Below are 133,081 nucleotides of genomic sequence, written 5' to 3'. Positions count from 1 at the left end.
AAATAGTGTGTTAATGGTAAATTTGAGCGTGCCAGACGGTGCCTTTTTATGCTAAAAAAACGAACAGGGACAAAAGTTACCACCTCGCGTCAACTGAAGTTGCCACCTCGCGTCAACTAAAGTGCCACCTCGCGTCAAATAAGGTTGCCATGTAAAAAATGTTTCGGATGAAATGCTTAAAAATCTGAATGTTCGGATTTAATCGGGGTACAAAAATTATGTAGTTTGGACACTACAAACTTCAGAAGACTACAAAAAAACAGTAAACTTCGTAAGACAAACACAGTCATAGGAACTTGTATGATGGTGCACACAAAGATGAGTTTTTTGTTATGAAAGAAATGGTAGTTAAAAATGTCATACGTACGGAAAATGAAAAAATTGTCAAATGTATGCATAAAAACTGATATGTCATCTAGCAAAGCGACGAAAAATGCTTTTGGGTAGGGGTGGGGGGTGTCATTTTGATGTGTGATAGTAGTTGCCATGGAATGACCAATTCATCAAATTTGCTTCCCGATTTAGATGTTGCTATCTTTTAGAAATTGCCGCACCTGTGGTTTTAAAAAAGTTGCCACTATTTTGCATGAACATGTATCTTGTTTGGAACAAAACAAAATTGGTAACAGTTAAATTGAAAGAAGCTTGTTGAACATAGTATATATTGAAAGGTAACAAGAACAAAAGAGGTATACCGGGGGTTGGGGTAGTAGAAAATGCGTTACGGTTTAACCAGCAAAGAGTGACGAACATTTGACCTTAAAAAAATATATGTTGGAAAATACAAAATATATTAGGTTTTTGACACACACGCCATACAGTCGCTACAGCGTACGCACACAGAATAGGACGACAAAACATGTAAAAGTCGAGGTTAATTAGGTAGCAGAACCTTACATTCATCCGAACAAACACAAATGTAAGTGCTGAAAATAAAAAGAGGAAAGCTTGGTTCTTGACGTATTCAGCAGTATCTCTTCACAGCATTTTTTCACAGCACCCTCGACCCATTCCTTTGCGCCACCCCGCTTGTTGAAATCAGAATTTGTCACCCAATTCCACAGGTAGATTTTCCTCAACTCTGACACAATTTCCTTGTTGAGTGTTGGTACCTTCCTTCCTTCCCACTTAGCAAGGTACTCCAGGAGGTAGATGCCGCAGTTACGACTGATTTGAACAGTAAGAAACAAAATGTAAAGGTGTTATTTGATTCAACATTTGAACTTTTTAAAAAGAAAACACTGACCAAAATAGTATAGTTTACATTAAATTATGATTGGAGAAATGCCATGGGGGGTGGGTGGTGACTTGAATGAAGGTGGCGTGGGGAGAAATCTGGTGGGCAACATGAAGTTGCCATATCAAAACCAGATGAATTGCCATTTGGCAAACATAAAGTTGCCATTGTAGAAACTGAATAAGTTGCCATGGCAAAGGTGAAAATGACAAACATAAGGACAAAAAGGGCAGCTTACAAGTTATATGAAAAATTGAAACTAGAAGATACCCAATTATGAAAAGCTATAAGATAAAAAAGAAGTTGTTAATGTGTACACCAACAGGATAGACATATCAATTGCAATCTAAAAGATTGAGGAGCCTGAACGAAGAATGGCATGGAGATAAAATTTGGGGTATAAATGAAAGAAAGAAACGCTTACGTTGTCCCCTGCTTCACCATCTTAATGTACTCAATAGGAAAATCCCTGATCTGCACCTTAGAACCCTCATAATGACGCAACCAGGTCTGCTTCAAGTTTTCAACGAAAAACTCTACATATGAGCGGAGACTCTCGTCATCTCCCGAACGGAGAGAATCAAGGACATCGAAGCGTTGTTTCTGCAGGTTGATGCGCACCGTGAAGTAATGCCCACATTTGTCAACCGGGTCATCAGGTGTGAGTTCATGGTACATGGTAAACATCACCTGCACAAAATTTTAGGAAAAAAATTGAGAAAAGAACAGTATGAGTAAATTGAAACAAACTGTTGGAAAAAGGGTGAATGAATGATAAATGCAAGTGACTAGTCACTAACAGGAAAAAAGTATTGAACAATGCATTATGATATATCGCAGTATTAGTAGACAACAGAGAAAAAAAAGTTGGGCAGGGGCTTACAAATTTCTTCAACGTGAGCTTGGGGTCACCATGCTGGGCAAATGCTTTGCGGACTTCACGGTGAGAGAAATCTCCCTCCCCAATTCTTCTTGTAATGGTGGGGGACATAATAATCTTATCGAAGTGGATGTCAACTTGTTCTTTGATGTAGTCAATACCAGCAATAACAACATTCCGGGATAGTCTACCATTGGGCATGAGTGACTCAGCCAGATCACCTAGGTCAACGTGCGTCGGAGAGCTTTGGATAATTTTAGTTCTGTCCAAGCAGGAGCTGGAATGAATAAGAAAATTTCAAAGTAATGTATGGGACATGAACATTAAAGAAGGCAACAATTTTTCTTTGTAGTTGAGTTGTCGTATGGTTGGAAATAAGAAATGTCGCATGTAGTCGGCATGGAAAAAAGATGACATGTTAGTTTTGGAGAAATTGCCATGGGGTAGTTTGGAAAAGGAATAGATTGCACGTGTGCAGGGTAACAAAAGTTGCCATATGATAAACATGGGAAGAAAGTGGCATAAAAAAAGAGTGCTTGAACTTGCCGTGTCTGGTTATGTAAACTTGCCGTGTGAGAGTTTGTAACATTGACATGTTATGGTTATGACAAAACAGGACACATATGTGGTATCACAAAAAATGTCATCGGTTCACAAGTAAAAATGCCATGTGTGATAAGATGTTAAAACAGTAATTTTGGGGCTGTGCAGTATAATATCGTGAATTTATTAGTGAACGCACATATAAGAAAGAAATGACTTGTGCATCGATGGGAATTTTGTTAGAAAGACAAGGTTGTGAAAAGCAATTACTCTTTGATGGCATCCATTTGTTTGCCACCGCTCCGCGCATTGCCAAAACGCCTCATAATATCATAAAATGTTTGCTGCTGCTTCGTAGCCTTTATTGGAGGATCTACATCATGAGCACTAGGGGGTTGCACGACCCTAGCCTGCCGCACAGAACCTGGAGTGGCACTGCTGTGCACGTCCTCAAAGGGAGGGCTGTGAGCTGCACCAGAGTTGGAGGTAGCTTGTGACTGCTTTCTGTCGCACGTAGTAACATCCTCATCCATGTTGCAATCTGATCAGAAGGGATGTCGAGGTAAAATGAGCAACTGAACAAATAACTTGCCAAGTATGTACAACAAAAATTGCCATCTTCGAGTGCTGATATGAAAAAGTGTTGTAGATATAAAATGAGGAAGTTGCCATGCTTGCAGAATTTAAAATGGAACATACAAGGGATAAAAACACAGATTTAAAGATCACTTTCAACATTCGCTTTGTGCGGGGTACAAACAAAATGAGAAACCTAAAAATCTTACCTTGAACAATGGGCTCAGCAAATTTCACAGCTTTCTTGCCACCGACATTGGGCTGTGCCATCATTTGGACGGGCACTGTCGGGATAGCGTCAACTGCCTCATTGGGTGGGCTTAGGTCAAGTCCAAGACTGCAGGATGGTGGCGTGAAAGCTAGAGGATGCCTTGCAAAGGGAACATTCTGCTCATCAATGACATCAACTGTTGCTGCCAATGGTGACAAATCAAAAAACATTTCGTTGTCGTCTGCTCTAGCTGCCTTAGGTCTCCCGGGACGGTGGGGCGTGGTGTCAGTAATGTCGATAACAACGTTGCTGCATGATCCTTTCCTAGGATGCTCAAGTGTTGGTGTGTAAGGGACACCCGGGCCCAATGTGACACGCGTCTGCTTCAAACTTGCCGTAGCACCATCATTGGCCACTCGAGAAGAAGTCGAATGCTGAACAGTTGCATCAGCATTACCGTTCATTGTAACGGTCTCAACAGTCTTGCTGTGTGTAACAGACGGGAACAACGTTGAAGCAGGTACATACGTAGGACCATAGTCTTTTGCATGCTGATCATGCACAGTTCCTCCATCCTTTGAAATTTTTCGGGGGCTCTTCCTTGTACCAACAACGGTTTGCGCAGATTTTCGTGGGGCAACATTTGGGGCTGTTTTCAGCACAACAGTTGGAACGGTGGTTGAATCATGAGGGCCTGCCTGACCTGGTTGATGCGTGACAACAGGCACAGTGTTTGCCACAACAGCTGCTTTGATGACAGTTGTGCCAGCTTGAGTAGAAGGGTGAGCTTGGTCAGACATTTTGGCAGATGGGTTTGCCCCTACAGGGTTGGAATGAGAAACCTGCTGGACTGCTGGTGCATCAATGTGTGAAGGTTTGTTTGCCTCGTTTTCACACGGTGTAGCCAACCTAATAGTAGCAGCGCCCTTGGTAGATGCATTGGCACACACTGCATTGTCAGACACGGGGAGCTGCGTGCGCGCTCGGTACGGAGGGGTAAATGCCTTGGATTTAGCCACAACACCAGCCTTTTTTACTTCACACTTTTTCCTGGATGTGTACAGAAGTTGTGAGTGTAAGCAGTAACAAGTACAGGGCTTGACGTACTGTAATTGGCAGTTGAGAAATAGCCGAGAAGGGTGATATGTAATGAAAGTTGTTGTAACATGCGTGTGTATGTGAAAAATGGCATGTACTACTAGTTATGGCAGTAAAAAGTGTCCATGTGGACTTGTACTCAAACGGTCGTTGATGGCGCAAGTGGGTGGTCGATGATCGTGCTTAGAATGGAAAAAGTAATAGAAAAAGAAACAGTTTGCCATGGTGCGTGTGTAGATGTTGCCAAGTAGGTGGCAATGTTCTTGCCATGGGGTTGTGAAGGTGTTTGCCATGGCAAACTTGCATGGGTGGGATATTTCTAGCCACACATGATTCACGAAAACTTGCCGTGGATGTGTGATGGTGTGGACGGCCCAACAGAAATTAAAGTTGCCACATGTGAGCCACATATGTTTGCACCCCATGTTTGACGTACATGACATGCATGTATGATGAAAATGTCGCCATGTAGGTGGCAGTGTTCTTGCCATGGGTGTATGATGATGTTGCCATAACATGACATGCAAGAACGGCAATGTCGCTAACACACATGGATGACAAACATGGCGTGCATGTATGACGATCTGTACTGACAAGGGGAAATCAATTTGCCATGCATGTGTTATGATCTTGCCATGTATGTGTGAACTGAAATTGCCAAGCATGTATATGGTGAAGATGTCGACGTGCAGCTATGTTGATGTCGAGATGTTGAAAATTGAAGTGGGCGGACAAGGAGAATTCAAGTTGCCATGCATGGGCAATGATATTTGCCATGTGTTAGTAAACTTGAACTTGTCATGTATGTGTATGTTGAAGATGTTGAAAAGCATCTATGATGAAAATGTTGCCATGTTGGTGGCACTGTTTTTGCCATGGGGTGTATGATGATGTTGCCATGCGAATATTGTGGGAATGGTGAAAGCAATGCATATGGCGAGATGTTATTTCCATAAAATTGAAGATGCGTTTGCCAAGTGCAACTAAGAAAGCAAGGACACACTGATGGAGTCGACAAAATGTAATTAAAAAAGTAAAAGCTACCATGAAATTTACAAAATGAACTCAAGTTGTCATGCACAAGCAAAAAGTAAATTAGCCAAAAAACAGTAAGTACCTCCTGTCCACAAGAACAACTGGGTCTCCCGTGTTGGAAGAAGCAAACCGGGGTGACGACCGAGTAGCTGTTTGAGCTCTTTCGCAGCCTGAAACACCTCCCGTAGAGATTCCCTTGCCCGCTCTGCCACCAGCAGTCGCCTCACTAAAAAAAACAAAAGGGAAAAACAAGAAAAGGAACATGATTAGAAGTGAAAGTAAAAACGATTAGTAAAAATGAAATGACAAAAGATTATGCGGAATAACAAAAGATGAAAATACCAACCTCTTTCGAGCAGCAACTGGGTCGAACTTGGGGTGTTTCCCAGAAACATGACAAGCCTCATCCTCGGAAGCCCTGTCCCTTTTTGGCGCTCCAGCAAAAGCATTGTTTGGATCTGGTGCACTGCTCGAAGAAGGTGTTGATACCTTGCCAGCGCGTGCGACATCATCAACTCCCTGTCTCTGCTGAACAGGGTCAGACTGGACATTACCCGTGCGCACATCACGGGTGCGGGGATCATTCACGCGCACAGATTCATCATGGTCGGAGTCGGATGCATTGTTCATAGATTCCGCCTGGCTGTCTGGCAACTCCTGGGAGTCATTGTAGTGGTACCTGCCTCGCGACCCAATTGGTCGGGATGCGACACCTGGCACGAAATTGCGGAACTGGTTGGCAACTTCATCATCACCGCTGGTCGTCATAGCCGTCCAACCCTGCACCAGGTTGCCAAGCAGGTTGGACATGCCAGACGCAAAATTTGCAACCAACGCTTCAACATTAGTTCTTGCCTGCATGCATAGAACAACAAAGAAAGATTTTAAAAAGCCCTGTACTTCGTAGAAATGGAGCGTGACAGATGGGTTCATAGTGTCAAGTATAACGTGAGGGGACGGAAACAAAACAGATTAGGGTACCTGTGACGAGCATGCGTCACTAGTATGAACGTCCATCCATTTTGAGAAATTATGTGGACCTCCAAAGAAACTGAAGTCGACGGAATGTTTGGCCATTAGCTGCAAGTAGTGAACAAGAGAAAAAAATGAAGGGTCAGAGTTGAATACAAGAAAAATAATATGGGAAGTTAAAAAAGGGGAAAGGTGTTTGCATGGAAGTTGGCAAGAAGCATGCAATGTAAATGGCCAGCGGCGCGTGAAAAAACTAAGGGTTGACAAGTTTGAATATTAAGTTGCCAAGTAAGATAGCATGTAGTTTTCATTAGTGTAGACGAAGTTGACATGAAAAAGTGTGTGTGAAGTTGCCGTACATGTGCGGAGCGTAAAAAATGTACAATTTCTATTGTAAAGTAAGGTAGAAGTTGCCATGTTTGTGGACACACAGTTACAGTCAACCTGTAAAATCATTCACCCAGTGTGGACTAAAAAAAAGTACTGCAGAAAAGAAAAACAATTAAAATGCATCAAGGAAAATACTGAAAACTAGCCTGCAGTTTGCCGAATGATCCATTAGGCTTTACGTCTGCAGCGGGAACAACCTTTATAGCAGCGTCGGTCCAAGCAGAAGCAACAAACTTATGTGGGATAGGTAGGCCGCCAGCGACGGTCAGGTCCACTGTGCTTAGGTCAAGGTTGTCAAGATACGTAAACTGAAAATGAAAAGCGAAGAAGGTTGTGAGCATGGATACTTGGAAAAATTGAATGCAGAAAACAAAAAAAAGAAGGATTGAATTTCAAAATGTGGAAAACTTGCCATGAGGTGAAGACGGCACCCTTTGTTGTATATCCCTTTAGAAAACGCGATGTGGAGGAAACCAGCAATGAACTTGCACCAGTTCATGTTGGCAACATTGCTTATGTCGGCCTGCGTTTCGAAAAAGCAACAAGAGATTGAAGCGATGAAAAGTTGAAAAAAAAGCTGTACACATGAAACAAAACAAAAATAAAGTCATGCTATAAGGAAGAAAAAAGCTGAGGAGCACAGATACTTACAACTACTGGAAAACATCGCTGATGTGTGTGGATGTCGTCGGCGCAAAAACAGTTGAAATGAGGTACATTAGCAGTAACCTCTTGAAGTCTTCACCACTGCTGTCCATCTGAGCAAGCATAGTGGCAGCGACAGAACTGAGCGGCATTGATGTCATACCAGGAAACATTTCAGGAAAAAGCCGGTCCTGGATTTCACGATCCACCTTGTATGGGACATCCATTCCACCATTTGGGATGCCGAGAGTGTAGTAAACAGCGTCCTCATCCAGAGGAATCCTTCCACGTCGAGGGATGACAAATTCTTTGGACGCAAGATTGTATGTCCTCCCAAGCCAGTCACAAACACTGTTATTCAGGTTGGTGCAAAGTAGGTTCATGAGCGTACGCATACCCATTGTATCAGCAGCTGCCTTCTGATCATCATTGAATTCATTGTACAGGTCCGTTAGACGCTCATGCGATCCCCTGTTATGTGGGATTTTCTGCCAGCAAAAAAGGGGCATTGCTTTAGAAAGAAAGACAAAGTTGCCATTACACAAGTTAGGGGGAAACAAATTGATAGCAATTCATTACATGATACATTATGGAAAACTTGCCATCTACGAACATGTAAATTCATCAACCCCAACAGCTCGTGCGAGAAAACATCGACTGTTCTAACATAGCTGCGAGGAGACCATTTAGGAAATTTTAGCAGTAAAAAAGTTGCCATCTAAAAATACCTAGGAATGACCGTGTGGTAGAGTTCTAAGTTGAGCATGCAGGCACTAAAAAGAGAAACGCATTACGATTAAAAGTTGCCACCTGAGAACAAACAGAACTAACCATAGAAACCATGATGAGCAATTTAGTGTAAAAAAAAGCTTCCATACCATGAAGGTAAAAGTTGCCACCTCCGCGTAAGGTAGTAATCATCACACATTGTGAAAGAAAGTAGAAAATTATGACAACAGGCTTACGAACAGCGACACATTTGGAAGCAAAAACTTGCCAGCATCCACAAAAAACTGAAAAATGTCGTGGCACGCACGCTTAATAAAAAATACACGTCAGGTAACTAATACCTTCTTCGGTACACATTTGCCAGCATCCACAGCGTCCCTTCTGTCAGGCATAAAGTCATCGGCATCATCATCATGCGCATTGCGAACCATTTTATCTGTAAGAACAATAACAAACCAAACAAAACAACAAAAAATGTTATCACCACAGTAAGAAAATGACAGTATGTGAGACAATTCCAAGTAAATGACAGTGACTTTCACTAAGATCTTGATGGCATAGAAACTAAATGAGCACACGATGGAGGTGAACTGTAGTAAAAATGATGTAATGCGCATTAAACTGAATTTTCCATGGCAAAATCACTTTAAAAATTGCCATCATAAAATAAAATGTCGTCGTCTTGAACAAAAGAAACTTGCCATGGGCATTGAACTAACTTTACCGGCAAATATCTACTAAATTTTCCATGGCAAAATTGCTTTAAACATTGCGATGCTAAAAACTTGCCCTGGTTTACGAACTAAATTTGCCATGGCCACTTTAGGACACAAAGTAATTTATCTTGTCCTAAAAAACTTGCCATGTTATCTAGACAAAAGTGTGAAATTCCTAGAAAGAGTGCTTGTAAATATGCATGTATAGTGGGCATGGAATAAAAGACTCAAAATAAGTTTCCCATGTCAATACATCTTAAGTTTGCAAATAATAGCAGGAAAACAACGCATATTAAAGTTTTGCATGGAAAACTCATTCTTGAGCTACCCATAAGACGACGTCTTAAAGAATTGCCATGGCAAATATCACATTACAAAGAAATTAAAAGCAATGGACAGCCATTCAAGGGAACAAAATAACTACTTCCCATATAAATGTTTAGAACAGATGAAAAACCCCATCGAAAACACCATCAAAAGAAAAGAAATAGATTCCCATATACACTGTGAATATGTGATGCATCTGATCCACGAACAAAGTGTGGCCAAACTAAAAAAACCATCTCATCTCTGCCTCATTCTTCGGCCATGGTATTAAACTGCCATCCTTAATTGAAAACTACATTTGCATTGGCAAAAAGTGAAGACAAAGCCATTTCTGTCAGTTGCCATGTGATCATGGCAAGTAAAATTTGCCATTGTGTTGGGTAAAAAGCATGGTAATACTGTTTTGCCATGAGAAAATATGGGGGAAACTCCAAGCACTTGCCATGTGACAGCTATAGACAAAAGTCCACAAAATTTCCATGATGGAAGAACACAGTTGTTGAGAAAATTGCCATGGGCTTGAAAAAAACTGGCCTACTGCCCACATCTAAATTGAACAGAACTTTTTGCCATAGTAAGTACATATAAACAGTTATAGCTGAAACTGTGATTCATGAAGTCACCAAAAATGGCAATAGTTATCAGATCTCAACATGCTGCAGTAGAAACTGACACAAAATCAACATGTATATGAACTGCTGGACGCGTAGAACCTACTCGAGTACAATAATCGCGCAGTGAACAACAGATTGGTAACTACAGAACCATGGAAATGTCTGAAATGCGACGCGCGGTGAGCCTATAAACTGGATGGAGCGTCAAATTACAGCAAAAAAAGGGGTGGTAAAAAGATCACTCCGTAGCAAAGCGGAGCGGGCTACGCCGTGGTTAGAAGGGGGGGGGGGTGGATAGATGACCAAATCTGCGAAAACGCACCTCCGGTCGCAGAAGAACTGCCGACACCGCCGGTGACGACGATGTGTGGACACCGCCGGTGACGGTGCAGATGCAGAAATCCGCTGACCAACCGCACCTTCCGTAGCCGACCTCGGCAGACCAGTGACCTTGGCCGGTTCAGGAGCAGCTTGAATCCCTCGTTGTCGCGAGGCCGCTCGACGCCGGATCGATTGTGGGAGGACAACAAACGCCGGCGGAGGGACAAAATCGAGCACCTCCGAGGGGGTCGCCGCGGGAGACGGCGTTAGATTGGGGAGTGGAGGGGATTTGCGATGTGGAGACGACGGGATGGAGTGAGTAAGTGCGGGTGGTTGAGCAACGGCAGGCGAGTGAATGAAGGGGAAACTGGCAACGGAGGAGCAGTTGATGATGGTGGAGGCGTTCGGGGCGAGCGTCGGTTAGCCCGAACGCGCGGCGCTGTCCTACGTGGCAGAAACGCTGTGCCAAGATTCGCGCTGGCGAACTGACGGCGATGGACGCGTTCGGACCGAACGACGAAAACGCGGTGCGTTCGGGGATTATCGATTCCGTAAGTTTTTTGTTTCACGCTGGACGCCGCACACACATGCCTCCCTCTCGCTTCGCTTTGCAACTCCTGCTCCGGAGGGCTCTTTGCTCGTTCCCGCCGGTGACGCTCAAACACGTCTCTGGCGTGTCCCTTCATGCACAGATATGCAGCTGACAACCCACATGTGTAGGGGATTTAGCGTAGGCTTTTCAATAATTAAGAGTGTCGAACCCAACGAGGAGTAGGAGAAATTGGTTTGTGGATATTAGTGAGAGTTCACTGAAAAGCTACAAAGAGTGTTTGATGGTTTGTTTGAAAACAAGAATAATTGCAAGAATGTAAATAGTAACAAAAGTGCGAATGTGCAACAAGTGGCCCAATCCTTAATTATGCTAAGGCCAAGCCGGTTGTTTTACTTATAGGGATCAAGGAGTTCTTGAGAACACACAGGAGTTTCACCAAGTTACTTTCATCATTATTCATTGAGTTACCGCCATTGCTTTGATAGTTTGTTGTGTGGTGGAACCTATGATATAGTGTTGTTTTTATTTGAACAAACAATCCACTTATGATTACACTCAGTAGATGACTCATTGAGCCAATTATCGCAGAGACCAACTGCAACCAAGAAACCAAGTGAACTATTCAACAACGCTCACATAATTATACACACAAAAGTCACATTCCGAGAACCTGATTGATCTGGATGCAACCAAACATGTCCTGTATGTATGATGACAATCAAATCCATAGAGGGAAAAACTCATCACTGAATTACAAATTTAACACTTCATCCTTATGGGTGGGGTAGTTTGATTCTCCCTACCACGACCGTATCAGGGCTTTCCGGGTTAGCATAATGTTGATTGCTCCCTCTATTCTATAATACTTGTCGTGGTGGTGTAGCTGATTAGACAGAGACCCCTAGAAAAACTGATTAGACAGAGCATCTTCATTAGCTGTGTGCCAGTTGTAACATTGGCCCTGTTTGGATACTCTAACCAAGGTTAGAGTTAGAGTTAGTTTCTAACTCTTGACTAACCCTGAACTAACTCTAAACAAGATGGTTGTTTGGATCACAGGGTTGGATTGACAATAAATGCATTTTTTTCTCACTTTCTAGCCGGATTTGGTGTGGCCTTGAATCATAAAAGGTTGACGAACAACAAATACTCACTTGACATCGCTCTTGAAGAAGCCTAGGCGCAATCAGTGAAGACTCCACGAATAAGTGAAGCCTAGCCGCAACGAGGGGCGCCAGTCGAGTGGCTTAACAGCAACGGGGGCGCAAGAGACGACGCCGTGGCTCGAGTGGCTGAACGGGGAGGGATACCGCGGCGCCGGAAGGAGCGGGATGGGGGCGGGGGAAGCGGTGGCGGGATGGGGGCGACGGGCGGGCGGCGCGGGGAGCTGCAGGACGAGGGCGGCGGGGGCTGCGGGAGCGGCGGCGGGGGTGGCGGGATTGGGGCGACGGGGCGGGGCGATTGGGGCGGCTGGCTGGTGCGGGAGGATGAGGTACGGGTGCAGGAGAGGGTATTTTTTTAATGGGACCAACCACATCTAACTCCAATTAGCACCTCCCCACCGGGTTTGATTTTTTTGCCAGGTTAGAGCAACTAACTGCTATCTAACTCCACCTATTTGGATCCTCTAGGGTTAGTTTAGCCTGAACTAACCAACTCTAACTCTAACTGCAGCATCCAAACAGGGCCATTGTGCGATTATTAGTTTATTAGGGCAATTTCATTGTCGTACATTAAACCTGCCCTAAACGTTTGGACCATTCTATCCGGACATAAGTTGTCATCCAACGCTGTATTTCAAACGTCCGTGTACGTGTCCGAACATTCAAAATCTAATAAACCGGTACCAAATATGAGGAGGTTTGTGGGCGTCCAGACTTGTGCCATGTTTACACCCGACTATACAGGTCCATCCAAAACCCTCCCTGCACTTTCTGGTCTAGAAGTCCCTTCGCTCTCGACGTCACATTTATGCCGGTCTAGAGCGGACATGACCTGTCATGAAACCCACTCTCGCCTGCCATTCGCGACACCCGACATTCAACCGGCGCGGTGGTCGAGAAACCTACTCCGGGCGCCTGCGTTCACCGCTGCTTGGCCTGCCCAGTGCCCTCTATTTAAAGAGAGTCATTCATGGCACCAACCGCACGAGGTCTGAGCTCCATCTCCCGTAGTCTGTAACCGGCACACCACCGCTTCACTTCCTCTTGTTTCCACGTCCGTCTATGCAATGGCCGGGACCAGACATGGGGGTGAAATAGGCTCTCGTCACGTGCCAACACGGGATCGCGGAACTTGTGCGTTTTTGGGAAGCTCGGCGCGTGCACCGCATAGAGGCGGGACAACCTCCGAGCTCATCGGAGGATAGTTCAGACGACAAGGAGCAGACGACGAAGGAGGCGCCAGACGAGGAGTAGGCACCAATGCCGGTCGCCAGGTTCACCATGGCGCAGGTGCAGGCGCAACTTGACCGTGTCATGGTGGAGGTGGAGTACGAGTAGTAGGCGGTGCCGCCAGTGTCCACATTCCGGAAGCTGCAAGAGGAGGAGCGGTTCAACCTGGGACCTTCTCATGCATCATTGACTAGTGTTGGAGCAGATCGCAGGCGAGCAGGCTAACGAGCAAGCCGCCACGGCCATGGTTGCAGAGGACCCCAGATTCGTCGACAAGCAGTGGACGTTGTACGAGTTGGTGCGCAGCACCCGCAACATCCAGCACGAGCGAATGTAGCTCTGCGTCAACGAGGCGGAGCACGACCAACTCTTCAACGAGATCGCACCGGAGGCAGACGTGCAGGGAGTGGCGGATGGGAGCGGTGCTAATGTCGACAGCTCTGCATCATTCACGCCAGGCCGTAACGACTAGAGGCGAGACCGTCCACGTCCACCGTGGGCCTCACCTCCGCCGGCCAGGCGACAGACTCCCCATGAAGAGTATGAGGTGGGACACGGACGTGTCCACATCTGGCGAAGAGCAAGATATGGAACACGGACGTGCCCACGCCCGACAAAGAGTGAACTAGGATTGGTTCATTTGTTGTGTAAAAAAATATTATTAATGAAAATGCCGTGTCTGCTTTTATTTGACGCACGCGGTTGGATAGCCGGCTCTACTACTGATGTCCCTGGACGCGCGTCTGAACGCGCTTACATGCATTTGGTGTGTCCAATTTAATAATCTGCGTTGGAGTTGCCCTTATCATACTACCCACAATGGGAGTAACATAGATAGTAACATCACACATATCTAGATAATATAGATGATGTGGCAAGCAATAAATGAAGAAAGAGAGGCATGTGGTAACATAGCTAGTTACTACTAATGTGAGTAACATCACACATATCAAGACAAGATGAGTCTATAGCCTAATGAATGAAGTGTTGTATGTTACCACACATATGTTACTCCCCACTATAGAGGTAGTAACATAGAGTACTAACATGGGCATGTTACTACACTATGTTACTACCCATTGTGGCTAGTCTCAACCAACCTATGCTTTGACCAAGGCGTATTACACATAGCCACATGATTAGCGGTAGTGCTTAGCTTTCACTAACCATAACATAACATAATACTAGGAGTTCATCTCTAGCTCTTTTCCTATATTTAATCCCTAACAGTATCTCTAGCAGATCCGGTAAACCGGGCTGTCCGCTATAATAACTTCCGATATTATAATGGGGCCGATTTTTTGTCTCAAATAGATCCTATAAAATCACTTGTCTGCTAATTTTTTTGAGATGTTGCATAGTTCGAGCCGATTCCTCTGTATCTACAAGATGCCTCTCTCTTTTTACAGGGACTTGTAAAATAAATAACCGTTGGCGGGAGGGAACTTCCAGCTTCGGCCACGATCTTCTGGCCACCGCTGGCGAGCTGCGGCACGCCACCGCCGGGAGCTTCCGCACGACGCCGCCCCCGCGAGCAGCTGCCACGGGCTGCTGCTGTTGCTCCACGCGAGCTGCTGCTGCGGGTTGCTGCTGTCACGCGAGGATCCAATTGCTTTTTTTTTATGTGTGAGGGTCTTTTGTGCTATTTTATAGGGACCCTTTTGTAAATTTAATTGGTTTATACAGGATATGTTCTGTCCACATATAAATCGTACAGTAAAATTCACACAAATTCGTTTTAGGGGGTACCGTAATACTGTTTTTAGAGGACGCGGTTTTAGCGGATTTGCTAGAGATGCTCTTAACTTCCCTCTGTTACTTAATCCTCAATACATAAGTGCGCTAAACTTTTGGCGCTCCTAACCCTTCCCCCCCTAAACTTTTGGCGCTCCTAAATCATAACATAATACTAGGAGTTTAAAGCATCTCTAGCTTTTTTCCTATATTTTAATCCCTAAACTTTTTCACAGGATATGCTTCTTTTGCATTTCCTGCCGGGTTCGTTACTACATCGCCATCTTTATATGTTCATATATTCTAATCAACCAAGTAACCATAATATACGTGCATAATGGAGCATGGCATAACCTGGAGGAACCTTTTGAAGTTCTGTATGATTATTAAGATACTATTAGCATAACCTGGTTGTAAATTTCGGACTGTGTTGCAACATATATAACGTCGATACAAAGATTTTTCATTCAAGAACAAATAAAAAAGACAATACACACTTATTACCTTTTCGAATACACCCACTACCTCTTTCCAGCGGCGCTTCACTCCGCGCCCCGGCGACGTGCTCCTCACAAGCCCGCCCAAGTGCGGCACCACGTGGCTCAAGGCCATGTCCTTCGCCACCATGGGGCGGGCCGCGTACCCGCCCACCGCCGCCGACCACCCGCTCCGCCGCCTCAACCCACACGAGTGCGTCCCCTTCATTGACGATCTGTTCAGCGCAGGGCACGACACCAAGCTGGAGGCGCGGCCGTCACCTAGGCTCATGAACACACACGTCCAACACTCCCTGTTGCCCGCCTCGGTTGCCGACAACCCCAACGCCAAGATCGTCTACATCTGCAGGTACAATTCAGTTTATACTCCATGGGCATATACATGATTACTAAGCTACTCCCTCCGTTCCTAAATATTTGTCTTTCTAGATATTTCAACAAATGACTACATACGAAACAAAATGAGTGAATCTACACTCTAAAATATGTCTATAGACATCCGTATGTGGTAGTCCATTTGAAATCTTTAAAAGACAAATATTTAATAATGGATGGAGTATATATCATTTCCTTCAGTTACTAAGTAGTAGATATTTTAATGCTAAGCAGTTAATTTAGCATTCAACAAACATATTTTGACACTTATTTCTTACATGAACATGCTAGTAAATTCCAAAGAATTGTTGTCATTGTGTCAGATTGTAGTTTGTTTGTAATTTCTTAAATTTGACCATCAATTTCAATAAAATTACGCTGTTTTAATTAAGCAAAGTACTATACGTTTATGAAATTACACTTTATGATAGATCCATTAATATGTACGGTGTTCGTAGATGATACCCTTTCTATAGTGATGGTTAAATCCAAATTTCTTGCTCAGCTAGAATGACACAATATTGAAAAGTAGGGAGGTTTAGACATTGACTCTGAGAAAACTGTAAACACCATTAGTTGGGAGACACTAGTAGAAAACAGGGTACTAGTCCCGGTTCTAGAGGGCCTTTAGTCCCATTTCTGGAACCACACTACAAGAAATATGTCAACTTGTGACCTTGACTATTGGTCACTGAAAGGTCATTGTTTTTCATTTGCGACCTTTTTGTGACCAAAAACAGAAGGTCAAAAGCTGGCGGTCATAAACTGAAATTAACGACCTTCTCTGTGAGAAGGTCGTAGACGTTTACGACCAAAATATGCCTACTGTTTTGTTTTGGTCACTAGCAGCCTCCCCAGGCCACGTAGGCATCCGACGTGGCAATCTAATGTGTCACAAGAATCAGCCCGGTCCAATTCGATTTTCTACATGGGCCTAGCCCAACAATTCGGCCTTTTTAATGTATTTTTTCCTGTGCTTTTATTAGCTACATGGGTCTGACCCAACAATTCAGCCCTATTGATTTCTTTGCGTGGCCCTTTTAACAGCAGATTTTCTTTTTGATCATGTATTTTTCTGGGCCATTTCTTTGCTGGGCCTCCCATGTTTTTCCCTCAAAAATAATTGTCCAATATAACTTGGGCCTAGCCCAGTTCCGAAAAAATTAATCCAATCCAAAAAAATTTACTATGCCATAGACATTACAACTCATCACACCACAAGCTATCTTGGGCCTAGCCCAGTTCTGATACATTTTCAAAGCAACGTGCAATGTTATTATATTACAACCATTCATTCCAGCAATACATATCTTTACATCCCGGGAACAGTAAGTGCCAAACAAAACTATTCTATGACAAAGAAAACTAAAACAGAAATACCCTACACTAGACTTGGATGAGGAGCTCCCTGGGGGCTGCGCGTCACCTGCAAAATGTCAGCAGAATGGCTAGCAGAACAATAGCAGCAAAATGTCAGCAGCAAGCACTAAGGCCGGACCGTTGAGATGGTGATTCCTGTGGCTTTCTCCTCCACATGTCAGCAGCAAACTAAAGAAACTTAAGAAATAGTACATTTACTTTATCAGGTTTGAAACATTTCAAACTTAAGAAATGAGAACAGACAATAAATCATCAGGTTTGCAAGCTAAAGCAGTACATAAAGCAACTTCTGCGAGGCACTAAAGTTCTAGAATACCAAGATATAGTACATTTACTTTATTTATTTATTTGCTATTGAAAAAACAACAGTAATGTGAGCAGGATTGATGAATATGGCATGAAACACCAGCAATGTGAAACTGGACATACAGGAAGAACACAAAACAGAGTAAAATTGTTTCAGAAAGGGCAAATGGGCACCTTAGCGACATCAGGGTCAGTATATTTCCTTGGAAATATCATCATAACCCTGCAAAGAACAATGTGCATCAGACAAGTAACCACTTTATGCTACAACATCATCAGGATTAAAACAACATATTGATACTCAGTGCTGGATGAGACTATACACAATACCACTACGACAGAATAGGCCGCCACACGCCGGGTGCGCCATCTTACACGATCCGTCCTCAAGAAACCAGTAGCGCTGCTAGCTCCCTTGGCCCAGCTCCTTGCTGTGGAGGATGGCCGAGACTCAGATGCGGAGCTCCCTGCACATGACATATTGTATCAATGCTTGCAGCAACAACAACAACTCACATACCATAGAACTTGTGTAATAGTGTATTAGCAGCCCAAAGGAGGCATTACAAAATTCTCAAAGAATGTTGCCAAAGGGATTAACCTCACAGCAACCTGAATAAACTACCACTGTTACCACTGTAGTAGCACCACCATCCATCCAACCAACAGGATATAACAAATACCAAGTCAGGCAAGACACGCAGATAACTATGTTTGTGCAAATCAGATCTTCTGCATATAACAGTACATCCTATTCAAAAGAATACACAGACCTCAAGCTATGTAACTACTGAAAGAAGAGGAAATGAATGCAATTCTATATACACAAAAACACATTTAGCAGTGTTATACACAGCAAAACTTTAGTATTTTGTGGTACAATGAAAGAGCAGTTCAGTTGAAGAATTTTGATTGCCATTCTCAATTTTACTACTTAAAGACATAATGTAACAAATACTGGATACTTCACAGCAAGCAAATAGTGCAATAAATTCACTGGTCTATGGATACGATCACAGATTCACATGAGGTGTGCGTGGAATATAGTGCAAATAACAGCGGAAATTTAAAGAAGCTCGCTTCTTAACAAAGGCCTACCAATCACTTCAACCTAACCTAAAAATAACAGTACATAGACTGTTCCATTACATAGTACTGCTATGTAATTGATACACAAAAGAAGATACATCTCCCATGTTCAGCAATCAGGATCAACCATGAAGCTTTCACTACTCCTACATCAGTAAGCTTTTACTACTCCTGTTGCTAGTGTTCTAAACCAACAGAGCAATGCTATAGGAGTAGAAAAGGGAACTAGGGGTAGGAGAGGGAGCCGCTCACCGGAGAGCTTGTGGTCGCCGCCATACACACCCGCCATCACGCCGGTCGCCTCAAGAAGCACGGCTGTGCTGGAGATGCCACCAAACGTGCGCAAGAGCAGAGCACCTGCTGCATCCAAATCCAAATCGAACAAGAACAAAAAAATTAGGAATGGTTGTAACCATGCTTTTCAAGGCACACAATACAAAAAATCACAAAGAATGAGACGACACCTTTCCTGATCTGCTTCCCGTACTTGGATCCAATGTTGGCCGTGTTCCGTGTTGAGGAGCTCAAGTTCAATGTGTAGCCACAGTATCCACAGCTGCCAGTAAGAAACAAACAACACACATCATCAAACTGGACATAGATGCTTTATATACAAACCTGAAGCTACCGTCCTACTTTTTGAACAGGAACGTCGTGTGGTATATAAATGACAGTTCGGTGCTCTCCGTACACCTTTACAAGTTCAAATCATGTCATAGAATATTTATTTATGTGTAACTTCACCGGTCGATGCAAGATATTCTACTCTTCACGCAACAATTTTCTCCTGCTATACGAATGTGATCTACGGCAAGTTAGCAGGTATGTTCTATAATCCAGCAAACGCAGCCTCAACTGCTGGTTCGGTTATGTTCTATAATCCACCAAATACCAAGCACAGCAGCAGCATTACGTGACATTGCGTGTCTCGAGTCAATGCGAAGTAGAACAGCAGCAACTAGTGCAGGGTGGCGCTTTTAAGAGCCAATCACGATGGAATCTTACATAAACGACAGAAGGGCGTGTTGCTCAAGTAAGTTTTCACGCATGTCAGGTTGCGTTGTCGACCGATCGCTGGGAATATTCTTCACACAGACACCCCCAATGCATCTGCATCTCCAGCATGTGCACTGCACACTAGCATAGCAGCCGGCAGCACCGCTCATTTTTGATGAATGAAAATAAAATACTGTTGACAGCAGAATTGCATAAACATACCCTGATCCACACTACTATACATCTATATTGTCACTAGTAGTAGTAGTATCTTGAGCTTGCGTCGTACGGACATGTTCTATTTTAACATGTACGCTGAATCCTATTCCATATACTGTATGATACTGCTGCTATCCATCCGGTACCAACAGTGGGCTGGCTAGTGGAGCAGTTAGGCTATGAGAATACTCTACTCCACATCCTAACAGGCATCTACATCTGTAGATGTGGACTGATCATCTATACGTTCGTCCCTGTGTCCTAACACAGGGGCATACGTTAGCCTGATTCGAGCAATCCAAACTTCACCAGATAATTTCCCTGCCAAGAAACCTGAACATAGCCTGCCTGAAAAAACACAGCGCAAGCTGAATCCTAACGAACATGCGCACAAACAGAACGCCAAGCAGCACACATCAACGATTTACTGGGCACATCGGCCCAGCAAAATCAAACCAGACCAATCCGCAGGTACAGGATCTGGAGGGGGAGGGCGGCGGGGCCGGCGACACACCTGTGAGGTCTTGACGAAGAACTGCATCTTCCTGCTGCTCGTGCGTGCGGGAGGGAGTCAAGATGGTCGCGTGAGAACGACGGAGCAGGAGCGGAAGCAGACGAAAACAACGGGTGGGTGTCTGCGGCTCGGATCCGGAAGCCGGACCTCCATCAAGGTTGCGGCTCACCTCGGCGAAGACGTCGGCAAGGCCGCCGGGGTGTGGGTCGGAGCGGAGGACCTCAGGCGTCCATGGCGGCCTCCTTGCACAGAGAAGTACAAAGGGGATTGACACTTGAGAGAGAAAAAAGGGAGACACAAACAGAGGGAGGACGAAGAGCGGGGGAACACGTCGACCTGCGGGACTTCGGTCGACGGCGGAGCTGCTCCGGCAAGGCGCGAGGCCGAGGCAGCGGAGACCGAGGCTGGATCGCGTTGGATCTCCCTCCCTCGGGTTCTTCCCTCCCTTCTGGTGAGGGAAGGAGAGGGGCGAGAGGAGGAGGGCGTGAGGGATCGGATCTCTTCTGATGAGAGGAGGGGAGGGGAGGGCAGAGGTCGTGGCCGGCGGCGAGGTGAGGGAGACGGGGGCGGTTGGTGGCGGTGCGGCGTAGGAGACCGCGAGAAGAAGGGCGTGGGGGAGGCCATGGACGGCGGGACGGCGGGGTGGTCGGTGAGCAGCGCGGCGGCGGGTAGGGTTTGGGAGGGAGACGAGGGTGGGATGGGATCGGGGTGGGTGGGATACGAGAGGGAGGGATGGGATCGGGGTGGGTGGGGCCATGGGGTTTCCCTTTTCAATTTATTTTTAATTTTTTTCTATAGATAGATGGATGGATGTGGGGTGATGGATGGATGGATGAGCGCCATGTCATCGATCCGTGTCAAACTAACTCCACCAATGGGAAGAGAGTATATGTGATTTGTGTTTTTTGTTTTGTTTTTCTTCTACTTTTACACATGAAAGAATCAAAAAAATGGTCTCATATTGCGCACAAGGGTGCATATTGGAATGGCAAACAATGTTGCCTAAGGAGGTTTTCATTTTCTTTGGACGGAAAAATCATTTTCTATTTTCCGAGTGCCCGAAATGAGTTTTTGTGTGAAGGACCTACAATATATTTATTGCAAAATTGGACCAAATCAATTTTATAAAATACTAGGCCATATTTAATGCACAATTGACCAAATGGTTGGGTGTCAAAATCTTTTATTCACCTCTCGTAAAAAACACAAATTCCTGCTGATTCAGTTGGAAGCGGGTAATATTTGAACTGTGGCTACCTCATAGTTTGCTCTTTATTTTTTCCAAAAATCATTTCTAGGTACATAAGTATCTATTTAATCAGAGAAACATCAAAACTTTTCCAAAATTCAACCACTAGCTAGGAACTGTCAAGCCCGTCGTTTTGACCGCGTTTTGAAACGGGCATAAAAAATTCAAAAAAAAATCAAAAAATTGGAAAACCTTCGCATTGTGTCATTATATGTGACCAAGCTTCTAGGAAAAATAATAAACTTGTAATACGGCAATTATTTTAAAAAGTGTTCTCAGAAATGAGCTATCATGCGTGAAGATTCATGCCTTTTAAGTCAAATGATCAATCTTATGGCCACATTCATGGCATAGTTTGTTCAAATGATCTCATATTGTGCACAAGGGTGCATCTTGGAATTCCAAACAATGTTGCCTAAGGGATTTTTCATTTTCTTTGCACGGAAAATTCATTTTCCATTTTCCGAGTGCCCGAAATGAGTTTTTTTTGTGAAGGACCTACAATATATTTATTGCAAAATTGGACCAAATTAATTTTATAAAATACTAGGCCATATTTAATGCACAATTTACCAAATGGTTGGGTGTCAAAAGTTTTGAGCCACCTCTCGTGAAAAAGACAAATTCCCGCCGATTCAGCTGGAAGCGGGTCAAATTTGAACTGTGGCTACCTCATAGTTTGCTCTTTATTTTTTCCAAAAATCATTTCTAGGTACATAAGTATCTATTTAATCAGAGAAACATCAAAACTTTTCCAAGATTCAACCACTAGCTAGGAACTGTCAAGCCCGTCGTTTTGACTGCATTTTGAAAAGGGCATAAAAAATTCAAAAAAATTCAAAAAATTGGAAAACCTTCGCATTGTGTCATTATATGTGACCAAGTTTTCAGGAAAAATAATAAACTTGTAATACGGCAATTATTTTAAAAAAGTGTTCTCAGAAACGAGCTATCATGCGTGAAGATTCATGGCTTTCAAGCCAAATGATCAATCTTATGGCCACATTCATGGCATAGTTTGTTCAAATGATCTCATATTGTGCACAATGGTGCATCTTGGAATTCCAAACAATGTTGCCTAAGGGAGTTTTCATTTTCTTTGCACGGAAAATTCATTTTCCATTTTCCGAGTGCCTGAAATGAGTTTTTTTGTGAAGGACCTACCATATATTTGTTGCAAAATTGGACCAAATCAATTTTCTAAAATACTAGGCCATATTTAATGCACAATTGACAAAATGGTTGGGTGTCAAAAGTTTTGATCCACCTCTGGTGAAAAAGACAAATTCCCGCCGATTCAGTTGGAAGCGGGTCAAATTTGAACTGCAGCTGCCTCATAGTTTGATCTTTATTTTTTCCAAAAATCATTTCTAGGTACATAAGTACATATTTAATCATAAATACATGGTTTGGTGGCGATACGTCGAGGTTTGTACGGTGGCCGAGGGCCCCAACTCTAGAGCGCGTAAACTCGCATGCCCGCCGCGTGGTCACCGTGTGATTGTGCCGTTGCCATGTGTTCTGGGTGGCCTAGGCATGTCTAGTGGGTTGGGCACTCCCCAGGTAGGTGCTAGGAAGAAAATCACAACATAAGATTCTCACGAGGAGACCGATCGATGCTCAAACATGAATAAGCAGCCAAGTGTTTGATTAGCGGTATGAGAAATGCACATGGCTAATGGGCGTGAGTTTTGGCTGAGGATGATCAGTTACTAAGAAGACCATCTTCACAAATTTTCAGCTCAAAAGGAGGAGCCTAGGTGGTACTTGCTTTGCAAAGTACCACACTGGACATTAATACGAATGTTGAAGCTGGGCTCAAAATAATGAATGGATTGAGCTGGCATTTGGTGGAGGATGGTTATTTGGGCATAGGAAAGCACCATAGAAAATGGATACCATTTGGACATGCCAAAGTGGTACTTCCTTCACAAAGTGTTTTTCTAAACAAAATAGGAAAATGAATATTTTTGAATTATTTTTAAACTAGGCAAGGAAGGTTTTTTTTACATATTTGACGAATATATGACCCAAAGAATTTATGAGATTTTTTTGGAAATTTTGGGAATGACAGAAATATAGGTTGCTTCACAACCTAGGGCAAAACTGCCACATGGACATGACACATAGGCAAAACTGATGAGGTGGCGCCTAGTCATAGCAACCCACCACAATTTACAAGGTTATGACCATCTATATTGGTCATGATCAGCTAGAAATGAGGCAGCGGACCAGTGCTATCTGCTTTATGTCCATTTTGTGTAAGGAAATTACGACCTTTCTGACTAAAATGGTCGTTATAATTTAGGGTTTGGAGCCCCCCGAACAGCTTTTGACCAATTGGTCTGAAATAGTCATAGATCTATGACCAATTCTTCCAGGGTCACTGACAGAAGGTCACTAGTTGACATATTTCTTGTAGTGCCAGAACAAAACAAACGGGACTAAAGCCCAAAATGTTCAGTACCGATTTGCTTACGAACCGGGACAGAAGGGCTCCACGTGGCCGATGCGGGGCGCCCGGGCAGGAGGACCTTTAGTCCCGGTTGGTAACACCAACCGGGACCAAAAGGCAGCCACGCACCAGCAGCTCGCAGGGGCTGAGGTTTTTGTTTTGAGGGGGGGAGTTAGGGGTTTTGGAGGGTCAATTTAGGGGTTTCATATTGTGTTAGCTAGCTAATAGAGAGAAGTGACCTCTCTTTCTTCGTGCTTGATCGACGCTAGCTACTATACATATAGAGAGAACTCGACACGCTAGCTAGTAAGCAAATGAAGGAACCATTAATTACACAAGATCGTCATGAACATATACAGAGAGAAGTGACCTCTCTTTCTTTGAGATTAGTCGAACAACAAGTTTTCGTATATCTATCCGACGCTACTGCATATTCCTAAACAGTATAACAGGGCGAGCTGGGAGCCTCCATAAAGCTTTGGCGTTGCTAGCCGTACGATCGCCTGCCTTGACATCTCTTGGGCTGCTGCTCCACGGAACTATCTACTTCACCTGTGGTTGATTGGGACTGGATTGTTTCTTGGGCCGGTGGACTGGCTTAAGCGGACAAAGTGTATATGAAACACAAACGTAAGTAGTTGTTTCCCAAATTTTGCTAAAAAGAGTTGTTTCTCAAATAAAAAATTAGGTAGCTGCGTGTGAGCGGGGCATTATCTTCTGCCTTTGATCTCAACCTGTCTCGCATGCAAATGGCCACAGACTGCTTCTCAACCCCCCGCTTTGTATTACAAAGCAACCAACTTCGATACAGCCAACGATAGGTGTTGGGGAAGAAGCAGCACAGTCACGCTCAAATAACGAAAGAGAAAACAAAAAAGAAACAAATGCGAACAGCGACGGATCAACGAAAACAATGAGGACCCACAGCCGCTGCGCCCACCGGAGAATTCCACCACACTCCAAGCACTCCGGACCGCCGCATACCAAGCAACACCTTCAAGAAGGATCGCGATGCCGACGACGCTGCTGCCTGGACAAGTCCCATGGTTTCCCCCGGTACGTAGAGGATTGCGGGTGAAGGGGCAAACCCGACGCCCTTCAGGAAGGCACGGCGGTGCCCAAAGACGTCACCGCATCAGTGCCGGACAAGCCGACAAGGATTTCTCCTGACCACCAACCAGCCACGACTCCAGACGATCCATCGTGCGCCACCAAACACGCTGCCCACCAACATGCGCCACCACGGCCGTGCAGTCCCCATCGCCGTCTCATCGTGGCAAACGAAGCGAGACCGGCGGGAACAAAGAAGGCAACCGGGAACGAGGGGCGGCAGCAACAGCAGCCACGCGGGAGGGGACAACCTCCACCGCCCGTGGCGGGAACCGGCCGGACGTAGCAACAGGGGCAAACCAGGCAACCGCGACCAAATCGACCGGGGGAAAGGGGAGGCGGAGAAGTGGCCCATGACCACGACCGGCGCCATGCCGGCCCCAGCTCCCCCACGAAACCATGTTTCGCCCCCGCGTCTTCTTTGTGGGCGGGCCATCTTGTTTGGCTAACGTCTCCACCATCTATTATCTGTATTCCCCAAAACATTTTGCAATAGATGGTGGTTCAAAAAAAAATATTGTTGCTCGTGTTGGCGTCGCAGCGCCACACAACATTGACGCCCCACTGCCTTCCTCCCTCACGTGCGCGTGGCAACGATGACAAGGTCTACCAATATGGGGATCAAGCAGCGCTAATTCTTTTTTTAGGGGAAGTGACACTATTTTTTTAAACAACGATAAATGATTTGTCTCATCGATTAACTAAGCAGAAAAGATTGCCCGGTTAATTTATCTTACCAATCGTGCCATTGACTATCATGTATGTTCGCTAAACCTATGTTACGTATTCATGCTTTTGTTTCCAAGATATCTTTCATTGACACTATTTATTTAAAAATTAGATTAATCACTTGCCTAATTCTATTTCCTAAGACAATCGCAATATTACATTTTCTATCATTGTCTAATATACGGGTTAGTTCATGCAAGTTTAATTTCTATATTTCGTATTTTAAAAAATTACATGATATTTCATGTTCTATCATAAAATTGGCGGGCGCAGCAACGTGCGCCATCATGGTCTAGTATACAATATAACATTTCTTACAATCCGGCCCTAACATCTAAAATCCATTTCGATTTCCACATGGTATTCTCCGTCTTTATGTATGACGTGTTCAAGAAAGAATCCCGCCAATTCCTCTTGAATTGCTCATATGCGATCATATGGTAGGAGTTCATCCCGCATCTGCCACATCTAATTTAAAGAAGGAGGTCAACACACACACACACACAGATATATATATATATATATATATATATATATATATATGAATGAAACTCAACACAATTGATGGTAATAAAATAAAATTGTGAATATTATTGTTTACGTACTTCAAATTGTTTGTCAGAGTAGCCCCGCTGACAGGTCGCCTTGTAGATGAACTCGCAAACGTAGTATCCACATAAATTTTTCCCGCCTTCCTGCCACAAGCACTTTACGAGAAATAGAGTTCAATCAAACCGATAATCAAGGATGATAAATGGTATTGATGAAACTAGAATCAATGAGAGATGTGCGGAAGTAGCTAGTACTACTTACTTTCGGGTGTTTAAATCGCAGCCCCCTCTGCAGTCCCGGAACCATTCCAGTGAAATGTTTCCAAACCCTACCAGACAAAGAAAATAATTACTTGATATCAGGAAATGAACAAAGTTGCCAATATGGTGCGATAATGCTAGATTGAACTTACTTCTGGAGCACTGCAGTCATGTCCGCATAGTCCTGGGGATCTTTACGTCTCAAGTCTAAGATAGTTACTAGTCCCTGGTCAAGCTTAATATCTAGCAGAATAAAGTGGAAGCTGCGCACGCATAACTCATCAATTGCATTACTATAACCTCGAGTAAGCGAAACCGAATATGCACAAGACAGTAACACTCACTTGAAATTGTAAGGAAAGAGTATTTTCCCTTTGTTTTGATTTCGAAGTAATGATTGTAGCAAGTTGTCCTCAGTATCTTAGACTCTGTTTTTAACCGACCATTCATTTACGGTATTTGGGTTAATGAACCCAATGTCATAGATTTGTCCTTTTTTACATTCGACGATCTTCAATCTGCATAATATAGTGAGGATAATTATATATACATGCAATGAAAGAGCTGAGTTATAGAGACTTAATTACAGAAGTAATACTTACAGACAGTAGCAAGTCATGAGTTGTTTGTCGAGGGCGTCTTGATTGAATAACTGGAATAACTCCACAAATTCAACATGCATCACCTCAGCTCCAACGAGGTCGTGCTCAGCAATATACTGTCGGTCCCAGACTTCCTGCAGGTATCCATGTACCATTCATGCAATCTTCACATCATCGTTGTTAGAGGAGGATGATCAGGTTTGACGAGAGACTTCCTGCTACCTCTTGAGTTTGCGTTGGTTTTTCCCTTGAAGAGGAAAGGGTGATGTAGCAAAGTAGAGTAAGTATTCCCCTCAGCTTTTGAGAACCAAGGTATCAATCCAGCAGGAGACAACGCGCAAGCCACCGAATACCTGCACAAACAAACGCCAACTTGCACCCAACGCGATAAAGAGGTTGTCAATCCCTTCACGGTTATTTGCAACGTGAGATCTGATAGAGATGGATAAACGGTAAAGTAATATTTTTGGTATTTTTGGTTGATGGAACGGAAAGTAAAAGATTGTAAAGAAACTAAATAGGAAACTGAAATTGTAGATCGGAAACTTATATGATGGAAAATAGACCCGGGGGCCATAGATTTCACTAGAGGCTTCACCCAAGATAGAAATTATTACGGTGGGTGAACAAATTACTGTCGAGCAATTGATAGAAAGGCGTAAAGTTATGACCATATCTAAGGTAATGATCATGAATACAGGCATCACGTTCGTATCAAGTAGACCGACTCCTGCCTGCATCTACTACTATTACTCCACACATCGACCGACTCCTTCCTACATCTAGAGTATTAAGTTCATAAGAACAGTGTAACGCATTAAGTAAGATGACATGATGTAGCGGGATAAACTCAAGCAATATGATGAAAACCCCATCTTGTTATCCTCGATGGCAACAATACAATATGTGTCGTTTCCCATTCTGTCACTAGGATCGAGCACTGCAAGAAAGAACCCAAAGCTAAGCACTCCTCCCATTGCAAGAAAAACCAAACTAGTTGGCCAAACCAAATCGATAGTTCGAAGAGACTTGCAAAGATATCAAATCATGCATATAAGAATTTAGAGAACATTCAAATAATATTCATAGTAAGCTGATCAGAAATCCACAATTCATCCGATCTCGGCAAACACACCGCAAAAGAGTATTACATCTAATAGATCTCCAAGAATATCGAGGAGAACATGGTATTGAGAATCTAAGAGAGAGAAGAAGCCATCTAGCTACTAGCTATGGACCCGTAGGTCTGTGGTAAACTACTCACGCTTCATCGGAGAGGCAATGGTATTGATGTAGAAGCCCTCCATGATCGAATCCCCCTCCGGCAGGATGCCGGAAAAGGGCCCTAGATGGGATCTCATGGGTACAAAAGGTTGCGGCGGTGGAAAAGTGGTTTCATGGCTCTCCTAAAAGTTTTTGGCATATTTGAGAATATATAGGAGGAAGATCTAGGTCAGGGGGTCACCCCGAGGGGCCCACAAGGTTGGGGGGCGCGCTCTACCCCCCTGGGCGCACCCTCCACCCTTGTGGCCGCCTCGTGGCTCTTCCGACTTGCACTCCAAGTCTCCTGGGTGTCTTCTAGTCCAAGAAAAATCATCGCGAAAGTTTCATTCCGTTTGGTATTCCTTTTCTGCGAAACTCTAAAACAAGGAAAAAACAGGAACTGGCACTGGGCTCTAGGTTAATAGGTTAGTCCCAAAAATTATATAAAATAGCATATTAATGCATATAAAACATCCAAAATAGATAATATAATAGCATGGAACAATAAAAAATTATAGATACGTTGGAGACGTATCACTTCCCGTACTCATATATGAAGATCTCTACTGCCTCTTACGTTTCAAACTCTACATCATCGCTCAGGTAATCACCAAGATTGGTACCGGGCAGTACCCCCGGATGATTAGCGACGATATCGCTAGACACCTTGAGCGGGGGGCACGATTGCTTCGCCTGTTCGCCGAGCTGGGAAATTGTTTTCCCACTTCTTCGTTGCGCTAATCTTGCATCACTGGAAGTACTTCCCGATCGCCATGCTTCATCATATGTCTTTTTAATACATCGGATATAGTTGGAATCCGGCGGATGCGGTGGTGGTCGCTTCAGGGCATCCAGAGTGCGCTTCGCTTTTAGCAGATCTATAGTTTCCTTCGGAGGTGGAGGTTTCCGTGCAAAATGGGCCTGCACTTCAGCAGCACTGATTTCCGTGTTTTCCTCATCGGTCCTCTCATATGGTAACTTTGGAAGAGGCTTCAGGCTTGGACCAGCTTTGAATTTCTTCCCGCCTCTTGTACTTCTATCCGCTGGAGCGGTGGCATCTCTCTTCCGCCGTTGCTGATGCGGCAGAGTCCGCTGACACGCAGGAGGCGGTGGAGTGCTCCGACCCGCCGGAGGAGGCGGAGGAGGAGGAGGCAAAGTGCCCTCATGTGCCGGAGGAGGCAGAGGAGGAGGCGGAGTGCCTTGACTCGCCGGAGGAGGAGGCGCCCAGTTTGGAAGCTTGATGTACTCCTTCCTCCATAGATAGGTACTCCTTAAAGCATAAACCAGATGATTCTCCCCTTCACCTGTAGGGTAGTCAAGCTCCAGCTCCTCAAATCCCTCCATTATTTCATCCACCGTCACAACAGCATAGCCATGTGGAATCGGACGACAATGAAAAGTTCCCTCAGCTCGAGGAGGTGCAATAGAGCTGACCGCCACCTTCAAGGTCAGGTTCTGGCATTTCGTCATTAGCTCGCAATGTTCAGCCTCCATGATACTATCCACGGGGTAGCGAGGAGCCATGAAATCAGGCTGAACAAGCTCCATGGAAGCCACGCAGCTTCTCCACTGAGATGGTGGGGTAGCTTCTGGGGCAGCGTCGAACCAAGGATCTTCGTGCCACTGAGATGGTTGGCCGGTAGCTCGCTGGCTCTCAAGTTCCTCTAGCTTTGCTATTCTTGCAGTGACCTTCTGCATTGAGCTTGCTTCCACTTTCCTCTTTCTCTCTTGGCTTTTGTAACCACCACTGTCGGGAAACCGATGCACCCACGGAACGAAGCCTGGTGTGCCTCGTGTTCTTCCAGGGTGCTCAGGATTCCCGAGGGCCTCTGTCAGCTCGTCCTTCTCTCTGTCGGGAATGCACGTCCCTTCCTGCGCTGCCTTCATTGCTGCATGAAGCTTCTTGATGGGTATTGCAAGTTTCTCGTCCGTCCAACGACACTCCCTTGTTTCTGGGTCCAAAGTTCCCCCAACCCCGATGAACCAAGTCCTTGAACAATCTGGCCAGTTCAATGTCACTGGTTGGACCCCTTTAGCAAGCAGGTCTTGCTCAGCTTTGTCCCACAACGGCTGGGCTTTGTAGTAGCCACCTGACCCCGTGTGATGGTGATACTTCTTCTTTGCTGCATTTTTCTTGTTTGTCAGTGACCGTTTCATACCCTACTTCGATTTCTTGTAGGCCACAAATGCGGGTCAGTGATCTCTTATCTTCTCATATCGACCGATGAATTCTGGAGTCTCATTTTTCTCGACAAACTTTAGATTCAACTGTTTCTTCTAGTTCCTGAATAGATCTGCCATCTTCTTAAGAGCAAACGCCTTGACCTTTCGCTCTATAACTGGGTTATTCGGATCCTCTGGCGGCAGGCTGATATTTGTCATCAGCGAGGTCCAAAGATCATCTTTCTTCTATCCTGGACATAAGAAACTTCAGGGTCCTTATTCTTATTCCATTGTTGGACGCTGATTGGGACACTGTCCCTAACAACAACTCCGCACTGATGTACAAATGCGTCCTTGGTCCGCTTGGGAGCAATCGGTTGGCCATCGTTCGCGACTTCTGTGATCATGAACCTTTCTTCCTGGCGCAACCTTTTCTTCGGGCCTCGTCTCCTTACGGAAGTTTGGCTCGATCCAGAGGGCTAAAAGAAGAAAGAAGCATTAATATATGTACATACCAAAACAATAAATGCATCAAGTCAGCACAGGCTTAATTAATATATATACCTCGCCGGACTTTGCAACAGCTCCCTCCTCCATTCGGTCATCGGAGCCGTCATCATGATCTCCTTCCTTCGCCATTCGATCACCAGAGCCGTCATGATCTCCTTCCTCTTCCATTGTTGGATCAACGAAGCCGTCATCCTCTCCTTCCTGACCATTGGTGTCGTTGAGAAACGACAAGGGATCACCTCCGGGGAGGATTATATCCCCCAACAACTGTTCTTGTTCTAAGTCTCTTTCCATAGTTTCTGCAAATATTACAACATGGCAATATACAAACATGAGAGATGGATTAGTGGCAAACATAGACCTATAGCTAATCACAAGAGGAATCATATGCATATATGAGCAATGGATTAGTTGCGGACAGCCTCTCTCATGCATGTCCGACGTCCCCCCTCATGTCGAAGTTATTGGGGAAGGGGTAGATCGACAATGACGCTCTTTCTTATAGGGTTTGGGTGACCTCGATAGTTCGTCGGGCGAGCGGACCGCCTCTCTCTCATGCATGCATGTCCGACGTCCACCCCTCATGTCGAAGTTATCGGGGAGGGGGTAAATTTTAACTTAGTGAGTCTTTTAATTAACTCATTTTGAATATATGAAAACTTTAACTTAGTAACTTGGTAAGTTATCGGGGAAGTTATCGGGGAGGGGGCTCGGCGTCGCGACAGGGACGGCATCGGGGGCGGCGACGAGGAGCTACATCCATGGATCATTTATAAAAACTTTGTATGAACAAAAAACTTTCTATGAACATCATCGCTCATATATCAATGCATACATCCATGGATCATCATTTCTCATATATCCATGGTCATATATAAAAACTTTCTATGAAAAAAAAAAGTTCTATGAACAAAAGACTTTCTATTAACATCATTGCTCATATATCAATGCATACATCCATGGATCATCATTGCTCATATATCCATGGATCATACATAAAAACTTTCTATGAACAAAAAAATCATACATCAATGGACAAAAACAATTCTATGAACAAAAAATAAATCATACATCAATGCATGCATATCCATGGATCATACATAGATCTGCATATACATATACATACAACATCCATACATACATCAGTGGACAAAAAAATGTACGAACAAAAAAAGGCAGAGAGCAGGCCGGGGCGGCGGCGGCGCGCGGCAAGCAGAGCAGGGGCGGCGCGGGGGAAAGGGGGGCTCACTGGGGGAGGCATCGGGGCAGGGGCAGAGGCACTGTGGCGTTGGGGCAGGGCAGGGGCGCGGGGAGCGGCGCCGGCGTCGGGGCAGGGAGAGCGTCGGGACAGAGGGCTTCGAGGGCGTCGGCGAGGGCGTCGACGACGAGGTGGAGCAGCCTGATGGTGTCGACGGGGCAGAGGGCGGCGACGGCATCTACGGCGAACTCGCGCAGCCTGGCGGCGTCGACAGGGACAACTGCAGAAATGAAATATGAAAACGCTAAGTGTTGGCTTATATAGCAAAGCCTTTAGTCCCGGTTGGTGGCACCAACCGGGACCAATGCCCCCCTTTAGTCCCAGGTCGTGCCACCAACTGGGACCAAAGGTCAGTTTTCGTCATCCCAAAGGGCGGGAAGCAAAGACCTTTGGTCCCGGTTGGTGACACGAACCGGGACTAAAGAGGGGCATTGGTCCCGGTCGGTGCCACTAACCAGGACCAAAGGCACGCTTTCGTCCCAGTTGGAGCCATGAACCGGGACCAAAGGTGTCGTGGATTTGTCACGACAGTTGTCCTAGTGTGAGGACTTAGTTGTGAGGCCAACGCATCTATGTAGTAGCTTGAGAGGGGTTGATCGGAACCGAGAGACGCAACACAATACAAGGATTTAGACAGCTTCGGGCCCCAGGAAACACCGTCCGGTAATAACCCTACATGCTGTTTGTGGCTAGGTCTCATTATGATCCTCATGGAGTCGCCGCATAAGCCGGCCCTCCTTATTGATTCTAGCCCTAGAGATTATTATCTGTCCCTCTTGGGGTGCCCTGCCCCTCCTTATATATGTTGAAGGAGTGGTTTACATGACTAGTCCTAGTAGGATTAGGATTACTCTATTACAAGTGGAGTCCTAGTCTTGCTTCCTTTGTAGAAGAATATTCCTTATGCCTTTCCTCTTAAGCCGGCCCACCATAACATGAGCCGGCCTTCCTGGCCTTGGGCCTTGTCATCCCTCTGACATGCCCACCGGATTACTAATGAGTCGCCAAGATCGGGCGGGTTACCCGTGAGTCGCCAAGCTCCGAGCGGGTCACCAGTGAGTCGCCACGCTCTAGCCGGGTCATACATCCGGCGGGTTACACCGCGGGGTATATCCCCGACATTAGCCCCTAGTTTAATTTGGATTTATCCATGTTAAACTGATCTACAACATAAACACAAGAATAAATTTGATAGGTTGTGATCCGGGTTACATATTCTTGTAAGCCGGTACTTGATCATCTTTAAGTCCTTGTCATTTCCTCCTTCTAAAAAATCTGGGTCAATAAACCAACTTCATAATCAATGTGCTTGAAGAAGAAATATTGTAAATAAAGAATCCATTTGAGTCGGCCTTCAATGCTCTGACTTGACAAAAATATTGGTCTTTGAAATATTCAACTGATATCCAGCCGGCTTGAAAATATAGAACTTGCCGAGTTATGATTTCCAAAATCGCCGGGTTAAAAAACTGATAATTCAGGGTCATGATTGTTGCCAACGCCGGTTCATAATTGTTGCCAACACCGGGTCATAATTATTGGTGATGACGGGTTATGATTTTTGGTGACGCCAGGTCATGATTGTTGCAGATACCGGGTCAATCTGGTTTGCTCAAAACTGAGAATTTGAAGATATTTCTCCCTTATATCCATATTACCTGTAGCCCCCAAGTCCTGAGCAGAGCAAAGTGATGATTTAAGACTTGCTTCAATATAAATATTACCACTTTGAAGAAATCCATGTTGTTCATCTTAGTCACTAGTAAAAACTGAATATTCCACATATGTAGCCCCCAAGTGCCGGGTTGTCATGCTTGCAGCAACCTGGGACTTGTAATTGCCTTATGCTCGTAAAACTTCAACCAGTGTAGCCCTCAAGGGCCGGGTCATTATGCAATAATGAGCAGGGACTTCGTAAATATGATCATGTATACCTGAGTAGCGACGTGTAGCCTCCAAGGGCCGGCTCAGTAAGATAATACTGAGCTGGGACTTTTCATTGAAAATAACATCATATGATGTAACCCTCGTCATGGGGCTCGAACCCACGTCCACAAGGTTAAGAGCTTTGTACTCTACCAACTGAGCAATGAACCCTTCAAAATAATGGATTAAGCCTTGTGTACCTTGAATTTTTGACAGGAGCAATTGGTAGCCCCCAAGGGCCGGCTCATTACGATGTGATGAGTCGGGTCTTTCAATAAAGCAAGTAAAAATGACTTTGCATTAGCCCCCAAGTACCATGGTGCATGCTGGCAGTGACATGGGACTTGCATATTTGATGTAATTTCAACTTGAATAATGTAGCCCCCAAGTGCTGGGTCGTAAGCCTACAACGACTCGGGACTATTCGCTCCATTGTAGAATAAATCATATCCATTGAAAAAATAATAGCCATTGCGCTAAAGCGACTTTGAAAACTTCAATCATAATACTGGTTATTGATAACCATAATAAAAATCCAGCCATGTTGGCTATTCAAGATTTGAATAATATAATCCGGTATGAAAAGTAAATCCGGAGTTCAATACCCGGCGGCTCTTGGCCAATGGCGACTTAATGCGCATCCATTGTACTCCGGGATTTTTGTAACCCGACGCCTTATAGCCTTTGTAAAAATCAATAATTGATAACCCTTTTGACACACCAATTTCAATTTTTGATGATGGGTTTGAACTTAATCATTAACGTAAGTCATAGCTCTGCAAATCCTGCACAGAGTTTAAACAACATATGCCCTGGCGACTTAACGTCAAAGCCAGGACGGGTAACAACCCGAACATAATATAGTCTTATGCAATTAAGGAAAAGACTAGCATTTAGTCCATTCAAGCCTAAACATACTGGCGACTTAAAGTCAAAAGCCAGGGCGGGTTATCAAGCCTTGCATATTTATATAACCAGGAAAATCATACCTGTAGAATTGGCTTATACTGCCGGCTTACATCGCCATATCCAATGAAGGAAATAATCCAATGATATATAAGCGCATGATTCCAATGGCGCAATCCAAAATATACCGGCGACTTAACGTCCAAAGCCAGGGCCGGTTTAATCATAACCTTATATAATCATAACTAAATATCATACCTGTGATATTTACTCACACTGCCGGCTTATCATACCTGTGCAGTAAGGGTGATAACCCAAAAATTTGAGCACATAATACTCTGTTGAATTGGCCGGCTTATGAACAAAGGCAGGCCGGGTTAATAAACACCGGATATTATCTTACCTCACACTGACGACTTATAGTCGAAAGCCAGGCCGGGTTAATAAACATTGGGTAGTTTCATGTATAAACCATAAGGCATCACCGCCCTCATCGGCTTTTTAACCATGTATTACTATGTCACAGGAGAAAAAACCTCAAAAAAAGTACAAATCAAACAAAAAAAATCAAGGCTTTCATAGGCGGCCAGGCCTAAAACTCAAGTGCTTTCACAGGCCGCACAACCACTGAGTTAAACCTTTTAAACCTTATAAGACCGACCTCACATAACCAATCGTCGTTTTAACTTTGACAAGTTCAGGGTCTGTATAAGATTGACTTGTCAAACATACGGCGGGTCATTCCAGGATTACCTGGGCGGAGTGGCAGACTTAAAAAGGCAGGATAACCCGGGGTTTTAGGTGAATACACCTGGATTCCAAGCCTGGCTTTTAAGCCTATTACAAGGGTCATAAAAACTCTTTGTCCTTTAGAACAAAGAGCCCCAAGCAATATTTTTGAGCTGTGCTCAATGGGCACCTATGTTTGAGTTGTGCTTTTGCAACAGACTCTCTTTGGTCCCTTTAACCTGGGTAGTAAGCCCCCAAGTGTTTTTGTAAGAATGGCGTATAAGCCTGATCAAAGGGTAATCATAGCTTCGCTCAATGAGCAGTAAGCCCCCCAAGTGACCATAATAAGATAAGCCCATAAGGCAGGATACCCATGTTTGAATCGCGCATCATGACAGCAAGTTCTCTTCGGCAACCTTTAACTTTTCTGAGAACTCGAACTTGCGAGAGATGAATTTCTTTTTTCAACCGGAGTTTTAAACCGGATATTGAGAGCTTCAAAGCTTTGCGGGTGACAGATTTCCCTTGAACCGGATTTTAAACCGGAATCTTCATTTTGAGCCGGAAATTTTCTGACAACCTTTAAATTTTCATCAATATAACAGCAGCCTCCGGGACCGGGTTATCTTCCCTCCACTGACCCGGAGTTCTTGACCTGCTTTAAACTATCAGTGAATTATTGAGTCATCAAATCGTAGCCCCCAAGTCTCAAGGCGACTCGAGGAGTTGGCTTGAGATTCTCCATATTTGACCGTGACATAAACCGGCATATAGCTGAACAGCAAAACACTGTAATATGTTGAAGATGGAGGCAAAGTGGCGAGTTGATGATCTTCGCAACACTCATTGTATACCCTTAGCGTTGATAACACGATGTGAGTCCACGGAAGGTTGAGGTCGTCCATGGCGGGTTATAAATGATCCCGTATGATTTGTGTCAGTAATCCGACCAGCGGTTCATCCTAGCTGGTTGTTGAATTTAAACACACCATAGCGGCGGCGACTTGCATGCCTATCCATTGAATTTTCGGTGCAGGTGGAGGCTGATAATATATTATGATTTGCTCCGAGTCAGAGACAGCACAGACGCGGGCGAGTCGGCCGCAGGCACGGACAGTTGAGTCGGCCGCGGCGCTGTAAGCCGGCTCGGATGGGGAGTCGGCTACGGCATTATGAGCCGGTGCGGACGAGAGAGTCAGCCGCGACGTTGGAAATGACACAGACACGGGTAAATCGGCCGTAGGCACGGACGACGACTCAATTGCATATGTTGATATAGACGTAGGAGTCAACCGCAATGTTTGAAGACGGTGCGGTCGCGAGAGACGTCTGCGGCGTTGTAAGCCGGTGCGGTCGCGAGAGACGGCCGTGGCGTTGATGTAGCCTGAAAATATGAGGGCGTCGGCCTGCACGTCTCCGTTGCACATCGTCACTTGGCACGGATGTAAACATGGCCTCCAACGCGCAAGGACCAGATCATACTTCGGCCCTGAGTTAATCAACCTGCGTACATAATAGCACACCTCGAATAAATTATTTTAATGATATATAATTATACCAAACAAGACCTAGAAAAATAGCACCTGATTGTTTTTGCTCGGCGAGTCTATAGAGCTTTTCTTTGTCTCTGTTTCGGTTGCAAATGCTTTGACGTGCAGCATTTATATGCATATTTGCCCGTTCATCAATTGGTACTAGCTTTGCTAGCACTTTGCACTCGCTTGGATCTTCATGCTTGGAAAAAATTGACTCATCCTCGAAGCCGCTTGTCCTTTATAGAAATATACAGAAAATTCTGCCCTGAGCCGTCCATACCCCAGTATCATTTTGAGGCCGGGTCACGGGGTGGCTCGGAGGCCGGCGGCGGCTCACTAGAACAAAGGAAACAGGGAGGTGCAGCTCAGTGGAACAACTCAAGGCGGGGACGGGGCCACGCGCGCGATCAGAGGAGGCAAGCTACGGCAGGTCAGTGAACGGAAGTGTCATGAAGCAAAAACTAGGTCACATCCCGAATCAGCTCATGGAGGCCCAGATTTGCCGACTTGGAGGTAGGGGACTGATTCGTCTCCAACGTATCTATAATTTTTGATTGCTCCATGCTATATTATCTTCTGTTTTTGGACATTATTGGGCTTTATTATACACTTTTAAATTATTTTTGGGACTAACCTATTAACCGGAGGCCCAGCCCAGAATTGCTGTTTTTGCCTATTTCAGAGTTTCACAGAAAAAGAATATCAAATGGAGTCCAAACGGAATGAAACCTTCGGGAACGTGATTTTCGGAACGAACGTGATCCAGAGGACTTGAACCCTACGTCAAGCTACCAGGAAGCCACGAGGTAGGGGGGCGAGCCACCCCCCTGGGCGCGCCCTCCACCCTCGTGGGCCTCATGTTGCTCCACCGACGTACTCCTTCCTCCTATATATACCTACGTACCCCCAAACTACCAGATATGGAGCCAAAAACCTAATTCCACTGCCGCAACCTTCTGTACCCAGGAGATCCCATCTTGGGGCCTGTTCCGGAGCTCCGTCGGAAGGGGCATCGATCACGGAGGTCTTCTACATCAACACCATAGCCTCTCCGATGAAGTGTGAGTAGTTTACCTCAGACCTTCGGGTCCATAGTTATTAGCTAGATGGCTTCTTCTCTCTTTTTCGATCTCAATACAATGTTCTCCCCCTCGTGGAGATCTATTCGATGTAATCTTCTTTTGTGGTGTGATTGTTGAGACCGATGAATTGTGGGTTTATGATCAAGTTTATCTATGAACAATATTTGAATCTTCTGAATTCTTTTATGTATGACTGGTTATCTTTGCAAGTCTCTTCGAATTATCAGTTTGGTTTGGCCTGATTGATCTTTCTTGCAATGGGAGAAGTGCTTAGCTTTGGGTTCAATCTTGCGGTGTCCTATCCCAGTGGCAGTAGGGGCAACAAGGCACGTATAGTATTGTTGCCATCGAGGATAACAAGATGGGGTTTATATCATATTGCATGAGTTTATCCCTCTACATCATGTCATCTTGCTTAAAGCGTTACTCTGTTCTTATGAACTTAATACTCTAGATGCATGCTGGGTAGCGGTCGATGTGTGGAGTAATAGTAGTAGATGCAGGCAGGAGTCGGTCTACTTGTTTCGGACGTGATGCCTATATACATGATCATGCCTAGATATTCTCATAACTATGCTCAATTCTGTCAATTGCTCAACAGTAATTTGTTCACCCACCGTAAAATACTTATGCTCTCGAGAGAAGCCACTAGTGAAACCTATGGCCCCCGGGTCTATTTTCCATCATATTAATCTTCCAACACTTAGCTATTTTCGTTGCCTTTTATTTTACTTTGCATCTTTATCACAAAAATACCAAAAATATTATCTTATCATATCTATCAGATCTCACTCTCGTAAGTGACCGTGTAGGGATTGACAACCCTTATCGCGTTGGTTGCGAGGATTTATTTGTTTGTGTAGGTGCAAGGGACTCGTGTGTAACCTCCTACTGGATTGATACCTTGGTTCTCAAAAACTGAGGGAAATACTTACGCTACTTTGCTGCATCACCCTTTTCTCTTCAAGGGAAAACCAACGCAGTGCTCAAGAGGTAGCAAGAAGGATTTCTGGCGCCGTTGCTGGGGAGGTCTACGCAAAAGTCAACATACTAAGTACCCACCACAAATCCTTATCTCCCGCATTACATTATTCGCCATTTGCCTCTCGTTTTCCTCTCCCCCACTTCACCTTTGCCGTTTTATTCGCCCTCTCTTTTCCGTTTGTCTTCTTCTTTCCCTTTTGCCCCTCGCTCGTTCTGCCGTTATGTCTGAAATTGGGGAAATTATTGTCAATATGGACAATAATAATATCATGGAAAATTCTGATGCTCCTGCTGAAGAACCCCCTACCTTGCATACAAATTTTTTTTGAATTGGTAGTGGTAATATTATTGGGAAAGGGGTTATTCAAGATTTCTTTACTTGTGCCGGTGCTTTGCCTTCTATGGGCTGTTCCATTCTTCATAGAACTAGTAATCTTGCTGACGCTATTGCCATGCTTATAGTTGAACTTGAAAGGCAATTTATGCACTTGCACCCTTGCATACAAAGGATTTTCCTAGAATTTTCTAATATAGAGCATTCTTCTGTTAAGCGTGCCGCTACTATCTTTTTGGCTCATGAGTTCAGATTTATAATAAAAGAGGCCAAGGAAATCTTTGTGCATTATAGGGTGGACGCTGGCCGTCCTCCCATAGAGGCTATCCTCTTTGATCAAGAAGAAATAATGCGTTTTCAATCTCTAGACTATGTTGCTTTCAATGAAAACCTTAGAAAAAAGGTTCCTACCAATGTTCTAGTTGATAGAATTTTTGAACTTAATGATGATTTGGCTATTCAAAATAATGATCTAGGATATTCTCTCGAGTATAGGCTCACAAAGTTCTGTCAAAAGAATGCTTATAATGATGAATTGGTTGTGCAATATGAAGGGCCGAAGGAGGAACCTATACCTCCTAAAATTGATCTTGGGGACTTTTGTCCCATTAAATTTAGCCCTTTTGATCACTTTTGCTTGCCTCAAAGGAAACTTGCTGCTAAACATAGAGAATATGAAATGAGTTTTAATGATCTATCCTATTACTATGGCACTACCTAGATCTATCCTTGCTATTATGCCTAGCTAGGGGCGTTAAACGATAGCGCTTGTTGGGAGGCAACCCAATTTTATTTTTAGTTTTTTTTGCTTTTTGCTTCTGTTTAGGAATAAATATTTGTTGTAGCCTCTAGATGTGTTTTTATGTTTTAATTAGTGTTTGTGCCAAGTTAAACCTATAGGATTTTCTTGGATGATAGTTATTTGATCTTGCAGAAAATTCCAGAAACTTTCTGTTCACAAAAATAATTGTTAAAAATCACCAGAACGTGATAAAATGTTGATTCAAATTTATACTGATCAATAAACAAATTGTCTAGGTCTTCCTATTTTGGCTGATTTTTTGGAGTTCCAGAAGTTTGCGTTAGTTACAGATTACTTCAGAATGTTCTGTTTTTGACAGATTCTGTTTTTCGTGTGTTGTTTGCTTATTTTGATGAATCTATGGCTAGTAAAATAGTTTGTAAACCATAGAGAAGTTGGAATACAGTAGGTTTAACACCAATATAAATAAAGAATGAGTTAATTACAGTACCTTGAAGTGGTCTTTTGTTTTCTTTCGCTAACGGAGCTCACGAGATTTTCTGCTGAGTTTTGTGTTGTGAAGTTTTCAAGTTTTTGGGTGAAAGATTTGATGGATTATGGAACAAGGAGTGGCAAGAGCCTAAGCTTGGGGATGCCCATGGCACCCCCAAGATAATCTAAGGACGCCTAAAAGCCAAAGCTTGGGGATGCCCCGGAAGGCATCCCCTCTTTCGTCTACTTCCATCGGTAACTTTACTTGGAGCTATATTTTTATTCACCACATGATATGTGTTTTGCTTGGAGCGTCTTGTATGATTTGATTCTTTGCTTTTTAGTTTAACACAATCATCTTTGCTGTACACACCTTTTGAGAGAGACACACATGATTCAGAAATTATTAGAATACTTTTTGTGCTTCACTTATATCTTTTGAGTTATATAGTTTTTGCTCTAGTACTTCACTTATATCTTTTAGAGCACGGTGGTGGATTTGTTTTATAGAAACTATTGATCTCTCATACTTCACTTAGATTATTTTGAGAGTCTTAAATAGCATGGTAATTTGCTTAAATAATCCTAATATGCTAGGTATTCAAGAATAGTAAAAACTTTCTTATGAGTGCGTTGAATACTAAGAGAAGTTTGATGCTTGATGATTGTTTTGAGACATGGAGGTAGTCATATTAAAGTTGTGCTAGTTGAGTAGTTGTGAATTTGAGAAATACTTGTGTTGAAGTTTGCAAGTCCTGTAGCATGCACGTATGGTAAACGTTATGTAACAAATTTGAAACATGAGGTGTTCTTTGATTGTCCTCCTTATGAGTGGCGGTCGGGGACGAGCGATGGTCTTTTCCTACCAATCTATCCCCTAGGAGCATGCGCGTAGTGCTTGGTTTTTGATGACTTGTAGATTTTTGAAATAAGTATGTGAGTTCTTTATGACTAATGTTGAGTCCATGGATTATACACACTCTCACCTTTCCATCATTGCTAGCCTCTTCGGTACCGTGCATTGCCCTTTCTCACATTGAGAGTTGGTGCAAACTTCGCCGGTGCATCCAAAACCCGTGATATGATACGCTCTTTCACACATAAACCTCCTTATATCTTCCTCAAAACAGCCACCATACCTACCTATTATGGCATTTCCATAGCCATTCCGAGATATATTGCCATGCAACTTTCCACCATCCCGTTTATCATGACACGTTCATCATTGTCATATTGCTTTGCATGATCATGTAGTTGACCTAGTATTTGTGGCAAAGCCACCGTTCATAATTCTTTCATACATGTCACTCTTGGTTCATTGCATATCCCGGTACACCGCCGGAGGTATTCATATAGAGTCATACTTTGTTCTAGTATCGAGTTGTAATCATTGAGTTGTAAATAAATAGAAGTGTGATGATCATCATTTTCTAGAGCATTGTCCCAAGTGAGGAATAAAAAGAAGAGAGAAAGGCCAAAAAAAAGAGAAGGCCCCAAAAAAAAGAGAGAAAAAGAGAGAAGGGACAATGTTACTATCCTTTTACCATACTTGTGCTTCAAAGTAGCACCATCATCTTCATAATAGAGAGTCTCTTGTTTTGTCAACAGTAATTTGTTCACCCACCGTAAATACTTATGCTCTCGAGAGAAGCCACTAGTGAAATCTATGGCCCCTGGGTCTATTTTCCATCATATTAATCTTCCAACACTTAGCTATTTTCGTTGCCTTTTATTTTACTTTGCATCTTTATCACAAAAATACCAAAAATATTACCTTATCATATCTATCAGATCTCACTCTCGTAAGTGACCGTGTAGGGATTGACAACCCCTTATCGCGTTGGTGGCGAGGATTTATTTGTTTGTGTAGGTGTGAGGGACTCGTGTGTAGCCTCCTACTGGATTGATACCTTGGTTCTCAAAAACTGAGGGAAATACTTACGCTACTTTGCTGCACCACCCGTTCCTCTTCAAGGGAAAACCAACGCAGTGCTCAAGAGGTAGCAGGGACGAGCCGAGGTGACTTGACAGCGGAGACGGTGCCGCAGAGCCGGGGTGACTTGAGCATGGAGGTGGCTTGATGCGAGGGTGGCGCCAAGCAGCTTCTTGGCAATGCAGGGCTGGTTTGAAGACGATGTGAGGGCGGCTTGGAGGCCGGTGAAAACAGCGGTTTAGAAAACAGAGCAATGACTGGGAGAGGTGGCTCGGCTGCGGAAGCGTGCTGGTGGAGGCTGGCGACTCAACGCAAGGCCCGCGTGAGGGTGGCTCGGAACGAGGCCACAATAGATGTCTCTGAATCCAACCCCCGTCCATGTTCCGGTTGTAACTGGTTTGACCCTCCGTCCGACCATGTAAAATCCATCTGTTGGTCCCGCTTGATCTGATCTTAGTAGAATTTGTAGCCGTACTGATGGCATTACCTATGTCATTTTTCCGGTGGTCGTCGGCCCATATATATACTCCAACTGTAGACCTCGGGCGTTGAGATTTCGACCGTATTGATCTTGTAGCAATAATCTATACTGCCTGTGAATCGTTCCAATATGGATTTTGTAGGGGCTGTTTGGTTTGCGACTAACTTTGCCAAAGATTGCCACACCTAAGGTTAGGCAAGTTTGACCAACCTAGGAGAGTGTTTGGTTCAAGCCACACCTTAGGCAAGCCACACTTGGGCCCCACATGGCATACACACAAAAAGTGTGGCAAGATTCCCTTAGGCTTGCCAACTTGTGGCTCTCATTTTGATGAACTAACCTTAGGCAAGCTTGGCAAAAATGTGTGGCAAAATGTGGCAATGTTAGTCCTAGAACCAAACAGCCCCGTAGTCTCGTTTGTTTATTCCAGCTTTTTCATGGAGGCAGACTTGATTTTGGTAGTTGATGTACAAGTCCGTCTCGGGACTTGATTTTGCTAGCTGTAATGTGATGGTAGTGGCTCGCGGTTCGACAGCGGCCACCTCGACAAACAAACGGCTGCTGCCTTGGCAATTTTCACATGATGGAGAATCCTATCGGTCCGTACTTCTAGCCGCGCCCCTGAAATCGATCTAGTTTCGGATTAGACTGCCTGTTGATCTTGTCAACTTCGCGAGTTCGCTGGTTTCCTCATTGGGACTTGGTCCTCCTTGGTCCCGGCGTCGTCTTTGCAACTCGATAAATCGGCGGCTCGACAGATCGTGGAACAGCTGCTGTAGATGCACATAAACACCACAACTCAAGCTCTTCTTGAATTCCAACTTCATACTGCTAGCTCACGGACGATGATGCAATTGCTGCTCTGCCAAAGGTTGTCGAACGACGGGTTATCGATTGTGCTGGTTTTTTTCAACCATAACGCGATCTTCTCGATCCATGAATAATTCCCTTCAAGAACTCAACACCACCGTGCGCAGGCCCCACGGTGGGCGCCAACTGTCGTGGATTTGTCACGGCAGTTGTCCTAGTGTGAGGACTTAGTCGTGAGACCAACGCATCTATGTAGTAGCTTGAGAGGGGTTGATCGGAACAGAGAGACGCAACACAAGACAAGGATTTAGACAGCTTCGAGCCCCGGGAAACACCGTCCGGTAATAACCCGACATGCTGTTTGTGGCTAGGTCTCATTATGATCCTCATGGAGTCGCCACATAAGCCGGCTCTCCTTATTGAGTCTAGCCCTAGAGATTATTTTCTGTCCCTCTTGGGGTGCCCTGCCCCACCTTATATATGTTGAAGGGGCGGTTTACATGACTAGTCCTAGTAGGATTAGGATTACTCTATTACAAGTGGAGTCCTAGTCTTGCTTCCTTTGTAGAAGAATATTCCTTATGCCTCTCCTCTTAAGCCGGCCCACCATAACATGAGCCGGCCTTCCGGGCCTTGGGCCTTGTCATCCGTCTGACCTGGCTGCCGGATTACTAATAAGTCGCCAAGATCAGGCGGGTTACCCGTGAGTCGCCAAGCTCCGGGCGGGTCACCAGTGAGTCGCCACGCTCTAGCCGGGTCATACATCCGGCGGGTTACACCGCGGGGCATATCCCCGAAAAAGGGCTTGTGCTGTAACTGGCGCAATGCGATGGGAGTTTAGTCCCACCTCGCTTGCCGAGAGGCGATCGCAGTGGTTTATAAGCCCCGCTACGATAGACCCATCGAGCTCCTCTCTAATGCAGACCTCTTGGGCCTAATGTTCTTCTGTGCCCTGTTGGGCCTATTTGCCCCGCGGGCCTGCATCCTGGCCCACGTGTAGGTGGGTTTCTAGTCGTATGCAGGCCGTGGTGGCCTAGTAGGCGGGCATTTTTTTGCATATGTTATGTTTTTAAATTTTTAATGTTATTTTTTGCATATAGTAAATTTAGTTATATAATTTTAGTTGCATAAATTTTATATAATTTTAGTTGCATAAATTTTACTTTTTATCGATTTTTTATAGTTGATTCTTTTGCTATTAGAGTTTTAAAAAGCTTTATAGTTTGCTATTAAAGTTTGTAACAAAAAACTTTATGAAAATTCTTTTTGCTATTAAAGTTTGGAACAAAAAATACTTTGATAATTTTAGTTGCATAAATTTTATATAATTTTAAGTTAATATTATTTTGATCATAACTAGAGGTTTATAAAAGCTTTTTAGTTGAATCTTTTTGCTATAGAAGATTTTTGTTTTAGTTTATCATAATAGAATATTTTAATTGATTCTTTTTAGTTCATTCCTTTTGGCTATTAGAGTTTTATAAAAGTTTTCTAGTTCATTCTTTTTGGCATTAGTTCATTCTTTGAGCTAAATGACCCTGAAATTGAAAAGCACTACAAATGAAGTCTGAAAAGGTTGAAAGTTGGCATGGTATCATTATTTCGGCCACATAGCATGTGCTAAAAAGTTGAGAGGGTTACGGCAAAAACTGGATGCACTTGTACAAAATGGACAATCTCTTTCGAAGTATCCGGGTTTCGGACAAAAACTCATCTGTTACAAAGGGATTTCATTTTTTTTGAACTTATTTGAACTCCACACTTTTTGTGTGTTCAAAATGCACCATTCAAAGCCACATAAAAAAATTTCAACCCTTTTTGACTTCATTTGGTATTTTCATGCATTCACTATTTTTTAGCTAAATGACCATGAAATTGAAAAGCACTACAAATGAAGTCTGAAAAGGTTGAAAGTTGGCATGGTATCATCATTTCACCCACATAGCATGTGCTAAAAAGTTGATAGGGTTATGGCAAAATCTGGATGCACTTCGTGTACAAAATGGACAATCTCTTTCGAAGTATCAAGGTTTCGGACAAAAACTCATCTGTTACAAAGGGATTTGATTATTTTTGACATTTTTTGAACTCCAGACTTTTTGTGTTTTCAAAATGCACCATTCAAAGACACATTATAAATTTTCAACCCTTTCTGACTTCATTTGGTATTTTTCATGCATTTACTGATTTTTTTGAGCTAAATGACCCTGAAATTGAAAAACAGTACAAATGAAGTCTGAAAAGGTTGAAAGTTGGTATGGTATCGTCATTTCACCCACATAGAATGTGCTAAAAAGTTAAGAGGGCTACGACAAAAACTGGATGCATTTGTGTAAAAAATGGACAATCTCTTTCGTGGAGAGAAAGTCTTCACTTTTTCTTTGCTTGTGTCCTTTGCTTATTTCGCCGTAACCATGGATAATCTTCATCGTTTAACAGGGTGCTTGGGACAGCCTTGACTTTGAAGGGAGGAATTTCATGAAACTTTTCATAATCTTCAGACATGTCTGTCTTGCCCTCCACTCCCACGATGTCTCTTTTCCCTGAAAGAACTATGTGGCGCTTTGGCCCATCGTATGATGTATTCGCTTCCTTATCCTTTCTTTTTCTCGGTTTGGTAGACATGTCCTTCACATAGAAAACTTGCGCCACATCATTGGCTAGGACGAATGGTTCGTCTGTGTACCCAAGATTGTTCAGATCCACTGTTGTCATTCCGTACTGTGGGTCTACCTGTACCCCGCCTCCTGACAGATTGACCCATTTGCACTGAAACAAAGGGACCTTAAAATCATGTCCATAGTCAAGTTCCCATATGTCCACTATGTAACCATAATATGTGTCATTTCCCCTTGGTTGCTGCATCAAAGCGAACACCACTGTTTTGGTTGGTGCTCTTTTGATCTTGGGCGATCGTGTAAAATGTATTCCCATTTATCTCATACCCTTTGTAAGTTAATAAAGTCGAAGATGGTCCCCTGGCCAACGAGTACAACTCAATAGAAATAGCGGTGTCACTCATGAGATGTGTTTGCAACAAACTGCTGAAAGTCCTGATGTGCTCACATGTAATCCATTCGTCACACTGCTCCGGGTGTTTGAAGCGCAGAATATTCTTGTGTTCATTGACATACGAGGTCACCAAGGTAGAATTCTGTAGAATTGTGTAGTGTGCTTGAGACCAAGAATGCTCGTCCCTACATATTATTGAGTCCGGTCCTAGCGTGCCTTTTCCAGTCAGTCTCCCCTCATACCGCGACCGAGGGAGACCAATCAGCTTAAGGTCAGGAATGAAGTCAACACAAAACTGAAGGACCTCCTCTGTTTGCTGGTCCATGGAGATGCTTCCTTCTGACCTAGCATGGTTACGAACATATTTCTTTAATACTCCCATGAACCTCTCAAAGGGGAACATATTGTGTAGAAATACAGGGCCCAGAATGGCAATCTCGTCGACTAGATGAACTAGGACGTGCGTCATGATATTGAAGAAGGATGGTGGGAACACCAGCTCGAAACTGACAAGACATTGCGCCAAATCACTCCTTAACCTTGGTAGGATTTCTGGATCGATTACCTTCTGAGAGATTGCATTGAGGAATTGCTACCTCTTGAGCACTGCGTTGGTTTTTCCCTTGAAGAGGAAAGGATGATGCAGTAAAGTAGCATAAGTATTTCCCTCAGTTTTTGAGAACCAAGGTATCAATCCAGTAGGAGACCACACGCAAGTCCCTCGTACCTGAACAAACAAATAAGAACCTCGCAACCAACACGATAAAGGGGTTGTCAATCCCTTCACGGCCACTTGCAAAAGTGAGATCTGATATAGATGATAAGATAATATTTTTGGTATTTTTATGATATAGATTGAAAGTAAAGATTGCAAAATAAATGATGCCAGAAATAGCTAGTTGACGGGAGATTAATATGATGGAAAATAGACCCGGGGGCCATAGGTTTCACTAGTGGCTTCTCTCAAGATAGCATAAGTATTATGGTGGGTGAACAAATTACTGTCGAGCAATTGATAGAAAAGTGCATAGTTATGAGAATATCTAGGCATGATCGTGTATATAGGCATCACGTGCGCGACAAGTAGACCGAAACAATTTTGCATCTACTACTATTACTCCACACATCGACCGCTATCCAGCATGCATCTAGAGTATTAAGTTCATAAGAACAGAGTAACGCATTAGGCAAGATGACATGATGTAGAGGGATAAACTCAAGCAATATGATATAAACCCCATCTTTTTGTCCTTGATGGCAACAATACAATACGTGTCGTTTCCCCTTCTATCACTGGGATCGAGCACCGCATGATTGAACCCAAAGCTAAGCACTTCTCCCATTGCAAGATAGATCAATTTAGTAGGCCAAACCAAACTGATAATTTGAAGAGACTTGCAAAGATAACAAATCATACATAAAAGAATTCAGAGGAGATTCAAATATTGTTCATAGATAATCTTGATCATAAACCCACAATTTATCGGATCTCGACAAACACACCGCAAAAAGGGTTACATCAAATAGATGTCCAAGAAGATCGAGGAGAACTTTGTATTGAGATCCAAAGAGAGAGATGAAGCCATCTAGCTAATAACTATTGACCCGAAGGTCTGAGGTAAACTACTCACACATCATCGGAGAGGCTATGGTGTTGATGTAGAAGCCCTCCGTGATCGATTCCCCCTCCGACGGAGCGCCGGAAAAGGCCCCAAGATGGGATCTCACGGGTACAGAAGGTTGCGGTGGTGGAAATAGGGTTTCGTGGTGCTCCTGGATGTTTTAGGGGTATATGAGTATATATAGGCAAAGGAAGTCGGTCAGGGGAGCCACGAGGGGCCCACGAGGGTGGGGGGCGCGCCCAGGGGGGCAGGCGCGGCTCCCTGCCTCGTGGCCTCCTCATTTATTTCTTGACGTCCACTCCAAGTCCTCTGGATCATGTTTGTTCCAAAAATCACTCTCCCGAAGGTTTCATTCCGTTTGGATTCCATTTGATATTCCTTTTCTAGGAACCACTGAAATAGGAAAAAAACAGCAATTTGCACTGGGCCTTGGGTTAGTAGGTTAGTCCTAGAAATAATATAAAAGTGTATAATAAAGCCCATTAAACATCCAAAACAGAATATATAATAGCATGGGACAATCAAAAATTATAGATACGTTGGAGACGTATCAAGAATGCACACATCTTCCCAATGGCTAATCGAACGTTTTCCGGTAGAAGCCCCCTCAATGCAACAGGAAGCAGTTGCGTCATATTCACGTGGCAGTCATCAGACTTTAGGTTCTGGAACTTTTTCTCTGCCATATTTATTATTCCCTTTATATTGGATGAGAAGCCAGACGGGACCTTCATCCTGAGCAGGCATTCAAAGAAGATTTCCTTCTCTTCTTTTTTAAGAGCGTAGCTGGGAGGACCTTCATACTGCTTTGGATGCATGCCGTCTTTTTTTGTGCACACGTTGCTAGTCCTCTCGTGCCTCTGGTGTATCTTTTGTCTTCCCATACACGCCCAAGAAGCCTAGCAGGTTCACGCAAAGATTCTTCATCACGTGCATCACGTCGATTGCAGAGCGGACCTCTAGGTCCTTCCAATAGGGTAGGTCCCAAAATGTAGGTTTCTTCTTCCACATGGGTGCGCGTACCTCAGCGTCATTCGGAACAGATAGTCCGCCGGGACCCTTTCCAAAGATTACTTGTAAATCATTGACCATATCAAGTATGTGATCAACAGTACGGAGGGCGGCCTTCTTCCGGTGATCTGCATCACCTTTGAAATGCTTGCCTTTCTCTTGACATTGATGGTTGGTCAGAAGAAATCGACGATGCCCCAGGTACACATTCTTCCTGCATTTTTCCAAATATATAGTTTCGGTCAATCATTGATGGTTACAAACAGCAACGCATGTAGGTCAAATTCCTCCTAGTCATTCTCATCCCACACACGTACACCTTTTCCATTCCACAGCTGTAAAAGTTCTTCAACTAATGGCCTTAGGTACACATCAATGTCGTTGCCGGGTTGCATAGGGCCTTGGATGAGCACTGGCATCATAATGAACTTCTGCTTCATGCACAACCAAGGAGGAAGGTTATATATACATAGAGTCACGGGCCAGGTGCTATGATTGCTGCTCTGCTCCCAAAAAGGATTAATGCCATCCACGCTTAAACCAAACCATACGTTCCTTGCGTCACCTGTAAAGTCCCCCCATGTTCTCTCGATTTTCTCCACTTCGACCCGTCAGCGGGTGCTTTCAACTTCCCGTCTTTCATATGGTCCTCTTTGTGCCATCGCTTCAACTTGGCATGCTCTTTGTTTCTGAGCAGATGTTTCAACCGTGGTATTATAGGAGCATACCACATCACCTTGGCAGGAACCCTCTTCCTGGGGCGCTCGCCCTCAACATCACCAGGGTCATCTCGTCTGATCTTATACCGCAATGCACCACATACCGGGCATGCCTTCAAATCCTCGTATGCACCGCGGTAGAGGATGTAGTCATTAGGGCATGCATGTATCTTCTGCACCTCCAATCCTAGAGGGCATAGAACCTTATTTGCTTCGTACGCACTTTCGGGCAATTTGTTATCCTTTGGAAGCTTCTTCTTCAATATTTTCAGTAGCTTCTCAAATCCGTTGTCAGATACACCATTGTCTGCCTTCCATTGCAGCAATTCCAGTGTGGTACCGAGCTTTGTGCTGCCATCTTCGCAATTTGCGTACTACCCTTTTTTGTGATCCTCTAACATGTGATCGAACTTCAACTTCTCCCTTTCACTTTGGAATTTTCTCTTTGCATCAACAATGACCCGGCGAAGATCATCATCGGGCACATTGTTTGGTTCCTCTTGATCTCCAGCTCCCCCCATTGCAGCATCACCGTATTCAGGGGGTAAATAGTTGTCATCATCCTCTTCTTCTTCGTTGTCTTCCATCATAACCCCTCTTTCTCCGTGCTTGGTCCAAACATTATAGTGTGGCGCGCATGAAACCCTTCTCAAGCAGGTGGATGTGAAGGGATTTCGAGTCAGAGTAAGACTTCGTATTCCCACAGATAGGGCATGGACAACACATAAAACCATTGTGCTTGTTTGCCTCAACCACTTCGAGAAAATTATGCACGCCCTTAATGTACTCGGAGGTGCGTCTGTCACCGTACATCCATTGCTGGTTCATCTGCATACATTATATATAATTAAGTGTGTCAAGAACCATTACAGAACATCATGAATAGAGGAGTGACCAAATTAATAGAAGTTCATGATCACATTATGTTCATACATAGTTCACACATTGTTCTCATTGAACAACATATAGCTCTCTAGAGCATCTAATTAAAACATACATTTGAAACTATGTTAAACATTTAAATACAACAACAAATGCGATCATAATCGCAACTAAGGTAACAATTGATCCAACGGCATAATGATACCAAGCCTTAGTATGAATGTCATATTTTCTAATCTTTCTAATCTTCAAGCGCATTGCATCCATCTTGATCTTGTGATCATCGACGACATCCGCAACATGCAACTCCAATGCCATCTTCCCCTGCTTAATTATTTTCAATTTTTCTTCAAGTAATTGTTTTCTTTTTCAACTAAATTTAACCTCTCGACAAGATGGTCGGTTGGAATTTACTGTTCACATACTTCCTAGATAAAAATGTCTATGTCACGTTGGTCGGCATAATTGTCATAAACTCTCAATGAAACAAATAGTTATAAAAGATAATATGCCACATTTGAATCATAGACAGGACGAGGGCCGAAGGGGGCGGATACGAAAACCATCGCACTGTATAATAAAAAACAATAATAAAAGTAAGAAAATTATACAAGTATCTACCTAAATCATACAAGTAAGAATTTTTTTCTTTTAGAAAGAAGATAAGAACAAGAGGCTCACCACAGTGGTGCCAGCGACAAGATCAGCGCGGGCGATCGACGGCGGTGAGGACGGGGACGGGACAGGACGGACCGCCAAACCTAGACAAATCTTGAGGAAAATGGAGTTTGGGCAAGGAGCTTCGAGAGGAGAAAACTTAAGTGTGGCTTGGGCATTTCATCGAACACCTCATGTGCACAGGAGGTGAGCTAGAGCACCACAAACCTCTCCCACGATTGGCCCAAAAATAGAGCAGTGGCTCTATTCGCGGGCAGGGCGGGGGTATATATATAGGTTTCTCTTTAGTCCCGGTTTGTGGCTAAAACCGGGACTAAAGGACAACATTTGGTCCCGGTTCCAGCCACCAAATGGGACTAAAGGTGATGGGCCAGGAGCGAGGCCCATTGGTCCCGGTTCGTGTCTGGAACTGGGACCAAAAGTGTTAGACGAACCGGGACCAATGGACCCCCAGGCCCGGTCGGCGCCCTGGCCTCACGAACTGGGACTGATGCCCCCTTTGGTCCTGGTTCGTGAGTGAACCGGGATTAATGCCCTTACCCAGGCTTCAACTAAAGCCCTGTTTTCTACTAGTGAGAGCAGATGGAAATGATCTTATTAAAAGAAGGGAGGTTGAGACATTGACTCTGTTATTTATAAAATTGTTTCTAAGTGCCCGGTTAATAGGCTTCGGCCTCTACTTGATGATCTTGTTTCACCGAATCAAAGTGCTTTTATTCCGGGAAGACTTATCTCTGGCAATGCGATCATTGTTTTGAGTGTGTTCACTATATTGATTCCATCCAGGGTGATGATGTTCCATACTGTGCTTACAAGCTCGACCTTTCGAAGGACTATGACCGTGTTGATTGGACTTTTTTGGAGAAAGCTCTTTTGAAGTGAGGCTTTGCACCGACATGGGTTTCTATTGTTATGGAATGTGTTTCATCAGTGAAATATTCTGTTAAATTGAATGGCAAACTTCTGGAGCAATTCTCCCCATCCCGGGATTTACGTCAAGGTGATCTGTTGTCCCCATTCTTGTTCTTAATTGTTGGTGATGCTCTTTCTGCATTGTTGAAGAAGTCAATTGCTGATACGTCTCCAACGTATCTATCAATTTTGATTGTTCCATGCTGTTGTATTATCAACCTTGGATGTTTTATAATCATTTTGTAGTCATTTGATATCATTTTTTGGTACTAACCTATTGACATAGTGCCAAGTGCCAGTTACTGTTTTCTACATGTTTTTTACATCGCAGGAAATCAATATCAGACGGAGTCCAAATGCAACGAAACTTCACGGAGAATTTTTATGGACCAGAGGGAACATAATGTGCCCTGGCTGCGCCTGGGGGGTGTCCCGATGAGGGCACAACTCACCAGGGCGCGCTAGGAGGGTTGTGCCCACCTCGGGTGCCCCCCGGACCGCCTCTTTGCTCTATAAATACCCCAATATTCCCAAAACCCTACGGGAGTCGACAAATATTCATCCAGCCGCCGCAGAGTCCAGAACCACCAGATCGAATCTAGACACCATCTGGGATGGGGTTCCCCACCTCCATTGGTGCCTCTCCAATGATGCGTGAGTAGTTCTTCGTAGACCTTCGGGTCCGTAGTTAGTAGCTAGATGGCTTCCTCTCTCTCTCGCTGAATTCTCAATAGAATGGTCTCTTGGAGATCCATATGATGTAACTCTTTTGCGGTGTGTTTGTTGGGATCTGATGAACAATGAGTTTATGATCAGTTATATCTTTTTATATCCACGAAAGTTATTTGAGTTTCTTTGATCTCTTATATGGATGTCTGCTTATAGCTTCGTATTTCTTCTCTGATATTTGTTTTTTTGGCCAACTTGATCTATTTATCTTACGATGGGAAGAGGTGCTTTGTAGTGGGTTTGATCTTATGGTGCTTGATCCCAGTGACAGAAGGGGAACCGACACGTATGTATCGTTGCTACTAAGGATAAAACGATGGGGTCTATCTCTACATAGGTAGATCTTGTCTACATCATGTCATCGTTCTTATTGCATTACTCCATTTCTCCATGAACTTAATACACTATATGCATGCTGGATAGCGGTCGATGTGTGGAGTACTAGTAGTAGATGCAGGCAGGAGTCGGTCTACTAATATTTGACGTGATGCCTATATAATGATCATTGCTTGGATATCGTCATGATTATTTGAAGTTCTATCAATTTCCCAACAGTAATTTGTTCACCCACTGATATGTCTCCAACGTATCTACTTTTTCTCACGCTTTTCCTCATGTTTTGGACTCTAATTCGCATGATTTGAATGAAACTGACCCCGGAATGACGTTGTTTTCTGTAGAACTACCATGGTGTTGTTTTTGTGCAGAAATAAAATTTCTCGGAATGAAACGAAACTTTGCGAGGAATTTTTATGGAATAAAAGAGAATTTCTGGAGCCAAGACCCACCAGAGAGGGGCCCCTGGGTGGGCACAACCCACCAGGGCGCGCCCCCCTCTCCTGGCGAACCCAGGTGGGTTGTCCCCACCTGGTGGCCCCGCATACCCTGATTCTGACGCTATAAAATCACATATTTCCAGAAACAAATCAGGGAGAAAGAATTATCGCGTTCCACGAGACGGAGCCGCCACCAGCTCCTGTTCTTCATCGGGAGGCCAGATCTGGAGTCCGTTTGGTGCTCCGGAGAGGGGGATCTTCGTTCTTCATCATCACCAACCCTTCTCCATCAACAATTCCATGATGCTCCACACCGGAAGTGAGTAATTCCTTCGTAGGCTCGCTAGTCAGTGAGGAGTTGGATGAGATTCATCATGTAATCGAGTTAGTTTTATTAGGGCTTGATCCCTAGTATCCACTATGTTCTTAGATTGATGTTGCTATGACTTTGCTATGCTTAATGCTTGTCACTTTGGGCCCAGGTGCCATGAACTCAGATCTGAACCGTTTATGAATTCATCATTATATCCATCTTGCAAGTTATAGTCACCTACTACGTGTTATGATCCGGCAACCCCGGAGTGACAACAACCGGGCCCACTCCCGGTGATGACAGTAGTTTGAGGAATTCATGTATTCACTATGTATTAATGCTTTGTTCCGGTTCTCTATTAAAAGGAGGCCTTAATATCCCTTAGTTTCCAATATGGACCCCACTGCCACGGGAGGGTAGGACAAAATATGTCATGCAAGTTCTTTCCATAAGCACGTATGACTATTTACGGAATACATGCCTACATTATATTGACGAACTGGAGCTAGTGCCGTATCGCCCTAGGTTATAATTGTCACATGATGAATATCATCCAACAAGTCACCGATCCAATGCCTACGAATTTATCTTATATTGTTTCTGCTAAGTTACTACTGCTATCATCACTGTTACACTTGCTACAAAAATACCGCTATCACTGTTACTGTTACCGTTGCTGCTGTCACTACTATCAAAACTATCATACTACTTTGCTACTGATCACTTTGCTGCAGATAATTAATCTCTAGGTGTGGTTGAATTGACAACTCAGCTGCTAATACCTTCAAATATTCTTTGGCTCCCCTTTTCTCGAATCTATAAATTTGGTTTGAATACTCTACCCTCAAAAACTGTTGCGATCCCCTATACTTGTGGGTTATCAATACCTTTTTCTGGCGCCGTTGCCGGGGAGCATAGCAATATTTGTTGAGTCACTTGGGATTATTATCAATTTATCACTATGAAGAATCTGAAGGATCCTAAGACTAAGATTTATCCCACTAAGACGAGGGGAGGTAAGGAATTGCCATCCAGTTCTGCTTTCGATTCTCCTTCTGTTATGAGTAAACTTGCAACACCACCACATGCAATCAATTATAATATGTCACAAGTTATTGATGATGCTACTTCTGCTATGGATAATTCTTATGATGATGCTAGTACCTTGCTTGATAATGATGATGTGCCACTTCGTGAATTTCTTGATGAACAAATTGCTAGAGTAATACAACATGATGCTGTTGAATCTGATGATGAGCTTGAAACTGAAACTCCTGAAACACCTGCTAGAACTAGCCTTCCTAGATATGAATTGCCTAAGGTACCAGAAGGTTATGTTATGAATGAGGAGACAACTAGAGATATTCTTGCTTGTAAGAATAGAGATGACCTAGAGAAATTGCTATGCAAGTATAAAGAAAAATCTCTGAATGCTAGAATGAAATGTGATCCTAAGTTTGCTACTTCACCGATCTTTATTAATGATAAGGATTATGAATTCTCTGTCGACCCAGAGTTAATTACTTTGGTTGAATCTGATCCTTTCCATGGTTATGAAACTAAAACTATTGTGGCACATCTTACTAAGTTGAATGATATAGCCACCCATTTTACTCATGATGAGAAAACTCGCTATTACTTTATTCTCAAATTATTTCCTTTCTTATTAAAGGGTGATGGTAAAGCTTGGTACAATACTCTTACTCCTGGTTGTGTGCGTAGTCCCCAAGATATGATTTATTACTTCTCTGAAAAATATTTTCCTGCTCATAAGAAACAAGCTGCCTCATAGGAAATATTTAACTTTGTGCAAACTAAAGAAGAGAGTCTCCCACAAGCTTGGGGGAGGCTTTGCCAGTTACTTAATGCTTTGCCTGATCATCCTCTTAAGAAAAATGAAATACTTGATATCTTCTATAATGGACTAACCGATGCTTCTAGGGACTTCCTAGATAGTTGTGGTGGTTGTGTTTTCAGGGAACGAACTATTGCTCAAGTTGAAGAATTATTGAATAACATATTGAAAAATTATGATGATTGGACTCTTCCTGAACCACCGGCTAAACCCACTCCGAAGAAGAGGGGTATATCATATCTCAGTCCTGAAGATATGCAAGAGGCAAATAAATCTATGAAGGAAAAAGGTATTAAAGCTGAGGATGTTAAAAATTTACCTCCTATTGAAGAAATACATGGGCTTAATACACCACCGCTGCCTAAGGTGGTAGATGTAAATTCTCTAATGAAATTCAATTTTAATGACAATCCTCACAATATGCATCCTAGTCAATGCCTTTATGAGTTTGAAAACTACATTAGAAAACAAGATCACTTCAATGCAAATGCTATGAAACAATTGAAATATAATTCTGATATGATTGCTCGCTTGAGTGACTTGTTATTTAGAATTTCAAATGATGTTAGAGGTGTTGGAAAACATGCTTCTATGGTACAAACCCAATTATAACAAGTTGCTAAATCACAAAGAGAATTACTTGATGAAATGAATAATAATATGCATGACTTTGTTGTTAGAGTTGCAACTAGAGGAGGTAAAATGACTCAGGAACCACTTTATCCTGAGGGACACCTAAAAAGAATTGAACAAGACTCACAAAGAAATAACACTAGTGCACCTAGTCCCTCTAAAAAGAAAAAGAAGAAGAAAAATGATAGGACTTTGCATGCTTCTAGTGAACCTGAAATAGAGAAACCTCCTGATAATGAAAATGAAATTTCTATCTCTGATGCTGAAACTCAATCTGGTAATGAACATCCATCTACTGATAATGAAAAAGATAATGCTGATGTTCATGAAGATGCTCAACCAAATAATGAAAAAGAACCAGATAATGATGTTGAGATAGAACCACCTGTTGATCTTGATAACCCACAACCTAAGAATAAAAGGTATGATAAAAGAGACTTCATTGCTAGAAAACACGGTAAAGAGAGAGAACCGTGGGTTCAAAAACCTATGCCTTTTCCACCCAAGTCAACTAAAAAGAATGATGATGAAGCATTTGAACGCTTTGCTGAAATGTTGAGGCCAGTCTTTTTGCGTACTCGCTTGACTGATATCTTGAAAATGCCTCCTTATGCAAAGTATATGAAAGACATCATCACTAATAAGAGAAAAATACCGAAAGTTGAAATCTCCTCTATGCTTGCTAATTATATTTTTAAAGATGGAGTACCTAAAAAACTCGGAGATCCGGGAATACCAACTATACCTTGCTCTATCAAAAAGAATTATGTGAAAACTGCTTTGTGTGATTTAGGAGCTGGTGTTAGTGTTATGCCTTTCTCTTTATATAAAAGACTTGACTTGAATAAACTCACACCTACTGAAATATATTTGCAAATGACTGAAAAGTCAACTGCCATACCTATCGGTATCTGTGAGGATGTGCCTGTTGTTGTTGCTAATGTTACTATTTTGACTGACTTTGTTATACTTGAGATGCCTGAGGACGACAACATGTCGATTATCCTTGGTTGACCCTTCTTGAATACTGCAGGGGCTGTTAATGGTTCCAATAAAAGCAAGGTCACTTTTCATATTAATGGTAATGAGCATACGGTGCACTTTCCGAAGAAACAATTCCAAGTGAATGGTATTAATGTTATTGAAAAATCTCCGACAATCACTATTGGAAGTTTTCAAATACCTCTACCTACTGTCAAAAAGAAATAGGAAATGCTTATTGTTGGGGGCATTCATATCCCCATTGAGGTAACTTAGTGATTTACGAAAGTTCTTCGGTTTCATGCCAATCGAAATTGGTTGTTAATAAGACCTGATCAACCTTATTAATGAATCATTTTTGAGAGGTATGAAGTTGATGAATTTAGTAAGCACTACCTTCTGTCCTTACTTTTTGTTTTCTGTTTTTACTAGTTAAATAAAATAAAATGCAATGTTTAGTTTGTTTTCTAAATTTCCCGTGCAATAAAAAATGACCCAAAAATAAAAGTTCTCAGAATGCTCTGAAAATTTTATATGATTTTTTTCTGAATTGTTCTGAATTTTTTGTGCAAATAATACCAGAGGGAGGTGCACCAGGTGGGAACAACCCACCTAGGCATGGCAGGACCCTCAGGCGCGCCCTGGTGGGTTGTGGTCCCCGCGTGGCCCCCCTGACTTACCTCTTCATCCCACATCATCACTTACCTCCAGAAAAAAATCTCCATTGCTCTCTCTCCCGTGTTCTTGCCCTCAAACCCGCGGGTTTCAATCTCTTTGCTCGAAGCTCTGTTTCTGAAACTATTTCGGGGGATTGTTGCTTGGTATGTGACTCCACCATTTGTCCAATTAGTTTTTGTTTTAGTGGTTTATATTTTGAATAATTACCTACTCTTGGTGCTACCGTAGATCGGCTTGCATGTTGAATTCTTAGAGTTCTAAGTAGTTTGAATTCTTGCTATGACCTCTATGTATCCCTATGAGTAGTTGCTATCAATTTTGTGAAGTTTTGTTGAGAAAATTTTGTGGACTAAAATTTCAGATTTTTGTTCATAGGAAAATGTTATGCGGACATGAATATCTTTAGGAAGTTTGGCTCTAAGAAGAATGCCAAGGGTGTTATTGGGGAGTCATCTCCATCCTCGGAGGTTGGCAGAAGTACGGCCGTGTGATGGCTGCACACCCCGTTCCTGGAAGAGGCTAGAATCCTTCAGGAGTTCACGCAATATATTGCTAATGCCGGCCTCACCGACTTCATCGCAGATGAGTGTGACCAGCATCAAATCCTCACAAACATCTTTGTTCAAAGCTTTACTTTCCTGCCTATAAATAATCCTCCTGAAGTTAGCTTTGATTTATATGCTGAAAACCATCATATACCACTTACTGAATTTTGTGACATATGCATGATCCCTTCTGATGGGAGTTTAGTTGAGACTAGACCGGCTGGGTTTGAGGATTTTTATCGCACTTTGGCAGTGGGAGATGAGAGAGGGGTGTCAGCTACCACTGCCGCTGGCTTGCATTTTCCTGTTGTTCGTTACTTTGCCCTTTTCATTTCCAAATTCTTGTTTGCTAGAGAGAAGGTGGGTGCGCTCAGTTCACCAGACCTTGCTGTTTTATGTTGTGCATTAGAGGGCGACAACACTTATAGCTTGGGAGCTATTGTGGCTCGTTGCCTCCATCTTAATAAATCCCAGGGTAAAATACATGGTGGGATGTTTGCGACTCGTTTGGTGGCTTAATTTAATGTTGAGATACGCCCTCATGATTACCCTCTGACCAAGGTTTGCCTAGACCATGCAGCCATGGAACACCATCACTTTCTTGCACATGACCGTCCTAACACCGCCATTCCTTATAACCTGGTCTTTAGCGTTAAACCTCGTGATGTTATTCCATTGCCTGCACCTGCTTTGTTTGATCCTGTCGCCAGGGGCGGATATAGGATTATGCCTGCAGACATCATCGCCTACTGGAATGCTCAGGCTGCTGCAGAGGCTGAGGAGGGGCCTCAGCAGTGGGATGAGTGGATGCCTGCTCCTCAGGATCCCTACTATCATCCATGCTATTGATCGACTACCAAGCTAGGCCAAAAGCCTAAGCTTGGGGGAGTACGTGTTCTCGCCGACATTATATTCATGTTCACTTATATCATTTCATTTGTCGGTGTTCACACTTTTTCATTGTATCATTCATGCTTAGATTTATTTTCTTGCTTTCTTCTTGTGTGTTTGAAAAACTTTAGAAAAACCAAAAAAAATTAGTTGTAGTAATTTTCTTTCTATGCATGCTTAGTAGTAGCACTAACAAGAAAACCCAAAAAGATTTCCTTGTTCTTCTTTTGCTTGTTGGGAGCTTTCCCATGTAAATAGTTTTTCTCGTTTTTGCTTTTCCCTTTTATTTGCCTATTCAAGAAAACCAAAACTCCAAAAATATTTCAGTGTGTTTCTCTGAAATTCTTTTCCTTTTTATTTGAGTCGTACCGAGGAGAAGGCCACGATGAAAATGTTGAGTGGCTCTTAAATGAATAATTTTTGAACTAATAAAGAGCACATTTTACCTTGTCTTCTCTTGTTGAATAAAATACTTTGCAGATTCCAGCTTAGTCCACGACATTCTTGCACTATTATTATTATTATTTTCATATCGTTCAGTCATGCAAGTGAAAGGCAATAATGACGATATTCGATGAACTGGTCGTGGCAAAGAGAAACCAGCTGAACTCAACTTGTTCTGTTTGTGTAAATATGTTTAACCTAGTATCCATGATTCAACCCATTATGATTAAACATGTTTTCAATGAAAATTAGAGATTATAGTTTCTCATGCCATGCATAAGTAGCTAGGAGTGGGTAATGATTTATCCTGGATATCAACATAAAGTTAAAATGATTGTGATGTAGTATGATGATATGGTATCCTCCTCTGAATGTTCGAGTGGCTTGACTTGGCACATGTTCATGCATGTAGTTGAATCAAAACCAACATAGCCTCTATGATATTTATGTTCATGGTGTTCATATCCTACTCATGCTAGTGTCCAATGTTACTTATGCATAATGCATGGTTTTGATCGTTGTTGCTCTCTAGCTGGTCTCTTCTCAATCTAATTGCTAGCCTTCGCCTATACTAAGTGTGAACTCTGCTTGTACATCAAAAACCTTGAACCCAAAGTTATTCCAGATGAGTCCACCATACCTACCTATATGCAGTGTTACCCTGCCGTCCTAAGTAAATTTGCATGTGCCACCTCCAAAAACTTCTAAAAAATATCCTTTTTGTGTGCCTGGAACATTCATGGAACGACAGGGGGTGGTCGGTATCTTCCATGCTAAGCGGGTTATTCTCAGGTCGAGTGTTTATTCACTCGCCATCGCACAAGAAAAGGGTGGTAATAGGGATGCCCAGTCCCAAACTGCAAACATGAAAAAGAGTTCATCTCTTAAATAATCAAACAAAAACTCCCAATGGAGTCAAAACCTTTACTTTTATTGCTTGGGAACCGCCACTAGCGTGCTTAGCATGGAAGATGTTGATAACTGATGGTCGTGAAGTGAATAAGAAGGGTGCATGTCTCAAAATATCATTTATCTTTGTTTTAGAACTTGAGCTCTGGCACCTCTGCAAATCACTGCTTCCCTCTGCGAAGGGACTTTCTATTTATTTTTATGTTGTGTCATTACCTTCTAAAACAAGCGCTAGAAACTGAGAGAGCACAGTTGTCATGATTTATGGATTGTGTATAGCTAATGTTGGCTGCATCATGACTGGATCTTTTCTACCATAAATTACAATGTTTAGTCGCTGCTTGAACTTTGGAGGTGCTCTGCATTTATGTTTTGCGGTCTCAGAAAGGGCTAGTGAGATACCACTATTGTCATATTATATCATGGTTGTTTTGACAACGTGTTGCCGTTTGAGATATCTTATTATTGCTCGCTAGTTGATTTTGTCATTGATATGAGTTAATATAATATTTAAGAGTTATTGTCGGCATGGTTAGTTATAATGATTGGCTGAAAACCTGGGTGTTGTTTAAGCCTATTTATGCAAACAAGAGCAAAAGAGTTCGTAAAAGTTTTTCTTTCTCACTTTCAGTTTATGAACTGAATTGCTTGAGGACAAGCAAAGGTTTAAGCTTGGGGGAGTTGATACGTCTCCAATGTATCTACTTTTCCTCACCCTTCTCCTCTTGTTTTGGACTAATTTGCATGATTTGAATGAAACTAACCATGGACTGACTCTGTTTTTAGCAGAACTACCATGGTGTTGTTTTTGTGCAGAAATAAAAGTTCTTGGAATGAAACGAAACTTTGCAAGGAATTTTTATGGAATAAAAGAGAATTTCTGGAGCCAAGACCTACCGGAGAGGGGCCCCTGGGTGGGCACAACCCACCAGGGCGCGCCCCCCTCTCCTGGCGCACCCCCTCTCCTGGCACGCCCAGGTGGGTTGTCCCCACCTGGTGGCCCCGTAGACCCTGATACTGACGCTATGAAATCACATATTTCCAGAAAAAATTAGGGAGAAAGAATTATCGCGTTCCACAAGACGGATCCGCCGTCATCTCCTGTTCTTCATCGGGAGGCCAGATCTGGAGTCCGTTGGGGGCTCCGGAGAGGGGGATCATCGTTCTTCATCATCACCAACCCTTCTCCATCGCCAATTCCATGATGCTCCCCACCGGGAGTGAGTAATTCCATCATAGGATTGCCGGTAGGTGAGGAGTTGGATGAGATTCATCATGTAATCGAGTTAGTTTTGTTAGGGCTTGATCCCTAGTATCCACTATGTTCTTAGATTGATGTTGCTATGACTTTGCTATGCTTAATGCTTGTCACTTTGGGCCTGTGTGCCATGAACTCAGATCTGAACCGTTTATGAATTCATCATTATATCCATGTTTTAGATCCGATCTTGCAAGTTATAGTCACCTACTACGTGTTATGACCATTTACGGAATACATGCCTACATTATATTGACGAACTGGAGCTAGTGCCGTATCGCCCTAGGTTATAACTTTCACATGATGAATATCATCCAACAAGTCACCGATCCAATGCCTACGAATTTGTCTTATATTGTTTCTGCTAAGTTACTACTGCTATCATCACTGTTACACTTGCTACAAAAATACCACTATCACTGTTACTGTTACCGTTGCTACTGTCACTACTATCAAAACTATCACACTACTTTGCTACTGATCACTTTGCTGCAGATAATTAATCTCCAGGTGTGGTTGAATTGACAACTCAGCTGCTAATACCCTCAAATATTCTTTGGCTCCCCTTGTGTCGAATCAATAAATTTGGGTTGAATACTCTACCCTCGAAAACTGTTGCGATCTCCTATACTTGTGGGTTATCACCCACCATTTGTTTTTTTTCTCGAGAGAAGCCACAAGTGAAACCTATGGCCCCCGGGTCTCTTTCTCATATATTTGCCTTTGCGATCTACTTTTCTTTTGCATTTATTTTCAGATCTATTAAACCAAAAATACAAAAAATACTTTGCTGCACTTCATTTTATTTGCGTTCTATTTATTCAATCTATTACAACTTATTCCCGTCCGCGCACCGTTTCTGGCGCCGTTACCCGATAGGGATTGACAACCCCTTTAACACGTCGGGTTGCGAGTGGTTGTCATTTGTGTGCAGGGGTTGTTTACATTGTGTTGCTTGGTTCTTCTCCTGGTTCGATAACCTTGGTTTCATATCTGAGGGAAATACCTACCGCCGCTATGTTGCATCATCCCTTCCCTTTGGGGAAATACCGATGCAAGTGCATCTAGTGCCCTTAGTGACTTTGGTGTATTGAAGACTTATAGGTTAAGTGACTAATGCTTTTGTGAGTGTACACAGGTCTATAAGTCTATGAGGAGTTTCATATTTACAGAAAAAGTCGACCCCTAAAAATGAAGTTCTTCGACTGAAGACTTTGGATTTCTGAAGACTTTCTGAAGACTTTGAAAGTGAAGAAATTGGTGTGACCTTGAAGACTTGGTATTCATTTGAGGAACATGAAGCGTGAAGACTTTTGTTTTCATAGTTTCATTTTCTCTTTCTTGAGTCATAAGAAACACCATACTGTTAAAGGGGGTCGAGGAAATACTAAGGAAAAATTTCCATGTGATGCTCAACTCAATATCCTACACCGACCAATCCCTTCGAGTGAAGCCATTGGAAATCTCATACAGTTCAGTCATATTCTTCAGTGACAGAGACGAAGTTCTTCTGGTCTCTGAGGAATTTGTTCTGACTGAGGAGTTCGGAATTCGCCAGTGCGGGTTGCCTACACAGTGAGGAACATGATAGCCCTGAGGAATTTTATACTCAAATTTCCGACCGTTGTTGTGCTATGCGCCAGCTGTCCCAAAATATCTACCCACCTAACGGTCATATCATTGAAGGGCATTTATGTCTTATCATGTCGGGCTGCTCCCTAGGCTATAAATAGCCGCCCCTTCAACCACTAGCTGGTTGGCTGCTCCGAGAGAAACTGACATTTGTCATTTGAGAGCATCCCATCCTCCGAGGACTTTGAGCGAAAATCATCAAGTGAGGAAAACCCAAACCCAAACACCTACAAACCCAAAGTGATTGAGCATCACTGAAGAGATTGATCCTGCGTGGATCCGATGCTTGTTACCTTTGAAGACTGTGCTTCTTCCAGACGGTTAGGCGTCATGGTCTAGAGCATCCAAGAGGAATTGTGGATCGCCGAGTGACCGAATTTGTGAAGGTTCGGAAGTCACCAGAAGACTTACCACGAATGATTGGACGAGGTCTGTGTGACCTTAGTTCAAGGAAAATACGGTGAGGACTGTGTGTCCGGGACTGTGTGTCCTCAGGTTTAAATACCTAGCCGCTCCAACCAGATGTACAACTGAGACAGCAGTTGGAACTGGTCTACCAAATCATTGTCTTCACCAAGCTTACTGGTTCTATTTCCTCAACTCTTTCATTTCCTCATAACTGTGTTGTGCACTTGTTCATATCTGTGTTTGAAGACTTTGACTGAAGACTTTCTCAATTTCCTCAGTTCAATTTCTTCAGTCTGTTTGTCTTCATCCTGTGTTATCATGTGTTTACGCTTTCTGTACTCTGTTCCCGTCTTCATTTCATCATGATGACCATGCATGTATCCTGCTATGCTTACTCTTGAGTACTTATTCCGCTGCAAGTAGTTCTTCGCTAAGGAATTTCCTCACCCGCAAATTCCTCAGTGAAGAATTCATAAAAATCGCCTATTCACCCCCTCTAGTCGATATAACGCACTTTCAATTGGTATCAGAGCAAGGTACTCCCTTGTTCTATGTGATTTTTGTTTAACCACCTGGAGTTTTAGTTATGTCGACCGCAGGTATGAAGAAAGTGACATGCCCCATCTTTGACGGTCACGAGTATCCCAAGTGGAAGGCCATGATGAAGAAGCGCCTCATGGCGATGAACAGCGAACTGTGGACCGTCACTGAGATTGGTCTTACTAATCTGTGCAAGACGGCGGAAGCTGATGCTATTCGCAAGTACACTCGACTTGACATCATGGCGAAGGATATCATCTGTTCCTGCCTATCCAGAGATGAATTCAGGCGCATTATGCATCTTTGCAATGCGAAGCTTATCTGGGACCGAATCTCCGACATCTATGAAGGTCATCGAACTTGTCATGATCCCTGGTTTGAGGATCTCAAGGAATCACTCAAAACGATGACTTCCGAACCTGAACCATCATCTTCTGCACCATGCCTCATGGCAAAAGGTGCCAAGGTAACCGGATGTTCCTCATCCGAGTCTAGTGATGATGAATCTGATGATGATTTTGGACCTAGCTATACCAAGCATGTTTGTATTGCCACTAAAAAACAAAAGGCCTTGGAAAAGGTTCAAAACATGCTAGATAAAAGTGATGATATGTTGGGTGAAGAAATGGATCGCACTAAAACCTTGACTGAAAATCTTCAGAGACTTCAGTCTAGATTTGACAACCTTCAAGGTCATCATGACACTCTCTTATCTGATCATGAGAAGCTTTCTTATGAATTTCTTCAAAGAAAGCAAGATCTTGAGAAGCTAAGAGTGAGTTATGAAGATCTTCAGAAGGAGCGCGATTCATTACTTGCTCAACAAATCAGCGCCGCTCAGGAAGAATTTGTTCCTCCATGTTTGAAATGCATTGAACGTGAATCTGCTAATTCTTCACCTGAATGTTCAAATGCTTCTAATGCTACAAATTCTTTAACTGTCTCTGCTATCACTAATTCCTCATCTGAGGACATTGCTAGTATCACTGACGATGCAGGGCTGAAGGAATTGTACATGACAGGCATGTACAAAAGCCTCAAAGGGCATCAGACTCTTTGTGATGTGCTTAAAAAGCAGATCCTCAACAGGAACCCTAGGAAAGAGGGTATTGCCTTTGAGAGGAAACTCAATGCTGATGGTACATATTGGAAGCCTGAGCAGTACCCCAAAACCTCATGGGTTGCTGCAAAGGGACCTCCAGTTGATCCATCTAATTTATATGGCTTTACATGTGAATCTTCTCATTCTTCTGATGAGTCATTTGACTCCAACTATAAACTGTTCAAAAATCATAATGGTGAAGTATTTGCTAGATATGTTGGCACTAACTGCAGGAACGGTTCCCCTATGAAGAAAATCTGGGTTCCCAAAAGGTGCCTTGAAAGTGTTCAGGTGCATGTCCTCATGACACCACCTGTGAAGAATAGGAACCCCAGATCAAATTCTTCATATGGATCCAAGTCCTCATACGGATCGAATTCCTCACGTGGATCATATTGCTCAAAAGGATCAAAGTCCTCATATGAACATCATCGTGCTAACAACTCTGTTTTGCAGGGAAGAGCTAAGGGCTATGAATATGAGCATTATTCTTCTAATCATTATGTTCATAAGTCCTTGAAGAATTTCTCTGCTTATTCATATGCTTACCCTAACTCCTCTTATGTGAAACGAAATGGATTGTCTTCTATGCCACCTTTCTCGTATGGACCTTGCAGAGTGATGAACTCTTTGCCATCCCTTCAGATGTGGGTGGTGAAGAAAAAGAACTAATCTCTTATGCAGGGTCAGGTCTCCAGACGTGCTCAAACGTCTGAAGAATTTGCTGGAGACCTGAAAAGTGCCTGAAAGGACGCAGGCTAATCATGAAGAAATGAACTTTCATTTCTCACGTCCTCATACTGTTTTAACTGTTGCATTGCTTGATGAAATTGGTCTGATGAATTGTGATGTCATATTCTTCACTGATGAAGTATATGAAGTTCGTAAGCTGCAGTAATTCATCTGCAGGATGATCAACCCAAAGGCACTGGGTGGGTCCTCGATAGTGGATGTACAAATCACATGACTGGTGACAAGAATCTATTGATGGATGCTCCCTTATCACCATCGCATCTGAAGCATTTCATCTTCGCTGACAAAGGCAAAAGTCAGGTATTGGGTCTAGGTAAGGTTGCGATCACAAAGGATCGACACATGGACGAAGTCATGCTTGTCGAGTCCTTGGGATACAACCTCATGTCTGTCTCAATGCTTTGTGATCTTGATATGGTTGTTGTCTTTGGCAAGTATCGTTGTGTTGTGGTTATGGAAGCTGACAATTCCAAAGTCTTCGAAGGCTTTAGGAGAGGAGACTAGTATATTGTTGATTTCTCTACAGGACCGCAACCAGCCGTGTGCCTACTTGCAAAAGCTTCAGAAGACTGGCTATGGCATCGACGACTTGGTCATGCAGGCATGAGGAATTTGCACACGTTTGCGAAGAAGAAGCACGTCATTGGCATTCAGAATGTCAAATTCCTTAAGGATCACTTATGCGGAGCCTGTGAAGCTGGAAAGATGACCAAGGCTAAGCATCCAGCAAAGACTATCATGACCACTACTCGACCATTTGAATTGCTTCATATGGATCTCTTCGGTCCTAACCGTTACTCAATAGTCACAAATGATGCATCTCTCTATGGCTTTGTTATTGTTGATGATTACTCTCGTTACACTTGGGTTCATATTGTCACTTACAAACATGAAGTGCAGGAAGTCTTCAAACGATTTTCCTCAAGGGCTTCAACCAACTTCGGTGTGAAAATCAAGCACATCAGAAGTGACAATGGAACCGAGTTCAAGAATTCTGGTCTTGATGACTATCTTGATGAACTTGGTATTACTCAAGAGTTATCTGCTCCTTCCACTCCTCAGGGGAATGGCGTCGTGGAGCGCAAGAACAGAACTCTTGTTGAGATGGCTTGCACTATGCTTGATGAGTACAAGACGCCTCGTCACTTCTGGATTGAGGCAATTTATACTGTGTGCCACATCATCAACAGGGTATATCTTCACAAATTCTTCAAGAAGACTGCCTATGAACTCCTCACTGACAAGAAACCCAATGTGAGTTATTTCAAAGTCTTCGGTGCTAAATGTTGGATTAGAGATCCTCATCACAATGCTAAATTTGCACCAAAAGCACATGAAGGTTTTATGCTTGGTTACGGAAAGGACTCGCACACCTACAGAGTCTTCAACAACGTTCTTCACAAGGTTGTTGAAACTGTAGTGGTGCGGTTCGATGAAACTAATGGCTCGCAAAGAGAGCACCTACCCTCTGTGATAGATGAACCAGCACCTGAGGAAACTATCAAGTTCAAGGCTACTGAGGATGTCATTCCTACCGAAGAATCTACTGAAAAATTCATTCCAGAACGTGAAGAACATCGAGCTAATGCACCTAAGGAAAATGCTGAAGAAAATGGTGCTGAAGAAAATGCAGATCAAATTCCTCGATGACAACCAGCTCATCCTCGCATTGCAAAAGAAGTGCAAGTTGAAAAGATCATCGATGACATTGAAGCACCAGGTCCTCTCACACGCTCAAAAGCTTCACATTTATCTAACTTTTGTGGGCACTATGCTTTTGTCTCTATCACAGAGCCCACTAAGGTAGATGAAGCATTTCTGGAGCCTGAGTGGATTCAGGCCATGCAAGAAGAATTACATCAATTCGAGCTCAACAACGTCTGGGAACTGGTTAAACGTCCAGATCCTCGCAAGCACAATTTCATTGGCACAAAGTGGATCTACCGCAACAAGCAAGATGAAAATGGCCTTGTGATGAGGAATAAGGCACGGCTTGTAGCTCAAGGCTACACACATGTTGAAGGAATTGATTTCGATGAAACTTTTGCACCTGTTGCTAGACTTGAAGCTATTCGCATATTACTTGCTTATGCTAACCATCATGATATCACTTTATATCAAATGGATGTGAAAAGTGCATTCCTCACTGGTAAGCTTGAGGAAGAAGTATATGTTGCTCAACCCCCAGGTTTTGAAGATCCAAAGCATCCTGACAAAGTCTTCAGACTCAATAAGGCCCTCTATGGCCTCAAGCAGGCCCCTCGGGCATGTGAGGAATTTGCCTATATGATGAGTGAAGAATATCAAATCTCTATGATGGGAGAATTGAAATTCTTCTTAGGTCTTCAAATTCGTCAACAACGCAATGGCATATTCATATCTCAGGAGAAATACCTCAAGGATGTACTGAGGAAATTCGGCATGCAAGATTGCAAAGGCATCAAAATTCCGATGCCCACAAATGGCCATCTGTGCACTGATGAAAATGGTATTGACTTCGATCAAAAGGTATACCGCTCCATGATTGGTTCTTTATTGTATTTATGTGCATCTAGGCCAGATATTATGCTTAGTGTTTGCATGTGTGCCCGATATCAAGCTACACCGAAGGAATCACACCATAAGGCTGTGAAGCATATTCTTCGATATCTAGCTCACACACCAACACTTGGATTATGGTACCCCAAGGGCTCGGCTTTTGATCTCGTTGGATATTCTGACTCTGACTATGCTGGTGATCGTGTGGACCGCAAGTCAACATCTGGTACATGTCATTTCCTCGGACGATCTTTGGTCTGTTGGTCTTCAAAGAAATAGAACTGCGTATCACTGTCTACTGCTGAAGCTGAGTACATTGCTGCTGGTTCTTGCTGTGCTCAATTGCTGTGGATGAAGCAAACTCTCAAGGACTACGGCGTCAACATGAAGAATGTGCCTCTCTACTGTGACAATGAGAATGCCATCAAGATTGCTCACAACCCAGTTCAGCACTCGAAGACAAAGCACATTCAGATTCGTCATCATTTTCTTCGTGATCATGTGTTAAAGGGCGACATTTCTATTGAGCATGTGAAGACTGAAGAACAGCTAGCCGATATCTTCACAAAGCCCTTGGATGAGAAGAGATTTAGCAAGTTGCGGTGTGAGATAAATATCTTAGAATCTTCGAATGTTCTTTGAAAAGGACACTCATCCTAACACTTATGCAAAATTGATGACTTAGATGTGCAACACATGAAGAAACGTTTTTCTTCAAACAATGAAGAATAACACTCTAAGTGTGAAGAAATTAACGAAGAATTTGATTCTCAGAACCCTACGACAATTGTATGCGGTGTCTGAAATCATCATTCTTATATGGTGGGTCACACCACCACCAAAAGTTGAAAATCTTCAATTTGAGTTTTTCCTCAGTTTCGAAATTCCTTGGTTGTTCATATTCTTCAACTTTGCAAAATCTTCACTGTTTTCGCCATTTTTCTTCATTGGCTATATATATATATGAGTTTATGTCCTCTACAGTATTCACTTATGGCTAATTCTTCAAGTTGGTTTCTCTGCTAAGTGAATGTGATCGGACCCTTCCCCCTCTATGCTAAACTCAACCCAATCTATTCACAAATTCTTCATGTGCGTTCTATTTGAAACTCGTTCAAAATCTTCACTGTGTCCTTGTCAGCTGAAGAATTTGCGAACGGAACTTTTAACTTATCTTAACCAAATTTTCGGTTTTACCGCTCAAACCGTTCCGCATCCCATGAAATACTTATCTATTCACCCACGATCTAACACGATCTCCACTTCTCAGTACGTGGGTGACACGTGTCAAGCGAATGAGAAGGGTCAGGGGCACGTTCGTCCAAAATCTTCGGGCGAACAGTTTTTCACCGTGGCTATAAATACCCCCTCTCCCCTTCCTCACTTCCTTTACTCCGCTCGAGCTCTCTCCAGCTCGAGCTTCTCAAAGCCTAGCGCCGCCGCTACTTCATCGTCGCCGGTGAGGAACAGCTTCACTGCCTCGACCTCGTCGCCGCCGTACTTGCACCGGCCGCGGATTTCTTCACTCCGCCACCACCGTAGCTGTCTTCCTCCGCCAAGTTAGGGCGTGGAAGATCTGCACTGACGAACTTCACATCTCCACATCCCAGTTCATCATGTTCTTCGTTCAGGGTAATTAAAAGTTACTTTTACTGCCCTCTTTGATTCAAATGATTTCTATAAAATCTTCAAAGGTGTTTATTCTTCAAATTCTTCACACACTAAACACCTCACATGTCATCTGCTCTTGATTCATTTCTCTAAGCTATAATTTCTCTTCAAGATTCCTCAATTGTGCAGATTTCTGATCTGTACAACTCTGGAACCTAAGACAAAGAATGCTTAGTTAAATTCTTAAAGACTCATCTGGTCAAATTCCTCAAACTTGTTCTTTTTGAAAAACCTTCTGAGAACGCATATGACCTCTCCAAATTCCTCGCAACTATACTCTGTTCACAGGTACTCATGTCCGCTGCTGAATCTCTAGGTTCTCATCAACTTAACTCATTTGCAGCGTTCCTCGAAGAAAAGTTGCATACTTCTTCAGAGAATTCAATTGTTCAAATTCCTCATCTGAAGAAAATGGCTGATGGAAAGAAGCCACAGAAAGGAAGAAAGAGGCCTGCGGTCAACACTGCATTTTAAATCCCTGAGGATATCTATGCTGGGTACTGCACACCCCCTGAGGAAGATAAAAATCAGCGTAAGGTGCACATTCAGAAGATAGAGAGGAGATGGGCAAGAGAGTGGAGGGAGTACAGGTATGTGACTCCCAAGTACATGAAGAAATTCGCACTCAATCCTCCATGACCAAGACCTCCGTTGGCACCTAGCCAAGAAGCTGATCTCACCAGCCTCAAGTGTGCTGAGGATTATCCTGATGAATGGGCCAAGCGCCAGGCCAAGCTGGCTAGACAAGCCAGAGAAGCAGTGAGGAAATTCAATGAAGACGCTGCTGCTGCTGAGGCCTCTGTCAAGCCGAAGAAATCCATGGCAAAGAAGCCTGCGGGTAAGCCAAGTGCTTCACCTTCAATGCCCTCACGGCCAGAATCCTCAAAGCCCTCACGACCAATTCCTCACGCTGCTCCTGCTCCGACCAAATCCTCAGCACCTGTGCATCTTGCCACGTGCCAAAGGACTACATGCATCTCTATTGCCTCAGGAGCTTCAGCTAGTTCCTCAGCTGCTCCAAATTCTTCAACAGGACCCTCTCTGCTGAAGACAAAGACCACTGCTAGACGAGGTTCTCGCCCAAGTCCTCACAAGAAGCTGGTCGCCTTCCAAGTGCCGTCTGAAGAAGACGAAGCTGATGATGAAGAACTTGCTGAAATCATCAGAGATAGGCAAGTCAGGGCCGCTAGAGCCAAGGGCACAAATGTGCCTCTGCTTTTGGATCCAAAGTTGATCCTCGATTACATTGATCTCTGGCACAAGGACCCAAACACTCCTATGCCTGACTTCAAGCTGACTCCTGGCCAAAATCATATGCTAACTGCCTTCATCCAAGAAGAGAAATGGAAATTTGAGAAGGCCAGGCAAATCAAGAAAGCGCAGTACAGGAAGGAGAAATTCCTGAAGAACAACGTTGTCTCTATGACAACTGATGATCTTGTGAAGATCTAGTCTGAAATCAAAGTCCTCAGCGATGATTTCAATGCTTACTATGCTGATTGGCAAGGAGCCAAGGTCAGGTTTGTTAAACTGACTGAGAAGTTCACCTCCAATGTTGCAACCCCATCGCAACAAGAAATTCCTCAGACTGAAGCATCTACTGAGCCAACTGAAGAACATGCCAGCACCGCTGATGATATTCAGGCTGCTGAAGAAATGTGAGTTCCAGGGCTGATGACTGCATTCCAGCCGCTGATGAAATTGCCAGGGCATCCACCAGTGGTGCGCCTGAAGAAAATGAAGAGGTCAGGGCAACTGCATCAGTTGTGCCTGAAGAAAATCAACCACATTCCTCTGCTCCTCCTGCGCCTACCCCAACTCCAATCCTTCCATCTGCATCAGATGTGAAGAAGACCAAGGCTGCAGAGCGTGCAACAGTGAAGAAAAGGAAAGCATCAGCTTCTTCAGATTCTTCAGCTCCGAAGAAGATGAAGAAATTGACCATCTCATTTGCAAACCCCATTGATGCTGTTCCGATCTCAACCATGCCATCAAAGGACCGTGTTCTTTTTGATGAAGAATATGTGATCCCTAGCGGATCTGATGTAGAAAATCCTTCTGCTGCTTTGTCAGAGCAGATGGATGAAGAAATTGAAGTGGATGAAATCCCTTCAACTCCAGCTGTTTCCTCGCCTATGCCTCAGTTTACTGCTGAAGAGGCCGGCGTTGAAGAAATAGAAGATGAAGACGTGGACATTGGCTGTACCGCACCAGTGATGAATGATGACTTTTGGGAAAGTCAGCACCCCAACTCTCCACTCTTCACACCATTGCAACAAATTCCTCAGTCCCCAGCAACTACTGTTCAAATGGGATCTGATGAAGCTCATGCCACACCGTCTGTCCATGAAGAAATTCCAGCCACTAGTGCTGAAGAAACTGCTGCTGCTGAATCACTGAAGACACAGACGGGCACTGAAGAGGAACCAGAAATTCCTCAGCCTGAAGAACCTGAGATTGCGATTCCTGAGGTTGTAATGCAACTGCTGACATTCCTCTGCCCAAGCCAAAGGATCCATTCTCAAGGAAGCAAAAATTCAAGGCTAATGATTTCTTCGGCGAGCACGTATGCTTCACTGATTACAACCCCTATGACTCTAATCGCATTAGGAAGAGGCGTTTCTGGACTGCCAGCCAGGCAAATTTTTATTCCTCAGTGTTGTTCAACAAAGACAAAGTCTTCGATCATGAGTACATTCCTCACATGGATATGGAATCTCTGTCGTGTTTCGTGCCAGTCCTCAGTGTTCTTCACGATGCTGGGCTGTTAAATTTCTGCACTGATATATGTGATTGGAATGAAGAGCTCATTCTTCAATTTTATGCAACTCTGCACATCACCGGAGACTCTGAAGATGTGAATTCATGGGTGCTGGACTGGATGTCTGAAAATACTCACTACAAGGCACCAGCTACTGAATTGCTTCGTGCTTTGCATCTCAGTCCTCCCCTTGAAGCTGCTCGTTGCGTCTACAGTGAACCTGAGCTTACAGATCACTATATGCAAGTGCTGATGAAGCCATTGAAGCCAGGTCAGGCCCCAAGAACTAAATTCCTTGTGAAGGAATTGTTGTATGTGCCTCGGACTGTCTATCGCATTCTGACGAAGACATTGAGTCCTATCAAGGGCCACGTCTCGAATGAAGAAGAAGTCGTTGGCATCATGAAGAATCTGCTTTTCAATATCATTCATGGCGTTCCCGTCAACTTCCATGATTTCTTCATGAGGACTCTGGCCAATGTCGCAATGTCACCGTTTGAGTTGAAGCCTTATGCTCCGTGGATTATGAGATTCATCAGAACAAGGTCTTCACTCAACTACAAAGCTGATACACTAAACTATTTCAGCTACTTGCCCCCGATTGAAGTCCTCAAACGGACATTTTCCTCAGCTGATGAAAAGGGCAAGGCTACTGCTGTTATTGATGAAGGCATTCGTCCATTGGATGGTCAATTTCGCAAGGCTGCATTCTACTCCACCAATGATGACTCTGCCACCCATGACTCTGCCGCCAACGCAACCAAGCCAAATCCTCAAGGCACAGCTCCCAGGGTGATGACTGACCATGAGCTTCTCCTCAGTCTTCACTAGAAGACGATCTGAAGAACATGGGTCTCAAGGAGGACTTTGACTGGTCTGCACCTCCACCGAAGAAATACAAGAAGGTCAAGGTTCCTTCCTTGGTGGCCAGCTCCTATTCTTCATCGCGTGACACCGACGAGCATGAAGACTTGGACGACACTGCGGCAGGCCCTACATCAACAAACGACCCCAACAACGCTGGCGCTCCTTCATCAACTTGATATTCTTCAGGGGCGTTCGTCCTCATTTTCGAACCTTTTGGTCATTCGATGACAAAGGGGGACGAATTTGAGTTAGTCTTCAAGCGGGTCTATCTTTTATGGGTGTTTTTTTTCTAAGTTACAACTCTCGTTCTTCTGATGACTTTGTGGGATCGAGTTGTAAACTTAAAACTCTATGGTGGCCTGATACTTTTGTTGTTTCTTCTGCATGCTTATACCTCGTTATGTTATGCGTTTTTTTCTAAGTTACAACTCTCGTTCTTCTGATGACTTTGTTGGATCGAGTTGTAAACTTAAAACTCTATGGTGGCCTGGTACTTTTGTTGTTTCTTCTGCATGCTTATTCCTCGTTAATGTTATTGCACACATGCTGAATTACATCAGTCACCATATTTCATCATGCATTTCAAATTCTTCATATATTATGTCAAATGCGTGTATGAATTACAAGATATAGGGGGAGATCTCCATGATTCTACTCTTCAAGTGTGCATTGCTTCAAAAGCAAATTCCTCACTATGCACATCTTCAGGGGGAATTCTTCTATATCTTGCAATCAAATTCCTCAATATCAGTATTTACACTTCATATGTTTATCCCCGTCGAAAACTTAACCTATATTGTCATCAATCACCAAAAAGGGGGAGATTGTAAGTGCATCTAGTGCCCCTTAGTGACTTTGGTGTATTGAAGACTTATAGGTTAAGGGACTAATGCGTTTGTGAGTGTACACAGGTCTATAAGTCTATGAGGAGTTTGATATTTACAGAGAAAGTCGACCCCTAAAAATGAAGTTCTTCGACTGAAGACTTTTGATTTCTGAAGACTTTCTGAAGACTTTGAAAGTGAAGAAATTGGTGTGACCTTGAAGACTTGGTATTCATTTGAGGAACATGAAGCGTGAAGACTTTTGTTTTCGTAGTTTCATTTTCTCTTTCTTGAGTCATAAGAAACACCGTACTATTAAAGGGGGTCGAGGAAATACTAAGGAAAAATTTCCATGTGATGCTCAACTCAAAATCCTACACCTACCAATCCCTTCGAGTGAAGCCATTGGAAATCTCATACAGTTCAGTCATATTCTTCAGTGACAGAGACGAAGTTCTTCTGGTCTCTGAGGAATTTGTTCTGACTGAGGAGTTCGGAATTCGCCAGTGCGGGTTGCCTACACAGTGAGGAACATGATAGCCCTGAGGAATTTTATACTCAAATTTCCGACCGTTGTTGTGCTATGCGCCAGCTGTCCCAAAATATCTACCCACCTAACGGTCATATCATTGAAGGGCATTTATGTCTTATCATGTCGGGCTGCTCCCTAGGCTATAAATAGCCGCCCCTTCAACCACTAGCTGGTTGGCTGCTCCGAGAGAAACTGACATTTGTCATTTGAGAGCATCCCATCCTCCGAGGACTTTGAGCGAAAATCATCAAGTGAGGAAAACCTAAACCCAAACACCTACAAACCCAAAGTGATTGAGCATCACTGAAGAGATTGATCCTGCGTGGATCCGATGCTTGTTACCTTTGAAGACTGTGCTTCTTCCAGACGGTTAGGCGTCATGGTCTAGAGCATCCAAGAGGAATTGTGGATCGCCGAGTGACCGAGTTTGTGAAGGTCTTCATTTCATCATGATCACCATGCTTGTATCCTGCTATGCTTACTCTTGAGTACTTATTCCGCTGCAAGTAGTTCTTCGCTAAGGAATTTCCTCACCCGCAAATTCATCAGTGAAGAATTCATAAAAATCGCCTATTCACCCACCCTCTAGTCAATATAACGCACTTTCAACCGACGTAGCTTCAAGGAATATCAATGGCAGACCATGCTTAGGAGCCAGTTGAAAGGTTACTGAGAGCAGGCCAACCATTGATGATTACAAACAGCAACGCATGTAGGTCAAATTCCTCTTGGTCGTGCTCATCCCACACACGTACACCTTTTCCATTCCACAGCTGTAAAAGTTCTTCAACTAATGGCCTTAGGTACACATCAATGTCGTTGCCGGGTTGCTTAGGGCCTTGGATGAGCACTGGCATCATAATGAACTTCCGCTTCATGCACAACCAAGGAGGAAGGTTATAGATACATAGAGTCACGGGCTAGGTGCTATGATTGCTGCTCTGCTCCCCAAAAGGATTAATGCCATCCGCGCTTAAACCAAACCATACGTTCCTTGCGTCACCTGCAAAGTCCCCCCATGTTCTCTCGATTTTCCTTTACTACGACCCGTCGGCGGGTGCTCTCAACTTCCCGTCTTTCTTACGGTCCTATTTGTGTCATCGCATCAACTTGGCATGCTCTTTGTTTCTGAGCAGACGTTTCAACCGTGGTATTATAGGAGCATACCACATCACCTTGGCAGGAACCCTCTTCCTAGGGCGCTCGCCCTCAACATCACCAGGGTCATCTCGTGTGATCTTATACCACAATGCACCGCATACCGGGCATGCGTTCAAATCCTCGTACGCACTGCGGTAGAGGATGCAGTCATTAGGGCATGCATCTGACTTCTGCACCTCCAATCCTAAAGGGCATAGAACCTTCTTTGCTTCGTACGTACTTTTGGGCAATTTCTTATCCTTTGGAAGCTTCTTCTTCCATATTTTCAGTAGCTTCTCAAATCCGTTGTCAGATACAATACTGTCTGCCTTCCATTGCAGCAATTCCAGTGTGGTACCGAGCTTTGTGTTGCCATCTTCGCAATTTGGGTACATCCCACGTGCGAATCGTTGTTTAAGCACGAAAATGGAATAAAAAAGTAAGTTCTGAGGAGAACTACCCCTTCCTATTTGTTTGTCCACCACTACTTCGCGTCTTTGTTGGACCGCCAGCGCGAACCCTTTTTTGTGATCCTCTAACATGCGATCGAACTTCAACTTCTCCCTTTCACTTTGGCATTGTCTCTTTGCATCAACAATGACCCGACGAAGATCGTCATCGGGCACATTGTTTGGTTCCTCTTGATCTTCAGCTTCCCCCGTTGCAGCATCACCGTATTCAGGGGGTGGATAGTTGTCATCGTCCTCTTCTTCTTCGTTGTCTTCCATCATAACCCCTCTTTCTCCGTGCTTGGTCCAAACATTATAGTGTGGCGTGCATGAAACCCTTCTCAAGTAGGTGGATGTGAAGAGTTTTCGAGTTAGAGTAAGACTTCGTATTCCCACAGATAGGGCATGGACAACACATAAAACCATTCTGCTTGTTTGCCTCAGCCACTTCGAGAAAATTATGCACGTCCTTAATGTACTCGGAGGTGCGTCTATCACCGTACATCCATTACCGGTTCATCTGCGTGCATTATATATAATTAAGTGTGTCAAAAACCATTACAGAACATCATGAATAGAGAAGTGACCAAATTAATAGAAGTTCATGATCACATTAGGTTCATACATAGTTCACACGTAGTTCTCATTGAACAACATATAGATCTCTAGAGCATCTAATTAAAACATACATCAAAACTATGTAAAACATTTAAATACAACAACAAATGCGATCATAATCGCAACTAAGGTAACAATTGATCCAACGGCATAATGATACCAAGCCTCAGTATGAATGGCATATTTTCTAATCTTTCTAATCTTCAAGCTCATTGCGTCCATCTCTATGTTGTGATCATCGACGACATCCGCAACATGCAACTCCAATGCCATATTCTCCTCTTCAATTCTTTTCAATTTTTTCTTCAAGTAATTGTTTTCTTTTTCAACTAAATTTAACCTCTCGACAAGATGGTGGGCTGGAAATTCCTGTTCACATACCTCCTAGATAAAAACATCTATGTCACGTTGGTCGGCATAATTGTCATAAACACTAAATGAAACAAATAGTTATAAATGATAATATACCACATCCGAATCATAGATAGGACGAGGGCCGACGGGGCCGGATACCAAAACCATCGCACTATATCATAACAAACAATAATAAAAGTGAGAAAATTATATAAGTATCTACCTAAATCATACAAGTAAGAATTTTTTCTTTTAGACAAAAGATAAGAACAACAGGCTCATCATAGTGGTGCCGGCGACAAGATCAGCGCGGGCGATCGATGGCGGTGAGGACGGGGACGGGACAGGACGGACCGCCAAACCTAGATGAATTTTGAGGAAAATGGAGCTTTGACAAGGAGCTTCGAGAGGAGAAAACTTAAGTGTGGCTCGGGCATTTCATCGAACACCTCATGTGCATAGGAGGTGAGCTAGAGCACCACAAACCTCTCCCATGGCCCAAAAAAACAGAGTAGTGGCTCTATTCGCGGGCAGGGGCGGGGGTATATATAGGCTTCTCTTTTGTCCCGGTTTGTGGCTAAAACCGTGACTAAAGGACAGAATTTGGTCCCGGTTCCAGCCACCAACCGGAACTAAAGGTGATGGGCCAGGAGCGAGGCCCATTGGTCCCGATTCGTGTCTGGAACCGGGACCAATGGCCCCCGAGGCCCGGCCGGCACCCTGGCCTCACGAACCGGGACTGATGCCCCCCTTGGTTCCGGTTCGTGAGTGAACCGGGATTAATGCCCTTACCCAGGCTTCAACGAAAGCCCTGTTTTCTACAAGTGAAAGCAGATGGAAATGATCTGATTAAAAGCAGGGAGGTTGAGACATTGACTCTGTTATTTATAAAATTGTTTTGATGTGCCTGGTTAATAGGCTTCGGCCTCTACTTGATGATCTTGTTTCACCGAATCAAAGTGCTTTTATTTCAGGAAGACTTATCTGTGGCAATGCGATCATTGCTTTTGAGTGTGTTCACTATATTGATTCCATCCGGGGTGATGATGTTCCATACTGTGCTTACAAGCTCGACCTTTCAAAGGCCTATGACCGTTTTGATTTGACTTTTTTGGAGAAAGCTCTTATGAAGTGAGGCTTTGCATAGACATGGGTTTCTATTATTATGGAATGTGTTTCATCAGTGAAATATTCTATTAAATTGAATGGCAAACTTCTGGAGAAATTCTCCCCATCCCGGGGTTTACGTCAAGGTGATCTGTAGTCCCCTTTCTTGTTCTTTTTTGTTGCTGATGCTCTTTCTGCATTATTGAACAAGTCAATGGCGGACCATGCTTTGGAGCTAGTTGAAAGGTTATTGAGAGCAGGCCAATCATTGATGGTTACAAACAGCAATGCATGTAGGTCAAATTCCTCTCGGTCGTGCTCATCCCACACACGTACACCTTTTCCATTCCACAGCTATAAAAGTTCTTCAACTAATGGCCATAGGTACACATCAATGTCGTTGCCGGGTTGCTTAGGGCCTTGGATGAGCACTGGCTTTATAATGAACTTCCGCTTCATGCACAACCAAGGAGGAGGTTATAGATACATAGAGTCACGGACCAGGTGCTATGATTGCTTCTCTACTCCCCAAAAGGATTAATGCCATCTGCGCTTAAACCAAACCATACATTCCTTGCGTCACCTGCAAAGTCCCCCCACGTTTTCTTGATTTTTCTCCACTGCGACCCGTCAGCGGGTGCTTTCAACTTCCCGTCTTTCTTATGGTCCTCTTTGTGCCATCGCATCAACCTGGCATGCTCTTTGCTTCTGAGCAGACTTTTCAACCGTGGTATTATAGGAGCATACCAGATCACCTTGGCAGGAACCCTCTTCCTGGGGCGCTCACCCTCAACATCACTAGGGTCATCTCGTCTGATCATATACCACAATGCACCGCATACCGGGCATGCGTTCAAATCCTCGTACGCACCGCGGTAGAGGATGCAGTCATTAGGGCATGCATGTATCTTCCGCACCTCCAATCCTAGAGGGCATAGAACCTTCTTTGCTTCGTATGCACTTTTGGGCAATTCTTTATATTTTGGAAGCTTCATCTTCAATATTTTCAGTAGCTTCTCAAATCCGTTGTCAGATACACCATTGTCAGCCTTCCATTGCAGCAGTTCCAATGTTGTACTGAGCTTTGTGGTTCCATCTTCGCAATTTGGGTACAACCCTTTTTTGTGATCCTCTAACATGCGATCGAACTTCAACTTCTCCCTTTCACTTTGGCATTGTCTCTTTGCATCGAAAATGACCCGCCGAAGATCATCATCGGGAACATTGTCTGGTTCCTCTTGATCTTCAGCTTCCCCCGTTGCAGCATCACCGTATTCAAGGGGCGGATAGTTGTCATTATCCACTTCTTCTTCGTTGTGTTCCATCATAACCCCTCTTTCTCCGTGCTTGGTCCAAACATTATAGTGTGGCACGCATGAAACCCTTCTGAAGCAGGTGGATGTGAAGGGTTTTCGAGTCAGAGTAAGACTTCGTAGTCCCATAGATAGGGCATGGACAACACATAAAACCATTCTGCTTGTTTTCCTTAGCCACTTCGAGAAAATTATGCACACCCTAAATGTACTCGGAGGTGCGTCTGTCACCGTACATCCATTCTCGGTTCATCTGCATGCATTATATATAATTAAGTGTGTCAAAAACCATTACGGAACATCATGAATAGAGAAGTGATCAAATTAATAGAAGTTCATGATCACATTAAGTTCATACATAGTTCACACATAGTTCTCATTGAACAACATATAGCTCTCTAAAGCATCTAATTAAAACATACATTGAAACTACGTAAAACATTTAAATACAACAACAAATGCGATCATAATCACAACTAAGGTAACAATTGATCCAACGGCATAATGATACCAAGCCTCGGTATGAATGGCATATTTTCTATTCTTTCTAATCTTCAAGCGCATTGCATCCATTTTGATCTTGTGATCATCGACGACATCTGCAACATGCAACTCCAATGTCATCTTCTCCTCCTCAATTATTTTCAATTTTTTCTTCAAATAATTGTTTTCTTTTTCAACTAAATTTAACCTCTCGACAAAAGGTTCAGTTGGAATTTCTATTCACATACCTCCTAGATAAAAACGTCTATGTCACGTTGGTCGGCATAATTGTCATAAACACTAAATGAAACAAATAGTTATAAAAGATAATATACCACAGCCGAATCGTAGACAGGACAAGGACCGACGAGGGCGGATACCAAAACCATCGCACTATATAATAACAAACAATAATAGAAGTAAGAAAATTATAAAAGTATCTACCTAAATCATACAAGTAAGATTTTTTTTGTTTTAGAAAGAAGATAAGAACAAGAGGCTCACCATAGTGGTGCCGGCGACAAGATCGACGCAAGCGATCGACGGCGGTGAGGACGGAGACAGGACAGGATGGACCGCCAAACCTAGACAAATCTTGAGGAAAATGGAGCTTGGACAAGCAGCTTCGAGAGGAGAAAACTTAAGTGTGGCTCGGGCATTTCATCGAACACCTCAAGTGCATAGGAGGTGAGCTAGAGCACCACAAACCCCTCCCACGGCCGGCCAAAAAAATGGAGCAGTGGCTCTGTTCGCGGGCGGGGGGTATATATAGGCTTCTCTTTAGTCCCGGTTTGTGGCTAAAACCCGGACTAAAGGACAACATTTGGTCCTGGTTCCAGCCACCAACCGAGACTAAAGGTGATGGGCAAGGAGTGTGGCCCAATTGTCCCGGTTCGTGTCTGGAACCGGGACCAAAAGTGTCAGACGAACCGGGAACAATGGCCCCCGAGGCCCGGCCGGCGCGCTGGCCTCACGAACCGGGACTGATGCCCCCTTTGGTCCTGGTCCGTGAGTGACCGGGATTAATGCCCTTACCCAGGCTTCAACCAAAGCCTTGTTTTCTACTAGTGAGAGCAGATGGAAATGATCTGATTAAAAGTAGGGAGGTTGAGACATTGAATCTGTTATTTATAAAATTGTTTCCAAGTGCCTGGTTAATAGGCTTCGACCTCTACTTGATGATCTTGTTTCACCGAATCAAAGTGCTTTTATTCCGGGAAGACTTATTTCTGGCAATGCGATCATTGCTTTTGAGTGTGTTCACTATATTCATTCCATCTGGGGTGATGATGTTCCATACTGTGCTTACAAGCTCGACCTTTCGAAGGCATATGACCGTGTTGATTGGACTTTTTTGGAGAAAGCTCTTTTGAAGTGAGGCTTTGCACCGACATGGGTTTCTATTGTGATGGAATGTGTTTCATCAGTTAAATATTCTATGAAATTGAATGGAAAACTTTTGGAGCAATTCTCCCCATCCCGGAGTTTATGTCAAGGTAATCCGTTGTCCCCATTCTTGTTCTTATTTGTTGCAGATGCTCTTTCTTCATTGTTGAACAAGTCAATGGCGGACCATGCTTTGGAGCCGGTGGTTATTTGTCGGAACGCGCCGGCAATATCCCACCTACTATTTTAGATGATTCCCTCTTATTTTTTCGTGCAAGTGCTGAGCAAAGCTATAGTTGTGACGACTACTGGGCAATTGATTAATCCGTCGAAGTGTTCCATTCTTTTCTCTGGGAATTGCCCTAGCACGATTTCACAAGAGGTAATGGGTATTTTGGAGATCACTCTGGAAATATTTGATCCTAAGTATCTTGGGTGGGCAGTGCCTACGGGCAGAATGCATAAATGATGGTTTCAAACTATTCAAGCGAGACTAACTAAGAGGTTGGTTGACTAGAGCATGAAACATATGGTGTCCTCTAGCAAAGAGATTCTTATTAAATCAGTGGCTCAGGCGATTCCCACTTATGTGATGAGTTTCTTTAAACTCCCTTATTCAGTTTGTGACAATCTTACAAGAATGATGCGTCAGTACTGGTGGGGAGTTGAGAATGGTCGAAGGAAGATGGCATGGGTTGCTTGGGACAAGCTTACTCTTCCAAAGCAGAAAGGAGGCCTTGGTTTCAGGGATATGAGGGCCTTTAATCAAGTACTCTTGGCCAAGCAAGCATGGCGTTTGATTGTGAAACCAAATAGTCTATGTGCTCATTTGTTGAAGGCTACATACTTCCCTAATGGTAATTTGGTTGGTACGGTATTTTCAAGGAATTCTTCTGCAGTTTGGAACGACATTGAGCACAGTCTAGTGTTGCTGAAGAAAGGTCTTATTTGGAGGGTGGGTAATGGAAGGTCAATTCGTACATGGAGGGACCCGTGGATTCCCTGAGGAATCCGTTTCTTCCCATTACCCCTAAGCGGAATTGTAGACTGAACAGAGTGTCAGACTTTCTTGGTGGCAATGGTGTTTGGAGGGCGGATTTGTCGAGTCTACATTTTTCCCTCTTGATGTGGCGGTAATACGACATATCCGGATGTCACCAAGGCAGCATGAGGATTTTATTGCATGGCATCCCAACCCCAAATGGTGCTTCTCCGTCCGTAGGGCCTACAGACTCGCTATGGAGGAACATGATACTCTCTTTGCGCCGGCAGCCTCTAGTTCTAACCCAGATGGCAACCGACGAGTGTGGAACTTAATCTGGCAGGCGGCCGTGCCGCATCGTATGCGTACAGTATCATGGAAGGACATTACAGGGGCACTAGCCACCGCGGTGAGCAAGCATAAGCGGCACTTGGCTCACAGGGCGACTTGTACAATCTGTGGTAAGTATGATGAGGACTCGTTCCATGCACTTGTCACATGTGATAATGTGGCCACTCTTTGGGATACTATGAAAGAGGTTTGGTCCATACTTAAAAAGGAGCAAGTTGTGCACACGGGGGATGAGTGATTGTTGGATCTATTGGATCAAAATACTAGTGAGGTACAGGATATGATCATCATGCTACTATGGAGGATCTGGTACTTGTAGAATGAATTATCGCATGGTAAAGAAATCCCTTCCGCTGAAACGTCCAAGACATTTTTGTGTAGCTATCTTAGTTCTGTTCGCAATGCAGCCAATCTCACCATAGAGCAAATTATCAGAGGGAAATCGCCTCTGGAGGGCGCATTGCAGCCAGTACCGATCAAGGCACTGCCGCCGGATACACCATGGCAGCCACCACCACCTGGCTGGCTTGCCTTGTCAGTGGATAGTTCTTATTCAGCGGAAGAGGGCTCGGCGGGAGCAGGCATGATCCTACGGGATAACTTGGGCTCTGTCATTTTTTTCATCATGTCAACTATTATTCTACTGCAACAATGCTCTGGAGGCGGAAACTCAAGCTATTAAGATTGGAATGTCTATGGCTATCGAATGGTCTAACCTTCCGGTCTTAGTACAATCAGACTCGATGGTGACCCTTTCTTCTATGACTGATGCCTCACTTGATAAATCACCCAATGGTCAATTGGTCAGGAAGATCAAGAACTACATGCTGCAGAGGGAGTTTAAACTAGTGAAGATCCTGAGTTCACATAACATGGTCTCACATTGTCTTGCTAATTATGCCCGAACGACTCATAGCACCGCTTGTTGGTTGCGACGGCCACACCCCTTCATTCATAATCTTGTATTATCGGACTGTAAGCCTGTTACTTTGGAATAAACTACATTTAAACCCGCAAAAAAACGGCCACGTGCAGGGGAGCCCAAGGATATGCTGGTGTCCATGTGGCATTTTGGCAATACCATCCACCCATGCGAGTTCTCCGATCTGTTTGAGATTGTATCCGAGGGCAAAACCATAGATGGCCCCATGTGGGACCACGTTCTCGGTTACTGGAGGGCAAGCAAAGCCACTCCGGAGAGGGTCTTTTTCCTGAGGTACGAGGAGATTCCGCTCAATCCAGTTGCCAATGTCATCAAGCTGGCACGGTTCCTCGGGGTGCCATTCTCAGCCATCGACGAGGCAGCTGGGCTTTCAGCAGACATCGTGAAGCTGTGTAGCATTGAGACGATGAAAGGTCTAGAAGCGAACAAGACAGGCGCCTCCGGCCAGTTTTAGAAGTTCCCGCATGAAGCCAACATCAGGAAAGGGGTGATTGGAGACTGGGTGAACCATATGACGCCAGAGATGGCGCAATGCTTGGACGCCATTGTTGAGGACAAGCTCCATGGGTCGGGGATGTCTTTTGGATCTTAAAACGGTCGGGGTGGATGGAATACAACACATGTGGATTTGCTATTTATTTACTCCACATTGTTTCTCCGCCTGATCATTGTTTTGTTGTTCTACTGCATGAAATGTCCCACGCAGAATAATTCGGGCGTGGGTATGTGCAGTTTCAGTTTTGGTCTATTTTGTGTTTTATTTTACCATTTATTACAACACTAACTAAATTTGTTATAAATATTTCATGATACGTTTAGGGGCTGAACTTTGTGATTCATTAATCGCACATGGTCGTGCATAGCGGCGCTAGCCCTTTGGAGCTTCGTTCGCGAGGCACTAGGACCTGATTGGGAGGCAGGGACCTTGCAGAGTTCCTGCAGGCCAGAGCGACGTGGGTTGGCCGCAAACGCCACCTATTCTGGCTTATCTTTGCGGCGATGACTTGGACCCTTTGGATGACGTGAAATAAGATGGTGATTGAGCGGATCTTTCCGAGATGTGCCTCTGACTCGTTTTCAAATTTCTTGCCTTCTTGCAGCTTTGCACCCACTTGCTAGGCAGTGGGATCGTGACCACCTTGGGGTGATGTTGGATACGCTTATGGCTTCCGCACGCCGTTTGTCCGCTCCTTAGGAGCTTTTTGGAGGTTACCACTAGGTGGCCTTTTTTCCGTTTCTTTTCTCTTTCTTGAGCATGAATGTCCTGTGGCCCCAGCCGCCGATTTTCGTTTTCATGGATGCTATTTGGTTGTATGGATGATTGCTTTATCTATAAAGCGGGGCAAAAGACTAATTCGAGGGGGAAGGTACTACTACCAGTGAGGGAGACAACGGGGGTTGGTTAACGGGGGCATGGTTCCCCCCATGCCGATCTTCTTTTCTGAAAAGACCCCTATACAGTATATGGACTGGTCTATGAATTCATATGGATGACCCCCTTCCAACGTTTTACATGTTCCATGGCCCCCCCTCGAATAAATTTTCTCCCTCCGTCCATGGGTATTACCTTGTGCGATGTGCTAGTCGGGTTTTTGGAGAGAACCGTTTGCGATATGTCTCTTGTTTTAGATACATGATGATGTCTTTTTGTCCTTTACCAAAAAATATAAAGCTGATCCCTCAAAATATTTGTGTGGCATTTGGTCCCTCAAGTATCAAAACCAGGTAAGTTCCCTCCAAAGCCTGGTTGGCGGAAAACCTGCCATGTGGCAGCGGTTTTCTTTCCTCTCTCTTCTTTTTGTCCCTCACTCTCAAGAGGCATTTCATCAAATAGATCACGTGCAAACGTGCGGCAGCTGCATCACATGTTGAGTCCAGGTCGCACCTTCCCTCGCCGGCGAGGAGTTTTTTACTGACAACCTAGACAAGAGCTGTAAGATGACATTCCAGTGCGCATTTACTAACGATGACGACATTCCTTGTACCATGCTCAGAGAGTGGCCGACGGTGATGACCCGAGGTTGTGCAGCTGTCGTTGCCAACAACAAACAGCAGCACGACGATACGAGAGGAGGGATGCGCCAACTTGGGGCGCGCAAGGAAGTTTCTGGAGGATCTGTGCATTGAAGATGATATGCCACGGCGACATTATGCTTTACATGAGCTCGTCTACGGCAGAGTGATGAGGGAAGGGTGGTTGGGTCGCGTCTCTAGCCAACTTAGAAGAGAGTCAGAGTTTGTGGGGTGTCCCTGGTGCTCCTAGCGAGGGGAAAAGGCGAGGGGGAGCTCGGTTACTCAGGGGCCTCGATGTGGCTATAGGACAATGTCGGTCGTCCGACAATGCACGGCTTTGGTTTGGAATTGCTGGATGCAAGGAAGGGGAAAGCTAGCTAGGCGGCTCCCTAGGGAGCCTGTAGCTGACAGGAATTGAAGAACAGGGCAGGGGCTGCTTGGCATGATCATGGTCGTGCTGGTGGCTGAAAGCACATGCACTCCCTTGTTGGTTTTGATAATTCATGTCAACATATATATTATTGGACTGATATGTTCCTTTAGTATATTCAGGATAAATTCAACCTAGGCATAACTTTAGGATGTGAAATTGAACCCCTCAAGATGCTAAGGAAAAGTGTTGGTCAATTATGCTTCAAGACTTCATTTTATGTTTAAGTGATTCAAAATCACATTGAGTCCATAGGTATACCAATACTATCAAACAGTGACGAGGTTGTGATCATAGACTCACTGCTCAAGTGCTTAGAGACCAAGCTCCAAAAGCCTCGATCAAACTCTAACATTCCATTATGTCCAAAACCCCTTTTTAGAACTTATGTCCAAAACCCTAAGTGAAACTCGGACTAATCGAACCACTGTCATCCGATCTCATGGTGTTACTTATGACATAGCCGTTTTTCAGACTACTATAAGCATTTCGTCCGAATGCCACTATGAGTTCACAACTACGAATAAGCATTCCTTCGCGAGCAACCTACACCGAAAATATAATGCACATGGCCCAATGTGCATAAAGCTTGTGCCTTTTTCTTGACATATATAATGCACATGGCCCAATGTGCATAAAGCTAAGGAAAAAAACACGAAGCACATATCCATTTCAGCTCGATCAGACCCATGTGGTTTCAAGAGGGCACGGTGAGAAGTTTCGATTTCTGTCGACGTCACGGGACATGTCTACTTCTAGATTTTCATGGGATTGACAGAGGCAAAGAATGTCATGGCGGCTGCGATTGGAAGACCTGAAGAATTGGTGGAGATGGGCTTTGGATGCGTTGAAGGCTTTGTTTCATAGGTTGTACAGGCATGGCTTGCAGGGCATTCCTGTCCATCCAGACACATGATCTGTGAGCTTGGTGATTGCTGAGTTGCAATAGTGGCCTCGGCAAGTGGGGGCGGCAACATTGGAGGACCCTCTTTTGTGATACAGGTGTTGTCTTCGGTTGTGGTTAGAGTGTTGCAGATGCTAGTGATTATTCACTGTGGCGGGGTCTTTTTTCTTCTGTTCTTTTTATTTTTCTTTTTTGGCTATGTGTATCCTTGATGCCTTCAGATGTTGGTACACAGGCTGGGAGTAATTGATATCTTCGCGATATTAGTACATTTCCTTTGTCGAAAAATTTCAGCTCGATCAAATGCTGACTAACTCAGACACAAGCACCCCATCAACGAGGAAGTGTTTAACAACATCATAACTCACGTTGCTTGTCGTGTGCGTAGTGCGGAACATCGGTCTAGTACACTTGTTCAACTGCAATGAGCTGTCTTCTTGCATGGCTCGGCTGTGCCAGCAGAGACTAACCTTAACACCTAGCGTTGCTCAATTAGTTTATGACCTCATGTACGCTTCGCCCTGATGGTCTAGTGTATAAATATATAGCCTATTGCGTACGTGGTAGGCACATGCATGGTTGGTGGCAGTGCTACTGCCAGCTAGCTCTCACCGGTCACCACTAATTAGTGGTAAGGCTAAGGTACATGCATGCAGTTACCACTAACCATATACTACCATATCCTCAATTTGTTGTTGTTGTTGTTTTTGTATTTGATATAAAAATCATAATTGTTAAAAGAATTAATGAGAAAGGGAACTGAGCTACAAACTCTCTCGACCAATCTTGGAACGGTACGTTCCCTTGGATATGATGTAGACCTTCATATATATGAGTGAAACACTTGTTGTTGTTGTTGTTGTTCGACACAAGTTGCTCATAAAATGATATGCAACAACTATTACCATGAATTTAGCTCGCAAGGTAGTTACATCAGAGCCCTTCACATTGACGAATATAAATTGGGACCGCTTATACGTCATATATCTTAAGACAAATCCGCGTCAATCACTTTATCTATGGACCATCCGATCAACATCCAACGGCTAGGAGCATACCGCCAATTGTTTATCTTTTTCTCCCGTATCTTCTTCCTCCTCCTCCACGGCATACCCAACCCTAACCACCTGCCTCCGCACCTCGTGGCCAAAGGCTATCGCCGCCTTGCCACCCGGTCATCTCCACGACTTCTTCCCACCGCCGTACTGGCTGACACCCCGGCCATACCTCTAAACTCCGCCGCGGTGAGCAACTCCGGCGCCCCCTCTGCACACTACTAGGGAAAACCTTATACACAGAACCTTAGCAGTAGCGCTGGATAAAACGAGGCGCTACTCCCGGTTAAGTTTCGGACTCGCTCCTGCCGGCTATCCCCGGCTCCCGCTCGTACATGGCTTGGCCTCGCCGTGGCCGGCACTCGTCGCTGGGGCTCCTCATGCCGTCCTCGTGCAAAAGGTGACCGATAAAGAAATTCAGGCAGCAAAACCGATACAAATATTGTTTACGAGATGGGCGCCAAATACACGAAATATTTACCTATTCAGCAGTTGGAACAAGAGCAAGAATTCTAGCCTAGCAAGAAAAGGAAACATACACAAAACATCACGCGCTTCATCGCAGGAGGGGCAGCTTACTTGAGCGACTTGAGCGTCCCGAGGAAACTGGCAAATCCAGCAACACCGGAGAACGTCAAGAAGATGGCTTTCCGGTGGTTGTAATGAAACTTGTGAAACTGGATCCGTTTCCACCTATCGGTCTTGTAGTTCTGAATGAGGATCATGGTGCTCAGATAGTGGGTTCCGGGCCGCAGCCGGTTCTCGAGCTTGTTGAGCAAGTCGAGCGCGTCCCTGTTGCTCAGCCCTGCTCCTCCCTGCAAGATGCCCTTCTTGCGCAGCTGCTGCACATCCTCTTCGCTGTCCGTCACCATGCCCAGGAGGCAGAGGTAGGAGCACACGGCAGACTTCTCCTCGTCCTCCCCGAAAAAGTCTGGGGTGGTGCATTGCTCCAGAGCCGCCATGTTGACCAGGAAGGTCGCGTTCGCATCGTTGAGGGACAGTGGCGCCAAGAAGAGCTCGCCGGTCAGGTACGCCGATCTACGGACGCCCATATTCCTTAGCTCCGCGCCCTCTCGGGTAGCTTTGGTGGCTGTGATCTCGATGCCGATCTCTGCAAGCTCCATGGCGCTGACGGAAACGGACAACTCCTTGGCTCTTTCAGACAGCTCCGGCTCGGACTTCTTGGTATCATTGCTTCCTACGATGTGGTGTCGTAGGAGGCCAAGGAGATGCGGCGGTGTGTGGTCCAACTTGGGAGCATCGAAATAACGAACCTGGCGGGTCTGAAGAGTCTGCTTCACGCGCCCGATGAGCGTCTCCATGTCCAGGCCAGGCGGGGGCAAGAAGCTCAAGAGCGCGTCAATCACCACCCATGGCAGCTGGTTCTCAAGCAGCACCACGTCACTCAAGATGGGGCGGTCGATGGAGCTGAAAGCGTTGTACAGCGACGGATCCATGTCCGGGTCCTCGTCGCCGCCGCTCTCTCTGCACCAAAACTGCATGTACTGCAGCAGGAAGCAGCCGTCGAGGAACATCATCGGCTTGAAGTCGTCGTCGCCGAGAGCCCCCAGCCTGCCGGCGTCGTAGTGGGCGCGGGCCTCCTCTGCGACCGTGCAGACCGCCCAGTACACCTCCTGGATGGGGCGGCCCGTGGCCTTGACGAAGTGGCAGGCGGCCGCGTGCTTGACGCTCTCCATCTCCTGGAGCGCCGGGGTCCGGCCGTGGTGGTAGGGGCCGATGGACACCACCTTGGGGGCGGCGTACTCGTCGGCGAGGTCCCCCATGCTTGGCGGGAACAGGTGCATCTTTGTCTCCATCTCCTCCACTCTCTCCTTGAGTGATTCTGCTGCTTGCTCGAACACTTGAACCGCATAGTGGTCGTATTCATCAACCTGCTTCAGCTGCTGCCGTCCGCTGGAGCTGACCACCAGATCGCTGTTGCTAGGAGCAGCAACTGTCATCTGCAACGGGAGGCCAGCAACCCATGCAGTTGGCTCCATGGCCGGCCTCCCGTCCCAGTAATCAGCCACGGCCAGCTGATAGTCGCAAGGTGCCTCCATGTTAGCAAGCTAAGAGAAGTACTGGATCTGGATGGTTGCTACTGCTAACTACAAAAAAACTACGTACACTGCTGGTAGTGGTATCGTGGGAGAATGTCAGAGACATGTACAGCACAAATGTCCTAGAGCAGAGACTAGAAAAGAGGAGGAGTTGGTAACCAAAAGTCCAAAACTACATCAGTGATATGCCGCTCCTCTTTATAGACCAACTACTGGCCTGAGTAGCTTTCTCTCTGTCCTAATTTTTTCTTACTCGTTCAAGATTAACTCAACCGTATATATAAATGAAAAGAATAAAATAAAGACGAAATGATGATCCGGCCGGACGGATGCCATTGCTAATTGCTAGGGACATGTTCGATCAGGACAAAACACGCAGCCTGCCGTCACATGCTTGCCTCATCAAGGTAAACATAATATATTACTACCATATATGCATGTTGCTTAACGTACAGAGGAACCTTTTCAACTTCTTCAACATGCGACAGACTGGAGGAACCTCTCAACTTTTCGATGACTAAGGTATTAGCAGTACAGTACTATAGGAAAGTGGCCACAGCGAGAGCAACATGCAAACCGGCGTGAATAACCTCTTTGGAGGCCGACGTGGTTATATATACCAGTGTACGCCTAAGAGCATCTCCAACAACCGCGTTGGAAAATTTGGGTTTTCTGTGCGCGCAGCCGCTCCGGGCGCTTTAGTGAAGGCGCAAAAACCGTGCACGCGGAATAAGTAGTTTAGCGCGCGGGGCGAAACGGCATGACGCGCCACTTATTTCGTGCGCCCACTTCCGCGTGATGCACACTCGAGTGCCCGCGCCGCACCCTCTCCGCCGCACCACCGCCGGCGAATTCGCACGATGAACGAACGCGCCGACATCCCCCTCAGCCCTTCCTACACCCGTGACCCTTCCGGTGCCGCCGCCGCCGCAAACCCTTGCGCGGGGAGCTTTGGCTTCGCCTCCGTCGGTGCTCCTCCAAGCACTGGTATCGCGCACGGCCTTTTCATGCCGCCAAGACGACCTCTGCGGCGGGTGGCGTCACGCCAGCGCCCGCCGTGAAGCCACGTGCCCCCCCCCCCCACCCCCTCTCGAAGCTCCAAAATGCGGCGCCGGCGAAGACGGGCAAAGTGTCCAGGAAGGAGAACAAGGCGGCGGACGGCTCCTCTAGGCGGCCGAAAAAGAAGCTTCCAGGGCATGCGACGGATGTGGCGGCGACCGAAGCGTCGGCGAGCTCACTTGTTCCGCCGGCAGCCGATGCGCACAAGGTGTTCAATGAAATGCCCACAAGGTAAAATTTCGCCCACTTTTTTGTTGTTGTTGTTTTTTGAATGCATACATATGGATAGCTTATTTGCTTTGTTGTATATACTTTGTAGTTTCAATGACGAGACATACATGTCAACTATGGGCGTTGGCTCGAACAACTCTCATTGGTCTCAAACCAATGAAGCGCATTTCGATGATCATGAGTTTGAGATGGACGAGGATGGTGAGGGTATCGTCGATGCAACGAAAGGAAGAGGGGGCAACTACACCATGGACGAAGACATCTTGCTATGCAATACATGGTTGCAAGTGTTGAGGGATCCCACCGTTATAGGGGATCAAAGTAGAGATGCATATTGGAACCGGATGAAGGAGCACTTTGATCTACACAACGAAAGTGGAATTGGCCGCTCGGGAAGTTCTCTTCGCTCAGGTTGGTCGACAATCAACCGAGATTGTCAAAGGTGGGCGGCCGCACTTAAGGCGGTTGACACGTTGAACCCAAGTGGCACTAATGATAGAGATATCATAAGTGCCATTTCTTTCATGATTCTTCCATGTTCATCATGCTTCTTCTTGGTGTTTCAAGTGCTAACTTGTTCTTTTGTTTGTAGCTCACTATTGCACAAAACTTATTTCAAGGAGAGGAGAAGAAGACCAAGAAAGGGAGACCATTTACCTTGCCTCATTGCTATGCAGAGTTGAAGGATGATGAGAAATGGAAGCCCCGTGATGGTGTCGATGATGAGAGCAACAAACGCAAGGGAACTATTGATTTGGACGATGATGAGGAGGAGGCATCAAGTGATGACGGCAAGAGAAGCCCTACACCAAACTCGGTTGCGTACTCCAAGCCAAAAAGAACAAATGGATTCAAGAAAGACGGAAAAGAAAAGAAGAAGAGGAAAGGGAGATGACGAGCTAAAAAATGCTATGGAAGCTATTGTGAATGCAAGAAAGGAAGCGAACGAGGTGAGGAAGATGGCAAGGAGCCAAGATGCCGCGGCCGAGGAGAGGAGGGTGGGGGCCAAGGAGAGAAATGTGGCATTGGAGGAGAAGAAATTGGCCATGGAGGAGCGAACTAGATTGTTGGAATGGGAGAAGAACTTGTTCTTCATGGACACATCTACCCTCGATGATAAGCAAAAGGAGTACGTCAATCTTGCCCATGAAAAAGTCTTGGCCGAAAAAAGAGCCATGGTTGGCATGGGCAGCGTGGGTGGCATGGGCGGCATGGGTGACATGGGACGCATTGGTGGCTTCGGAGCTACCATGGGCGGCATGGGAGGCATGGGGGGGTTCGGAGCTACCATGGGGGACATGGGAGGCATGGGAGCACCTACGGGTGACATGGGTGGAATGCCTTCTGGTGTGCCTCATCACACACCTTCGCATGATGCCGTTGGAGATCTTGCCAACACCTTCCGAGCCCCCCATGATGATGCGGCGCGCGCCAATGAAGAGGAGGGGGAAGAATCGTCTTTGGATGAGGATGAAGAATCAGAGGAAGAGGAGGATGAATACGAGGATGAGGCATGATTGTTGATGTGCCACTTGTTTGTGTGAACTTTTGTCATGAACTTGGTTCGGTTTTGAACTTGGTTGGATGATGATGTGGGCATGATTTTGAACTTTTATGTCATGAACTTGTTTGGTCATTTTAAACTATGCTATGTCTTGTTTTGATGTTTGAAATATCATCATATTGTCTCCAAAATGCAACATATGACAAGCTTTGGCTACTCGCGCGCGCTGCAGTTTAGCGTGTCTGCTGGAGCGGCTCGCGCGCGCTATATTTTGTAGCGGCTGCTGGAGCCAGCGCTCCGCGGCGCGCACAAAGTCACGATTCCAATGTTGTAAACACTTTTTTAGCGCGCCTGTGGGAGATGCTCTAAGTAACCAATCATGCATGCACACACAAAGACATGCATTGTGTTTTACGAACAGGTAAAACTGCACATCCAGAATCGATTTAGCTCAAATTTAGTTGGCAGAGGAGAAGTTTATTTTTTGCGGAAAATAGTGGGTATTTTATTCTTCTGAAATAGTGTTACAGTCTGCTAATACAAAATTTTGCACACTGTCTGAAACTTGGTGCAACAAACAAGCGGTGCTACCTGCATATCTCCCTGTATTAGCTAGACTAAGAGCAACTCTATTTTGGTTATGAGCAATTTTCAATGGAATAAACCCACGCAGCTCCAAGGGCTTCTTGATCTCTGTCATCAAGTGTCCATAAGCAGAACGGCCTAGTGAATCATCTGCTAGGGCAGCAATCACAATCGGATTCTCAGAATGGATCACGATTGGTAAATCAGAATGTTGTAAACTCAAAGACCGTCCTTCTAAGATTGCACTTATTTTAGCTTCTAGGACATCCTTGCAATAGAATAGATATATGTATGCTCAGAAAATAATTGATCCGTCGGGATTCCTTAGTATCATGCCAGCACTGGCCTCCCCTGTTTCATCCACAAATGTGCCGGCTATCGAGAGGGCAATCCAGCCTTGAGGCGGCTTGGGCCAAGGCATGGCCTGCACCTATACCGGTTCATGATCGAGCGGCTGGGATCTCTATCAGAGGAGACTTCCGTCAAAAAAAAAGTATTACATAGGTAGACCTTCAAAATGCCATGGAAATATGGGACACAACTCTAGTACAAAAGTCTATAGAACAAAAGATGTGTCAAATGTTGAAGCAATTTGCATGAAGTAAGGTAATGAAGCCTTGCCCTTGTTCGGTTGTAACGACACTAGAAAGACTCAAGAAAAGAGTTTCTTTTTAGTGTTTAAACAACAACTAGTATTACATTGATTCCACATGGGAATCCTAATTCTGAATCGAAAATAGAAATGCAACATGTATTGTGTAAACTAAGTAAGTCACTACATGACTTACAACAAATCAAAAAAATTTGGTACAATCAACTTAGTGAGTTCCTTATACAAATGAATTACTCCAACGATGATGATTACTCATACGTGTTCATGAAAAAAATCTCTTTGGATACCACATTTGGTCAGTGTATGTTATTGATTATAACATTATTGGCAACACACAAGATATTGATGAAGGGCGTAATCATCTATAGACAGAATTTGAGACGAAGGATGTAAGCAAAAACAAATTTTGCTTTAGCTACAATTCAAGTGCCTTCAATCATGTATTATAGTACATCATGTTGTCTATATCCATAATATATTGCAGGAATTTGTTATGGGAAAGTCTTATCCATCAATGACTTCCATGATTGTTCAGTCTCTAGACGTAGAGAAAGATCCATTTAGACCATGAGAAAATGAAATTAAGATATTCTAACCCAAGGTTCCATATTCTAGTACCGTTAGATCCACCAAAAATAATTGGTTAGGAATCAATAATATCTTTTGATATCTTCAATGCATGAAACATATTGTCCTAGTATATCAATTTTAGAGAAATTTAGACACCAATACCTTCAGATACATCGATCAGATCGATCTCCACTATGTTAGATCACAGACAAGCTCTGTGTCTTGTTTGGTGTGATATCCATCCAATGAAAGTCTTCAAAACAGACCTTTATGGCTACATCCACCTATCATTGTTAAGTATGCATGAGACATCACTTGTATTCTTGTAGCTTCACAGAATGATGAACCACATGCAATGATCATGTGGAATTGATTCCATTGAACACCAACCATTATCTCAACAATAATGTTGTTTGTGCTGATCGAATGCAAATATGTTACTTAATATGAAATATCACCATATTGCCCATCCTACATAATCAAATAATGCGACAACCTTGCCGATTTGTTCACGAAGTCTCTATCAACTTCAACATTGGAGAAACATGCACACGGAATTGGTATGTGACGGCTTCGACATTTGGAGGAATTCGGGGAGTCTCTTCCTGAATTATAAGCTAGTCAGACATTATATTACACTCCTTTTCCCTTTATGAGTTTACTCTCAAGGTTCTCATCAAGATTTGTAATGAGGTCATGTAAAATATATATTTGTAATGAGGTAATATCAATACAAGTATATATGTCATACATATTATTTTACCCACTGGGGTTTTTTAGAGGATGTATACAAGTCATATTAATTGTCCTCTAAACTTACCAATGAGTTTTATCCTTACGAGGTTTTCTCTTATAAGTTATCAAAAAGACAATCACCATCACATGTCATATAATTTTCTCCTGATATTTTTTTCACTGGATTTTACATGAGTTTTCAATGGCATATCAGATCACATTCTTTTCCTCTATGAGTTTTCTCGAGTTTCTCATAAATGGTTTTAATAAGGCGATATATGCGATGCTTTTAATTTTCCCCACTGGGATTTTTAAGGAAAGTATATTCAAAGCATGTTTATTGTTCTCTAAATTCACCAATGAGTTTTCTCCTTCTTTAAAGGTTTTTCTTATACGAGTTATCAAACAGACGATAATCATTATATGTTGCATCATTTCTTACTTATTGTTTTCCCACTGAGTTTAGAAGAGTTTTAGCAACATATCTACACTATTTTTCTCAGATTTTTCCATGTGGTTTTAGGGGAAACTCAAGATTATACAAATGATTTCTCAAGATGGAAGATGAATATACAAGAAGCCTTCAATGATGAATCATTCAAGAAACGGTGTTGTCCGAGGAGTGGTAGGAATTAATTAGCATATTCTACTCCCTCTGTAAAATAATATAAGAGCGTTTAGATCACTAATTTAGTATTCTAAACGCTCTTATATTAGTTTACGGAGGGAGTAGTTAACAAATCAGCATTAGCAAAGGGGTGTGTGCAACTCCGAACAATCATGTCCCTTCTCTGCCAAAAGGCACCTGCTATGGAGGGATCCCTCCGAATACGCACCAATTCTTTCAGCAACTTCCAGATATATATCTACTTGAGAATCAATAGGACTAATCATCCATTCACTCAATATCGTTTTACTCTAACAATGACATCATCTATGCTTTGGCGCCCCTGATGTATTGCACGTTGGCACATGGTAGGTGGTAGTGCCAGCTACGTACCTCTGACCCATCACGGGGCAGTTTACGACTAATTAACCATATACAGTACTATATATATCCTACCACCAAGTTGCTGCGGTTCAATTAAGATTGGTATAGGGACGTCAAGAAAAGAAAAGGGAACACTAGATCAGCACAAACTCACTGACCTTGTGAAATGCAATAACCGAGAATTTTAAGAAGCAAATGGAACTAGCTCAGTCATATACATGGAACTGATTAATTTTTAATTGTAGCAAGGAAAGGGAACACCAAGATACAAGATGTACAACACAACGCTCGCCATGGCAGGAGAGGCGGTGCAGCTAGCTTACTGGAAAGACTTGAGCGTCCCGAGGAAACCTGCAAGTCCAGCAATGGCGGACACCGTGGCGATGATGGCCGTGCGGTTCCTGTAACAGAACCTGTACACCTTGATCCGCAACCGCCTATGGGACCTGTAGTTTTCAATCGCTATAATGATGTTGTCATAGCAGTTCCCGGGGCGCAGGTACTTCTCAAGCCCGGTGAACAGCTTGAGTGCGTCCCCGTTGGTGAGGCCTCCTCCTCCTTGCAGTATAAGCTTATTTCGCAGCTCCTGCACATCAGTATCATTGTCGGTGACCATCCCCAGAAGGCTGAGGTAGGAGCAGACAGTAGACCGTGTATCATGAGCTACACGGAAATCTGGGGTGATGCACAGTTCCAAAGCTGCCATGTTGACGAGGAACCGTGCGTTGGCATCGTCGAGGGACACTGGAGGCAAGAAGAGCTTGCCGGTGAACCACTCGTTGGTGATGCGCATCTTCTTTAGCTCTGCTGTAGCATCGTCGGCTCTGAGCTTGATGCCCATCTCTGCAAGCTCGATGACGCTGACAGACATTGATAGTTTCTTGACCTTTTCAGATAAGGTGATCTCGGGCACTGGGGTACGACTAGTACTACTAGTGTCGTCGGTGCTTCCTACAATATAGAATCGTAGGTAGCCAAGGAGATGCGGCGGTACGTAGCTATCGTCCAATTTAGGAGCATCGAATTTAAGATGCCGCCGCGCTTGCAGAGAATGTTTCACGCGTCCAAGGACCGTTTCCATGTCCAGGCCAGGCCGGGGCATGAAGTCCTTGAGCTTTTGAACCACCACCCAGGGGAGCTGGTTCTCAAGCAGCACAATGTCACTGAAGATGCGGCGGTCGATGGAGCTGAAAGCATTGTACAGCCACTGATCCACCTCAGCTGTCGGCTTCTCTTCGTCGCCGTTGTCTCTGCACAAAAATAGCATATACTGCAGCAGGAAGCAGCCATCATAGAACATCATAGGCTTGAAGTCGTTGTCGCTGAGATCCCGCAGCCTGTCCGCGTCGTAGTAGCTGCGGGCTTCAACGGCCACCGCGAAGACCGCCCCATACACCTCCTCAACGGGGCGCCGCGATTCCTTGATGAAGTGGCAGGCGGCCGCGTACTTGGTGCTCTCCATCTGCTGGATGGCTTCGTTCGAGCCGTGGTGGTACGGACCGATGGACACCACCTTGGGTTTGGAGTACTTGGAGAGTTCTTCCATGCTTGGAGGGAACAGGTGCATCTTCGTTTCCATCTGCTGAAGATTATCCTCAAATGCTCGTGCTGCTTTCTCGAAGTCTTCAATAGGATTGCTGCACTCATACTGATAATCAGTACCCTTCTCGACCAGCTTCAGCTCCTGCTGTTCGCTGGAGCTGACGACCAGATCAGTGTTGCTAGCAGGAGCAGCAACTGTCATCTGCAAAGGGAGCGCAGGAACCCATACATTTGGTTCCATGGTCGCCCTCCCCTCCCAGTAGTCAGCCACGGCCAGCTGATACTGATAGTCGTAAGGTACCTGCATGTTAACAAACCAAGACAACTACTGGATGGATGCTATTGCTAAGTTGCCAACAACTAAAATTACACTGCTGGTTTCAAAATAGAAACATGTACAAATGCCTTATAGGCTATAGCAGAGACTGAAAAGAGAAAAACAGGAGTTGAGAACCGAAGCTACATCGGTTATCCTCTCCGAAGACGTCGCTCCTCTTTATAGGCCAGCCAGCCACGCGTAGTTTTCTGTGTGTTTTATTTTTCTTATTCGTTCAAGATTAACGCAACCGTATATAAATGGAAAGGAAGGGAATGATGGCCCGGCCAGACACCATTGCTAGAGACATGTTCGATCGGGACAAAACACACAGCCGGCATTCACATGCATGCCTCATCAACCAGGTAACCATAATATATGTGCATGCCTGCATAAGAGAGGAACCTTTTCAACTTCTTCAACATGCAACACAGCCTGGAGGAACCTTTCAACTTGTTCATGATGATTAAGGCTCCCTTGCCCTGACAAAGCGCTTCTCGCGTCGGATTGAGATCCGACGGTCCATAAGGTCAAAAAAGAAAAGGGTCGACCCCTGCCAAGGAAGAGTCATGTCCTCAAGGCCGAGGCTTACTCGCTAACGCGTGCTTATTTGTGATCCCTATGTACGCTATGGCCCCTTTTATTCTTCGTGAAGGGGTTCAACCGAAATTTGGTAAAGTTCATGGAAGGTTTTTCTAGGAAGCGGAAGCCGCTAAACGTAAATACCACATGATCCGATGGGATCGGAGGACCTGTGTAAACCGAAGTGGCAAGGTGGTTTGGGTATAACTAATGCCAGAATCACGAATCTGGCTTTGATCACCAAATGGATTTGGAATAATCTATCAGAACGACGACAGCCTTTGAGCTCAAATTCTTAAGGCCAAATACTTTCCTGACTCATCCTTCTTCAGCTGCTTAGAAAATGCAAAGAAATTTTAAACTTGGCAGCCAAGTTCTTTATTGGCAATGGGGCTGACACCAAGTTTTGGCTATCGAACTGGTGTTAGATCCTCTGGATCGGGGTAGGCTAGAGATCCCGGTGGTCCCACCTTCGCCTTGGCCTGAAGAGCTGCCGCCGGTGGACATGGTGGGATGGTGACGGCGGCGAAGACTGAGAGATGGCGAGTTGGTGGAGGCTTCCCGTGAGCACCGCATTAACCATAGATCGGTAGGTAATATCGGTGGGGTTTGTGGTGGCGGTGAACTTCGTGTCCCGTGCCCCGGCCCCCCACCTCTGTTAATATAGCGCAGGTCACAGGGGCCCAGCACTGGATCTAGGGTTTCGATCTCGGCCCTCCACTAAAATCCGACGGCCACGCGATCATTTCGCTGGGTCAAAACCTGCCTCGATCGAACCTTCTGAAAAACCCTAGCCCCATTCCGCCCCCGATCACGGCGCGAGTCAGGGGCCGTTCGACCCGTTGGGTTCGAACGGGGGGAGATCAACCTAACATTCTCCCCCTTGATCTCAACTTTACTTTTAACCTTATACTTTCTAGTTTATTTGTTTCATCACATATTGGTACATAGAGCATGTTTCATCGCCACAGCTTAATTGCCGATAGAATCATACAGCTACAACATATGTTTTGTTTAGATGGGCCTCTCATGATCCAGGAATCATAGGCTTTCCCTTAAACCCATGCCGGCTAAGTGTTCCTTGAACACATTGGGTGGTAAGCCTTTCGTTAGCGGATCCGCAATCATATCCTTTGTCCTTATATGCTCGGGACTTATAGTGTGATCCTGGATTTTATCTTTCACAACATAATACCTTATCTCTATTGTTTTGGCAACATTACTCGACCTGTTGTTGTGAGCATAGAATACTGCGAGCTGGTTGTACATCTTTAGTGGTTTGTGAATACAATCTACCATTTTCAAGTCGGGTATAAATTTCTTTAGCCATATCGCCTGCCTCGTGGCCTCCAAGCATGCTATGAATTCTGCATACATCATGGATGATGCAACTATCGACTGTTTGGAACTTTTTCACGAAATAGCTCCCCAGCAAGAGTGAATATGTGTCCTTACGAGGATTTTCTATCATCTCTGTCCCCCGCAAAATCTGCGTCTGAATACCCTTTTATCTCTAGGGAATCACATCTCATGTATTTTATCATGTAGTCCTTCGTGCCTTGCGCATAACGCAATGCTTTCTTTACCATATTCCAGTGCTCTATGCCTGGATTCTCTTGATATCTACCGAGTACCCCGGTGATAAAAGCTAAGTCAGGGCGAGTGTACACTTGTGCATACTGTAAGCTCCCAACAGCCGAAGCATATGGTACTGCTTTCGTTTGATCGATCTCGTACCGGTTCTTGGGACATTGGAATTTCCCAAAACTATCGCCCTTGACTATAGGAGCAGGTGTGGCTTTACTCGCATGCATATTATACTTTTGAAGAACCTTTTCTAAATATGCTTTCTGCGATAGTCCTAAGACTCCATTGTTCCTATCTCGATGGATTTCTATGCCCAAAACATATGATGCTTCACCAAGATCTGTTATGTCAAAATTTGAGGATAAGAACTTCTTTGTTACTTGTAGTAGACTAACATCGCTGCTAGCAAGCAGGATATCATCCATATACAAGATTAGAAAAAAATATTTCCCATTTTTAAACCTTTCATAAATGCAGTTATCCTCAATATTTTCTTTAAATCCAAAACTTTTAATCGTTTGATTAAACTTTAGATACCACTGTCTAGAGGCTTGCCTTAATCCATAAATAGATTTCTTCAGGCAGCATCCCATATTTCCTTCCCTTCCATGATAAAACCTTTGGGTTGTTTCATGTAGACCTTTTCTTTTAAATCACCATGCAGAAATGTCGTCTTAACATCCATTTGATGTAACTCTAAATCAAAATGTGCAACTAATGCCATTATGATTCTGAAGGAGTCCTTACATGAGACCGGGGGAAATGTCTCATTGTAGTCTATCCCTTCTCTTTGTGTAAATCCTTTTGCCACAAGTCGGGCTTTATACTTTTCTACATTCCCATTAGGGTCATACTTAGTTTTGTAGACCCATTTGCAGCCCATTGTTTTGGCTCCTTTAGGTATTTCCTCTAAGTCCCAAACATCTTTGGAACTCATCGATTTCATCTCGTCTTCCATTGCCTTCATCCACTTCGATGAATGAGGGCTTCTCATGGCTTCTTCATATGAGGTGGGATCTTTTTCTGTATGAACTACTTCCGTGTTATAAACTTTATAATCGGTAGAAATAGCTTACTTTTGTGTCTTGTAGACCTTCTAAGGGCCTCAGTTTCTGGCACATTCTGTGCCTCAAATTTTGGCACTTCTTCTAAAATTTGCCGCTGCACCTCCCTTTCATGCTCAACAACGGGTTCAGTGGGCTCCTGACGGACAGGTTCCGGGTCTACCCTCATAGTTGTCATGGGTGGAGTTACAACTGGTAGTGAGAAAATGGCTCCTGAATCATCGGATTAGGTGCATGCACCCTCTTCTCCTCAAGATCAATTTTCTGAGCTACCATTCACCCTCTAAGAAGACTGCATGTCTTGTTTCTACAAACTTTGTATATCTGCCGTGAAAGTAGAAACGAAAACCCTTTGATCTGTTTGGATAGCCAATGAAGTGGCAACTCACCGTTTTGGGATCTAACTTTGTAATGTTTGGATTAAACATTTTGGCCTCAGCAGGGCACCCCCCACACCCTGAAGTGTTGTAGGGAGGGCACTCTTCATGTCCATAGCTCATATGGTGTTTTGGGCACCGACTTGCTTGGTACTCTATTGAGAATGTGAATGGCAGTTTTAAGCGCCTCCATCCATGATCCCAATGGCAAGGTGGAGTAACTCATCATGCTGCGCACCATATCCATAAGTGTACGGTTGCGCCTTTCAGCTACTCCATTTTGCTGAGGCTCGCCCGGCATTGAATACTGGGCTACTATGCCAGTCTCCTGCAAGAACTTTGCAAAAGGTTCAGGGACTTGGCCATATGAAGTGTGCCAATCGTAGTACTCTCCCCCACGGTTGGATCTTACTATCTTTATTCTTTTATCATACTGATTTTCAACTTCAGCTTTGAATATCTTAAATTTATCCAACGCTTCAGATCTTTCTTAGATTGGAAATATATAACCATAGCGAGAGTAATCATCTGTGAATGTTATGAACGAGTCATATCCATCCACACTTTTCACCGGAAATGGTCCACAAATGTCAGTGTGAATGATTTCTAGTGTTGTTGTGCTACGGTTTGCATCCTTTTTTATTTGTTTTACATACTTTCCTTTAATGCAATCTATGCATTGTTCTAAGTTTGAGAACTCTGACGGAGGAAGAATTTCACTTTTGACTAATCTTTCTATTCTCCCCTTGGAAATATGGCCAAGTGACAGTGCCATAATTTTGATGAGTCCTGAGTTCTCTTTCTTTTCTTTTGTTCTTTATTCGACGCGACATGCTCATCCACATTACACACAAAATGCACTTTTTCACATAGTGATAATAAATGAAGCTCAACGTGTATTAAAGCATCACCCACATAAGCATTATTAAACCATATAGCACACTTGCCATGTCCAAAATAACATTCATAATTATCTTTGTCCAAACATGAAACACTAATCAAGTTTCTATGACATGATGGAACATATAAAACATCTCTAAGCAGAAGCTTGAATCCACCAGCTAACTCCAGGGAGATGTCGCCGACAGCTGCAACTTCTGCTTCAACTCCGTTTTCCACTTCAATGCGTCTTTCGCTTCTTTGCGTAGTCCGCGTCGAATGGAATCCCTGTAATGAATTTGCAACATGAACAGTTGCTCCTGAGTCAATCCACCAAGTAGATTTCAAAAACTGTGTATACAAGGATTCATTTACAAAGGAAACAATGTTGTTACCTCTCTTTGCCATTATGGACTTTAGCCAATCAGGGCAATCTTTCTTATAGTGCCCAGTCTTCTTACAATGGAGACATGTGTCTTTGTCCACTGGGAAAGACTTTTGTTGATGCTGATGTTGAGCTTTTCCATGTGGCTTAGAAGGAGAACCTTTGCTATTTTGATTGTATTTCTTTTTCTTGTTATCCTTCACATAGTTGAGTGAACCACCATGTGAGGCTTTGAGTTTGTCCTCTTCTTGGACACACATTGCTATTTTGTTTTCAATGTCCCATGTTCCAGGTGACATATTGTAGTTTACAACAAAGGTTTCAAGCTCCTTTGGCAGTGAAGCCATGACCAGGTGGGCCAGGAGCGCTGGTTTGATCTCCAGATCCACATCCATGGGCTTGAGCTTTGCTGCCATGTTGCTCATCCTGAGGATGTGCTCTCTTATTCCATGACCACCGCCAGTGTAGTTCTCTGTCACCGGTTTCTTTATCAACTAGGTGGCATATGTCTTTGAAGAACCAGTGAACTGGCTCTTTATCTTTGTAAGCAACTCCCCTGCGGAAGTGCACTCTGCAATTGAGCCCACGATGGTGTTCTCAATTGTATTCTTTATAAATGCCATGCACTTCTTGTTTGCATTGACCGACTTTTCGTTTTCGATGGAATATAACATCTCCACTAGAGCATGATCCTTTTTCTTTTTCTTCCACGCGGCATCATCATCAGTGGCCTCTCTGACTGGCTCTGTAGGTCTGACGGGCTGTGGTTCATCCACAACCCAGTCCACCTCAGCACAGACAAATGCTAGGTCTACTTTCTTCCTCCACTCAGTGTAGTTGTCACCTCTGAGTGTCGGAACATCTTTTAGGCAACTCATCAAGTGGTAGCCTCCTGAAATCACAATTTAAGTGAGATCATTATAACAATCATATGCATTAATCTAACGTTGGTCAAATTAAACATATAATTGTCTATGCAATTAAATCTATATTATCGTTGGGAAAAATATTAGAAATCAATGCACCTTTAATTTCAATAATAAAACATGATCATGTTATTAACAACGTTGGTCATAAAAATAACATAAGCATATTCATTTTAATAATCACTTTAACACGCTCTTAAAGACTTAATTCTATCTAAACTTCTATCTAAACGTTGTTAATAACATGATCATGTTTTATTATTGAAATTAAAGGTGCATTTATTTCTATTTAGCCCAACGGTAATATAGATTTAATTGCATAGACAATTGTATGTTTAATTTGACCAACGTTAGATTAATGCATATGATTGTTACAATGATCTCACTTCAATTGTGATTTCAGGAGGTTACCACTTGATGAGTTGCCTGAAAGATGTTCCGACACTCAGAGGTGACAACTACACTGAGTGGAGGAAGAAAGTAGACCTGGCATTTGTCTGTGCTGAGGTGGACTGGGTTGTGAATGAACCACAGCCGGTTAGACCTACAGAGCCAGTCAGAGAGGCCACTGATGATGATGCTGTGTGGGAGAAAAAGAAAAAGGATCATGCTCCAGTGGAGATGTTATATTCCATCGAAAACCAAAAGTCGGTCAATGCAAACAAAAATTGCATGGCATTTATAAAGAATACAATTGAGAACGCCATCGTGGGCTCAATTTCAGAGTGCACTTCCGTAGGGGAGTTGCTTACAAAGATAAAGAGCCAGTGCACTGGTTCTTCAAAGACTTATCCCACCCAGTTGATAAAGCAACTGGTGATAGAGAACTACACTGGCGGTGGTCACGGAATAAGAGAGCACATCCTTAGGATGAGCAACATGGCAGCAAAGCTCAATCCCATGGATGCGGATCTGGGGATCAAACCGGCGCTCCTGGTCCACCTGGTCATGGCTTCACTGCCAAAGGAGTTTGAAACCTTTGTTGTAAACTACAATATGTCACCTGGAACATGGGACATTGAAAAGACAATAGCAATGCGTGTCCAACAAGAGGACAGACTCAAAGCCTCACATGGTGGTTCACTCAACTATGTGAAGGATAACAAGAAAAAGAAATACAATCAAAATAGCAAAGGTTCTCCTTCTAAGCCACAAGGAAAGGCTCAACATCAGCATCAGCAAAAGTCTTTCCCAGTGGACAAAGACACATGTCTCCATTGTAAGAAGAGTGGGCACTATAAGAAAGATTGCCCTGATTAGCTAAAGTCCATAATGGCAAAGAGAGGTAACAACATTGTTTCCTTTGTAAATGAATCCTTGTATACACAGTTTTCGAAATCTACTTGGTGGATTGACTCAGGAGCAACTGTTCATGTTGCAAATTCGTTACAGGGATTCCATTCGACGCGGACTACGCAAAGAAGCAAAAGACGCATTGAAGTGGCAAACGGAGTTGAAGCAGAAGTTGCAGCTATCGGCGACATCTCCCTGGAGTTAGCTGATGGATTCAAGCTTCTGCTTGGAGATGTTTTATATGTTCCATCATGTCATAGAAACTTGATTAGTGTCTCATGTTTGGACAAAGATAATTATGCATGTTATTTTGGACATGGCAAGTGTGCCATATGGTTTAATAATGCTTATGTGGGTGATGCTTTACTACACGATGAGCTTTATTTATTAAAACTACGTGAAAAAGTGCATTTTGTGTGTAATGTGAATGAGCATGTCACATCGAATAAAGAACAAAAGAAAAGAAAGAGAACTCACGACTGATCCAGAAGCTCGATGGATATTAACTTTCTCGAGCGGTATGCCATGGGTACTCAAGATATTAAAAACCTTTGAGCCCTCTCATCAACTTCGTCACATCTGATCTCAACTATCTTCAGATGGCTGCATTCAAGTGGTTGATCTGGTGGAGTGTAACTTCTTTGTGTTTCCACTGGAACTTTAGGTACCTGAAGCATTTACCCTATCAATCAATCATTGATTCAGGCGCGGTAAGTAACTGCAATAACAAACAATTGTTCATGTGCAAAATATAGTACCTCAGAAAGATGGAGAGTGAGCTTCTCCATAATTGGTGAATGTTTAAGGAAGCAACTTAATATATTGAGGTCACCAGCAATACCGGGACACCATTTGCTGAGCAGCAAAGTCTTTAACTTGCTAAATGTAGGGCTCAATTTGAAATCCCTGTTGACAATAAACTGTGCAAGGGAACAAGATTGTGTAAGTAATTTGCTTAAATTTTCTAGTAAAAGATGCGAGTATGCCACGTAAGGCATGGGGAATAGAAATTTGTCTCCAGAAGCCATACTAGAATAAACCTGCAAGAGGCTTAAAACACATAGATACTTCTAGATGCATCTTACAATTAAACTGCTCACTGTTTAATATTTCAACCTTTTTTAGCAAAACTGTTATTCATAATTGTGTGAGGTCAAGAACTTTGATAGTATGAATTGGATCGCAACTTGTGTGAGCAACGTAATACGTAATAATTATCACAAATTAACTGAAGCACATACCACTTTAGGATCAACTGACAACTCCAGCTGCTGGACTTCTGCTAATCCTTCGAAAAGAACAGACTCGCCACGTCTGTCATCAGCACCACGTTCAGAAGAATGACAACCATAACACTGAAGATCATTGCAATCCCCACAGTCATTCTTAGAACAAGAATCAACACAATGTGAACTAAGAATAACACTTGCCGAAACTAACAGTGGCATGTTTTCAACCAGTACCGGAGCCCTACGCATAACATCGATTAGCTCCAGGGAAACAAGGTTAGGCGTACGGATCCGGGTGCGAAAGGGGCCTGTCCGAAAATAACTGAGGTTGATGCTGAGATGTTGCAAGGACGGAGAAGTGATGTTCCCATCTATGTCGCTGTCGTCAATCTTGAGATGAACCAGCGCCGGACAACCTGACAAATCGAGGGTACTGCTGTACACGTCCACCATCTCGAGTTCCAATCTGGTAAGGTGTTGAGAGATGAGAGGGACATTAGAAAGCATCATCGGCTGGTAATCGTCCTCGTACATGTAGATGCCATCGGTGGTGCGCAGCGCCAGCACCCTGGGTCCGCACATCACGGCGTGCCGGAACCACCGGTTCACGTGCTCCTCGTTGGCGGGCAGGAACTCCTTGAAATCGAAGTCGCCGTCGTCGAGGTCGATCTCGAAGGAGTCTAGCTGGGTGCGGGGGTCGCGGAGGAGGAGCAGGCTGTGGACGAAGTTGACGAACCACTCCGCGTTGTTGCACCCCTTGACGCCGGTGATGCGCAGTGCAGGCGCGAATCTCCAGAGGTGGCGCCAGCGCCGCGCGAGCACGCACGTCGGCACCACTTCGTGCGCCGGGAGGAAGGAGAGTACGTGGTAGAGGAGGTCGTCGGGGAGGGAGCTGAGGCGGTCGGCCTGCCCGTCGGTCGCCATGATCGCTTTCTTGGTCTCGCGCCGCTCGAGAGACATTAGGTCGAGCAGGTCGTGGAAGCTCTCGGAACAGACGAACGTGCCTGGGCTGTGGGGTTCGCCGCCAGAGAGCGCCCGGCGTTATATATCTCTCTCAATCGAGCACCCACACTGGTCGGCCCAGGGGAAGTAATACTCATGATCCGTAATTGACACCGTGTGGCCCAGATCTTATTTGTCACCTAGGCCGGCAGATAGCTTACAAACGCGTGCCCCCTCATACGCGCTACTGGGCCAACCCACTCGGCTCTTTATATCTTTTTATTCCACCAGTTTTGGGAAGGTTATAGAACGTTCCGTAAACCTTTTTTATTTCTCCTGAGTTTCCTCTTAAGTCTTCTTTAACCTGATTTCTCAGCTTTTTCATTACTTTTTGCTTTCCCAATGTGCACCATATTTTCTAAATTCAAAAATATTACCATATTTTCTAAATTCAAAAATATTTTTTTATTCAAGAACATTCATGGAAACTACGAACAACTTTGAAATCATGAACTTTTTTGAATTAACAAAAACATTGTCATTTCGCAAAGACCTATTGAGTTCACAAACAGTTTTTGAATTCATGAACACTCTTTGAATTTGTGAACATTTTTAATCACGAAAAATCGTGAATATGTTTTGAAATCGCTAACTTTTTTGCATTCATTGCATTTGTGAACATTTCTTGAATTTATAACACTTTCCAAATCATGAACATTTTTTCAAGTGCAAACATATTTTCGATTCACTGACATTTTATAGACTTGTAAACAATTATCGAATTCATGAACATTTTTTTAAATCATGAGCATATGATGAATTTGTGAACATTTTTTGAAATCAAGAACCTTTTTTCAATTCTAGAATATTTTTCAAAATCATAATCATTTTGTAACTCGCAGTCATCTTTTGAGTGTGCGAACATTTCTTGAAATTCGTAACAACTTTTGAATTTGCAAACAAGAGATCGGTCCGGAGAGCGCTGACCGGCGCTTTTGCTGCCCTCCCGATTAGGAGCTCCCCCCAAAGGGCAAGGCTATGTGTCGCCCGCAGCAACTCCAAGCATGTGTACAAAACATGTACATGACAGTTTAAAATGTTTAATAAATTTTGTAAATCAAAAAATGTACTTTACATTTAATAGAATGTTTGTGAGTTTAAAAATATGTTTTTAAAATTTTCATAAAAAATTATATACAATGTAAAAAAATGTTGACATAATGTAAAAAAATATTTCGTGACATAAAAATATGAAGTGATATTTTTAATAGAAGTTCCCGTAACTCAACAAATATTTGTGAAATTTTATAAAAATATAGTACAATCTAAAAAAATGTTACTGTGCGTTAAATATGTTACTTTCATTAAAAACAAATGCGTGAGACATTTTAAAGAAATAGTCATGTGTTTAAAAAAAGTTCCATGAAACTTTTAAAAATGTTTATACAATGTGAAAAATGTTTGTCTAATTATTAAAAAATATATTTACATTGTAAAAATGTACAGTGTGTATTTGGAAAATGTTAAAGTGTAATCAAACTAGTGTTCAAAATGTTTTTTTAATGTACATCACGTATTTGAAAATGACTAACTTTTATCAAAAAATGTTTGAAGTGTGCATTAAAAATGTATTTTGTGTACTATGAAAAAGCAAAGAAGACAAAAAAACAAAGACAAGCTAGAAAGAAACAAACAAAACCAAAGTTTGATGAAGAAAGAGAGGAAAATTGAAGAAAACTACGTAAAAAAACAAAGAAAACCAAAGTAGATTAAAGAAAAAGAACAGCAAGGAATAAGGGTGGAAAAACAAGAACAAAAAAATAACTAAAGTACAACAAAAAGGAAAAAACAAAAGACCGGAGCAGAGCGGACCAAATAACGACACAACAACAGCGGTGCTAAAGGGCCAGCCGATTCACTCGCGTGTAGTCGATTTAGGAAGCGGTACTAGCGAGACATAGCTCTCACGCCATCCCCCCCCCCCCCCCCCGCCACCAATGCCTCGACAAATATACATGTAAGGCGTGTCGGCGCCATTTCGGCCGGTCTCACCCGAGCCGTCAGATGTACTCCGCTACAACCGGCCGATCTGAATCTTCCCCACCACTTCCCCACCATCGATTCGTCCAAAAAGAGATAGGGCGCTCACGTTGACTTTGAGCCGTCGCATCCCGCAACTCATAGTGCCGCGCCGCGCCCCCCACGGTTGGAGGACCCCAACCAGCACGGCGGTGGCCTCGCAGTGCAGCACCCCATCGGTCCCCAGGTTGCAGCTCACCGCGGCCGCTGTTGTAGCTCCCCACGACCTTTCAGCCGCGACTCGCCATCAAGCCGATCGCAGCTCGCCGCGGTCACCAGGGCGCCTCGTCTATATGCCCAACCAACTAGTCCATCTTCGTCGGCAGCGGGTTGCAACACCCGCAGCCTGGCCGTTCCAGCTCCGCTGGGCATTGCAGCACCGCATGCAGTTGTTGGGTTGTGGCATTGCACAGCATCTTGGCACGCCACGCGCCCATGGCAACACCCCAAGTAGCTGGTTCCAGCTAATGTCGTCGTCGGTTCCAGCATCCTCGCAAGCCACATGCCCCCATGTAGCACCGCTGGTTCCAGCAAATTTAGCCGACGGTCCTAGCACGGTGCATTGCTGGTTCCAGCATGTGCGCAGGCGCGCCGTGGTTCTAACTCCACCGTGGTGGCCAATGCAGCTCGTCTCAGTCATAGATCCAGCACAAGGAGATGCGGGTTGTAACACCCCCCGACAGTGGCGGAGCCAGGAAATTAGAATGAGGAAGGCCAAGTATTGTCAATCCATGTTAGGGAGGGCCAGCTCACTAGTATACACGACTTTAGCAGCAATTTATCATGTATTAACATGCATATTAGGCTTGACAAAGTAATGTTAGGGGGCAAGGGCCCCTGCTGGCACCCCCTGTCTCCGTCGCTGCCCCCCGACCACAGTCCCAGCTCACCGCCCCCATGGTTTCTAGCTCGACTTGGTGACCATCGTGCTCACCGTGGTGACCGTCGCTCTCGTTGCGGTCACCGTTCCGCCAAAAACAGTTCACGGTTGTAGCTCCCCCACACTATGGTTGTAGCATTCGCCTGGTCGTGGCACCTTGCCGTCGAGGTAGTAACAATAAAAATTGCCGGTTGAAGCTCCTCATGACGTCGTTTGAAGCTCTTCAGGACGTCAGTTTGTTGGGGAACGTAGCAGAAATTCAAAATTTTCTACGCATCACCAAGATCAATCTATGGAGTAATCTAGCAACGAGGGGAAGGGGAGTGCATCTACATACCATTGTAGATCGCGATGCGGAAGCGTTGCAAGAACGCGGATGAAGGATTCGTACTCGTAGCGATTCAGATCGCGGTTGATTCCGATCTAAGCACCGAAGAACGGTGCCTCCGCGTTCAACACACGTGCAGCCCGGTGACATCTCCCACGCCTTGATCCAGCAAGGAGAGAGGGAGAGGTTGGGGAAGACTCCATCCAGCAGCAGCACGACGGTGTGGTGGTGATGGAGGAGCGTGGCAATCCCGCAGGGCTTCGCCAAGCACCGCGGGAGAGGAGGAGGAGGAGGTAGGGCTGCGCGAGGGAGAGGAAAACTCATGTGTTTGCAGCCCCCAATGCCTCAACTATATATAGGGGAGAGGGAGGGGTCTACGCCCCCTCTAGGGTTTCCACCCCAAGGGGTGCGGCAGCCCCAAACCCATCTAGGGTGGCGGCCAAGTGGGGGGGAGAGGGAGGCGCACCAGGCATGGGCCTTAAGGGCCCATCTGCCCTAGGGTTTGCCCCCTCTTCTCTCCGGCGCATGGGCCTTGGTGGGGAGGCGCCCCAGCCCACCTAGGGGCTGGTCCCTTCTCACACTTGGCCCATGTATGCCTCCGGGGCCCTGTGGCCCCTCCCGGTGGACCCCCGGACCCCTCCGGTGGTCCCGGTACACTACCGGTGATGCCCGGAACACTTCCGGTGGCCAAAACCATACTTCCTATATATAAATCTTTACCTCCGGACCATTTCGGAACTCCTCGTGGCGTCCGGGATCTCATCTGGGACTCCGAACAACATTTGGTAACCACGTACATACTTGCCCTATAACCCTAGCGTCATCGAACCTTAAGTGTGTAGACCCTACGGGTTCGGGAACCATGCAGACATGACCGAGACGTTCTCCGGTCAATAACCAACAGCGGGATCTGGATACCCATGTTGGCTCCCACATGTTCCACGATGATCTCATCGGATGAACCACGATGTCGGGGATTCAATCAATCCCGTATACAATTCCCTTTGTCTATCGGTATGTTACTTGCCCGAGATTCGATCGTCGGTATCCCTATACCTTGTCAAGTCTCTTTACTCGTTCCGTAACTCACATCATCCCGTGATCAACTCCTTGGTCACATTGTGCACATTATGATGATGTCCTACCGAGTGGGCCCAGAGATACCTCTCCGTTTACACGGAGTGACAAATCCCAGTCTCGATTCGTGCCAACCCAACAGACACTTTCGGAGATACCTGTAGTGCACCTTTATAGCCACCCAGTTACGTTGTGACGTTTGGTACACCCAAAGCATTCCTACGGTATCCGGGAGTTGCACAATCTCATGGTCTAAGGAAATGATACTTGACATTAGAAAAGCTCTTAGCAAACGAACTACACGATCTTGTGCTAGGCTTAGGATTGGGTCTTGTCCATCACATCATTCTCCTAATGATGTGATCCCGTTATCAACGACATCCAATGTCCATGGTCAGGAAACCGTAACCATCTATTGATCAACGAGCTAGTCAACTAGAGGCTTACTAGGGACATGGTGTTGTCTATGTATCCACACATGTATCTGAGTTTCCTATCAATACAATTCTAGCATGGATAATAAACGATTATCACGAACAAGGAAATATAATAATAACCAATTTATTATTGCCTCTAGGGCATATTTCCAACAGTCTCCCACTTGCACTAGAGTCAATAATCTAGTTCACATCACCATGTGATTAACACTGACAGGTCACATCACCATATGACCAACATCCAAAGAGTTTACTAGAGTCAACAATCTAGTTCACATCACTATGTGATTAACACTCAATGAGTTCTGGTTTGATCATGTTATGCTTGTGAGAGAGGTTATTAGTCAATGGGTCTGAACCTTTCAGATCCGTGTGTGCTTTACGAATATCTATGTCATCTTGTGGATGCTACCACGCGCTACTTGGAGCCATTTCAAGTAATTTCTCTACTATACGAATCCGGTTTACTACTCAGAGTCATCCGGATTAGTGTCAAAGTTCGCATCGACGTAACCCTTTACGACGAACTCCTTTTCACCTCCATAATCGAGAAAATTCCTTAGTCCACTAGATACTAAGGATAAGTTCGACCGCTGTCATGTGATCCATTCCCGGATCACTATTGTACCCCTTGACCAACTCATGGCAAGGCACACTTCATGTGCGGTACACAGCATAGCATACTGTAGAGCCTACGTCTAAAGCATAGGGGACGACCTTCGTCCTTTCTCTCTCTTCTGCTGTGGTCAGGTCTTGAGTCTTACTCAATACTCACACCTTGTAACACAGCCATGAACTCCTCCTTTGCTGATCTATTTTGAACTCTTTCAAAATCATGTCAAGGTGTGTGTTCTTTGAAAGTATCATCGGGCGTCTTGATCTATCTCTATAGATCTTGATGCCCAATATGTAAGCAGATTTATCCAGGTCTTTCTTTGAAAAACTCCTTTCAACCAACCCTTTATGCTTTCCAGAAATTTTACATCATTTCGGATCAACAATATGTCATTCACATATACTTATCAGAAATGTTGTAGTGCTCCCACTCACTTTATTGGAAATACAAGTTTCTAACAAACTTTGTATAAACCCAAAAAAAAACTTTGATCACTCCATCAAAGTGTATATTCTGACTCCGAGATGCTTGCTCTAATCCATGGAAGGATCGCTGGAGCTAGCATACCTTTTAGCATCCTTAGGATCGACAAAACCTTTCTGATTGTATCACATACAACCTTTCCTTACGAAAACTGGTAAGGAAACTTGTTTTGACATCCATCTCCCAGATTTCATAAATGCAACTAATGCTAACATGATTCCGACGGACTTAAGCATCGCTACGGATGAGAAAATCTCATAGTAGTCAACTCCTTGAACTTGTGAAAATACTCTTTTCCACAAGTCGAGCTTCATAGACGGTAACATTACCGTCCATGTCCGTCTTCTTCTTAAAGATCCATTTATCTCGGATTTCATGGCTTCTAACCATTTGTCGGAATATGGGCCCACCATCGCTTCTCCATAGCTCGTAGGTTCAGTATTGTCCAACAACATGATATCTCAGACAGGATCACGTACCACTCTGAAGTAGCACGCATCCTCGTCGTCCTACGAGGTTTGGTAGTAACTTGATCCGAAGTTTCATGATCACTATCATAAGCTTCCACTTCAACTGGTGTAGGTGCCACAGGCACAACTTCCTGTGCCCTGCTACACACTAGTTGAAGTTGTGGTTCAATAACCTCATCAAGTCTCCACCATCCTCCCACTCAATTCTTTCGAGAGAAACTTTTCCTCGAGAAAGGACCTGTTAACTTCCAGATCTGAAATAGGAGGTATACCCAACTGTTTTGGGTATTCTATGAAGATGCATTTATCCGCTTTGGGTTCGAGCTTATCACCCTGAAACCTTTTCACATAAGCATCGCAGCCCCAAACTTTTAAGAAACGACAACTTAGGTTTCTCTAAACGGTGTCGTCTCAACGGAATTGCGTGGTGCCCCTTTTAAAGTGAATGCGGTTGTCTCTAATGCCTAACCCATAAACGATAGTGTAATTCGATAAGAGACATCATGGTATGCATCATATCCAATAGGGTGCAGTTATGATGTTCGGACACACCATCACACTATGGTGCTCCAAGCGGTATTAGTCGTGAAACAATTTCCACAATTTCTTAATTGTGTGCCAAACTCGTAACTCAGATATCTCTATGATCATATCATAGACATTTTATCCTCTTGTCACGACGATGTTCAACTTCACTCTGAAATTACTTGAACCTTTCAATAATTCAGACTTGTGTTTCATCAAGTAAATACACTCAGCATCTACTCAAATCATCTGTGAAGTAAGAACATAACGATATCCACTGCATGCCTCAGCACTCATTGGACTGCGTACATCAAAATGTATTACTTCCAATAAGTTGCTCTCTTGTTCCATCTTACTGAAAACGAGGACTTTCAGTCATCTTGCCCATGTGGTATGATTTGCATGTCTCAAGTGATTCATAATCAAGTGAGTCCAAATGATCCATCTGCATGGAGTTTCTTCATGCATATATACCAATAGACATGGTTTGCATGTCTCAATCCTTTCAAAAACGAGTGAGTCCAAAGATCCATCAACATGGAGCTTCTTCATGCGTTTTGTACCAATATGACTCAAGTGGCAGTGCCACAAGTATGTGGTACTATCATTACTATCTTATATCTTTTGTCATGAACATGTGTATCACTACGATCGAGATTCAATGAACCATTCATTTTAGGTGCAAGACCATTGAAGGTATTATTCAAATAAACAGAGTAACCATTATTCTCCTTAAATGAATAACCGTATTGCGATAAACATAATCCAATCATGTTTATGCTCAACACAAACACCAAATAACAATTATTTAGGTTTAACACCAATCTCGATGGTAGAGGGAGCATGCTATGCTTGATCACATCAACCTTGGAAACACTTCCAACATATATCGTCATCTCGCCTTTAGCTAGTCTCCGTTTATTCCGCAGCTTTTATTTCGAGTTACTAACACTTAGCAACCGAACCGGTATCTAATACCCTGGTGCTGCTAGGAGTACTAGTAAAGTACACATTCATATAATGTATATCCAATATACTTCTGTCGACCTTGCCTGCCTTCTCATCTACCAAGTATCTAGGGTAGTACTGCTTCAGTGACCGTTCCCCTCATTACAGAAGCACTCAGTCTCGGGTTTGGGTTCAACCTTGGGTTTCTTCACTAGAGCAGCAAATGATTTGCTGTTTCATGAAGTATCCCTTTTGCCCTTGCCCTTCTAGAAACTAGTGGTTTTACAAACCATCAACAATTGATGCTCCTTCTTGATTTCTACTCTCGCGGTGTCAAACATCGCGAATAGCTCAAGGATCATCATAACTATCCCTGATATTTATAGTTCATCACGAAGCTCTAATAGCTTGGTGGTAGTGATTATGGAGAATCATCACTATCTCATCTGGAAGATTAACTCCCACTCGATTCAAGCGATTGTAGTACTCAGACAATCTGAGTACATGCTCAATGATTGAGCTTTTCTCCCTTAGTCTTCAGGCTTAAGAAACTTGTCAGAGGTCTCATACCTCTTGACGCGGGCACTAGTCTGAAATCCCAATTTCAGTCTTCGGAACATCTCATATGTTCTGCGACGTTTCAAAAATCATCTTTGGTGCCACAATTCTAAACCGTTAGCATTACGCACTGAACTATCACGTAGTTATCAAAACGTGTATGTCAGATGTTCCGCAACATCTACAGACGACGCTGAGGTTCAGCACACCGAGCGGTGCATTAAGGACATAAGCCTTCTGTGCAGCAATGAGGACAATCCTCAGTTTACGAACCCAGTCCGCATAATTGCTACTACCAACTTTCAACTAAATTTTCTCTAGGAACATATCTTAACCAGTAGAACTAAAGCGTATGACATAATTTGCAAAGACCTTTTTGACTACGTTCATGATAATGAAGTTCATCTGATTATGAACTCCCACTCAGATAGACATCCCTCTAGTCATCTAAGTGATACATGATCCGAGTCAAACTAGGCCGTGTCCGATCATCACGTGAGACGGACTAGTCATCATCGGTGAACATCTCCATGTTGATCGTATCTACTATACGACTCATGTTCGACCTTTCGGTCTCTTGTGTTCCGAGGCCATGTCTGTACATGCTAGGCTCGTCAAGTCAACCTAAGTGTTTCGCATGTGTTCCAAGGCCATGTCTGTACATGCTAGGCTCGTCAACACCCGTTGTATTCGAACGTTAGAATCTATCACACCCGATCATCACGTGGTGCTTCGAAACAACGAACCTTCGCAACGGTGCACAGTTAGGGGGAACACGTCTCTTGAAATTTTAGTGAGGGATCATCTTACTTACTACCGTCGTTCTAAGCAAATAAGATGCATAACATGATAAACATCACATGCAATCAAATAGTGACATGATATGGCCAATATCATTTTGCTCCTTTGATCTCCATCTTCGGGGCACCATGATCATCTTCGTCACCGGCATGACACCATGATCTCCATCATCATGATCTCCATCATTGTGTCTTCATGAAGTTGTCACGCCAACGATTACTTCTACTTCTATGGCTAACACGCTTAGCAATAAAGTAAAGTAATTTACATGGCGTTATTCAATGACACGCAGGTCATACAAAAAATAAAGACAACTCCTATGGCTCCTACCGGTTGTCATACTCATCTACATGCAAGTCGTGATTCCTATTACAAGAATATGATCAATCTCATACATCACATATATCATTCATCACATCTTCTGGCCATATCACATCACAAGGCACATGCTGCAAAAACAAGTTAGACGTCCTCTAATTGTTGTTGCAAGTTTTTACGTGGCTTGTATAGGTTTCTAGCAAGAACGTTTCTTACCTACGTAAGACCACAACGTGATATGCCAATTTCTATTTACCCTTCATAAGGACCCTTTTCATCGAATCCGTTCCGACTAAAGTGGGAGAGACAGACACCCGCTAGCCACCTCATGCAACTAGTGCATGTTAGTCGGTGGAACCTGTCTCACGTAAGTGTACGTGTAAGGTCGGTCCGGGCCGCTTCATCCCACAATGCCGCCGAAACAAGATAAGACTAGTAGCGGCAAGAAGAATTGACAACATCGACGCCCACAACTACTTTGTGTTCTACTCATGCATAGAAACTACGCATAGACCTAGCTCATGATGCCACTGTTGGGGAACGTAGCAGAAATTCAAAATTTTCTACGCATCACCAAGATCAATCTATGGAGTAATCTAGCAACGAGGGGAAGGGGAGTGCATCTACATACCATTTTAGATCGCGATGCGGAAGCGTTGCAAGAACGCGGATGAAGGATTCGTACTCGTAGCGATTCAGATCGCGGTTGATTCCGATCTAAGCACCGAAGAACGGTGCCTCCGCGTTCAACACACGTGCAGCCCGGTGACGTCTCCCACGCCTTGATCCAGCAAGGATAGAGGGAGAGGTTGGGGAAGACTCCATCCAGCAGCAGCACGACGGCGTGGTGGTGATGGAGGAGCATGGCAATCCCGCAGGGCTTCGCCAAGCACCGCGGGAGAGGAGGAGGAGGAGGTAGGGCTGCGCGAGGGAGAGGAAAACTCATGTGTTTGCAGCCCCCAATGCCTCAACTATATATAAGGGAGAGGGAGGGGGCTGCGCCCCCTCTAGGGTTTCCACCCCAAGGGGTGCGGCAGCCCCAAACCCATCTAGGGTGGTGGCCAAGTGGGGGGGAGAGGGAGGCGCACCAGGCATGGGCCTTAAGGGCCCATCTGCCCTAGGGTTTGCCCCCTCTTCTCTCCGGCGCATGGGCCTTGGTGGGGAGGCGCCCCAGCCCACCTAGGGGCTGGTCCCTTCTCACACTTGGCCCATGTATGCCTCCGGGGCCCTGTGGCCCCTCCCGGTGGACCCCCGGACCCCTCCGGTGGTCCCGGTACACTACCGGTGATGCCCGGAACACTTCCGGTGGCCAAAACCATACTTCCTATATATAAATCTTTACCTCCGGACCATTCCGGAACTCCTCGTGACATCCGGGATCTCATCCGGGACTCCGAACAACATTCGGTAACCACGTACATACTTGCCCTATAACCCTAGCGTCATCGAACCTTAAGTGTGTAGACCCTACGGGTTCGGGAACCATGCAGACATGACCGAGACGTTCTCCGGTCAATAACCAACAGCGGGATCTGGATACCCATGTTGGCTCCCACATGTTCCACGATGATCTCATCGGATGAACCACGATGTCGGGGATTCAATCAATCCCGTATACAATTCCCTTTGTCTATCGGTATGTTACTTGCCCGAGATTCGATCGTCGGTATCCCTATACCTTGTTCAATCTCGTTACCGGCAAGTCTCTTTACTCGTTCCGTAACTCACATCATCCCATGATCAACTCCTTGGTCACATTGTGCACATTATGATGATGTCCTACCGAGTGGGCCCAGAGATACCTCTCCGTTTACACGGAGTGACAAATCCCAGTCTCGATTCGTGCCAACCCAACAAACACTTTCGGAGATACCTGTAGTGCACCTTTATAGCCACCCAGTTGCGTTGTGACGTTTGGTACACCCAAAGAATTCCTACGGTATCCGGGAGTTGCACAATCTCATGGTCTAAGGAAATGATACTTGACATTAGAAAAGCTCTTAGCAAACGAACTACACGATCTTGTGCTAGGCTTAGGATTGGGCCTTGTCCATCACATCATTCTCCTAATGATGTGATCCCGTTATCAACGACATCCAATGTCCATGGTCAGGAAACCGTAACCATCTATTGATCAACGAGCTAGTCAACTAGAGGCTCACTAGGGACATGGTGTTGTCTATGTATCCACACATGTATCTGAGTTTCCTATCAATACAATTCTAGCATGGATAATAAACGATTATCACGAACAAGGAAATATAATAATAACCAATTTATTATTGCCTCTAGGGCATATTTCCAACACAGTTGTAGCTCCTCAGGAGGTCGGCCGCGTGGATCGTCGTCCGTCGTCCATGATTGTAACATTCCTACTCCATGCTTGTAACATCTATCAAAGAGGTTTGTAGCTCGTCGGTACGTCGGTTGCAACCCTCGTTGCGGTTCCAACAGAAAAGGCAAAAAACCGCCATGGTTGTAACCCCTATGTCGGGAGGTTCCAGCAAATCGCATGGCTGATGACTGCGAAAACCGATGTCGGTTCCAGCAAAATGGGATGGCCAGTTGCAGCAAAGGTTGTCGCAGCCCACCGTCTGTCTCCACGGCTCGAAGACCTTTCGCCGATTGAAGCAGCGGGGGTCATCGGTTCCAGCTCGGGTATGCCCCGGTTGCAGCAAAAAGGTCGTCGCTGCGTTGACCATGGCAGCTCGCTGGATGCAGTCCAGCAAAAACCGCGTGCATCTCTGCAGCATCCTCGCGGTCTGCTTCCAGCTCGCCGCACTGCCCGTAGCAGCTCACCTCGTTCGTGGCCAAACAACTACGCGAGGAGGGATACATGGCAGATGAGGAGGGAAAAAGGTGCGAGCTAGGATGTCGTCTGTGGCGGCCTGAGAAGAAAAAGGGAGGGGATGGGAGGATAAGGACGGGGCACTGAGAATAAAGATAAAGAGAGAGCAAATTGGTGGCTGGGACCCACCAGACTAGCACGCACGTGAAGCGGTTTCTCAGATCGTGGGCGAGGGGGAGGAGCGTTCGATGCCCACGATAGAACATATCTCATGCGTCCGACGGAACGATTCAGCCGATGCTCCGTCTGGAAACGTTTCCCTATATGTATGGGTTGTTGGTCGCCAGGGCTATTTCTTGCATGTTACAAGCCGTAGTTCTGTCTTGCCTCGCGCTTGGTGCTATTGGCCCAACCCAGAACTGTAGCCGCGCCCAAGTTTTTTTTCTCACTCTTTGCATTGGTTTTCTTAGGGTTTTCTTTGGCTTTATTCGGTTTTTTTCCTTTTCTCTTCTTTCTCTTAGGTTTTCATCATTTTTTCTATTTTATTTTTATTTCATTTTCCTTTTTTCATCACATGTCTACATTTTTTACACACATTGTAAATTTCTCGTATACACCAACAACATTTTTTATATACGTCTAATTTTTTTTAAATACACAATTACAATTTTTCAAACATATGTTTTGATGTCTATTTTTCTCATACATGTTGTACTTTTATGGTGTACATATAAAAAAATTATACGAGTTTAACATTTTTCAAATATATGATTAACCATTTTTCAAGTACATATTGTTTAATATAAAATGTGATATTTTTCAAATACATGTTGAAACATATATTTTTCATGATACAAACTATATTTTTTAAACTATGTGAACATTTTTATATGATATATTGTTTTTAAAAATGTCACGTACATATTTGTAAAACTCATAACATTTTTCTAAATGTATTGTGCCTCCGTTTTCTTTTTAATTTTTTTAGGAAAGGGCCTCCATTTGCGGTTGTTAATTCGTGTTGCACGACAAGTTACATGGAATGACTAGTTAAGGGGTATCCAGTGCAAAAGTCACTCCCACCTCCTTTGCTTTGGAGATTTGCACTTTTTCTGTAGACTCTCTTCTTCTCTTTTGGATCGTGCATCCAAATCATGAATCATTTTCACCGTTGAGTTTCTCATGTTGATATCTTTGAAAGTAGATCATGTGCTAATAGGTTTGGACAGACTTTTTTTTCAAAAGAACCAGAAAAATGGAAATAAAAACAGGAAATTGAAAAAAGAAAACTGAAGAAATGGAAATGAAAATGAAAAAGGGAAACCAAGAAAAAAATGAAGATTAGGAAGCACGGTTGTGCTTTAAAAAAAATCAGAAGTACAACTGTGCTTGTTCACTTTTCGGGAAATAAAGGCACAATTCACGCGGAAGCACAACTGTGCTTCACCGTGAAACACACTGCACGACCATGTTTTTCACTTTCTGGGAAGTACTGTTGTGTTTCACCACAAAGCACACCTATGCTTTCATTTTTCAGGAAGCACGAATGTGCTTCACATATGTACTTTTCATTTTTCTTAGGGAAACACAGTTGTGTTTCACCATGAAGCACCACCTGTGTTTTTCATTTTTCAGGAGTGCTTCTCACGGAAGCACATCGTTGCTTTTCACTTTTCGGGGAAGCACAACTGTTGGAAGGAGAAATGTGCTTCACACCAAATCACATATGTGCTTTTTCATGAAGCATAACTGTGTTGTGCTTCTCCATGAAGCATAAATGTGGTGTGCTCTCCATGAAGCACAATTGTGGTCTCTTGACACGGCACATCACGAGGGGAAAATAGAAAAACAAAGTAAAAAAATCGTGAAAACCTAGGAAAAACCAAGCACAATCTTAAAAACCTACAAAAAACATATGCACGTGCAGAAAAAATGTGTTCCCTGGTGCACCCAACGCATGACACGTGACGTACTGGGAGCGCTCGTGCGCCTAAACAGTGCCCGCTGGGAAACCCCCTAAAGGGATTTCCTGCTAATTCGGTTCCTATTACAAATTAAGGTGTATCCCTTGCAAAGGTCACTCTCATCTCTTCTGGTAGTGACATGTGACGCACTGCATGTGCCACACTTGCCACGACCTGAGAGTTTTGCATTTTTTTCATATATTCATTTGTTTAAATGTTTTATCTCTTGAACCATGCGCCAAATCACAAACCATTTTCTCTGTTGGGTTTCTCGTGTCAACATATTCGAAACGAAACTATATCTCGTATTAATAGGTTTGAATGAACGAAAAATAGGAAACAAGAAAAAGGGCAACTAAAAAAATCCAGAAAAAAAAGAGAAACCGAAAAATATCCAGGAACCGGGAAGCGTAGATGCGTTTTTCACCATTTTTGGGAAGCAGGAAACACATTTGTGATTCACCCTGAAGCACACATGTACTTTTCATTTTTCGGGAAGCGCAGATGTGCTTCATGTGAAAGCACAAGTGTGCATCACTGTGAAGCACACCTGTGCTTTTCACTTTTCAAAAACACAGATGTGCTTCTTGCGGAAGCACGTTCATGTCTTTCACTTTTCAGAGAAGCCCAGATGTGGGAAGCACATCATGCCGAAGTATAGTTGTGTTTTTATTTTTGGGAAGCACAATTGTGCTTTTTTATCATATGGCGCGCTTCATGCTAGGAAAAAAAGTAAATTTTTCATGAAAATCTAGAAAAAAAACCAAGCACAATACAAAATCCAAAAAAAAACATGTGCAGAAAAAGCAAAGAAAACGTGTTTTCCACGGGTGCGCCAGCGTGTGACATGTGACGGCGTTGTGGCGCACCACGTGGCGCGTTGGGAGTGTTCCCACACATGTGCGCGCTGGAAAAAAACAAAGGGGTACCCGCTAATTAGGTTTTTTTAGGAATGAAGCCACTTTATTGATCAAATTCCACAGAAGGTGGGATAGAAACTGGATCATGTGGCTGGCCAAGCCAAACATGACGACCCGGAGCTAGGTTTCTAGCAAATTTTGCTAACCTATGAGCTTCGACATTAACACTACGACTTTCAAACATAAAGTTACAAAAAAAGGGGGCTGATCTAGATTTTATCTCATGAATGATTGCTCCGTGGTGACCATTGCTGCCCTTCATGATGTCTACCACCACCTGCTTGCAGTCGAAAGAGATGACGAATCTTTGGAGATGAAGATCTTCAGCAAGAATTAAAGCTTCCCGGCAGGCTATCGCCTCCAACGTTGCTGGGTCACTAACTCCATACACAACTAGCGCTGAGCTTCCCAAAAAGTTACCGTGGCTATCCCTGCAGACCGCTGCTGCCGACCCACCTCTTTGGGCGCGTACGCCCGCGTCCACATGAATCTTAGCATAATTTGCCGGAGGAGCTCTTGATCGATTAGTGGTTCCTGGTTGCACATTAGCCACTCTCCGCTGTGTTGGTTGTTTCGACCGCACGACGTTCAAGTCTGCAATAAATCGAGAGATGAAAGATTGTATTGCATGTGGAGATTGGAATATAGCTTCATGGATGGCTTTCCTCCTAGAAGTCCAGATTGCCCAAAGGGTAACTGCAGTTAGCACAAACTGATCATGCGATAGTGTTTCTAGTAGCGAGAAAAGCCAATTCTTTGCACTCGGTTCAGTGTTCACTACTAGCTTGCTTCCCAGATCCGCATCGATGAGAGCCCAAGTACGTCTGGATACTGTACACTCAAGGAGGGAGTGCCGCCATGAATCCGGCGCGCCACATATCCCGCATGAACTCGAAGTCGACATGTGTCGATGAGCACGGACGTCCTCTGTTGGTAGCGAGTGCTTCGAGAGTCTCCATAAGAACATACGCAATTTAGCTGGTACCTCTGTCCTCCATAAAGTTTTCCATGCTCCCTCCTCCAAGTGGGTACTCGAGGATCCCGATGTACCGTCCAGCCATGCCTCTCGCCTTTGCCGTGTTGACACTAGCATTCGGTACGCCGATCTGACCGAAAAACTGCCACTCTTCTCGTGAGCCCAGCACCAAAAATCTTGCATGTTCATTGTGCATAGTGGGATGCTCAAGATAACCTTCACATCAAATTGCATAAACGTGGCTTCTAGCAACTCCTTATTCCATGTGGCCGAGGTCGGATCGATTAGGTCAGACACAACCGCAGGTGGATTTGCTGCAATGCAGCCATAAGGCCTCATCATCTCCTCCCGTGGGAGCCAGTTATCTTCCCAAATGTTGGTCGTTGCACCGTCGCCAATGCGTCTGATCAGCCCTTGTTTCAAAGTGTCACGCCCTTCAATGATAGCCCTCCAGACTTGGCTAGGATGGTTCCCCAAGTTGGCTTGAAGAATGGTAGTATTGGGGTGGTAAACACTTTTCAGAATACGAGCACTCAAAGACTCCGGCTCTTGTAACAGGCGCCAGGCCTGACGTGGCAACATTGCTAAGTGAAATAGCTCGAAATCTTTGAAGCCCAAACCTCCCATTGCTTTAGGCTGCGTCATAGCCTTCCAAGACACCCAATGGGGTTTGCGTTATCCGTTTTTACTCCCCCACCAAAACTTCTGAATCAACATGTTCAAATGCTCACAAAGTCCTCTGGGTAACTTGAAGCACGACATGGAATATACTGGCACCGATTGTGCTACTGATTTCACCAAGACTTCTTTTCCAGCCGTTGAGAGTGTCCTTTCTATCCAACCCTGAATCTTGCTCCACAAACGATCTTTAAGGTATTTAAATGCCCCATTCTTAGAACTCCCTATATCTGAAGGCATACCCAAATACTTCTCATTTAGAGTCTCATTGGGAACATTTAACAAACCTTTGATCTCATTGCGGATATTGTCTGGAACACCTTTGCTGAAGAAGATGGATGACTTATCGTAGTTAACCCGTTGGCCCGTAGCCTGACAATAAACATCCAATAATTGGTTAACCTCGTTAGCTCCCACACTATTTGCCTTGAAGAACAGCAGGTTGTCATCAGCGAATAAGAGATGGTTAACTAGCGGCGCTGTAGGAGCCACTTGTATCCCATCCAGGTTGGATGACTGTCTTTGTGATTTTAGGAGGCACGACAGGCCCTCTGCTGCTATCAAGAACAAGTAAGGACATATCGGGTCCCCTTGTCGGATCCCTCGTGATGGCGTAAATTGCTCAAGCTTCTTCCCGTTAAACAGGACAGAAAATTTCACTGAAGTGACCAGGCTCATGACAATATCCACCCAGTTATCCGTAAAGCCAAGCTTAAGCATGATTGCTCGAAGATAGGTCCACTCCACCCTATCATATGCTTTCATCATATCAAGCTTCAATGCACAAGATTGATGTTTTTTGGCCCTGTTCCGCTTCATGAAATGCAAACACTCATAGGCAGTTATTATATTATCAGTGATAAGTCGACCTCGGACAAAAGCTAATTGCTCTTCGGAAATTATATCTGGGAGGATTAGCTTCAGTCTATTTGAGATCACCTTGGAAGCAATTTTATAAAGAATGTTGCACAAACTTATCGGACGGAATTGTGACAAGAGTGTGGGGTTCTTTACCTTTGGGATCAATACTAGGATAGTTTCATTGATGCATGCAGCCGACTCGGAGCCGTCAACAATTTTCAAGACTACCTTTGTAACATCCTCGCCACAGACCGCCCAATGGCGTTGGAAGAAGTGGGCCGGAAAACCGTCCGGACATGGCGCCTTGATCGGAAACATTTGGAACAGGGCGTCTTTCACTTCTTGCTGTGTATACGGAGCATTCAGGGTGTCATTCATTGCTTGTGTAACCTTGCGTGGGACTGTGGCTAAAACTTGATCCATGTTTTGAACGCCTTCTGAGGTGTACAAATTCTTATAAAACTCTGTTGTCATTACCTCCATCTCTGCACTATCTGCCGTTTGCTGTCCGTCCGGTCTTTGCAAAGACTTAATTTGGTTTTTCCGTCGTCGGCGGCTTGCTCTCAGATGAAAGAAATAAGTGTTCTTGTCTCCGTGGACCAGCCAATCCAGGCGTGCCCTCTGTCGCCATAGGATCTCTTCTCGATGGAAGAGCTCAACCAACCTATCTGTCACCTTAGTTTCCTCGTGCGTAGGGCCAGATCTTCCTGGAACCGAGTGCAAGCGCTCAAGTGTAGCCTTTAATTGCCTGATCTCTCCTCGTACTGAGCCGAAGTGACTGCGATCCCATGCAGACAAGTCGCCAGCCAAATCATCTAGTTTTCCTCGCAATGCTTCGACCGAATCTGCTGCCTGCTGGTTCCATCTTTCACCAACCACATTAAATAAGGTTTCATCTCTCTCCCACATTGTTTCATACTTAAAAGGTCTGGGCCCCGCCCTGCATGCATGCAACTCACGTAGACTTAACAGGATAGCGACGTGGTCTGAACTGGCTGCAATTTTGTGATCAAGTGTCGCTGAAGGAAAAAAGCAATGACCATTCAGGGTTGACTACACATCTATCAAGCCTAACCCTTGTATACGTGCCTCCCGCCACTTTCTTCTCGAACGTCCAGTCCGAACCAGTGTAGCCCACATCAAGTAATCCGCATGTGTCCAGAGCATCTCTGAACCCGTCCATATGTGCTTGGCTCCGGCTCCCAATACCAACATGTTCATGGCTATGGAGCACCTCATTGAAATCTCCCAAAACTGCCCATGGTCTATTCTGAGTGCCTGCGATGCTACGGAGCATATCCCACGTTTTATATCTTTCTGGTACCTGAGCTTCTCCATAGACAAAAGTAACTCTCACCTGCGTCTCTACTAGATCATCTACAAGAGCATCAATGTGATACTGCGAGTAACCAATTATTTCAACTTTTATTTCATCATGCCAAAAAATTCCAAGACCTCCACTTCTACCCGAACTACTAACATCATAACTTTTATTATAGCCTAAAGTGTCTGCCAATTCCTCCACTCTCGAACCCTCTATTTGAGTTTCTAGAATACAAAGCATAGAGGGGGCAAATTGCCTCGTTAGATCACGAAGCTCACGAACTGTCGCGGCATTGCCAATTCCGCGACAGTTCCAGCTTAGGAGACTCATTGCGCTAGTCGAACTCCTCCCTGGGAGTTCGCCAAACGCGCATCAGATGTCTTGTTGGGCACCGCAGTCTTCGCTATGCTTGTTTCAGCAGTTGAAGGGCCAGTCTTGTTTCTCTTTGTCTCCTGCTTTGATGTTGGGCTTGGGGGAATCGCCGGCGGCAGTATGATAAGAGCTTTGCTATTCTGCACCTGATGTTGTGGATTTGTAGTTTTTGGGTCAGCTAGGGCGGTCCTCTTCCTGTTGCGATCTGAGTCATCCATAGTCACATCATTCAGCACAGGATCACCATCTTGCTGAAACTGACCTCCTGTGGCATTACGGTGTGTTGCACGCCCACCTCCTCGGCCAGTCCGGCTTCTCCCACGTCCGCCTCTGGGGCCTTCGTTCTCTCCCGGCCCTCTGCCAGGGCTTTGGAACCAGCTGGCTTTGAGGTCCTTGAAGACAAGTGCCTTTGGAGGATGAACCCCGTCTCCGCACTCTTTATACAGATGACCTAGATATCCACATACAGCGCACCAGTCCTTGATTCTGAATATAACACATTCAACCATGTCCTTCTTCTTAACCACCAGCGAGACCGCGTTTTTCAGAGGTTTGGTCACGTCGATTCTCACACGGACCCTTGCAAAATTGCCCTCAAAATCCCGTGACTTTGGCTCAGCAAATATAAATTCTCCCACCGTGGATGACAGGGCCTTGATCTTGGAGAAGTAACCATCTGGGAGGTCATGGATTTGTAGCCATATATCTATCTTTTTGAGCTCAATGGTGGACGGCTTCGTGAACCCATCGTACGGCGCCAGAACTACCGCCTTCCCCTTGAAATTCCATGGCCCATCCTCCATAACTCTCTCCCAGTCGCCGAGACATGAGAATTGGAGGGTGTAAAGGTTATCCTCTAGCGGTCTGCTCTTGACTTCCTGAGCAAGATCCCACGCCACCTTCATGCCTCTGTAGAACCAATACTGGCTATAGGCTTTGTCTGTATGAACCCTAGTGATCGCCATCCAGCGAGTCGTCTCCTGTGGCAATTCGCCATCTTCCACGACAACATCCTGCAGATCGTCCTCCTTAAGTCCGAGTTCCTCCATCAGCATCTCAAGATCGGAAGAAGCCGACCCTGACGCCGATGCTGCCGATTCCATGATCCTCTCGCTCGGGGTTTTGGGTCCGCGAGCGGTATTTTCCCAAGGTCCGCCTCCTCCCCGCGGCCGCCACGTCCCGGTGACGCAGCGAGTCCCTGCCCAGGAGAAGCGGTAGGGGAGATTTGGTCTCTACGGTGATGGCGGCGCCGTCGCCGAGAGGAGATAGAAAATCCTAATGGGAGGGGAGCTGCTTTGCGGGCCCGTAAGTGTGCCGCGTAGCTAGCTACCCGCTAATTAGGTGCCTAATGATACTCAATGGATACTCTATGACATAAAGGCCTCGGCACGGGAGAATATATGCATAGCTTGGCGGGCCTATTAGTATTAAAAAATGCAAAACCGGAAAAATAAAATAGTTTAGTGCTAATAGTTTTATTTTTGTGGTAGTGCTAATAGTTTAATAGTATCCGTGTTGTGAGATAGATTGAATTGGGATATTCTCCTCTACATACAGTGAACTTTTAGCATTATGGTACATAATATTAACATAGTAATGGCCACAAGAAGAACTGACCTGTCCGCATCTCTCCCGCGAGAGACCGGACGGACCATAGGTGCCGCCACCCCTGTCCCCTCATTGGTAGAGAATAGGCCTTTAGTCCCGGTTCGCAAAGGCCATTAATCCCGGCTGTGCAACCGGGACTAAATATGCGCGACTAAAGCCCCCCCCCCCTTTAGTCGCGCCTCTTACGAACCGCGACTAAAGGCCCGTCCACGTGGGCGCCAGGAGTCCGTCAGGGCGGAGGACCTTTAGTCCCGGTTCTCGTGGCTAACCGGGACTAAAGGCCTCCTCCGCAGGTTTAGGGTTTTAGCCCCCCTAAACCTGGTTTTTTTGCGAATTTTTTTTATTTTCAAATTTCTGAATTATTTTAACCTCTAATCTCTAATCACCACCCCTCATCACTGCTCAATTTATCCTCTAATGTCTAATCACCCCTCATCATTCCAAATCATCTAACTTCCCGGACGGTCACCCATCCTCTCACTACTCCAGCCTGAGCACGCTTAACTTCCGGGTTCTATTCTCCCTCGTTTCCAAGTCTGCACCTGTTGTTTTCCTGACAATAGTACGATGTCAATTCTATTAACCCTCAGGAATTTAGCTTGAGCATGAAGTGACACATTTCACTGTTTGAGTTTGAAACTATTGTTTTAAAAAACAATAATTATTTAGTAACACTAATATTTCTGGAATAATTAGTTTGACCATTGTTTGACCACTGTTTGACCACAGTTTGACCAGATTTGACCAAAATTTAAAAAAACTGAAATAATTATTTAGTAACACTAATATTCTAGAATAATTAGTTTGACCATTGTTTGACCATAGTTTGACCACAATTTGAAATTTTTTGAATTTTTTTGCCTCTCCAGATCTTAAAAGCCCCGTATCTTTTTTTCTGTTAGGTTTTTGAGGATTTTGAAAATGTTTAACGGGGCTCCCCCCTGTTAAATTCGGATGTAACTTTTCGAGTAGATGATTTTTCATATAAAAAACTTTTTCATCCGAGTTCATATGCAAAAGTTATGCCCATTTTAAGAAATTCCAGAGAGATTTTGCAAATAAAGTCGAAATTCATATTTGTTAATTTTCCCAACAACTAGACCACATATCACATGAGAAACTTATTTTATTTTATTTTTTGACATTTCCATCATTTTCTTTTGGTTTTTCTAAAACTGAAAAGGCGGTCCACAGGGGGGGTAGAGTTTGATGGGCCCTTTAGTACCGGTTGGTGGCACCAACCGGGACTAAAGGACTAACCTTTAGTCCCGGTTGGTCTGGCCAACCGCGACTAAAGGCCTTCGGGCCAGCCTGAGGAACTTTAGTTCCGGTTGGCGAGGCCAACCGGGACTAAAGCCCTCCCGTCCGCCAGCTGTCGACCGAGCGCGCTGGGCCCAGATAGTTGGTCGCGGGTCTCCTCCCGAACCGCGACTAAAGACCCCTTTGGTCGCGGTTCGATTATTTTGGGGACTAATGGGGGCGTATGGAAGCCTCTTTTTCTACTAGTGCCTCCTCATGTTCCTCGCTGCCGCCAGGGCGTTGGCGGTGGGGATTTTTCTGTTGGGGAACGCAGTATTTCAAAAAATTTACCTACGAACACGCAAGATCTATCTATGTGATGCATAGCAACGAGCGGGGAGAGTGTGTCCATGTACCCTCGTAGACCGAAAGCGGAAGCGTTTAGTAACACGGTTGATGTAGTTGAACGTCTTCGCGATCCAACCGATCCAAGCACCGAACGTACGGCACCTCCGCGTTCAGCACACGTTCAGCTCGATGACGTCCCTCGTACTCTTGATCCAGTTGAAGCCGAGGGAGAGTTCCGTCAGCACGACGGTGTGGCGACGGTAGAGGGAGTCCTGGATTAGGGGGTACTCGGACAGCCGGACTATATACTTTGGTCGGACTGTTGGACTATGAAGATACAAGATTGAAGACTTCGTCCCGTGTCCGGGTGGGACTCTCCTTTGCGTGGAAGACAAGCTTGGCAATTTGGATATGTAGATCTCCTCCCTTGTAACCGACTCTGTGTAACCCTAGCCCCCTCCGGTGTCTATATAAACCAGAGGGTTTAGTCCGTAGGACAACAACAATCATAATCATAGGCTAGCTCCTAGGGTTTAGCTCTACGATCTCGTGGT

At 44.3% G+C, this 133,081-nt stretch overlaps 2 protein-coding genes and 1 pseudogene across 2 annotated transcripts; 1 reads left to right on the top strand and 2 right to left on the bottom strand.

Moving 5' to 3' along the window:
* Nucleotides 1-13,291: 13,291 nt before the first annotated feature.
* On the top strand, nt 13,292-86,649 carry LOC123055902 (cytosolic sulfotransferase 8-like; annotated as a pseudogene).
* Nucleotides 86,650-90,956: 4,307 nt separating this feature from the next.
* On the bottom strand, nt 90,957-92,591 carry LOC123049855 (UPF0481 protein At3g47200-like). The gene has a single exon (XM_044472720.1). The coding sequence runs from the start codon at nt 92,517-92,519 to the stop codon at nt 91,035-91,037; it is 1,485 nt and encodes a 494-aa protein (XP_044328655.1). The 5' UTR covers nt 92,520-92,591; the 3' UTR covers nt 90,957-91,034.
* A 6,528-nt stretch (nt 92,592-99,119) lies between these two features.
* Nucleotides 99,120-100,801, bottom strand: LOC123049854 (UPF0481 protein At3g47200-like). The gene has a single exon (XM_044472719.1). It carries the CDS (start codon nt 100,654-100,656, stop codon nt 99,127-99,129), a length of 1,530 nt encoding a protein of 509 aa, XP_044328654.1. The 5' UTR covers nt 100,657-100,801; the 3' UTR covers nt 99,120-99,126.
* Nucleotides 100,802-133,081: the final 32,280 nt, after the last annotated feature.

This window comes from Triticum aestivum, chromosome 2D (genome assembly GCF_018294505.1).
Source record: "Triticum aestivum cultivar Chinese Spring chromosome 2D, IWGSC CS RefSeq v2.1, whole genome shotgun sequence".
Taxonomy (NCBI): domain Eukaryota; kingdom Viridiplantae; phylum Streptophyta; class Magnoliopsida; order Poales; family Poaceae; genus Triticum; species Triticum aestivum.
This window is presented reverse-complemented; position numbering and strand designations above follow the sequence as displayed.

Coding starts and splice junctions, on each gene's coding strand:
- LOC123049854 (XM_044472719.1), bottom strand. CDS start 100,656: ATGCAGGTACCTTACGACTATCAGTATCAGCTGGCCGTGGCTGACTAC.
- LOC123049855 (XM_044472720.1), bottom strand. CDS start 92,519: ATGGAGGCACCTTGCGACTATCAGCTGGCCGTGGCTGATTACTGGGAC.